Below are 144,179 nucleotides of genomic sequence, written 5' to 3'. Positions count from 1 at the left end.
ATTGGACGAAGCATTATGGGCCTACCGTACGGCCTTTAAAGCTCCAATTGGCCTAACTCCCTTTCAATTGGTATTTGGTAAAACTTGCCATTTGCCGGTTGAATTGGAGCACAAGGCCTTGTGGGCCCTAAAGTTTTTAAATTTTGAACATGAGTTGGCCGGTAACAAAAGGAAAGTGCAACTACTGGAGTTGGAGGAGATGCGCAATGCCGCATACCACTCAAGTTGGTTGTACAAGGAAAAGGCAAAGAAGTATCACGACAAGAAGCTCCGTAACAAAGAATTTGTGCCCGGACAATTGGTCCTATTGTTCAACTCCCGGTTGAAATTGTTTCCCGGGAAGTTGAAATCAAAATGGTCGGGGCCATTTCGGGTGAAAGAAGTAAAGGAATATGGGGCTATTGTCATTGAAGACATAGACCAGAAAGATAGTTGGACAGTGAATGGCCAACGATTGAAAATTTATCTCGGCGGTCATGTGGATCGCGAGAGCTGTGCTCTACCGCTCGATGCTCCTCTGTGAGCATTGCACCGTCGAGCTTAGCCGACGTTAAACAAGCGCTTGTTGGGAGGCACCCCAACATTGTAAGTATTTACTGTTTTTGTGTTGTGTTGTGTTGGGTTACCTTATGATAAAACTGTTCTGGATGTACTTGCAAGTGCTGCATTTGAAAAAAGCACTTGCTGTCATGCTCGCTAGCATCTCGCTAGGCGAGGCAGAGCGAGCAGGTTCGCTAGCTGCTCGCTAGGCGAGGCAGCAGCGAGCGCTGCATGACAGTTTGTATTTAAATCTCAGCAGGGCAACCATTTTGCCCCAAACTCAAAAATTTTCTGTACGGCTCTGCTGAGGAATTTTTGATAAGCTCTTCACACTCTCTCATTTGCATCTCTATCACCAACACTTGCTCTATTCGGTCATTTGCAAACTCTACTCTCTTCACATTTCCTAATCCGTGTAACTAAGGTTTGCCCTACTACATTTTTCTTGTTGTTTGAATTCTAAATTTCCAATATGAATAGCAATTAGGATGAGTGGAGTATGGGAAACTTTAGCTTTGCATGTGGTATTTAGGGTTTTGCAAATTGGGATTTTAGGTTTAGGAATTGGGGATTTTTAGGTTTTGCATGCAAATAGGTAATCCCCAATAGCATAGAACGATTATTTGCTTGAGAAATCATTAGGTTCTGATGTTGGAACCAATTGAGTATGGGTTTTGGGGGAGAATCTCTGAACATGCTGAAAAACCCCAAAACCCGTAAGGTTCGCTAGCACTCGCTAGGCGAGCCTGGGGTGAGCGTTCGCTGCCACTTCGCTAGGCGAAGCAGCAGCGAGCATGGCAGTCTTTTAAATTATGCTTTGATGTCTAATCTGTTTGTTTGGTGTGTGTTGTTTCCTCTCATATTTTGCAGAATGGAGTCAAGGTCTGGAGCGGGTAAGAAAAGAAAGGGAGCGACTACTTCTCGGACAGTGCCTATCCAGTTTGACCAAGACAAGTTTGTCGGTCCAAAACAGGCTGCACGGTACATTGCTCTGGAGAAGCGAAAAATACTTCCAGAGAAGCGATTTCTGATCAACCCACAGGGCACTTACAGAAATTTTGCCGGGTTAATTGACGCGAAGAATTGGGATAGGTTGATTAATCCCTTAGAGCATTACGACATAGCGACAGTGCGTGAATTTTATGCTAACGCACTACCCGACGACGACGAGCCCTTTACTTGGGTATCTAGAGTTGCCGGGCGTCCAATTCCATTTGACCGGGATGCTATCAACCGAATCCTTGGGGAACCGCTCCAGCTGGGAGCTGAAGAGAGAGACCAATACCACATTGACCTAAGGCTTCACCGTGATGTTCCAGCCATTACTGCCGCCCTGCTTTTACCAGGGAAATCGGTTGAGCTGAACCCATCTGGGGTTCCAATGAGGTATTACCGGGAGGACATGACTCCCATGGCTCAACTGATACTGCTCTTGGTTTTGACCAACATCCAGCCTAAATCACACACCTCTACTGTGCCGATCCCAGTGGCACATTTGGTCCATTCCATCCTCACCAATGTCGAGATCGATGTGGCGAGGATCATCGCAAATGAGCTGAAGCCCGTGGTCGAGAGCGGGCTTAAGTCGGGGGCTCGTGTTAATTGTCCCCTAGCTTTCCCGTGTTTGATCATGAGTTTATGCGTTCAGGCAAGGGTGAGACTTCCGTCTCGTGGGCAGGTAAGGATCCCGTCACCTATCGATGAACGGTATGTGGCCAAATATTGTAGAGCAAAGACTACCGGTGGCAGTGCAGCCTCAGGAAGTACTCAGGCTTCTGATGGTCCTGGTACTTCTACTCCTAGACTTGATCCGTACGTCCAAGCTGTGTGCAATTACAGTTTGGAATGGATGGCGGCATCCCAGAGAGCCATGTTGGATATGCACGACTCTATGCAGCGGTTGCAGCTGCAAGGAAGTGGTGCCCATGCTTTGATGACGCGTGAGCAGTTTCTGCTTCACGCCAACTGGCCTGTGGACACGCCAGTGTATAGTGAGGGGGTGGGCGCTGATGCTGATGATGATGATGATGTTGATGATGAGGCTACCGGTTCTGAGGCCGGTAGCGAGGAGGAGTCCTGAGCCCTTAGTGGGTTAAGTTTTTGTATTTTTTCAGCTTTTATGTCATTTCTATTTGTATTTTCGGATTTTGTATCTTGATTTTGGTGTTGTACTATTGGGGTGTTTTGTCCCCCATGAACAAATTTATATTTTCAGTTAATGTTAATTATTTATGTTTTTAATTTTGTGTGTTTAATAAATTTTTGGTTGATTGAGTGGCAAACCCTTCTAGATTGGTTGCTCCTCAAGAAGTACCCAATGAAGGTGCATCCGAGCTTGGATGGCAATGATAAGAATAAACAAGTGAATGAAGCTAAGGTACATGGTTACCTTCGGCTAGAATTTTAGAATGCATTAGGAACTTTACTCTTTTTGGTAAATTGAATATTGTCTTTTTGCAACATAATTGAATGAATGTTTCATCTAGAACTTAAAACCATAAATTGTGAGGAAACCTCCATTGTACACTTAAATGCTGGATTCTAATAAGTTTTGTTGATTCATGAGATTCATGCTTTGTCTTTTATTATTGTGAAATTGTGGAAGCAATTAGAAATGATCAAGGCACTTGTTTTCTTTTGAGCACAACTACATCCAAAAACAACTTACCTGTGAGCAGAGAGAGTATTTGTTAACCCCTTTGAGCTTAAACATTTGAATCTCGGCTTGAAATAAAGCGAGATCTCAAAAATCTTTTTTTTTACAACCCGGAAAATCTTGATTATTGTTCTTTTGCCGTAAAAAGTTAAGAGCATTCACTTAGGGTGAGTAAGAAATAAGTTGGGGAGAACGAAAAAGAATCGGTAAGTACCACAACTCTTGAAAAAGAAAAGAAAAACCGAGCAAGCATAGAAAAATATATGTATAGAAAATATAGAAAAGAAACATCTGTTTTGTATATATGATGTGAAAGAAAAGAACAAAAATAAAAAGAATGAAAATGAATGCTTGCTTGGAAGAAAAATACTGAAAAATAAAAATTGAGTTGTGGAATATGTGTTGTGAAGGTTTCAAATAAGAAACAAATGAAACAAAGTCGAGTAGTGTGAATAATACTGTGAATGTCTCTTTTGCATCGGCACTTTGTTAGATGCCCAAAAGTGCTTAATTGAGCTATCATATGTGGGCATCTTTCACTCTATTTCCCTGCTAAAATTGTCAAAATCACCTTGGTTTTTGATGAAATGCATTACATTGATAAACAAGCTTGGTGCCTTTGATTTGTGTGTTATTGTGCAGAAAGAAGGCATGAAATAATTGAAATTGAAGACACAAGAAAGTTGGCAAAGGAACCAAAGCAAACAAGCATTCATCAGCCTGCTCGCTAGGCGAGGGCTGTGGCGAAGCACTGGTTCGCTAGGCGAGCGCCAAGCGAAAAGCTCCAGTAAATTGTCAATAAATTCGCCAGGCGAGCTGACAGCGAAGGTGGTAGCGAGTTCGTTCTGTTTTGGTGAAAAGCGCAGCCAGCACTCACTCGCTAGGCGAAGCTCTAGCGAGTCCCCAGCGAGCATTCCAGTAGCAAAACCTCTCAACCTCGCTAGGGCGAAGGTTGAAGCGTGTCCTTCGCTAGGCGAAGGTATGTTCGCTAGGCGAACATGACAGTTCAGCTGACCCTGTTTCTCTGGGCGCAGGTGCCTTATGTGCCCATATTAGACCCTCGCTAGGCGAACCATTCTGCTCGCCTAGCGAGCATGACAGCCCAGCAGAGGTCTATCAGTAGCAGGTACCACTTTTGAGCACCATACCTCATTTTTACCAACTTTTTCCACTTTTGTACTTTGGAGAGATATTTTACAGCATTGTTCTAGGGGATCTTTTATGCCCTAATTTTCATTTCTCTTCATCTTAGAACCATCTTCTACAAAAAGAAGGTGGATTCCCATCCAACTTCGATTATCCGACTTGGATGTTGATCAACCTTCTTTCCTTACTTGCCGACCAAGCTACCATGAAAATGAGTAGCTAAGTCATCCATTTGTCAAGGTTAGATGTAGGTGATTACTAGCTTTGTGTGTAAATGTAAGGATCCTCATATGTAAACTCTTTAATGGTAAATATATGATGAAAACTTTGTTTCTATTTAAAACTCTTTATGTTGGTTTATGATCGAGAGATGTTTACCGACTCTTGACCTAGGTTTTCATCCAAACTTGTTTGTTAGCTAGAGATAGTAATGAATGATTTTGTTCACCATAAGGTTGAACCAAAAAGTTGTCATTTTGATAGATTGTGTTCGAGAGAAACAATGGATCAAAATGGCAAAACTCACAATGTGTGTTCGAGAGAAACATATTGAGAGGACTTTGTGAAATGATTTATCATCTAAAGGAGTTTATAAGATTGTTGACCGAGCAAATACATGCAAAGTGATCATTGAAACCTAACTTTGGCAATATTTCTCATTTATTCAAACCAAAACTTTTACCGCAATTTTTTACTTTTTATGCAAGATAACTTGATTAAAATCAAAACCCTATTGTTACATTGAGCTAAGATTAATACAACCATCGAACGGCGGTGATATCTTACAATCCCTGTGGATACGATAACAAAAACCCGACACGAAATATACTTTCAACACACTTTCGTTTCAATGGCCTTAGAAATGACCCTTGTTTGTTAACCTAACCAAGCTTCAACCGAAAAGCCCTTAGTGATCTTTATGCTTCCACAATACCATTTATAATTGTTAGACATTGTATGAATCTATTTGATTTCTTCATTGTTTGTTAGAGAGTGAGATTAATCCCGCGGTTGCAAACGCGTAAAATCTTCATTCCTTATTCGAAGAGGAGAGATAGGATGATTCATTCAGAATAGTACTGTTGTAGATAGGTAAATATTTTGCATTGCTATTTAAGTTTTAGTTCTTGTGTATTATTTTATTCAAACCGTTGGAAACTTGTATTTGCTGATTTCGCTTGTGTTTGAGCCATTTATCCAACTTCGGAGAAACCATTTTCTTAAAGCAAATCCTCTTGTCCTTCAAGAGGCATACTTTGCTTGAGGACAAGCAAGAATCTAGTTGGGGAGAGTTGTTAGATGCCCAAAAGTGCTTAATTGAGCTATCATATGTGGGCATCTTTCACTCTATTTCCCTGCTAAAATTGTCAAAATCACCTTGGTTTTTGATGAAATGCATTACATTGATAAACAAGCTTGGTGCCTTTGATTTGTGTGTTATTGTGCAGAAAGAAGGCATGAAATAATTGAAATTGAAGACACAAGAAAGTTGGCAAAGGAACCAAAGCAAACAAGCATTCATCAGCCTGCTCGCTAGGCGAGGGCTGTGGCGAAGCACTGGTTCGCTAGGCGAGCGCCAAGCGAAAAGCTCCAGTAAATTGTCAATAAATTCGCCAGACGAGCTGACAGCGAAGGTGGTAGCGAGTTCGTTCTGTTTTGGTGAAAAGCGCAGCCAGCACTCACTCGCTAGGCGAAGCTCTAGCGAGTCCCCAGCGAGCATTCCAGTAGCAAAACCTCTCAACCTCGCTGGGGCGAAGGTTGAAGCGTGTCCTTCGCTAGGCGAAGGTATGTTCGCTAGGCGAACATGACAGTTCAACTGACCCTGTTTCTCTGGGCGCGGGTGCCTTATGTGCCCATATTAGACCCTCGCTAGGCGAGCCATTCTGCTCGCCTAGCGAGCATGACAGCCCAACAGAGGTCTATAAGTAGCAGGTGCCACTTTTGAGCACCATACCTCATTTTTACCAACTTTTTCCACTTTTGTACTTTGGAGAGATATTTTGCAGCATTGTTCTAGGGGATCTTTTATGCCCTAATTTTCATTTCTCTTCATCTTAGAACCATCTTCTACAAAAAGAAGGTGGATTCCCATCCAACTTCGATTATCCGACTTGGATGTTGATCAACCTTCTTTCCTTACTTGCCGACCAAGCTACCATGAAAATGAGTAGCTAAGTCATCCATTTGTCAAGGTTAGATGTAGGTGATTACTAGCTTTGTGTGTAAATGTAAGGATCCTCATATGTAAACTCTTTAATGGTAAATATATGATGAAAACTTTGTTTCTATTTAAAACTCTTTGTGTTGGTTTATGATCGAGAGATGTTTACCGACTCTTGACCTAGGTTTTCATCCAAACTTGTTTGTTAGCTAGAGATAGTAATGAATGATTTTGTTCACCATAAGGTTGAACCAAAAAGTTGTCATTTTGATAGATTGTGTTCGAGAGAAACAATGGATCAAAATGGCAAAACTCACAATGTGTGTTCGAGAGAAACATATTGAGAGGACTTTGTGAAATGATTTATCATCTAAAGGAGTTTATAAGATTGTTGACCGAGCAAATACATGCAAAGTGATCATTGAAACCTAACTTTGGCAATATTTCTCATTTATTCAAACCAAAACTTTTACCGCAATTTATTACTTTTTATGCAAGATAACTTGATTAAAACCAAAACCCTATTGTTACATTGAGCTAAGATTAATACAACCATCGAACGACGGTGATATCTTACAATCCCTGTGGATACGATAACAAAAACCCGACACGAAATATACTTTCAACACAACTCCAATCACAAATGAACTCACCCATATCATTCACTTGTCTGCGCCCTCATAACCAATCCCTAATGACCTCGCCGACACCACTCAACAGCAGTCGCCCTTCTCACAAACTTCCAGTGAGCTCACTGGACCCACTCAAACATCTTCGCCCTCTTCACCAAACTCCAATGAGCTCGCTCAAAACATTCAAATGTCCTTGCCCCCATCCCCAATATCCAATGAGTTGGCCCACATCACTACATCGCCAACGCCTCCACCACCGCCCCACCCACTGCTCGCCCACACAAAAATAAATCGATTAACGATGGTGGGATCATCACCCGTTCTCAAAACAACATCGTTAAGCCCATCAAAAAGCTTAACCTTCACGTTCTCCCCTTATGTCCCATCGAACCCAGCCATATCACTCAAGCCCTTCGTGACTCTGATTCACACTCAACTATGCAAGCTGAATTTGATGTCTTACACAACAATAACACCTGGGATCTTGTTAGTCGGTCCTCTGCTCAGAATTTGGTTGGGTGTAAATGGGTTTTTCGAATCAAACGGAATCTGGATGGCTCCATTGATCGTTACAAGGCACGGCTAGTCGCCAAAGGGTTTCATCAACGCCCTGGTTGTGACTACACATAAACATTTAGTCCAGTTGTTAAACCGATGACTATTCGAATTATCCTCACACTTGCAGTTCGCCAAGGATGGCCCCTTCGTCATCTTGACGTCAACAATGCGTTCCTCCAAGGGACGCTCAAGGAGGAAGTATTCATGTTACAACCATCTGGATTTATCAACAAAAACTTCCCTTATCATATATGTGGCCTCAAAAAGGTACTCTATGGGCTAAAGCAAGCACCCCGTGCCTGGTATACGGAGCTCTGAGTATTCCTATTATCCCTTGGCTTCGTCAACTCCGATGTTGACGCCTCTTTATTCATCCACCACAAACCAGGAGTTACATTATACTTATTAGTATATATTGATGATATCATTATCCCTAGGAGTTCTCCTGCAGAGGTCTCCACACTCATCGGCACCCTTTCCGCTCACTTTTCTTTGAAAGATCTTGGATGTCTTAACTATTTCTTAGGGGTCGAAGTGATTCCCTCTACTACAGGTATATTCCTTTCACAAAGGAAATATATCACTAATCTACTACATAAATTAGGGATGATAGATACGAAACCAGCATCCACTCAAATGTCTGCCACATATAAGTTACTCAAGGATTCAGGCAATCTCCTACCCTCCCCAACCGAGTATCGAGCGCTCGTTGGCAGCCTCCAATACTTGAGCCTTACTCGCCCAGACATTGCCTTCAGCACCAACAAACTAGCCAAATTCATGCAGAACCCCAGAATGACGCATTGAACTACACTCAAAAGAGTGCTTAGATACTTTGCTGGTTCATGTGACAAAGGTGTTTTTATCTCAGCGTCCGCCCCATTAAATTTCCACGCGTACTCGGATGCGGACTGGGCGGGCGAAAAGGATGATTATATTTCTACCATTGGCTACCTATTATATCTTGGCAGCACGCCCATCTCTTGGAGCTCTCGAAAACAACGTTCTATTGCTCGATCATCCACAGAAGTAGAATATAAAGCCTTGGCTGACACGACGAGTGAGCTGCTATGGGTCATTTCCCTACTCACCGAACTTGGCCACACTCCAACAGTCAATCCAGTCATCTATTGTGACAATCTCGGTGCTACCCATCTTAGTGTTAATCCTGTATTTCACTCTCGGATGAAACATGTAGCCTTAGCATACCACTTTGTCCGAGAAAATGTTCAACATGGCAATTTTCACGTATCCTTTGTTTCTACCGATGATCAACTTGCTGATATTCCAACCAAACCCCTGCTTCGTCCTCAGGTCGATTACTTATTGTCCAAGTTGCATCTCTCATTCAGACCATACAACTTGCGGGAGGATATCAATAATAATAATAATTAGAATTTAATTTTCTTTAATTATTATGATTTATAAATCTGATATTGACCCATTATTCACTCATCTAATCAGTTGAGAGTTTATACGAAAGTTGTTAGCCTGACTGACTCCATTTAGGTTTACTTATGTTTACTTAGGTTGTGTATATACATGATAGTAACTAATGAGTATAGTATGAATTCTTTACACAATTCTTTTCTTTCAGATTCTTATAGTATATCGAGACAGAATGCCATAGTAACAAAATATTTATAATGCCATAGTAACAAAGTATTCTGATCATCAAGATTGATTCTTGATTTTGTCTTAAAGTTAAAGTGAATGATTTTAGTTATTACTGTTACCAAATGTTGATACAACCTATGCTTAAACTTTTATAGATTTTAAATTGTAAAATTCTTAATAATTGATGCTTACAATAGTGAAGTGTGTTATACTCTTCAAGTTTCATTGTCTTTCTTTTGTTTCAAGTTTTGTTGGTGCTTCAATGGTGTTAATGGCCTTTGAATATATGAAGTTTTTTTACATGTTTATGAAAGTTGAGTTCTGAGTTTCATTTATGAAGTTTTGATGGAGAATATGAAGATGAAAATCGTCTAGGATATCGTTCAGTTTAGGGACCATTTAGTTTGGTAGGAGAAATGAATATGAAAATAAAAGTTGTAAAAGTAAATAAAATATAGAGTTTAGTACTAGAAAATACATGGGAATGAGACTTCCTCTCGGTCAGAACTTCCAATTGGGAAATAGATAAATTGAGAGAGAGAGATGATATTTTCTCTTAATTGATACTCCAAACCAAGGGAATAGACAAATTAAAAATTAAAAGAAAAGTTAAGAAAGACACCGATTAAAAAACAAAATAAAAGTAAAAATACAATACAAAAGATGGAATTTGAAACGGGTCCCCGAGCCATTTTTCCTATTGTTTGGTTCCCCAACCAATAGAATAGATTATTTTGTTTGATTTGTAAATAAATAAAATAGACGCCATTAAAAATACAAATAAAAGGAAAAACTTTAACAGCTGGAATTTGAAGTGTGGTCCTGAGTAATTTTTCCTATATGTTGGTTCCCTTAACTAAGGAATTAGATAATTTTGTTTGATTTAGAAATATATAATAAGAAAGGTTCCAATTGAAAAATAAATAAAAGTAAGAATTTGAAGTGTGGTCCTTGAGCCACTTATCCTATTTGTTGGTTTTCCTAATCTAAGGAATGTATGATATTTTTTAAATAAAATTTAAAATGTGGTACGTCTAGGGAGTATACCACGGTTGTTTGTTGGTTAAGGTGGAAGATTTTTCATAAAAAAAAAATTATTTATTGTAGTGTACAGTTAGTTGGCATACATTTTTAGGTATCAGGTTTAGCAAGATGTCTTAAATTTTTTTGAGACAACCTGGTTTGGTTTCTCTTTGTCGCATTTTTTGAAGATATTTATTTTTGCTGGTTTAAAACCAGCTTTATTTCAAAAGTTTTTATTAAAATTTAATTTAGAAGTATCTATTTATGTCTATATTATGCTAATGTGTTTTGGAAAGATTTAATTGGATTTACATCCGATAAAGTATTTAGTTGGATTTTCTCTCTACAAAAGATTTGTTTTTCTAAAGATATGATTTGTTTCATATTATATTGACAAAGGATGATTAAATGAAATTAATTTTAAAAGTTTTAAATTGGATTTGCTTTGAATAAAAGATTGACTTCAACTCAAAATAGGACTAACTTTAATTTAAAGATTGACTTTGCTAAAGATTAGATTTGCTTCATTTAAAAGATTGAGTAGTTTACTAAATATTGGATTTGGTATATTTTTATTACCGGGTATTTGGGATGGATTTAGAGATCTACATAAAGAGGACATCCTCCTTATTTTAAGACATGCTTAAAGAGAGAATTGGTAGGCAGTATAAGTTTTTGAGTTGAGTCTTTTGTAGTGTATTGTGTAAGACTATATCCTTGAAAGCCATTCCTATTTATGAGTGAGAGAGAGAGAGAGATAAATTTTGCTATGTAGGCAGTATAAGTTTTTGAGTTGAGTCTTTTGTAGTGTATTGTGTAAGACTATATCCTTGTTAGCCATTCCTATTTATGAGTGACAGAAAGAGAGAAAGATAATTTTTGCTATGTATTTTTGAAGTGTTTCACATCATAAACAATTGGTCTTACAAACACTTGAGAGAGTGTTAGGAAAGTGATAAAATGTCAAATTTAGGGGATCTATAGTTGAAACTCACTGGTAGTAATAGGAAAAGAGCATTAAGGTTGGACAAATTAGATGAGACCGCATGTACTATTGACTACTTGTAATTAATGAATTTCATCTCCTTTGGGATACAACCCTCCATGTTAGATTTATTTATCCAGTGTCACTAATGTGATTCGACGGGCTTAGCATCCCAACCCATGGTAACTACGATGTATTATGCGCAAACCATTAAAGGCTATTTGCTATAAGGAAATATAGTTGCACCCTCACTAACAACAATTGTTAGAACAAGATTTGGTTGTGCATATATACCTTGAGTTTTGATGATAACAATGTTGTATTCGTGTGAGAATAATTTTGGTACCCTAATGGTTTGTTATTGTGTAGCTTTAACAACCAATTCTGATTCTGAGTTTATGACATGCAACGTCATCAGTTTCTGAACATTTTGTTTCGAATTCCGCTTCTGCGCTTATCATGAGAACTTATGAAAGACGTGAGGTTGCTGCTGCAATGCTCTTTCTACTTCTATACTGATTCACTCCTGAAAAGTTCCATAAAAAACTATGTTGTTGCTGCAATATTCTCTTCGCACCTGCTTCTGGATGTGACTCTGATTGTCGAGCTTCTGAAGAATGGCAAGCTTCTGAAGTTTCGTTACTTAGCTCAAGCTTCTGAAAATCTCAAGCCAGACGCTGACGTGGTCAAGGTTCTGACTGAAGACTCTGAAGATTCTGATATCAACTTTATGTTTCTTCTTTTCATGCTTCATCAATTGTTTCTCAGAAGCCAGTGAATTTAAAGATAAGATTAAATAGATACGTGATCAAATAGTACTTGGTACAAATCAAATATTCCTTCCACTCCTTAATTCGTGGGCGAAGGACAATATTATACATCACACCTTTCATTGAAATTGTGGGCGAAGGACTGTACTATATATCACTCCTGTCACCAATCCAAGAGTGGACAACTTCTTTTTTGGTATCTCGATTTTTCCCTTCAACGGTCTCTTTCTTATGATATATAAGTGGGACTTGGAGATTTGAAGAAATATGCGCTACAATATTTGACAATTCTGTTTCTACGTGAAAAACTATAAACTTTGTACACGGTTTTTCTGTAAGTGTTTTGTATTTCATTTGTGTAAGAATCTTCTTGTGTAGAAGTAACTTGTAACACACAAATTCTTATTCAAACTGTTTGTTTGTATTTTCCTTAAGGAGACTATGATTTATTCAGATCCTTGAGAAGACAAAGAAGTTGTTCTTTGTGTTTGTTCTGTAATCTGTTTGGTTATAGTGGATTAAGTACTTGGGTATAAGGCAAAATCACCTTGGAGGATGGACTGAAGTAGGTTTGATTTCAAGCGAACTAGGATAAAAATACTTGTGTCTTTATCCTCTTTGTTCTTAGTATTGTGTGGTGTTTTTGAGTTGGTAAAAAACTTTTGTTTTTAAAACCTAACTCAACCCCCCCCCCCTTTTTCTTGTGTTTTTCATGCCTTCAATTGGCATCAGAGCTCTGGTTCTGATTGTGATAAAGTCAATACTTTACCATGTTTAGTACCAATCCAATTTGTGTGAGAAACAATGGTCGCTGCTAACAACAATGTTGTCGCTAGTAACAACAATGAGAGAGATCACTACAATGTTAAACCACCAATCTTTCATGATGAAAAGTTTGATTACTAGAAAGATAGAATCAAAATTTTCTTTCTAGGATATGATGTTGATCTCTGGGATCTTGTAGTCGATAGCTAAGCTCATCCAGTTCATGTTAAAGGAAACAATATAGCAAGATGTGATATGACAGATCAACAAAAGAAGGATTTCAAAAATCATCATAAGGCTAGAACAATATTGCTTAATGATGTCTCTTATATTGAGTATGAGAAGATAACTAACAGAGATTCTGCTAAATCTATTTTTGATTCCTTGAGAATGAGTCATGAAGGGAATGCTCAAGTTAAGGAGACAAAGGCTTTGTCCTTAATCCATAAGTATGAAGCACTCAAAATGGAAGAAAATGAAACCGTTGAGAAAATGTTCTCAATATTCCAAATGCTTGTTGCAGAACTCAAGGTTTTGGACAAAGGGTATTCCACTGTTGACCATGTCAAGAAAATCATCAGAAGTCTCCCCAAAAAATGGAGACTTATGGTAACTGCCTTGAAGTTGGAAAATGACTTGAACATCATTAGTCTTGAAGAACTTGTTAGTTTTTTTGAGAAGCCATGAGATAAAACTCGAAGAAGATGAACCTCATAAGCAAGGTAAATTTGTTGCTTTGAAGGCCAAGCCTGAGAAGACAAGGGCTTATCAAGATGAGGAGGAATCATAAGATTTTGATGAAAACTCAGAAGATGATGATGAGATATCCTTAATTTCTAAGAAGGTCAACAAACTCTAGAGGCATATGAAGAATGGGAAAGGGAAGTTAAGAGGAGCTAGAAGGACTGTTGGTCATTCTGATTCTTCTTCTGGACCAAAGAAATAAGGTTTTGATAAAGAAGTTGTCTACTATGAGTGCAAGGAGCCATACCACTACAAGAATTAGCGTCCTAAGTTGAAGAAGGACAAAAGGCCCAAGAAAAAGTTCTATAAAGGCAAGAAGGAGCTTATGGATAAATGGGACGACTCAGAATCAGAAGAAAAAGATTATGATGAGGAACAAGATAATGTTTCATTGATAGCAACTACAAGTTATCCAGAAAGTTCTAAAGAACCAGGTGTTTTCAAAATCAGAATCAGACCCCGATTCTGAAGAGGTATTTTCTTATCTATCTCGTTCTGATTTAGAGTCATGTTTTTCTGAAATACTAGAAAACTACCAAAGTCTTCAGAGTAGGTACAAAGACCTTAAACAAGTCCAAATAATTATTTCTGAAACTCGTGGTGAGCTTGAGAAGGATATTTCTTTCCTAAACGAAAAAATATTTTCTTTAGAAAGTAACAACTCTGTTTTGAAAAGTAAAATTTCAAAACTAGAGGAAGAAATACTCTCAGAAGCTTCTGGTACTTATTGCATCATCAAATATGACAAATCATTTCATTACTTTCTGGCTAAAAGCATAGATAGAAGCAAAATGGCTTCCATGATCTATGGAGTTAGAAGAAATGGAAAGAAAGGTCTAATTTGTACAAAAACCGGAAAACCTGACGAAAGTCTGAAGGTAAACTTGAAACCTCTTTATGAGCATTTCGTGCTTGCTGGCACTGAGATTGATTATTCTTCACAAACACAAAAGAAGAACTTATTTATGAAACCTAAGTATCATGCACAAATTCCCCTTGATTATCCTTCTGCGCAAAAACCCAAGGTTGTAGAAACTTTGGGAGAACTAACAAAAAAGGACCCATAAAGTGGGTACCTAAGGATAAAATAATTTATGTTGTAGACATCCTTAGCAACTTATTTAAGACACCAATCATGGTACCTGGAGAGTGGATACTCGTGACACATGACAGGCAGAAGGCATATGTTCTTAGATTTGGAACTTAAGCCTAGACGCTTTGCTGGTTTCAGAGGAACCCAGAAAGGGAAGATCATTGGCTATGGAAATGTTGGTAATGGTAAACTTCCTTATATTACTAATGTCTTTTTTGTAGATGGATTGATGCATAACTTAGTGTCTATTAGTCATGTAATATCCCATATTCCCTTAAATGATCAATTAGTTGTCAGTTGAGACCAATTGAGTTCCTATGTACTCTATTTTTTTTCATTTGGAACAATTAGAGCTCCTATGTGCTCTAAATGTTGTCAGTTGGGACCAATAGAGTAACCAGTGAACTCTGAAGAGTTTAATTATTAATAAAAGAGACATACCAATATTAACAAATACAAGAGAGGATATTTTGATAACATTAATAATAGATGAATTTTTGAAGAAGTTAGAAATTTTCATATACCAATCGATTGATTCCTTTGTATTTTTGAAGAAGTTAAAATATGCTACCAATGAGGGTCAAACACGGGACCTCCTTGGTATGGAACAAGCCTTACCACTAAGTTAAGCTCTTGTTGTTGAATCCTTGTGCAAGGATCAAATGTTAACCTATATTCTTGATTAAGTTAGATTGATAACTTATTTGAGAGTTAGAACTCCATTTTGGACGCGAACGGTTGCGTTAGAAAGATAACGTAAAGGACTATTATTCTTATCCCATGTTACAGTATATTATGTGATTTATAAATGCTATGAATTATATTACGATGAATATTAAACATTGTTGTTATGTTGAATATGAAATGACATGATTAAAAACCTTACAAAGATGAGTGAGAAAACCTAGGATAATAACTTGATTAATAACTTAGAAAGATAATCTAGGTTATGAAAATGAGTAAACGGTGATGCTTGGACGCAACGGTACCTAGGTGTGTATCGTGGACAAGTATTCACGTGGTAAACGAATCAATATGCTTTGTATGGAATATGCGTGATTTATGTATGAGAATGGATCATGTTATGATGCCATGAGAATTGATATGATATCATGAGATTTATTTGATATTTTGGTGAGGAACTTATGTTCCAAAAGTCCTATTTTGGTGAGGAGCGTTGCTCCGAAAGTCTATTTGTTCTTGTGAATCAATCATGTACTCTGAATTGGTTTTGATGGTGCACATACCACTTCAAAGGCTTAGGTAAAGCGATAAGTGGGGATGTGGCACCAATGATTTGTGCCTCAATTGAGTTTGAGCCCCAACCACGGCGGACGTGGGGGAAAGGTGGACACCTAAGTGGGTTAGAGTCCCATATGGTGAAAGATACCCTAAGTGGGTTAGAGTCCCATACAGGTGATGGCCACTTGAAATGAGTTTGGAACTCATAGAGAACCGGATATCCACGACGAAAGTTGAATCATACGAGCATGCATGAACCAGGTCTGGATTAGACGTAAGTCCGCTTGGGGATTGATGTTTTGTGCATCTGAATAGTGATTCGTTGAGTGGATGCACTCAATGACATGTTTCCATACATTGTGAATATCCCTTAGATACTTGAGTCTTAGTTACCTTGTGTGCATGATACATAAGTAACGAGAGATGAAGACTCGAGTTAGGATTTGATTAGAAAACCCTGTAGAGTCGAGTGGACCCATAGGATAGGAGAACTCACTGAGATTATTATCGCATCCCATTATTGTTGTTATTTTTTTCAGGTGTTCCTTGCAGGTTGAATTCAAGAGAAGCTATTTATTGATGTTTCAAGGGACGATGATTATCGTGCTCTTCCGCTGTGGAGTTGCGTATAATGAAGATATTGTACATAGTCCTTAGATTTTTATTATTTAGGCACTATTGTATACCATATGTCATTGATGTTTTAGTTCGTACATGTGTATATAATGATGCCATTAGGCACTTATGTTGTGACAGTACCAAAATTTAACACTTGTATGATATTATTCTAGATATATATTATACGGGTTGTTACAGTTTGTATCAGAACAGGTCGATTCTCGACCTAGCCTTGAAACATCATAAGTAAATATATTCTTGCCTCATATGTTTGTTTAGCCAACATGATTCTTAATATAATTGTATGTAGTATTGGGCCTGATCAACCTAATGATATGTGCGTGGTAGGTGGGATCATGGTTGAGCGACCACGAGGACTTTAAAGTATGGGTGGAACTTGTGCTTTGAGGGTAGGCTTAAGCCAAGAGTTAGAAATTAAGGAGAATCGGATAGCCCAGTTAAAGTTTCAGAGAAGTTGTAATTCGGGTATTATGGAATTGAAGAGTAGTGTATCATTCAAGCAATTCTACAGTGTTAACGGAGTTGAGAAGTTGAGGGATTCTATCAGATGAGTTTGTCAGAATTTTGAGGAATAAGTGAATTTGCTAGTGGAATAAGATATACCCACTGATATGGAATAAGTATTGTAAGTAATTCCATACAGTGAAGAAGAAAGTATGGTCATGTTGCACATATGTCATAAGGTCTAGGAGTGAGGTAGTGTAATAGTGTTTCAGTTTCTAAGGCCACTAAAACATTTTGGAAGAATGAGAGTACTTCGTGGAGTATATATTTGGAATGGTACCTTGCAAGTGGTTGAGAACTTGAGAGATAAGGACATTCAGTTTTCTTGGGAGCCTAAGGTAGTGGTGAAGTCTAAGGAGAGACTCGAGGACATGGCTGCATGTTCCAAGTGAAACAAGTATGGACCAAATGGAGGCTAGAAGATAAACCAAGTACATTCAGTCTTAGAAGGGAGATCGAATTTAGGATAGCTCGTCAGAGGTTTAGTGTTAATAAGAGACCATTATGGAATGTTGAGTTACTAAGGATCAATTATAAGAGTTTGTGTTGGAGAGAGAGAGAGAACGCACATTATGTAGTAGTGGAAGCTCTAGCGAGTTTTGGTTGTAGGAGATCTGGTTGAGGAGAAGAGCAAGTAAGTTGGATTTAAGGAATTCTAGTAGAATGGTTATGTAATTGAAGTTGAGAGGATTACCATAGAAAGGAGGAAAATGTAGAGTTTAGGAGCAGTGTAAATCTTGTATTACAACTACTATAGTGGAATGCACTTCAGATAAGGAGACTATGAAGTCATAAGGATTTTATTGAGGCTAAGTTATGGGGGTGTAGTTGATGATTGTTTGCATCGAAGATTTCTAGAGTATGTAGTGGAGTGGATGAAGTTATACCTTGGTATTAAGAGAAGTATGTGATAGCGGCATTATGGTCACAAGTGTGTGTAATGGATTCCTTGTCTTGAGATGGATGTGAAGTAACACACACTTTGTTGAGTAGTGAGTCTTGTATTATGAGAAGATAAGTTAATGATAGACAACGGAATACAAGCCAAGCTGGAGCATGGGGACTAAGTGTAGGATGTGAAATATGTTAAGTTGTAAGAGCTTATGGGGAGACAATGAGGATTGTCCGTGGAAAGTCATCTAGACAAGTAACCCCAGTATGATGAAGTGTGTAGTAGGTATTGGGTTAGAAGGAAATTTCAGTCATAAGTGTGTGGCAATGTTAAGGTTCATCTTAAGTGCATTTTATTTGAATTGCAAGAGTAATAGTGGCTTATTGGAAGTCTGGTTGTTATTTATCTTCTTGAGGAGTGTTTGGTTGGTTGATCACGGAGTATAAACATTTACACCGTGTTGGAGCTAAGGGTATCTTAAATGTCATAAGTGTACCGTTGTGGATGTACAAATTGAGGATGGAGGATGTTGGTCATATTTTAAACTTTTGTGTGTCAGCGAGAAATTTATTATTTTGGATGGTGGGCACTCTGGAGGATAGGTGTGATCTTCTATGTAGACTGTTAGCTAACCAGTGGTGCTTATGAATCCTAGGTGTTTCACTGTTGGAATCGGAGTATCACAATGGAAGGTGATGGAAGAAAGGGCTCAATCGAGATTATGGGAATCAGAGAGGTCGTTACTCATAAGAATGAGAGTAAGATAATCTCGTGCTAATGGTGCTATCTTATTGGAGTAGTACGAGGGAAGGGAGACAGTAGGAGTAGAGACTTGCAGCATATAACATTAGATCAAGTGAAGTTGATGAGATTATCGGTGGATGGATTACAAGTTTGTCACATTTTTTGAAGTAATAATAAGGGAAGAGTAGTCAATATTGTGTGCGGTTAAGGAATCAATAAGTTTTCTTATGAAGATTTAATGAGTATTGATTACCCGAATCAAGATAAGCTATCGAAATTATGTTTTGTGTAACTTAGTGCAAGGAAGGGAATTCGTGATTTCCGAAAGAAAGGTGACCAACTGATGTAGAGAGGTATATCAGATGAATTAAGTAGGGGCAAGTTTAAATGTTAATCCAGCATTGGAAGGAGGATATGGTTAAGACCATGAAATATTGAGGGTTCACACAAGAAATAAGTTTGCCAAGGAGGATAAGTTGGAAGAATGAATATGTCGAGGATTTGAAATCGAAGAGAAGTCAGGTGTTGGTCTAAGACGTTCATGCAAGAAGTGTTTATTTGTTGAGTAGAGGAAATTCGGGGGTGAATTTAAATTTAGGGGGGATGTAATATCCCATATTCCCTTAAGTGCATAATTAGTTGTCAGTTGAGACCAATTGCGTTCCTATGTACTCAATTTTTTTTTCATTTGGAACAATTAGAGCTCCTATGTACTCTAAATGTTGTTATTTGGGACCAATAGAGTAACCAGTGAATTCTAAAGAGATTAATTATTAATAAAAGAGACAGACCAATATTAACAAGTACAAGAGAAGATATTTTGATAACATTAATAATTGGTCAATTGGTATTGGAAGATAAAATATCAATTGAGATATTTTATATCACTACCTAATATTATAATGTAGAGCGGTATATCAGATGAATGAAGTAGGGGCAAGTTTAAATGTTAATCCAGCATTGGAAGGAGGATATGGTTAAGACCATGAAGTATTGAGGGTTCACATAAGAAATAAGTTTGCCAAGGAGGATAAGTTGGAAGAACGAACATGTCGAGGATTTGAAATCGAAGAGAAGTCAAGTGTTGGTCTAAGACATTCATGCAAGAAGTGTTTATTTGTTGAGTAGAGGAAATTCGGGGGCGAATTTAAATTTAAGGGGGGGGGGGGGGGGAGAATGTAATATCTTATATTCCCTTAAATGTTCAATTAGTTATCAGTTGAGACCAATTGAGTTCCTATGTACTTTATCTTTTTTAATTTGAAACAATTAGAGCTCATATGTGCTCTAAATGTTGTCAGTTGGGACCAGTAGAGTAACCAGTGAACTCTAAAGAGATTAATTATTAATAAAAGAGACAGACCAATATTAACAAGTACAAGAGAGGATATTTTGATAACATTAATAATTGATCAATTGATACTGGAAGATAAAATATCAATTAAGATATTTTATATCACTACCTGTAAGACCCCAATTTTGGCCCTAAGATCCCTCATGGCCCATATCATATCATATCATGGCCTCAAGGATCATTGCATACCCTAGCTTGCCTCCTAGTGGGTGGGACACCTTGTGAGTGTGATTCTTGATCACCAAGCATGTATAGCATCTGTATATCATTGCTTTTCTTTTGTTTACTAACCAAAAGTACAAAAATATTGTCATCTAACCATTGTTGCTTGCAGCTGAAGCAATCATCAGTCAATCAGTCAAATCAGGCTTTGAGCAATTGATGGTGACCATTCTTGAAGAATTTGGACACCATGATCATTCATAAAGAGTTCATACAACTTGTGATATCATTTGGAATCAAGATCTCAACTGAAAGAGGCTTGGAATTCATCAGAACATGGCCCAGTCATCCAAAGTCAACTGTGGTCAACTGTGCATTTAATCGGGGATTGGAGGGTGTGAGATGGTTAGAAAGACCTCATTCATGTCCATACAAGTCCTATTTGACATTTCAAAGGTCAAGGTTGAAGGAATTGAAGTCAGACAGACAGTTTCCCAAAATGGCAAATGAACCTGTATTTTCAGCTGCCCAAAATGGAAAGTTTTTCCCCTCAAGATAATTTCATGATACAAGCTTCAAATCAAAATTTGTCCAACAGGAAAGTTGAAGATCTTGTTCTCACAATTCCAAAAAGTCCAAGAACTCAAAAATCCAATGTGTGGTTTGCAAGATATGATCAGATGAATTTCAAAAAAGACCCGTAATCGGGAGGGCATAACTTCCACATGGTTTATCCAAATTGCAAGTTCTTTATATGCACAAACTCCATTTAATGTGTACTTCAAGGATGCATAATTGGATTTCTTGGAAAAGGCTCAATGCAAAAGGCCATTTTTGAAGTGAATTAATTAAGGAGAGGGGCAAAATCGTCCAAAATGAGAAATATGGGAAATTTGAAAATAAGGCCAATGCAACCAGCTCCCAAATGATATTTTTGATTGTTTCCAATTGAAAAATGCTGCTGAAAATGTTGCTAAGCTAAAAAAGGAAAAATCCAAAAATGCATCACATAAGCTATTTTGCACTAATCACCATTTTTGCTTAATCATCATTAAGGAATGGATTAAGAGTGCATATATATATTTAATCCACAACAGAATGAAGCTAATCACTATTTTTTACAATCACTCTGCAGGATCATAACAGAAAATCCAAACTGAAATTCTCTCTTCTCTCTCAATTTTGCTCAAAAAAAAAACTTCAATATACTCTTTGCATCAATTGAACAATTTCCATGGATCTTGGTGATAATTCTCTGCATATTCATCATTGTTAGGTATTGTGGAGTTTCTGTTTGCAGGTAAAATTCAAGAATCACTCACAAACTGCATCTGAAGAATCAACCTGCAACTTCTATAACAGTCCAAGAACAGTGATCGATCGTAAGTGCTGGAGCTGCAAGAACTTCGCCAATAGCCTCCTGAAGCGATTGGCCATATCTGTTCGCGCGAGATCGAAGCTCAACCGCGGTTCCATCGCAACAATTTCAAGAAAAGGTTGGAAATCGAAATTTGCAGTTGCTTCAATTGAGTTATGGCTGTTGTAGATTATGCTGTGTAGAGTGTATATCAACTTGTAGAATTAGAAATTGGTGGAAATCGATTGAGTTATTGCGAATTTAGGTTTCGAAGCATTCTTTCCATTCGTTCGATTTGTAGTGTATGTGAATCTATAGATGAAATTGACCGCATATTCGTGTTCCTGAGATGAAACCGGTTCGACCGGTGTACAGTTTGTGAGTTTCCATGAACGTTTGGCCAAAACCTAAGATTCCAGCGATGAACATCGAAGGAGACGATGAACTTCAAGCAGATTTCTGGAAATTCCTTCATTTGATCTTGCTTCCGTCCGTTTGCCTTGCGATCTCGTGTTTCCGCTTGCCAGATTCAATCTCCACCGTCCCTCACATTTAATTGAAACGGTGCAGTTTTGGGCGTTGGTTTAAGTTTTACAACTTTGCCACTGCCTCATAATTTAATTAAATAAATCTAAATAAATCCAAATAATTATTAAATAAACATTTTAAAAACTTTAAAAAAATCATACAATCATCAATTCTAATCCAAAAAATGCAGGGATTTTTTTGTTGATCATATTTTTTTCCCTACTTTTTTGTAGATACAAAAAATAAATATGTGCTTTGTAGAATTTGGAATTGCCATAGAATATCTTTAATGTATGCTATTTCCACATGATTTACCATTTTAATTATAGAATCAACATGCTTAACCCAAATTAATTGAAATTTTAGATACTAATTCCTAACTCATCCCTGGAATTTTTGACATAGGTTTCATAATTTTTGGGCCTATGGTTTATTATATATGAATTATTGAATTTGGATGTGTAAAAATTGTGACCTAGTTGATATGCTGAGTTTCTCTAATTGTTTACCATGCTTCCCTCTGGCCAATGGCCTTGAATTTTTGCATGAAGCTTGTTTAATATGTTAACATGCCCTGTGAATTTTTGTGGATTTTTACAATCCATTTTCGATTTGATTCGTATTTTTCCTTGCTGCTTATCATTTTTGAACCTAACTAGTGACACATTCTTATTCTTGTTGCCATATTCTCATGCCTTGTCCAATGACCATGAAAATTGATGACATAGTTCCTAACACATTAATGTAGCATTTGGCTTTGGTCCTACTGATTTATAATGCACCATTACTGTTTACCATTAGATTGAAGTGGGTGTATAATTGTAGGCTTCATTTGATGTTGTTTTTGCATGCTTTGTCATGTTGATTTAATTCCTATTGATCTACTAGTCCAAATGACTTGAAAATTAACATGTGGCTTGCTGAATGTCTTCTGGTTAGAACATAATTTTTGTGGATTTTTTGGTGCCATTTTGGCATTTATTTGAATGTGATCTTGCTGGTTGTTTGTATGAGACTCCACATTGCATCTTTTGCCTTCCATGTTGCATAAATTAAAATGTGTACATAGTTTGGATATGGGACCAATTGGGATCCCTTTGTATTTGATATAATTTGAATTTGATCATGAATTGGTTGCTGTTTTAGGATTTTTCCATCTTTTTGACCCTAGGCTAGTCCTAGTGGTCATGTTACTTACATTTGAAGTTAATTGTGCCTTTTCAGGTTAAGGAGTTAATGATTAAGGAATTTGCTCCACATTATGGATTGTGTTACTTGACACATATGACTAATGTATTTGTTTTGTAGGATGTTTGGTTCATGTGAGCCTTGTGCTATGCACATCATTATTTGTATAATTGTACTTTGTTAATTGATTCTTATGTTGTCATCTGTTTATGAATGGGATGCTGATTTTATTGGATTGTTTCCAGGTACCCTTTAGTCGCTCAGTTCTCTTAAGAACTTGCTTTGCTTTGCTTAAATAGCAACTTGCATTGAGGTATAGAACCTTCTTCTTCATGTAGTCTGGAGACCCGGTCCGTTATTTGGCCGGGCAAACTGTCTGAAGTCCTCCTTAAGAGGCAATGCTTGTGTGTGTTTATATTTGTCCTAAGCAGGAAAAGTCCTCATTCGAGGCAATTGGTGGAAGGTAGGGATAAGCAATCTATCCCCCACTATTCTGTGAGTCTTCTCCTTGCTCCCATTACATGGTTGCAGCATTGAGATCCAAACCCAAGATCTATCGAGTCTAATCGGGGAAAGAGTTCCATCTTTCTGAACTCCCCCACATTCTTATATTTACATGCTCTCTCGGACATGAGATAGAAGCAATGAGGCACACCCCTCATATCCTTTCATCTGCTTCACCTTAGCCTCTCAATGGCAAGGTTAAGAGCGACACTTACCTCGTACAGTGGACTTTCATAGTCAAACCCTTTTGCTTGAGCCTCATTGAATGGTTATAGCGTGTGCTACTTGAATTTATGTGATTGATTACTTGATTCATTTATACATGATTACTTGATTGCCATTGTGCATTTACTATCATTGATTGCCATTGGGCATTTATCATCTTTGTTTGCCATTAGTGCATGATCATTTCTTTTGTCCTCGTGACATTGTTGTTTACCCATTGAGGAACCAGTTATAAGTCCCTGTGAGTTGGCATCTGTTCCCATGACATGGAAGAGATAGAGTGTAAGACCTCATTGGTCACTCATATCTTCTTTGCTCTTTGTTTGAGCATTGTTGTTGTATGTGAGGATTCATTGTAAGTCCCTGTGATGTGGCATTTGTATTCCTAGGATCATACTGTGGAGGTTAACATAAGTCCAGATAGATTGGCAGTTGACTTCCCTGTTTTGTTTTTTTGTTTTATTTTGATGGAGATTAGTGTAAGTCCATAGAGTGGCTTCTGATATCCTTGCTTGTTTTAGGAGACAGGTATAAGACCATTGAGTGGCATCCAGTATCCGCTTTTATTTACTTTCATCTGTTATCATGTTCATATTATTGCTCATTTGTAGCCTACTCCTAAGGACCCACTTGAATCATCTTCTATATGATTTCAAGAGGCGGACCCTCCTAAGAAGTTTTACATACACACCATTCCATTCACCCCATTGTGTCCTACCTTTTCACACATACTTTTAAAAACTTGAAATAAGTGTTGTGCAAACATTCTCACCTTCTTTCCAAATTAGAAACTTGGACCTTAAGTCCATGATTTTCCAAACTTCATTTTTGTAAATACTTCATTTTGAATTGACTTTAATCATACTTTGACCTTTTTGTAAATAATCCAAATAACTTCACCCATTCAAATGATTTTGTGGCTTTGTCCATATTTGTTAAGCTTTCATACATTAGCTATAGGTTTGATTTACCCTAGTTGGTTGATATTAATCTCACCTATTTGTCCTTAGTTGATTGAATTGTAAGTCTTCCTTGCTTATTATAGGGTTAACCCCTCTCTAGCAAGTTGAAGCTTTTCTCACATGGTGGACTTGTTGTTTCTTAAGGTTGAGTTTTCTCCCATGGGTAACGTAAAACCTTAAGTGCTTGTGTTTAAAATTGAATCCACTAACTTTTGGAAATTTTTAGCCGAACTACGGCGTTTTGATCCTTACCTTTGATGGAAGGTACGTAGGCAACGGGTTCATCCGTTCGAACACAAAAATAATAAAAATTGTATATTCTTTTCTCATCATCTCACTCATGTTTGCACAATACTTATGTCATAACAAATAACAATTTAGTACAACAAGTGTGAAAAGGGCTCCCTAGGAGTACCTAGGACGTGATGGGTGCCTAACACCTTCCCATTGCGTAATTTACCCCTTACCCCGATCTCTGATCTTTTCATTAGTTTTCTACGTGTAAAACTTCTTAGGTTTTTGTTCGCTTTTTAACCAGTCCTTAGGATAAATAAAAGTGCGGTGGCGACTCTATATTCATTGTATGCTTTGCTTATGATTTAATCAATAGATCATATAGTAACGAATACACCGCTACACTACCTAATATATATATATATATATATATATATATATATATATATATATATATATATATATATATATATATATATATATATATATATATATATATATATATATATATATATATATATATATATATATATATATATATATATATATATATATATATTTGTGTGATGGGGAAAAGAAAGAAAGAAGAAGAGGATAAGTAGAAGTAGGTAAGAGAAAACAGAGAGTTATCACAAAGAAAGAAGAGAAAGGAAATAGGAAGAGAAGAGAGAAGATGAAGGAAGAGAAAGAATGGAAAGAAGAAGAAGAAGAAACTCATAGAGGAACAAGAATATGGTGTCATCTTTATCATCACCATCACCAACTTCATCTCTATTTCACCATCTCCATCTTCAAGGTGAGTTCTTAGATAGATTTAGCCTTTAGGGGGAAATAACCTATGTTTTGGGAGTTAGGATTTGTGTGAATTTATGATGTAATTATTGTGTTCATACGTCCCTTGGATGCTATGTGTTGGTGCCATGTTGTTGTTGTATGTTGCTTGTGATCTTTCATGTTGCCATATGAATAAATGCTATGTTGTGATGGATTAAGGTGTTGTTTCTTGTTTTCATGAATGAAGAAAATTGAAGAACCAATCGTTTGATTCATTTGATGAATCAATTGACATGAATTAATTATTTGATAAATTAAAATATGCTACCAATGGGGGTCGAACAAAGGAACTCCTTGGTAGGAAACAAGTCTTACCACTAAGCTAAACTCTTATTATTGAATATTTATGAAAGGAACAAATGTTAACCTATATTCTTGATTAAGTTAGATTTATAAATTATTTGAGAGTTCTAACTCCGTTTTGGACGCGGACGGTTGCGTTAGAAAGATAACGTAAAGGACTATTATTCTTATCCCATGTTATAATATATTATGTGATTTATAAATGCTATGAATTATATTATAACGAATGTTAAACATTGTTGTTATGTTGAATGTGAAATAACATGATTAAAAACCTTACAGAGATGAGTGAGGAAACCTATGATAATAACTTGATTAATAACTTAGAAATATAATCTAGGTTATGGAAATGAGTATACGGTGATGCTTGGACGCAACGGTACCTAGGTGTGTATCGTGGACAAGTATTCACATGGTAAACGAATCAATATGCTTTGTATGGAATATGTGTGATTTATGTATGAGAATGGATCATGTTATGATGCCATGAGAATTGATATGATATCATGATATTTGTTTGATATTTTGGTGAGGAACTTATGTTCCCAAAGTCCTATTTTGGTGAGGAGCGTTGCTCCGAAAGTCCTATTTGTTCTTGTGAATCAATCACCTATTCGGAATTGGTTTTGATGGTGCACATACCACTTTAAAGGCTTAGGTAAAGTGGTAAGTGCGGATGTGGCACCAATGATTCGTGCCTCAATTGGGTTTGAGCCCTAAACACGGCGGACATGGGGGAAAGGTGGACATTTAAGTGGGCTAGAGTCCCATACGGTGAAAGATACCCTAAGTGGGTTAGAGTCCTGTAGCGGTGTATTCGTCGCTATATGATCTATTGATTAAATCATAAGCAAAGTATACAATGAATTCGAGTCGCCACCGCACTTTTATTTATCCTAAGGACTGGTTAAAAAGCGAACAAAAACCTAAGAAGTTTTACACGTAGAAAACCAATGAAAAAGATCAGAGAGTCTGGATAAGGGGTAAATTACGCAATGGGAAGGTGTTAGGCACCCATCACGTCCTAGGTACTCCTAGGGAGCCCTTTTCACACTTGTTGTATAAGAAAAATATTTATTTGTTTTTGACATATTGTGCAAACATGAGTGGGATGATGAGAAAAGAATGTACATGTTAATTATTTTTGTGTTCGAACGGATGAACCCGTTGCCTACGTACCTTCCATCAAAGGTAAGGATCAAAACGCCGTAGTTCGGCTAAAAACTTCCAAAAGTTAGTGGATTCAATTTTAAAACACAAGCTCAAAGGTCTTACGTTACCCACGGGAGAAAACTCAACCTTAAGAAACAACAAGTCCACCATGTGAGAGAAGCTTCAACTTGCTAGAGAGGGGTTAACCCTATAATAAGCAAGGAAGGCTTACAATTCAATCAACTAAGGACAAATAGGTGAGATTAATATCAACCAACTGGGGTAAATCAAACCTATAGCTAATGTATGAAAACTTAACAATCATGGACGAAGCCACAAAATCATTTGAATAGGTGAAGTTATTTGGATTATTTACAAAAAGGTCAAAGTATGATTAAAGTCAATTCAAAATGAAGTATTTACAAAAATGAAGTTTGGAAAATCATGGACTTAAGGTCCAAGTTTCTAATTTGGAAAGAAGTGAGAATGTTTGCACAACATGTATATACAAGTTTGAAAAATCAACAATGTGAAAAGGATTTGTAACAAAAATGGATGTGGATGATGGAGTGTAAAACTTCCTAGAGGTTCACCTCTTGAAATCATATAGAAGATGATTCAAGTGTGTCCTTTGGAATGAGGGACAAAACAAGTTAGTATAATAAAAGACAAGGTGATACCGGATGCCACTCAATGGTCTTACTCCAATCTCACACAAGAGCGGATACCGGATACCAATAAATGGATTTACACCAATCTCCTAAAATAAACGATGATACCGGATGCCAATAAATGGTCTTACTCCAATCTCATAAAGCAAAACAAAAACAAAACATGGAAGTAAACTGCCAATCTATCTGGACTTAGGTTAACCCCCACATATGATCATAGGAAAACAAATGCCAAGTTACATGGACTTACAATGAATCCTCACACACAACAAGCTCAATCAAAGAGCAAAGAGGATATGAGTGACCAATGAATTGGTCTTACACTCTATCCCTTCCATGTCATAGGAACAAAAGCCAATCAATGTGGACTTACAATTGTCCTCAATGGGAAAACATCAATGTCACAAGGACAAATGAAATGATCATGCACTAATGGTAAACAAAGATGATAAAATGCACAATGGCAAATCAATGATAGTGAACGCACAATGGCAAACCAAGTAATCATGTATAAATGAATCAAGTAATTAATCACATAAATTCAAGTAGCACACACTATAACCATTCAATGAGGCTCAAGCAAAAGGGTGAGGCATTAAAGCCAACTGTAATAGGGTTCAAGTTGCTCTTAACCTTGCCATCGAGGGGCTAAGGTGAAGCAGATGAAAGGATATGAGGGGTGTGCCTCATCACTCTTATCTCTGGTCAGGGAGAGTATTGAATATCAGAAGGTGTGGGAGTTCAGAAAGATGGAACTCTCTCCACATATTAGACTCGATAGATCTTGGGTTTGGATCTCAATGCTACAACCATGTAATGGGAGCAAGGAGAAGACTCATAGAATAGTGGGAGATAGGCTACATATCTCTTATATCCACCAGTTGCCTTATTTAAAGGACTTTACCTGCTTGGGGACAAATATAAACAATCACAAACATTGCCTCTTAAGGAGGACTTCAGACAGTTGCCTGGCTAAATAACGCGCCAGGTCTTCCAGACTACATGAAGAAGAAGGGGCTATACCTCAATGCGAATGCTATACAAGCAAAGCAATGCAAGTTCTTAAGAGAACTGAGCAACTAAGGGTACCTGAAATCAATCAAATATAATCAGCATCCCAACATAAACAAAACAACAACATAAGAATCAATCAACAATCAATAATCAAACAATAATGTGCATAGCACAAAGCCCAAGTGAACTAAGCACCCTACAACACAAACAAATTAGTACACAATGGTCAAATGAAACAACTCAATTTGCATTAGTTCCTTTAAAGCACTTTGCTTCTTAACCTGAAAAGTCAAAGTCAAACTCAAACATGAGTAACAAGACCACTAGGACAAGCCTAGGGTCAAAAGGATGGAAAAAGTATGAAACAGCAAGTGAAACATGGTCAAAACTAAGATAATTCAATTAAGAAGAAGGACCAATTGGTCTCACATCCAAACTATGCACTAATTTCATTTTATGCACAAATTAACTCAAAGTAAGCAAAGTTGAATCACATATGAACAACCAGAATGATCTCAATCAAAAAAAATATCAAAACAGCTCAATAAATTCTACAAAAATTATATCCTAAACAGAACATATCCCATGAGCTATATGTCAATTTTCATGCCATTTGGACAAAAGGAACTATGGGAATTAAATCAACATGTCAAGGAATGCAAAAACACAACCAAAACTAGGTCACAACATGAGTATCAACTTCAATCAATGGTAGAATAGTGAAATCACATTAGAAATGAGTGGGGCCAAAGCCAAATTGAAGCTACACATGTTAAGAAACACTCCACCAAATTTCATATTCATAGGATAAGGGATGAGCATTTAACAATACATGTAAATTTGCTACTCAAGAAACAATCCAAAAATGCTACACAGCAATCAAAAATCCAAATCAATTAGAAAATGGATCAATTAAATCCACAAAAAATCAGGGTGAAACCAGACATATACAAGTCATCTCATGCAAATAATCAGAGCCATAGGCAAAGCATAAGAATGGAAAATTAAATCATGAAGTCAGCATAGCATAGTGTGACACATATTGTCACACTCAAAAAGAATTAATCATATCTATCAAACCAGAGATCAAAAAATCACAAATTATACATCAAAATCTCCAGGCATGAGTCAAGAATCATCATATGAAATTTCATTAAATTTGGAGCTAGCATGATTATTTGGTGATTAAAATGGTAAAACATATGAAAATAGCACACATGACAAGAATCAATATACCATTCCAAAATTCTACCAGGCACAATATGAACTATTATGCCAAAAAAATTCTAGAGAAAATTTGGGATCTAAGAAAAAAAATCCCACCTAATTTGGATTAAAATTGATTAATCTATGATTTTTTGAAGTTTTGTAATATTTATGAAATAATTATTTAAAGTTAATTAATGGATTAATGGATTTAATTTACAGCGAGTGGCAATATGGTAATAATCAAGTCCTGGCCAAAACGACACAGTATCACATTAATGCGCTGGCGCCACGCTACTGGACGGAACAGGCGGGAAACAAAGATTTGAAACGGCCAGGTGCGTGAACGAATCAAACGCGGATTATTCCCAGAATTTTTCACGTTCATCCTCGTGTTCATGAATTCATCACTTGCAGATTCGGTTATGACCGTTTTGCAACGAAAATACACATGCTATATACCGTTGGAACCGGTGTTCGATGTAGATCATGAATATGCTAACGAAATCATCCAGAAGTTAACGCACAAAAAGATTCGATCAGAAATAGTTTTGTCATGCAAACTTTAATCTCAAATATCTTGATAATTAGTGGATGAAATTAAACGATTCAAGCATCAATGCACTTTACGTTCAACGCACTACATAAGCCATATCTTGATTTCACGAATTAAAGATTTCGAAAATTCACCTTCTTGAAGTGCAGTTGGAGATTCAGCGTGTTATTGGCCTTGATCGATGCAAACAGATCGCGATTGATGATGTATGAGGTGAATGATGAAGAATTATGAGCTCAAAGATGCGCGAGGAAGTGGATTTTTGCAGCTGCCATGTGAGAACTCAAGACTTGGACAGTGTGAATTTGCTCGGTTTTTGCCTCCAAATCCTTCAAACAGAACTTCAAAAGTACCTACACATGAAGATTCAAACAAAAACTTGCAAGAACAATGGTGAATTTTGATGAAATGGTGAAAAAATGCTTATGTGAAAATGGAGAAAAAGTGAGAGAATTTTGAGGATTTTGATCTTATATCTGAAAAAGTGATTATCCCCTGAGAAACAGTTACAATTAAGCTTATATACTTCACACTAATCCAAGCTTTAATCATGATTAGGCAAAATTGTGTGATTAGTGAAAATGAGCTTGTAATGCATTTTGGCCTTTTTGCCCTTTCTCTTATGCAGCCAATTTTTCAGTCCAAACTTGGTTCAAGCAAGTTCCAAATACCATTTGTGATGTGTTGGAAAAAGCCCCATGTCAAAATTCCATGTAATTTGAAATTTGGACCATTTTGCCCTTGGCTTTTTAATTGGTACACTTGAAAAATGACCTTTTTATGTGAAGGCTTTTGGCAAAATGTGATGATGGATTATGAAAGTACACATCAAATGTGGTTTGCTCAAAGAAGAACCATCCAATTTGGCCATTCCATGTGAAAGTTATGCCACTTTGAATTTAGGCATTTTCTGAAATTGATCTGACCATATCTTGTCAACCACACATGGGAATTGAGTGTTCTTGGACTTTTTGGAAAGGAAAGAACAAGATCTTCAACTTTAATGTTGAACAAATTTTGATTTGAAGCTTGGTTCATGATGTAATTTTGAGGAGCACAACTTTCCATTTTGGGCAGGTGAGAATTACAGGTCATTTCCATTTTGGGAAACTTTTTGTCTGACTTCAAATCCTTCAACCTTGATCTTTGAAATGCCAATTGGGACCTATATGGACATGAATGAGGTCTTTCTAACCATCTCACACCTTCCAATTCCTGATTAAATGCACAGTTGACCACAGTTGACCACAATTGACTTTTCTAGGGTTTTGGTGGACTGGGCCATGTTCTGATGAATTCCAAGCCTTTTTCAATTGAGATCTTGATTCCAAATGATATCACAAGTTATATGAACTCTTTATGAATGATCATGGTGTCCAAATTCTTCAAGAATGGTCACCATCTAGCTCAATGGCTGATTTTGACTGTTTGACTAATGATTGCTTCAGCTGCAAGAAACAAGGTTAGATGACAATATTTTTGTACTTTTGGTTAGTAAACATATGAAAAGCAATGACATACAAATGCAATACATGCTTGGTGATCAAGAACCACACTCACAAGACAACCCACCCACTAGGAGGGAAGCTAGGGCATGCAATGATCCTTGAGGCTATGATATGGTATGATATGAGCCATGAGGGATCTTAGGGCCAAAATTGGGGTCTTACAGATGCCCCTATTTAAGGTCATTCTAGCCGGAGAAGTGAAGTTTAGAAATCTTCATCTCGACGCGGTAGAATGGGCTTAAATAATAGTAATGAGACAAATTTTGGTCCCTAAGAGACCTCATGATGCAAATGTATGCATGCAAAAGCAAATTCTGTGGGGAATATATGGTTCACACAGAAGAAAAGACGATCCATCGGAGTAATACACTCACCAGGTACAGAGACTCTAACAGGACTCTCGTGGGGATAATAAAAGAAAAATGCATGAGCAGGACACGACTTTGAGTTAGGGAAAGACAAAACTGACACCTCGTGCACGAGACACGACTCTGATTAGGGAATAACAGAAATCAGACTGGAGACCTCACTGGGGAAGTGAAAGGACTCACACTGGGGAGAGAAGGAAATTCCAGGGAACACAATCCATTGGAAAGACTCAAGCTGACTCATATGATGCATGTACTGGGGATAACACCAATACAGCAACACAAATAGCAATACAAACCCACTGGGGAAATCTAGAAAAGACTTTCCAGGGGAAACCAAGGATGAGATGTTACCGGTATAGGGGCAACAAACTCAGGAAGAATGAATATCTAAGACCGGTATAAGGGTGAGAGATATCAATCAATCCAAACATCTGAGAAAAACCTGAAAAAGGTACATAAACTCAGGAAAATCTGACTCCGCAGGGGACCGAGGTCATAATAGGGAGCAGAAAGGAAGGAACACCAGGGATACCGAGGCATATAATAGGTGACCGACCGAAACGTGAATTGGTATATATGCCAAGACACTCATCATCCTGAAGAAAGTTAGGAAAAAACAGACTTGTTTATAGGATGGATATTCAATTCCGCAAGGAATATGGATCTTACTCTGCGGAGAAAACAATCAACAAATTGATCCAAGAATGCATGAGACATATTATTCATTACCGGCAGACCGTGAATAATATACTCGAAAAGGAAGAGACACCAGAGATACCGGAGTATATAATAGGTGACCTACCAAAGACGTGAATTGGTATATATGCCAAAACACTCATCATCCGAAAGGAGGGCTTGAAAAAGCAAATCGACTTACAGGATGAACATTCGAACCCACAACGGGAAAAACGAATCTTACTCAACTGGGGACACAAACCCAAAGAGTACATGAGTTATAATATCCATTACCGTCAGAACGTGGATAGAATACTCGCATGAGATATATTATCTATTACCGTCAGAACGTAAATAATAAACTCGCATGGTAAGAAACACCAAGGATACCGGTTACTGGGTATATAATAGGTGATCTACCGAAATGTGAATTGGTATATATGCCAACACACACATCATCCAAAACACAAACTGGTTGAAGGATGGGTATTCGATTCTACAAAGAATACGAATCTTACTCTACTGGGGAAGATCAACAAAGGATTCCAACCAAAGAGTGAAAGAGATATATTATTCATTACCGGCGGACCGTGAATAATACACTCAAAAGGAAAAGACACCAGAGATACCGGAGTATATAATAGGTGACTAACCAGAAAAGAGAGACAATCGATACCAAGCATCCAGGTAAACGAAAGACAACTCAAAGAGGATAAATTGCAAGCATCCGGCAGTTATCCGAAACAACAAATATTCGACTCCGCAAAGGGAAACAACGAATCTTACTCGACTAGGGAAACACAAAAGGCTTCGACTGAAGAGTGCATGAGATGTATTATCCATTACCGTCAAAACATGGATAACACACTCGCATGGAAGATTATCCACAACCGGTATAAGGGTTAACAAAGGATAAATCGACCGAAAAGAAAGGCATCGGGATACCAAAACTAGGTATATAATGATGACCAATCAAAGGGAGCAACAATCATTACCGAGCAAACGGGTAAATGAAAGGCGATCCGCTGGGAATGAATTGCAAGCATCCGGCAATTATCCACAGGGACTGGCTGGGGATACATTGGTAAACAATCAACGATCCGGGGAACAAATCACTAGCAAACGGTGAAAAGACCCACTGGCAACTTCAAAAGGGATAACATTGCGAGCATACGGCAATGATCCTGAAGACAACTTGCTGAGGATAAATTGCTTAGCATCCGGCAATTATCCAAAAGCAAAGAGGAATATCAATCATCGAACAACGAATGAAGATAACCACAAAGAGTAACCGTCATCGGTTAGGATGAACAACAAGGTTAACTCTGCAAAGGAGAAATTAGGGTTTATAACTACCGAATACGGGGTAGAATACCAAAAATCTGGCTGAGGAAACAAGAGGTTAACGCTACCGACTACTGGGTAGAAACCAACAACTCAGCTGGGATAAAATTGCAAGCAACCGACAATTATCCACTCGTTCCATAAGGTACAAACTCCGATGGGGAGAACAAAACAACATGGGATTTACAACTACCGAATACGGGGTAGAAAACCACAAACTCCACTGGGGATAGGATGAATGAAGGCCAAATACTGAGCACTTATTCAACTTATACCACCGGGAAACGCAAACTCTGTTTGGGATAAAAACCACAACAACAGAAAATTCACCAACAGCCAGAACGAACCACAAAGGTTACCTCTGCTAGGGGAAAAAGAGATAGGACTTACAACTACCGAATACGGGGTAGTAGCCATACTCTGGTGGGAATAACCACAAATTAGGGTTTATAATCTACCGAATATTGGATAGAAAACCAACAACTCCGCGTGGGGATGGAAACAATCACAAATCCGCACGGGAAACAAAATAGGGTCTATAACAAACCACAAACTGCTGGAGAGCAGGCAAATAGGATTTACGACTACCGACTACTGGGTAGAAAACCAACAACTCTTGCTGAGGAATAAAAGGTATATAACCACAAATTCCGCCAAGAAGCAAGAACATAGGACTTACAACTACCGGTATCAGGGTAGAGGCCCGAAAAGGTTCCGCTGGGGATAAAAATCACCACAGGGAAGCACAAGAAACAGACGACAAACGTCAATTCGGGAAAGATCCGAATAGACAGACTGAATCAAGACACATCCTAATGAGGATATAACTCAAATAGGAACATCCATCCCAATATATGTGTTGGGAGGAAACGGAAGAAACCGTCATCCACGAGGGTATATCTCAGTGGGGAACTGCAGAAGGACATACAGACACTTTCTGCTTATGGGGCTGACTCTATATGGAGAGATTTAACACCCGACATCTGCTTAGGAAGATCTATAAAGAGATCTATATCACCATAGCAGGGAACAACAAACAAAGGATATATGGCGAAAATGCAACATGAATATCTGAATGTTTATGAATATGCATGAATATGCGTGATTTATGTTTGATGAATGCTGACAAAACAGACATATCTAACACAACAGGTCCAGGAATCAAACGCCCGGTACTATACTTCCAGGGGAGAAACCAACTGGAAAGCCAATCTGCTAGAGATCCACATGCTGTAAAGCAAGGATCTGCGGGCACTGCTGGGGAAGCAGAGGCAAGAGAATCAGCAAAACAACCCAGACAGGGTACAGAAAGTCACAACAGGCAAAACAGCCACCAAGACCAATCTGTAGGGGATCAGGAGAATCCTGAGGATATCTGCAAGGGATCCCAGCATCAACTGAGAAACAAGAGTTCCTAGCTCAACCAAGAACTGTTGCAAAAGCAACTCCAAACAACTCTGGGGAATAACCCACTGCAGGAGAATCATCCAAGTAGAATCTAACTGCACAAGCAACTCTACCGGGGAAAGCTATCAGCTATCCTCTTGGGGAACAACTCACTGAGGGAGAAAGCATCACACAAGTAGATTCTACAACAAGCCACTCTACTCGGGGAGAATACACAACCGACAGATCACATAAGTAGATTCTGCAATAACCACTCTACTGAGGATCAAAAGTAATTCAGGACATCAATCCAATCTTGGGATGCTAGAGCCACCAACCGACCTTACCGGGGATTGAGATAGCTTTCAACAGGCAGAAACTGCCACAACAACCATTCTGCAGACTAAGCTGGAAAAAATGGAAAGCAACCATGCTGAGGAGAGACACAACAACTCCGCTGGCCACTGCACTGGGGAGAGACTATTGCTGGGAAAGAACGCGAAGCCTTCAACAACATCTCTGCTTGCGACTATACTGGGGAACAACCCCACCAACAGCTCTGCTTGCGACAAATGCTGAGGAAAGCAGTAGAGTACCGGGATATCAATCCATCAACCACTGAATCTACCACAAGGGGAACAAACCATGCCGGGGGAGATTACTGCTGGAGAAGAAACTGAGTCTTCAACAACCACTTCTGCTTGGGGAACAACCCCAACAACAACGCTGCTTATGGAACAAACCCAACAGCAAAGCGGGAGAAAGAGGATACAATCAAATGCCAGGAATATGAACTAATGTCTTACCTGTTGGGAATCATACCACCCTTGGGAGAGCACTGAGACATCCCTGAGTATCCTTTTGTCATTGTGAATATTCACTTTGTTTAAAACAACAATTTTGAAAATTTTATTTGTTTAAAACAATGATATTTTATCAATTAAAACAATGCAAAACATTTGTTGAATTGAAACAAATAAGAGTGCAAATAATTGGATAAAAAGCTCAAATTTATTTGATGGAATGGTAGTCTGCAAATGGCAAGACCCCATAGATCTGTACAAAATTTGAAATCAGTGATATATATTGGAAGAGGGCTACATTGAACATAATGATCCTTTCTCTACCAATTTGAATCTCGATGTATGTGAAGCTTCAGTTGACAACGAATCGAGAATCCTCTGACGAAAAGACGGCTGGTGACCAGAAAGTCTTGTCAGGATGCAGTCACTTGCCAAATCCCTAATTTTTGCCTAGATTGCCCCAGGGTGAGGTACTCAATCTAGCGGGAGGCAAATATACTCATTTTTTCAAGTCTCTAACTTTTGCCTGGATTACCCTTGCGGGTTCTCCACCGAGACGCTCATTTTTGCCTAAGCCTCCCTTTCGGGTTTTCAACTTAGCGAGCTATTCTGTTTTTTCATTTGCATATACTTTTTTTTCTAGGCAAAGTATCTCTTGACTGCATCTGAATTCACAGGACGAGTGAAATCCTCCCCATCCATTGTTGTGAGCATCAAAGCTCCGCCTGAAAAGGCTCTCTTAACAACATATGGACCCTCGTAGTTTGGAGTCCACTTGCCCCTGGAATCGGGCACGAAAGACAAAACTTTCTTGAGCACAAGGTCACCTTCTCGGAACACACGAGGCTTGACCTTCTTGTCGAATGCTTTCTTCATTCTCTGCTGATATAACTGACCATGACACATGGCAGTTAATCGCTTCTCTTCAATCAGATTCAATTGGTCGTAACGACTCTGAATCCATTCAGCATCAGTCAACTAGGGACTTGAGGGTATAATTTTTTTTCTTTTCCCCCTTTTTTTTTGAAAAGATTTGAAAAAAATTTCCTGATTTTTTTGAATTTTCATCTTTTTCACCCTCTCTTTTTTTTTTTTTTGATTACATTTGCAATGCCCCAGTTTGACTGTTTTGCTGATTCTCATGATACAGCTGAATGAGCTTCTTTTCGTGCTCAAGAAGGATAGGAAATCTCATCAGGAATCCCCTTCAACATCATCTTCCTCTGCTTCGAATACAAAGAATTCAAGATTGGGAGATGGCGTTGGATCATTATGTTCAATGGGTTTAGAAATCCCTGCATAATGATTCTGGATAATGGAAAGCTTTTGAATTTAAACAAGCAAATCATTTATGCAGATGAAAAGATTGTTTTCTTATTTTTCATGGTTTTTTGTGATCACTGATTTCATGCAAAAGCAAAAAGTGAAAACAAATGGAAAAACAAATGTTTGACAATGCATTAATTGAATGAAAACATCATTGTATTAAATGCTGCCAACAATGTCATCACTTCTCCTTTTGGCATGGGAGGAGGGTTTCAAACAAAGTGAACAAATCACGCTGACTTATGAATGACCGTAGGAACATCCACAGCGACCCAATTGTGGCAGACACCACCAGGTATGACGAAATTGTTCATCTTCTGCATCCTCTTCCAAGATAGCAGCATTTTCTTCTTCAGGTTGATCGTCATGGATGAATCCTCCACTCTTGAACAGACCGTGCTCATTATATGCCCCAGAATAGTAGCCAATGCCAGCCCGGGATCGGTTAACCAGGAATAAATCCATCAACAGTACTTAGTCTGGCAAATTCCTCTCTGAGTTCACAATTCTCTTACTCAGGATGATCCATCTATCTGGAAGAGTTGGCTCTGGTATAGTACCGGCGAAGTGCGTCTTCAAAATAAATGAAGATCGCAGGGTCAGACCACAGGACAGGAGACCGGAACAAAACACCTTCTTATGCAAATGATGCATGAAGTGTTTATGCATATGCTTGTTTTTATTTCAAAGAAACTCGAGGGTTTTATTTGCAAACTTTGAAATATCGAAGCATTTTGATCATATATGAGAATATCTCATCAGATATATCAGGTGAAAATTTTTTCCCGGTTTTTTCATGTTTGAAATTTTTTGCAAATAAACTCCTTTGAGTTCCTTGAAAATTTTCTTTTTATCTGATGACATGGATGTAGATGAATGCATGAGTGCATGAATGCAACAATCACACTCAAGGATCAAGCAAGTCACACCAGACAAAGGTCATGGGAAAGCTCATTGTATCCCTAATATCAATCATCCATTTTGGTGGATTTAGGTTTTCACCTTATCGACACCCAAGTTCCATTGATATTAACGGTACATGAACCGGCTCTAACATCCTTAATATCAATCATCCATTTTGGTAGATTTAGGTTTTATACCTTATCAATACCCAAGTTCCATTGATATTAACGATGTTTGAACGACTCAACCACGAATCACGGGTTTGCTGAAAGTCACGAGCATGGAGTCTTGGTTAAGAACCACCCAAAGGGAGTGTACTAGGGTTTAAACCTGCCAGACATGTTCTACCAGAGGTTCCCATAATCATCGTCCCATCTCTCGGATATTATCGGAGGAACGAATACTCGTATTCCAAAAATATTCTCAAGAGAGACTATTATGAGTGTAGTATCGCGTAACAATCGCATCAGATCTTACATCTGAACGACCTCCGCACTACGTCCTAAAAATAGGCCAAGATGGGTTTGGTAAACTACGGTCCTTGGCTTCTAAGGCACATGATTGAAAGAATAATGCCTAACCACAAATAACTTGTGTGACATTATTAATCCAACATGACCTCCACCAAGTGAATGGACTTGCAAGTCGACTGGCTAAGGAATACTCCACACCAGTCAACAAGACTATGCCATTCTCCTATCCTAGAGTGCACTCGAGTTCGGGTATAGAACTCATCTCACAGATCACCAAAGCAAACAACAATTGTATATCAAGCAATTCAAACATTACAATCAATACAGTTATCCCAAATTGTACAAGAATATGTCAAATAACGAATAACGATATATCATACAACAATGGTGAAAAGTGGGCAATACCACCAAGGATGTTTCCCCAGCAGAGTCGCCACTTTTCTGTAGCGGTGTATTCGTCGCTATATGATCTATTGATTAAATCATAAGCAAAGTATACAATGAATTCGAGTCGCCACCGCACTTTTATTTATCCTAAGGACTGGTTAAAAAGCGAACAAAAACCTAAGAAGTTTTACACGTAGAAAACCAATGAAAAAGATCAAAGAGTCTGGATAAGGGGTAAATTACGCAATGGGAAGGTGTTAGGCACCCATCACGTCCTAGGTACTCCTAGGGAGCCCTTTTCACACTTGTTGTATAAGAAAAATATTTATTTGTTTTTGACATATTGTGCAAACATGAGTGGGATGATGAGAAAAGAATGTACATGTTAATTATTTTTGTGTTCGAACGGATGAACCCGTTGCCTACGTACCTTCCATCAAAGGTAAGGATCAAAACGCCGTAGTTCGGCTAAAAACTTCCAAAAGTTAGTGGATTCAATTTTAAAACACAAGCTCAAAGGTCTTACGTTACCCACGGGAGAAAACTCAACCTTAAGAAACAACAAGTCCACCATGTGAGAGAAGCTTCAACTTGCTAGAGAGGGGTTAACCCTATAATAAGCAAGGAAGGCTTACAATTCAATCAACTAAGGACAAATAGGTGAGATTAATATCAACCAACTGGGGTAAATCAAACCTATAGCTAATGTATGAAAACTTAACAATCATGGACGAAGCCACAAAATCATTTGAATAGGTGAAGTTATTTGGATTATTTACAAAAAGGTCAAAGTATGATTAAAGTCAATTCAAAATGAAGTATTTACAAAAATGAAGTTTGGAAAATCATGGACTTAAGGTCCAAGTTTCTAATTTGGAAAGAAGTGAGAATGTTTGCACAACATGTATATACAAGTTTGAAAAATCAACAATGTGAAAAGGATTTGTAACAAAAATGGATGTGGATGATGGAGTGTAAAACTTCCTAGAGGTTCACCTCTTGAAATCATATAGAAGATGATTCAAGTGTGTCCTTTGGAATGAGGGACAAAACAAGTTAGTATAATAAAAGACAAGGTGATACCGGATGCCACTCAATGGTCTTACTCCAATCTCACACAAGAGCGGATACCGGATACCAATAAATGGATTTACACCAATCTCCTAAAATAAACGATGATACCGGATGCCAATAAATGGTCTTACTCCAATCTCATAAAGCAAAACAAAAACAAAACATGGAAGTAAACTGCCAATCTATCTGGACTTAGGTTAACCCCCACATATGATCATAGGAAAACAAATGCCAAGTTACATGGACTTACAATGAATCCTCACACACAACAAGCTCAATCAAAGAGCAGAGAGGATATGAGTGACCAATGAATTGGTCTTACACTCTATCCCTTCCATGTCATAGGAACAAAAGCCAATCAATGTGGACTTACAATTGTCCTCAATGGGAAAACATCAATGTCACAAGGACAAATGAAATGATCATGCACTAATGGTAAACAAAGATGATAAAATGCACAATGGCAAATCAATGATAGTGAATGCACAATGGCAAACCAAGTAATCATGTATAAATGAATCAAGTAATTAATCACATAAATTCAAGTAGCACACACTATAACCATTCAATGAGGCTCAAGCAAAAGGGTGAGGCATTAAAGCCAACTGTAATAGGGTTCAAGTTGCTCTTAACCTTGCCATCGAGGGGCTAAGGTGAAGCAGATGAAAGGATATGAGGGGTGTGCCTCATCACTCTTATCTCTGGTCAGGGAGAGTATTGAATATCAGAAGGTGTGGGAGTTCAGAAAGATGGAACTCTCTCCACATATTAGACTCGATAGATCTTGGGTTTGGATCTCAATGCTACAACCATGTAATGGGAGCAAGGAGAAGACTCATAGAATAGTGGGAGATAGGCTACATATCTCTTATATCCACCAGTTGCCTTATTTAAAGGACTTTACCTGCTTGGGGACAAATATAAACAATCACAAACATTGCCTCTTAAGGAGGACTTCAGACAGTTGCCTGGCTAAATAACGCGCCAGGTCTTCCAGACTACATGAAGAAGAAGGTGCTACACCTCAATGCGAATGCTATACAAGCAAAGCAATGCAAGTTCTTAAGAGAACTGAGCAACTAAGGGTACCTGAAATCAATCAAATATAATCAGCATCCCAACATAAACAAAACAACAACATAAGAATCAATCAACAATCAATAATCAAACAATAATGTGCATAGCACAAAGCCCAAGTGAACTAAGCACCCTACAACACAAACAAATTAGTACACAATGGTCAAATGAAACAACTCAATTTGCATTAGTTCCTTTAAAGCACTTTGCTTCTTAACCTGAAAAGTCAAAGTCAAACTCAAACATGAGTAACAAGACCACTAGGACAAGCCTAGGGTCAAAAGGATGGAAAAAATATGAAACAGCAAGTGAAACATGGTCAAAACTAAGATAATTCAATTAAGAAGAAGGACCAATTGGTCTCACATCCAAACTATGCACTAATTTCATTTTATGCACAAATTAACTCAAAGTAAGCAAAGTTGAATCACATATGAACAACCAGAATGATCTCAATCAAAAAAAATATCAAAATAGCTCAATAAATTCTACAAAAATTATATCCTAAACAGAACATATCCCATGAGCTATATGTCAATTTTCATGCCATTTGGACAAAAGGAACTATGGGAATTAAATCAACATGTCAAGGCATGCAAAAACACAACCAAAACTAGGTCACAACATGAGTATCAACTTCAATCAATGGTAGAACAGTGAAATCACATTAGAAATGAGTGGGGCCAAAGCCAAATTGAATCTACACATGTTAAGAAACACTCCACCAAATTTCATATTCATAGGATAAGGGATGAGCATTTAACAATACATGTAAATTTGCTACTCAAGAAACAATCCAAAAATGCTACACAGCAATCAAAAATCCAAATCAATTAGAAAATGGATCAATTAAATCCACAAAAAATCAGGGTGAAACCAGACATGTACAAGTCATCTCATGCAAATAATCAGAGCCATAGGCAAAGCATAAGAATGGAAAATTAAATCATGAAGTCAGCATAGCATAGTGTGACACATATTGTCACACTCAAAAAGAATTAATCATATCTATCAAACCAGAGATCAAAAAATCACAAATTATACATCAAAATCTCCAGGCATGAGTCAAGAATCATCATATGAAATTTCATTAAATTTGGAGCTAGCATGATTATTTGGTGATTAAAATGGTAAAACATATGAAAATAGCACACGTGACAAGAATCAATATACCATTCCAAAATTCTACCAGGCACAACATGAACTATTATGCCAAAAAAATTCTAGAGAAAATTTGGGATCTAAGAAAAAAATCCCACCTGACGCATTACGCGAAAAACCGGCGGGGAAACAAGAACAACAGAGCCGCCGCCGTGCGTTATTTATCCCAAAAGAGGGAAAGGAAACGCTCAGAGTAAACCTGGAAAAAGCATGGTCTCGCGACCAAAGAGAATGGGATCGGGAGTCGGTTATGCGAAGGGAAGGTATTAGCACCCCTACGCATCCGTCGTACTCGACGGGATCCACGCACAATAGGGAGGAAAATGGTTGCTAAAACACTGCTCAAATAAACATCTACACAGGCTGAAAGAGACATAGGATTACAGACAAGACTGAACTCGGCAGGATATCGCATCCTGGGCCTACTTAGTCTATCAGGCATAGACATCAGAGTCTAAGTAGTTCGACCGGGGGAAACGACACATGCTCGCTAGGATGTCGCATCCTATGCATACGTATCTCCTTTGGACGAAGGAGAATCAGAGCATTCGTAGCTCGGCTAACACGCACACAAACAAATGCAGGCAAAGGCAAACGTGGAGCCTGAATGCCAATCACTGGGCTTACATCAGCATCCGAACCAAACACACGCACACTGGAACCCGAACGCCACTCGATGGACTTACATCAGCTTCCAAGCACACAACAACACAAAACAAAGACACGGGCAGAAGAAGGGTCTCGATTGCAACTAGGGCAAGAGAAAGGGGAGGTCTCAATCGCAACGAGGGCGAGAGAAAAGCATTAGTGTTAGTTGTTAGTCGAACTCGACAAGACATCGCATCTCGTGCCTACGTATCTCATCTGGACATGAGAATCAGAGTTGCCGTAGTTCGGCTAAACTATTCCTGTTGGTTTGTGTTTTTTAAGTGGACAACGTCACTACGCAATCTACCGGATGCTCGACCTTTGGAGACTTACTCACCTGTAGTAGAAGGAGTTGACGTATCCTTAAGAGGGGATAATGTTTGTTTGTGTTTTAGGAAAGCTCAAGCAAGAAAGGAAGTCCTATACGAAGGAACCGTGCTACCTTAATTGACATGCAAACGAGACTACGCGGAGTCTAGCAAACCTAGGGGATACAATCACACCACACAAACATATACAGCATGAAATAAACACACCAACAAGGGGCTCAAACATCAGGGCTAGGCTTTAGTCGAGGGGTCATATCAACCTCAACAAACAAGCCTCTGTATCGGGGTAAGGTTAGCTCTTAACCTTGACATTGAGGGTCAAGGTGAAGCTGATGAAAGGTGAGTGAAGATGAGACTTCACAGCTCTTATCCCTGGTCAGGGAGAGCTTCAGACAAAGGAGCGTGGGTTCAGAATGTGGGAACCCTTCTACGCTCAAGACTCTGACACAACTGTACATTGTACAAGATCTTGGGTTTGTGTCCCAATGCATCAACACAGTGGTGTGAGCAGAGGGACGACTCAACAGAATAGTGGGAGATAGATTGCATATCTCTTTGATCCACTAATTGCCTCATTGAGGTCTTTACCTGCTTGGCACAAAAGTAAACAATCACAAACATCGCCTCTTAAGGAGGACTTCAGACAGGTGCCTGGCCAAGTAACAGGCCAGGTCTTCCAGACTACATGGAGACAAGAATGTTATACCTCAGTGCAAATTGCTTATCAAGCAAAGCAAAGCAATATTAGCAACTAATGTACCTGAAATCAATCAAATATCATCAGTATACCAATCACAGGATTAAACAGCAAATGGTTCACAATTAGCTATAAACAGACAAACACAATCCAATGCACCAAAGTGCAAGCAACTCAAAAGCCAAACATCCTACAAAACAAAACAAGTTAGTGTACAATTGTCAAATGATATCTCAATCAAATGTGAATCCACCTCCTTAAGGTATTAACTTCTTAACCTGAAAAGTCAAAGTCAAACTCAAATGTGAGATACAAGACCACTAGGACAAGCCTAGGGTCAAAAAGAAGGAAAAAAGTTAAAACAGAAAGTGAAACATGATCAAAATCAACATTAATCACATACAAAGAGAATCCAATTGGTCTCATGCCTAAACCATACACCAAATTAATTTCATGCACAAATTAGATCAAGCTAGGCAATTATGAGTCATATAGGAGCAAACAGAAAGATCACACTCAATCAAATACTTAAACAGCTCAATAAATTCCACAAAAATTCCAGCATAAACAGGACACACTCAATGAGCTACATATCAATTTTCATGCCATTTGGACAACAGGAAGTAGGTCAATGAAAATCATAAAGTCAGCAGCAATCCAAACAAGTCAACACATGGTAACAAAATGAGCATCAACTTTAATCACATACCAAATAGTGAAAACAATTAAGAAATTAATGGCACCAAAGCCAAGCTACACCTAAACATATTATGAATCACTCCATCAAATTTCACATTCATATGATATAGTATGAGCATTCAACAACACATGTAAAGTTTGTTACACAAGAAGCAACCCAAAGATGCTAAACAGCAATCAAAAATCCAATCAATTAGAAAATGGACCAATTAAATCCACAAAAATTCATGTTGAATCCTAACATACATATTGTATCTCATGCAAAAAATAAGAGCCATAGGCCTAATAGAAGCATGGTAAATTAATTCATGAACTCAACATATCATAATGTGACACATAATGTCACACTCAAAAAGAAAAAATCATATCTACAACTCCAGAGATCCAAAAATCACAAATGATATACCAAAATCTCCAGAAATGTGTCAAGAATCACCATATGAAATTTCATTAATTTTGGATAATGTATGAGTATTTGGTGATTAAAATGGCAAAACATACAATTATGTCACACATGTCAAAGATCAATATACCATTCCAAAATTTTACCAGGCACTACTTACACTACTATGCCTAAAAAAAAGTAGATAAAATTTGGAAACTAACAAAAAAAATCCCACCTAATTTGGACTAATATTGAATTTTTTATGAATTTTGTAAGTTTGTGATATTTATTTAATGAGTTACGAATTAATATGGATTAATTGAATTAATGGTACAGTGGATGGCAATAGCAGTAACGTGACATTCCAAAGCCAAGCCAAAATGCAGGTTCTTCATTTATTACGTGTCAGCGCGCTATTGGCCGGTTGAGGAGGGAAACGGAATTTCAAAATGGCAATTGCATAGCAGTGGATTGAAACGTGAAATTTGCCCAGAATTTCCAGCTTCTTCGCGCGGTTCATGTTCATCAAGCGGCAGCTTCGGTCAAGAACTTTTCTCAACGAAAATTAACGAACCTTATACCGTTGGAACCGGCACGCAACGTACATTACTAATATCACCATAGTTTCATCCAGAACTCAACATATAGAAAGATTCAATCAAGAAAAGTTTTGCATCTAAATTTTCAAATCCATATTTCTCCATGAATACTCAATGATTTAACACGATTCGAATTGCAGTTTGTTCTATGTCGTGAGATCTATCTAAACCACATGCTGATTTCAAGAATCGAAGAGTTCGAATTTTTACCTTCTTGAAGTGCAGCTCGTGATTCAGTGTTTGTTTCGCTTCGATTGATGAAAACAGATGAAGTATGTTGCTTAGGAAGGTGTATGGTGATGATCTTTCAGCTCAAGAACGCACGAATCAATCGATCTTGCCAACCGCCATTGAAGAAGAAGCTTTGCACAATTGGAGTTTTGGATGGTTTTTGCTTCAATTTGCTACAAACAGAACTCTAAGATCACCTGCAAGTGAAGATTCAACCAAGAATTCGCAGAAACAATAGTGGATTATCGAAGAATTGATGAAAAAGTGTATGTGGAAATTGGAGAAAAAGTGAGAGAATTTTAGAGTTTTTGGATGAATCTGAAAAAATGATTATTGGTTTTGAGTTTCTGTTATAATTAGGCTTATATACCATTGCCTAATCCACTCTTAAATCATGATTAGCAAAAAATGATAATTAGTGAAAAATGCACATGTAAGCAATTTGGCATTTTTGTCCTTGGAGAGTTCCATGCAATGTAACAGTGATTTATCACTTCAAACAAGTCATAATTTGCATTTAGAAGCTATTGGAATTGGTCCCATTCCAAAATTCCATGTACTTTGAGTTTTGGACCATTTTGCCCTTGGTTAATGCAGCTGATTTTTCTGTCCAAACTTGGTTCCAACAGGTCACAAATGACATTTAGAAATTGTTGCAAAAATCCCCATGCCAAAATTCCAAATATTTTGCAAGTTGGACCATTTTGCCCTTGGATTTTAATTAGTGCACTTGAAAAATGGCCTTTTCATGTGAATGCTTTTGGCAAAATGTGGTGATGGATTATGAAAGTACACATTAAAAGTGATTTGCTCAAAGAAGAACCATCCAATTTGGCCATTCCATGTGAGAGTTATGCCACTTTGAATTCGGGCATTTTTGGAAAATGACTGGACCATATCTTGCTAACTACACATGGGAATTTCAAGTTCTTGGACTTTTTGGAATGGTGAGATCAAGATCTTCAACTTTCATGTTGGACAAAATTCCATTTGAAGCTTGTATGATGAAGTAATTTTGAGGGGAAAAACTTTCCATCTTGGGCAGCTGAAATTACAAGTCACCTGCCATTTTAGGAAACTTCTTGTCTGACCTCCAATTCTTCAACCTTGGTCTTTGGTATGTCAAATGAGACTTGTATGGACATGAATGAGGCCTTTCAAACCATCTCACACCTTCCAATCCATAAAATCAGGCACAGTTGACCACAGTTGACTTTCTATGGTCCCAGCTGAAATTCAGCTTGACCGATGACTTCTGAGCCTCCAATCTTGGGCCAAACCACTTCAAAATGATCCTTAGACCACATGAACTTGATAAATCAACCCTAGGGCTTTGTCTCAATGAAAATGGCACATGCTTGCTTGTTTGACCTGATCTCCTGACCAGTTTGACCTAATTTGTCAGCTGAGCCTGCACTTGGGCAAATGGCTATGCAATGTTATGCAATGAACTATGTTATGTTAATGACCTAATCATGAAAATGAATGTACAAAAGGTAGGGTGCAAATTTGAGGTGCTACAGCTGCCCCTATTCAATCAGCTGGGAACCCGAATGGATGAGAGCAACGGCTGTCAGACTTTCAGGGTAAACAGGGATTGAATACCAAGTACCGTAGAAATTTGCACACTGCTGGGATTTGTCTTTCTTGTTTTTGTTGTTTTTTTCTTTCAGAGGTACAAGCACATCCAGACATCTCAACACGATGAATGGGAACAGAAATCATCTCAACTAGATGCCAACGGACAACTAGGAAACACTCAACGTTTACCAAAACCAACGGAGAGGTAACTCAACTCTACTGGGGATAACCAGGAAAGGATACAACCATACGTCAGCGGACGTAATGGGGAAAAACTCAACGTTTACCAAGACCAACGGAGAGGTAACCAATCATTAATGAATGACTGGAAGGATAGTGATACAACCATACATCAGCGGACGAAATGGGAAAGACTCGACGTTTACCAAGACCAACGGAGAGGTAACCAATCATTATAGGATGAATGGGAAGACTCGACCAGACGTCATAGGACGAAAGGGAGAAGCTCGACGTTTATCGACACCAACGGAGAAGGAGAAAACTCAGCCAGACGTCATAGGACGAAAGGGAAACTCAATGTTTATCGACACCAACGGAGAAGGAGGAAACTCAGCCAGACGTCATAGGACGAAAGGGAGACTCAACGTTTATCGACACCAACGGAGAAGGAGAAAACTCAACCAGACGTCATAGGACGAAAGGGAGACTCAACGTTTATCGACACCAACGGAGAAGGAGAAAACTCAGCCAGACGTCATAGGACGAAAGGGAGACTCAACGTTTATCGACACCAACGGAGAAGGAGAAAACTCAGCCAGACGTCATAGGACGAAAGGGAGACTCAATGTTTATCGACACCAACGGAGAAGGAGAAAACTCAGCCAGACGTCATAGGACGAAAGGGAGACTCAACGTTTATCGACACCAACAGAGAAGGAGAAAACTCAGCCAGACGTCATAGGATGAAAGGGAGACTCAACGTTTATCGACACCAACGGAGAAGGAGAAAACTCAGCCAGACGTCATAGGACGAAAGGGAGACTCAACGTTTATCGACACCAACGGAGAAGGAGAAAACTCAGCCAGACGTCATAGGACGAAAGGGAGACTCAACGTTTATCGACACCAACGGAGAAGGAGAAAACTCAGCCAGACGTCATAGGACGAAAGGGAGACTCAACGTTTATCGACACCAACGGAGAAGGAGAAAACTCAGCCAGACGTCATAGGACGAAAGGGAGACTCAACGTTTATCGACACCAACGGAGAAGGAGAAAACTCAGCCAGACGTCATAGGACGAAAGGGAGACTCAACGTTTATCGACACCAACGGAGAAGGAGAAAACTCAGCCAGACGTCGTAGGACGAAAGGGAGACTCAACGTTTATCGACACCAACAGAGAGGGAGAAAACTCAGCCAGACGTCATAGGACGAAAGGGAGACTCAACGTTTATCGACACCAACGGAGAGGGAGAAAACTCAGCCAGACGTCATAGGACGAAAGGGAGACTCAACGTTTATCGACACCAACGGAGAAGGAGAAAACTCAACCAGACGCCAGCGGACGAAAGGGAGACTCAACGTTTATCGACACCAACGGAGAAGGAGAAAACTCAACCAGACGTCATAGGACGAAAGGGAGACCACAACCGGACACCAAATAGGACGTCTACTGGGGATTCTGGCTGGGAAATCAACCAGACATTAATGAATGATTGGGAATAGGGTATACAATCAGACGTCATCGGACGAATGAGAAAAACACAACGTTTATCGAAACCAACGGGGAGGTAAATCCACTTGGGGAAGGGTACAACTAGACGTCATAGGACGAATAGGAAAAACTCGACGTTTATCGACACCAACGGAGAGGAGAGAACTCTGAGGGGAATCATATGGTATTACCAAATGATCTGTAGGGAATAAGCAACTAGACATCATCGGATGACTAGGAAAAACTCGACGTTTATCGACACCAACGGAGAGGAGGTTCAACTGGGGAAGACCCTGTGGGGAAAGATATCAACTATACGCCAACGGACGCATAGGAAAAACTCGACGTTTATCGACACCAATGGAGAGGAGGACTCTTCTAGGGAGAGTGAACACAACCAAATCATCAATGGATGATGGGGAAAAACTCGACGTTTATCGACACCAACGGAGAGGAGGACTCTTCTAGAGAGAGCGAACACAACCAAATCATCAATGGATGATGGGGAAAAACTCGACGTTTATCGACACCAACGGAGAGGAGGAAAATCACTGGGGATCAAGGTCATGACAGAGAGTAGACAGGAAGGAACACCAAGGATGCTGGGTTGTAGGCAGAAAACAGGTGACCGACCAAAACGTGAATTGGTTTGTGTTCAAAAACACTCAACCTCCTGAAGAGGGCTAGAAAAGAAGTCTTGTTAGAGGATGGACATTCAATTCCACAAGGAATACGAATCTTACTCGACTGGGGAGGACGACTTCGACCCAAGAGCGCGTGAGACAAATTATCTATAGCCGTCAAAACGTAGATAATAGACTCGCATGGAAGATTATCCATAACCGGGTTGTAGGTTGTTAAATGGATAAGCGACCGACATCATCCTGAAGAGAGCGAAAGCAAACTTGTTAAAGGATGGACATCCGATTCCACGAGGAATAATCTTACTCTGCTGGAGAAAACAATCAAAAGACTGACCAGAGAGTGCATGAGACATATTATCTATAGCCGTCAAAACGTAGATAATACACTCGCATGGAAGATTATCCATAACCGGGTTGGAGGTTGTTAGATGGATAAACGACCGAAAAGAAAGGCATCAGGGTACCGGGACTAGGTATGCAAAAGCTGACCAATCAAAAGAGGATAAAATTGCTAACTCGGAGCAAATACCCAAAAGAAAGGGGAAGACCCACTGGGGACAATACTGCTTGATCAAGGCAAGTATCCAGAGGGGAAAAGAATATCAATACCGCAAACTGGATACTGATAACTGCAAAGAGGGGATTACATCTACCGGTTAGTAGGCAGAAAACCACGGAAAAGTAACCAGTCATCGATAAGATGAGCACACAGGGTTAACTCCACCAAGGGGATGAAAGTGGGATTTTACAACTACCGATTTGTAGGTAGAAAACCACAAAGATAGGACTTACAACTACCGGGTTGTAGGTAGAAGCCAACCGACAGAATGAACCACAAAGGTTACCTCTGCTAGGGGATGAAAGTGGGATTTTACAACTACCGGTTGGGTAGAAAACCACAAAGATAGGACTTACAACTACCGGTTTGTAGGTAGAAGCCCACAAATTCCGCTGAGGATAAGATGAATGAGTACCGGTTAGTGAGCCACTATTCATTCATGCCCCAGGGCAACACAAGAGACAGTCAACAAGAAGCCAATTTAGGATCGATCCAAAAAGGCAAACTGAATCAAGACTCATCCTAATGAGGAAAGAACTCAATAGGGAAAACCCATCCCATTAGGGAGGGAACGGAAGCAACCGTCACCCACGAGGATGTATCTCAGTGGGGAAATGGCAGGAAAGGATTGACACTTTCTGCTTAAGGGGTAGACTCTACATGGAGAGATCAGACACACCCACTTCTGCTAGGAGACTACTGGGGGGAGAAACAGGTTTTTCTTTCACCAACGGATGAGGAAATAAACCTCTCTGGGGGTACCAATCCTGAGTGCCGTCAGGAGCAACTGTAGCGAAAGCGCTGTACAGACGTCGAACAAGAAGCTGCCTCTGCCGGGGAGACGGTCTGATCGGGTTAACACATGAATGCATATGTTTGAATTTTTCTATGGCGTAATGCTCCATTATGAATGGAAATGCTACGCGATTTGAAGATGCAATGATCACTACATGCAAAATGCAAAGTGAATGAAAACCCCGCTAGGGAGCCCACTGATCAAATACTCCACTCTGTGGGGAGACTCTGCTGAGGAAATCTGCTTGATGAAAACTCTGTAGGGAGAGCACTGACTTCTCACTCATGCTGGAGAACAGAGATACCAAGAATCAGCCAGATCTCTGGTGAAAATAGATAGGCATCGATGAAGTTCCTCATGTCAACCACTCTGCTGAGGACCTACCTAAGAAAATGACGGAATACTGAGACGTCAATCCTCCAAATACCGAATCGTTGCAGAAAAGCATCCGTGCCAGGGAGAGGAGAAGACTGCTCTGCTGGAGAGACGAAAATTGAAGTCTTCAGTACACCTACTGCTTGAGAACTGGCCCACGATAATGTCCAAAACAACAACCTTGCTGGGGATGCCCCACGATAGGGCTCAAACAACACTCTATTAGGGATGCCCCACCATAGGGCTAACAGAGACTTGGAGAAAAATGTTGCACTGTCGGGGACATGAAGATGAACAACTTCAACCAACACTGCTCCGAGCAACCTCGCCGAGGAGTAACCATGAAAAGGTTCTACAGGACAAAGATACAGTCGTGCTCGAGATACGAGCAATTGTCTTACCCGTCGGTAATCATACCACCCTTGGGAGAGCACTGCGGGTCTCCTAGGTATCCTTTCATCATTGTGAATGTCCACTTTGTTTAAGAACAATTTTGTGAAAAATTTTGTTTATTTTGAAAACAATGATACTTTATCAATTAAAACATGCAAAATATTTGTTGAGTTGAAACAAATAAGAGTGCAAATAATGGGGTAAAAGCTCAAATCGATGTGATGGAATGGTAGTCTGCAAAGGGCGAGACTCCATAGATCTGTACAAGTTTGAAATCGGTGATATATATTGGAGAGGGCTACATTGAACATAATGACCTTTCCTCTACCATTCTGAATCTCGATGTATTCGGAGCTTCGGTCGACGACGCATAGAGAATTCTTGGCGGATGACAGATATAGAACACGGTCTTGTCAAGATGCAGTTACTTGCCAAATCCCTAATTTTTGCCTAGATTGCCCCGGTGTGAGGTGCTCAATCTAGCGAGATGCAAATTCTTTTTTCAATGTCTCTAACTTTTGCCTGGATCGCCCTTTCGGGTTTTCAATCCACCGAGACGCTCCTTTTTGCCTAAGTTACCCTTTGGGGTGTTCAACTTAGCGAGCTGTTTTGCTTTTTTTTTTGTTTAGGCTAAGTATTTCTTGACTGCATCTGGATTCACAGGACGAGTGAACTTCTTCATCCATTGCTGTAAGTGTCAAAGCACCGCCTGAAAAGGCTCTCTTGAAAACATATGGGCGTTCATAGCTTGGAGTCCACTTGCCCCTGAAATCGGGCACGAAAGACAAGACTTTCTTGAGCACAAGGTCATTTTCTCAGAACTCGAGACTCGACCTTCTAGTCGAATGCTTTCGTCACTCTCTGCTGATATAACTGACCATGACACCTGGCAGTTAATCTCTTCTTTTCGATCGAGTTCAGCATCAGTCAACTTGGGACTTTGAGGGTGCTATTTTCCTTTGTTTTTTCTTTTGATTTTGCTTTTGATTTCTTTTGATTTCTTTTGATTTCTTTTGCACCCTTTCTTTCTTTGTTTTTTTTTTTTTGATTGATTTTTTTTTGATGCCCCAGTTGGCTGTTCTGCTGATTCTCGAGATGCAGCTGAGTGATCTTCTTTTCTTGCTCAAAAAGTCGGGAAATCTCGTCAGGAATCCCTTCAACATCATCTTCTTCTGCTTCGAATACAGGGAATTCAAAATTGGGAGATGACGTCCGATCATTATGTTCAATGGGTTTGAGAAACAACCTGCATAATGATTTCGATATGAAAAACTTTTTGGAAAACAAACAAGACAATCGTTATGCAGATGAAAAGATTGCTTTTATTCCTGTTTTTAGGGTTTTTTGTGATCACCAATTTCATGCAAAAAGCGAAAAGGGAAAACAATTGGAAAAACAAATGTTTAACATGCATTTACTTGAATGAAAATATCATTGCACAAAATGTTGCCAACAATGTCATCACTTCTCCTTTTGGCATGGGAGAAGGGTTTTTAAACAAAGTGATTATTACTCTGACTTATGAACAACTGTAGGAGCGCCCACAGTGACCCAATTGTGATAGATCCCACCAGGGATAACAACTGTCAGAATCTCTTGCATTAGTAGCTTCTGCTTTTGATCAACCCTCTTTGTTGAAGACCTCAGGAGAAAAGCCAACGCCAGCCCGCGACTTGTTATCTTCAAGCTTGATTAACACGGGGACCCAAGTCTTCAAAGTTCAGAATACCTGACTGCACGAGGTCTTGAACCTTCATTTTCAACTGAAAGCAACTATCCACATCATGACCAGGAGCACCCGAATGATACACACAATGCTGCTCAGGCCTATACCACCACCGAGGGTTGACGGGTATAGCCGGCGGGTCTCTGGGAGTAATCAAGTTCCGCTCTATCAACGAGGGATACAGCTCTGCGTATGACATAGGGATCGGGTCAAAAATGACCCTCTTCCTCTCATTACTTGTACCGGCTTGATTATCATAGGGAGGCTGGTAAGCCTGCTGTTGCGGACGATGTTGCTGATGTTGATACCGCCGAGTTGGCCTTCCCTGTTGCTGTTGGGTTGCTGGAATAGTCACAGCGGCAGCTTGACGATATTGTCCTCTGTTCGCACTCCCTCGCCGGTGCACAGCATTTGTTTCACTCTCTCCCCTTTTGGGTGCCCCAGAGAATGGCTTCTTAGAATTCAACGAACTTGAAGAGCCACGATGGCGAACCGGAGTACGGGTTGCTCTGACATTAACAGTTTCTGTAGCAAGAGGCTGTCCATTGACTATGATACCCCTCAAATCATCATCCACGTCGTAGTTGTTGACGGGAATAGTGACAACAGCAATTTGATCATTAACGGGGACCCCCTCTGGTGAAGCACGACTGGGTGGCAGAATCATGGCTTCCTGTCTCTGGGCTAAGGCTCGCAGCTCCTCTTGCCCCTGAACGACCCCTTGCATCATGGTCATGAACTGGGCCATGTTTGCCCTCATCTCAGCCAACTCAGTCTGAACCTGATCCATACTCCTCTGATGATTCGATCTGGTTGCGGTGCGGACGATGATCAACAATCCTGTCTCAGACAGGAGCCAGAGTGAGAAGTCCAAACTAGAACACCTGTTATGCAACATGTTATGATTATGATGCTAATGCATATGATGCACATGATAATGATCATTTCTCAGGCCTTCAAAGAGCCTGATTCATCTTTGAAAAAAAAGCAATCTGCAGCAACGGCACAGTATACAAGAGCAATGAGTACCGAGTGAAACCAACAATTTCATCTGTAAATGAGCACCCGGATCTATCAGTGAACAGACTCTGGAATGTACCTGAGAAATGATATGCATGCAGAGATCATTTTTTTTCTCTTTTTTTTCAATTTTTTTATTGATTCTTTTTTTTTATTGCATTTCTTTTGAAAAATAAACATGCTATGATGCACATGATGCAGACACGACTGGCAAGCTGTGCATCTCTGAACACAGGATCAAAACTTCGGCTCGAACTCTGATCACAACCATCTGAAACCCAAAGTCAACTGGTCAACTGTCATCTGAACCCAATCTGAGAAACTGAGTCACCAACAGGAACACACTGAGTCAGCAACTAGTCACCAACAGGTCACCAACAGTCACCATCTGTACCTGTTAAAATGATCATTCCCTCCCCACTCACGGGTGTCATCTAGGCCAGGGTAAGGTCGAAAGAAACGCAGCATAAATAACCTTTTGCAGAATACCATCATATACACACCTGAAGTATGCAACGATGGTACCCCACCAGGGTCTGAACTGCTCGTGACGTCGATGTTCCGCTAAGTGGCGCATACCACCCGCTTCCCATGACTCACTCTATTCCTAGGTTTCCTAGATTGCACTCATAGCCTGGGTATTGGGCCTTTTACCTCGAGTAACTCTCACCCCCAAACAGAGAAGTACAGCCAGCACAGCAGATGAATATGAATGAATGCAAACATTAATGCAAACAATACATGCAAACAATAAATAATGAATGCAATAAATAACACAGCAAAAAGCAACCAAAGCCCTAACCTAGAGAACGCTAGGAGAGACTCGCTTAGGGAAGAAGGACCAGCACAGGTCAACTTCTCAGAAGTCCCCAGCAGAGTCGCCAGCTGACGCATTACGCGAAAAACCGGCGGGGAAACAAGAACAACAGAGCCGCCACCGTGCGTTATTTATCCCAAAAGAGGGAAAGGAAACGCTCAGAGTAAACCTGGAAAAAGCATGGTCTCGCGACCAAAGAGAATGGGATCGGGAGTCGGTTATGCGAAGGGAAGGTATTAGCACCCCTACGCATCCGTCGTACTCGACGAGATCCACGCACAATAGGGAGGAAAATGGTTGCTAAAACACTGCTCAAATAAACATCTACACAGGCTGAAAGAGACACAGGATTACAGACAAGACTGAACTCGGCAGGATATCGCATCCTGGGCCTACTTAGTCTATCAGGCATAGACATCAGAGTCTAAGTAGTTCGACCGGGGGAAACGACACATGCTCGCTAGGATGTCGCATCCTATGCATACGTATCTCCTTTGGACGAAGGAGAATCAGAGCATTCGTAGCTCGGCTAACACGCACACAAACAAATGCAGGCAAAGGCAAACGTGGAGCCTGAATGCCAATCACTGGGCTTACATCAGCATCCGAACCAAACACACGCACACTGGAACCCGAACGCCACTCGATGGACTTACATCAGCTTCCAAGCACACAACAACACAAAACAAAGACACGGGCAGAAGAAGGGTCTCGATTGCAACTAGGGCAAGAGAAAGGGGAGGTCTCAATCGCAACGAGGGCGAGAGAAAAGCATTAGTGTTAGTTGTTAGTCGAACTCGACAAGACATCGCATCTCGTGCCTACGTATCTCATCTGGACATGAGAATCAGAGTTGCCGTAGTTCGGCTAAACTATTCCTGTTGGTTTGTGTTTTTTAAGTGGACAACGTCACTACGCAATCTACCGGATGCTCGACCTTTGGAGACTTACTCACCTGTAGTAGAAGGAGTTGACGTATCCTTAAGAGGGGATAATGTTTGTTTGTGTTTTAGGAAAGCTCAAGCAAGAAAGGAAGTCCTATACGAAGGAACCGTGCTACCTTAATTGACATGCAAACGAGACTACGCGGAGTCTAGCAAACCTAGGGGATACAATCACACCACACAAACATATACAGCATGAAATAAACACACCAACAAGGGGCTCAAACATCAGGGCTAGGCTTTAGTCGAGGGGTCATATCAACCTCAACAAACAAGCCTCTGTATCGGGGTAAGGTTAGCTCTTAACCTTGACATTGAGGGTCAAGGTGAAGCTGATGAAAGGTGAGTGAAGATGAGACTTCACAGCTCTTATCCCTGGTCAGGGAGAGCTTCAGACAAAGGAGCGTGGGTTCAGAATGTGGGAACCCTTCTACGCTCAAGACTCTGACACAACTGTACATTGTACAAGATCTTGGGTTTGTGTCCCAATGCATCAACACAGTGGTGTGAGCAGAGGGACGACTCAACAGAATAGTGGGAGATAGATTGCATATCTCTTTGATCCACCAATTGCCTCATTGAGGTCTTTACCTGCTTGGCACAAAAGTAAACAATCACAAACATCGCCTCTTAAGGAGGACTTCAGACAGGTGCCTGGCCAAGTAACAGGCCAGGTCTTCCAGACTACATGGAGACAAGAATGTTATACCTCAGTGCAAATTGCTTATCAAGCAAAGCAAAGCAATATTAGCAACTAATGTACCTGAAATCAATCAAATATCATCAGTATACCAATCACAGGATTAAACAGCAAATGGTTCACAATTAGCTATAAACAGACAAACACAATCCAATGCACCAAAGTGCAAGCAACTCAAAAGCCAAACATCCTACAAAACAAAACAAGTTAGTGTACAATTGTCAAATGATATCTCAATCAAATGTGAATCCACCTCCTTAAGGTATTAACTTCTTAACCTGAAAAGTCAAAGTCAAACTCAAATGTGAGATACAAGACCACTAGGACAAGCCTAGGGTCAAAAAGAAGGAAAAAAGTTAAAACAGAAAGTGAAACATGATCAAAATCAACATTAATCACATACAAAGAGAATCCAATTGGTCTCATGCCTAAACCATACACCAAATTAATTTCATGCACAAATTAGATCAAGCTAGGCAATTATGAGTCATATAGGAGCAAACAGAAAGATCACACTCAATCAAATACTTAAACAGCTCAATAAATTCCACAAAAATTCCAGCATAAACAGGACACAATCAATGAGCTACATATCAATTTTCATGCCATTTGGACAACAGGAAGTAGGTCAATGAAAATCATAAAGTCAGCAGCAATCCAAACAAGTCAACACATGGTAACAAAATGAGCATCAACTTTAATCACATAACAAACAGTGAAAACAATTAAGAAATTAATGGCACCAAAGCCAAGCTACACCTAAACATGTTATGAATCACTCCATCAAATTTCACATTCATATGATATAGTATGAGCATTCAACAACACATGTAAAGTTTGTTACACAAGAAACAACCCAAAGATGCTAAACAACAATCACAAATCCAAATCAATTAGAAAATGGACCAATTAAATCCACAAAAATTCATGTTGAATCCTAACATACATATTGTATCTCATGCAAAAAATCAGAGCCATAGGCCTAATGGAAGCATGGTAAATTAATTCATGAACTCAACATATCATAATGTGACACATAATGTCACACTCAAAAAGAAAAAATCATATCTACAACTCCAGAGATCCAAAAATCACAAATGATATACCAAAATCTCCAGAAATGTGTCAAGAATCACCATATGAAATTTCATTAATTTTGGATAATGTATGAGTATTTGGTGATTAAAATGGCAAAACATACAATTATGTCACACATGTCAAAGATCAATATACCATTCCAAAATTTTACAAGGCACTACTTACACTACTATGCCTAAAAAAAAGTAGATAAAATTTGGAAACTAACAAAAAAAATCCCACCTAATTTGGACTAATATTGAATTTTTTATGAATTTTGTAAGTTTGTGATATTTATTTAATGAGTTACGAATTAATATGGATTAATTGAATTAATGGTACAGTGGATGGCAATAGCAGTAACGTGACATTCCAAAGCCAAGCCAAAATGCAGGTTCTTCATTTATTACGTGTCAGCGCGCTATTGGCCGGTTGAGGAGGGAAACGGAATTTCAAAATGGCAATTGCATAGCAGTGGATTGAAACGTGAAATTTGCCCAGAATTTCCAGCTTCTTCGCGCGGTTCATGTTCATCAAGCGGCAGCTTCGGTCAAGAACTTTTCTCAACGAAAATTAACGAACCTTATACCGTTGGAACCGGCACGCAACGTACATTACTAATATCACCATAGTTTCATCCAGAACTCAACATATAGAAAGATTCAATCAAGAAAAGTTTTGCATCTAAATGTTCAAATCCATATTTCTCCATGAATACTCAATGATTTAACACGATTCGAATTGCAGTTTGTTCTATGTCGTGAGATCTATCTAAACCACATGCTGATTTCAAGAATCGAAGAGTTCGAATTTTTACCTTCTTGAAGTGCAGCTCGTGATTCAGTGTTTGTTTCGCTTCGATTGATGAAAACAGATGAAGTATGTTGCTTAGGAAGGTGTATGGTGATGATCTTTCAGCTCAAGAACGCACGAATCAATCGATCTTGCCAACCGCCATTGAAGAAGAAGCTTTGCACAATTGGAGTTTTGGATGGTTTTTGCTTCAATTTGCTACAAACAGAACTCTAAGATCACCTGCAAGTGAAGATTCAACCAAGAATTCGCAGAAACAATAGTGGATTATCGAAGAATTGATGAAAAAGTGTATGTGGAAATTGGAGAAAAAGTGAGAGAATTTTAGAGTTTTTGGATGAATCTGAAAAAATGATTATTGGTTTTGAGTTTCTGTTATAATTAGGCTTATATACCATTGCCTAATCCACTCTTAAATCATGATTAGCAAAAAATGATAATTAGTGAAAAATGCACATGTAAGCAATTTGGCATTTTTGCCCTTGGAGAGTTCCATGCAATGTAACAGTGATTTATCACTTCAAACAAGTCATAATTTGCATTTAGAAGCTATTGGAATTGGTCCCATTCCAAAATTCCATGTACTTTGAGTTTTGGACCATTTTGCCCTTGGTTAATGCAGCTGATTTTTCTGTCCAAACTTGGTTCCAACAGGTCACAAATGACATTTAGAAATTGTTGCAAAAAGCCCCATGCCAAAATTCCAAATATTTTGCAAGTTGGACCATTTTGCCCTTGGATTTTAATTAGTGCACTTGAAAAATGGCCTTTTCATGTGAATGCTTTTGGCAAAATGTGGTGATGGATTATGAAAGTACACATTAAAAGTGATTTGCTCAAAGAAGAACCATCCAATTTGGCCATTCCATGTGAGAGTTATGCCACTTTGAATTCGGGCATTTTTGGAAAATGACTGGACCATATCTTGCTAACTACACATGGGAATTTCAAGTTCTTGGACTTTTTGGAATGGTGAGATCAAGATCTTCAACTTTCATGTTGGACAAAATTCCATTTGAAGCTTGTATGATGAAGTAATTTTGAGGGGAAAAACTTTCCATCTTGGGCAGCTGAAATTACAGGTCACCTGCCATTTTAGGAAACTTCTTGTCTGACCTCCAATTCTTCAACCTTGGTCTTTGGTATGTCAAATGAGACTTGTATGGACATGAATGAGGCCTTTCAAACCATCTCACACCTTCCAATCCATAAAATCAGGCACAGTTGACCACAGTTGACTTTCTATGGTCCCAGCTGAAATTCAGCTTGACCGATGACTTCTGAGCCTCCAATCTTGGGCCAAACCACTTCAAAATGATCCTTAGACCACATGAACTTGATAAATCAACCCTAGGGCTTTGTCTCAATGAAAATGGCACATGCTTGCTTGTTTGACCTGATCTCCTGACCAGTTTGACCTAATTTGTCAGCTGAGCCTGCACTTGGGCAAATGGCTATGCAATGTTATGCAATGAACTATGTTATGTTAATGACCTAATCATGAAAATGAATGTACAAAAGGTAGGGTGCAAATTTGAGGTGCTACACCACCTAATATGGATTAAAATTGATTAATCTATGATTTTTTGAAGTTTTGTAATATTTATGAAATAATTATTTAAAGTTAATTAATGGATTAATGGATTTAATTTACAGCGAGTGGCAATATGGTAATAATCAAGTCCTGGCCAAAACGACACAGTATCACATTAATGCGCTGGCGCCACGCTACTGGACGGAACAGGCGGGAAACAAAGATTTGAAACGGCCAGGTGCGTGAACGAATCAAACGCGGATTATTCCCAGAATTTTTCACGTTCATCCTCGTGTTCATGAATTCATCACTTGCAAATTCGGTTATGACCGTTTTGCAACGAAAATACACATGCTATATACCGTTGGAACCGGTGTTCGATGTAGATCATGAATATGCTAACGAAATCATCCAGAAGTTAACGCACAAAAAGATTCGATCAGAAATAGTTTTGTCATGCAAACTTTAATCTCAAATATCTTGATAATTAGTGGATGAAATTAAACGATTCAAGCATCAATGCACTCTACGTTCAACGCACTACATAAGCCATATCTTGATTTCACGAATTAAAGATTTCGAAAATTCACCTTCTTGAAGTGCAGTTGGAGATTCAGCGTGTTATTGGCCTTGATCGATGCAAACAGATCGCGATTGATGATGTATGAGGTGAATGATGAAGAATTATGAGCTCAAAGATGCGCGAGGAAGTGGATTTTTGCAGCTGCCATGTGAGAACTCAAGACTTGGACAGTGTGAATTTGCTCGGTTTTTGCCTCCAAATCCTTCAAACAGAACTTCAACAGTACCTACACATGAAGATTCAAACAAAAACTTGCAAGAACAATGGTGAATTTTGATGAAATGGTGAAAAAATGCTTATGTAAAAATGGAGAAAAAGTGAGAGAATTTTGAGGATTTTGATCTTAGATCTGAAAAAGTGATTATCCCCTGAGAAACAGTTACAATTAAGCTTATATACTTCACACTAATCCAAGCTTTAATCATGATTAGGCAAAATTGTGTGATTAGTGAAAATGAGCTTGTAATGCATTTTGGCCTTTTTGCCCTTTCTCTTATGCAGCCAATTTTTCAGTCCAAACTTGGTTCAAGCAAGTTCCAAATACCATTTGTGATGTGTTGGAAAAAGCCCCATGTCAAAATTCCATGTAATTTGAAATTTGGACCATTTTGCCCTTGGCTTTTTAATTGGTACACTTGAAAAATGACCTTTTTATGTGAAGGCTTTTGGCAAAATGTGATGATGGATTATGAAAGTACACATCAAATGTGGTTTGCTCAAAGAAGAACCATCCAATTTGGCCATTCCATGTGAAAGTTATGCCACTTTGAATTTAGGCATTTTCTGAAATTGATCTGACCATATCTTGTCAACCACACATGGGAATTGAGTGTTCTTGGACTTTTTGGAAAGGAAAGAACAAGATCTTCAACTTTCATGTTTAACAAATTTTGATTTGAAGCTTGGTTCATGATGTAATTTTGAGGAGCACAACTTTCCATTTTGGGCAGGTGAGAATTACAGGTCATTTCCATTTTGGGAAACTTTTTGTCTGACTTCAAATCCTTCAACCTTGACCTTTGAAATGCCAATTGGGACCTATATGGACATGAATGAGGTCTTTCTAACCATCTCACACCTTCCAATTCCTGATTAAATGCACAGTTGACCACAATTGACTTTTCTAGGGTTTTGGTGGACTGGGCCATGTTCTGATGAATTCCAAGCCTTTTTCAATTGAGATCTTGATTCCAAATGATATCACAAGTTATATGAACTCTTTATGAATGATCATGGTGTCCAAATTCTTCAAGAATGGTCACCATCTAGCTCAATGGCTGATTTTGACTGTTTGACTGATGATTGCTTCAGCTGCAAGAAACAAGGTTAGATGACAATATTTTTGTACTTTTGGTTAGTAAACATATGAAAAGCAATGACATACAAATGCAATACATGCTTGGTGATCAAGAACCACACTCACAAGACAACCCACCCACTAGGAGGGAAGCTAGGGCATGCAATGATCCTTGAGGCTATGATATGGTATGATATGAGCCATGAGGGATCTTAGGGCCAAAATTGGGGTCTTACAAGTCCCATACGGGTGACGGTCGCTTGAAATGAGTTTGGAACTCATAGAGAACCCGATATCCACCGGGAAAGTCGAATCATACGAGCATGCATGAACCAGACCTGGCTTAGACGTAAGTCCACTTGGGATTGATGTTTCGTGCATCCGAATAATGATTCATTGAGTGGATGCACTCAATGACATGTTTCCATACATTGCGAATATCCCTTAGATACTTGAGTCTTAGTTATCTTGTGTGCATGACACATAAGTAAGAGAGATGAAGACTCGAGTTAGGATTTGATTAGAAAACCCTGTAGAGTCGAGTGAACCCATAGGATAGGAGAACTCACTGAGATTATTATCTCATCCCATTATTGTTGTTATTTTTTTAGGTATTCCTTGTAGGTTGAATTCAAGAGAAGCTATTTACTGATGTTTCAAGGGACGATGATTATCGTGATCTTCCGCTATGGAGTTGTGTACAATGAAGATATTGTACATAGTCCTTAGATTTTTATTATTTAGGCACTATTGTATACCATATGTTATTGATATTTTAGTTCGAACATGTGTATATAATGATGCCATCAGGCACTTATGTTGTGACAGTACCAAAATTTAACACTTGTATGATATTATTCTAGATATATATTATACGGGTTGTTACAAGTCAACTTAGTGACAATGGCTATGATATCATTTTTAATCAAAAGTCTTGTAAGGTTGTTAGTCAGAAAGATAGCATAATCCTTTTTAACAAAAAGAAAAAGAACAACATTTATAAAATCAGACTTTCTGATCTTGAGGATCAAAATGTAAAATGCTTAATGTCTGCTAATGAGGAGCAATGGGTATGGCATAGATGTTTGTGACATGTTAGCATGAGAAGGATTTCTCAACTAAATAAACTTTGATTAATCAGAGGCTTATCTAACCTGAAGTTTGCTTCATATGCTCTTTGTGAAGCATGTTAGAAAGACATGTTTTCTAAAACTTCTTTCAACGTAAAAGTTGTTGTTTCTACCTCTAGACCATTAGAGATTCTGCACATTGATATGTTTGGGCCAATGAAAACTCCCTCTATCAATGGCAAGAAGTATGGATTGGTCATCATTGATGGCCATAGTCGTTGGACATGGGTAAAGTTCTTGAAACACAAGGATGAGTCACATTCTGTGTTCTCTACCTTCTGCTCCCAAGTGCAAATAGAAATGGATTGCAAAATAGTCATAGACATAAGTCATCATGGTGGCGAATTTGAAAACAGGAATTTTGAAAATCTTTTTGATGCAAATGGAATTACCATGAGTTCTCCTGTCATAGAACTCCACAACAAAATGGGGTTGTATAAAGGAAGAATAGGTCTTTGCAAGAAATCGCCAACACCATGATCCAAGAAAATGATATGGCTAAGCATTTCTGGACAGAGGCAGTTAACACAACTTGTTATATTCATAATAAGATTTCTATTAGACCTATTTTGGATAAGACTCCGTATGAATTATGGAAGAACAGAAATCCCAACATTTCTTATTTCCATCCTTTTGGTTGTGATTGTTATATGTTGAACACTAAAGAGAATCTTGGCAAGTTTGATTCTAAGGCACAAAAGTTCTTATTTGAAATTCTGGTATAGTCAGAGTTCAGATGTTCTACACGAAGTCATGACATCTGATCCAACATTGTTACTAATACATCAAGACAGTTATAACAATTAAAACCCAGTACTCATATGCACTCTGTTACAGATGTCAAGACATCTGCTAATATACCACCATGGAAAGAAGAACATCCAATTTTTTCCATCTAGTGCAAAGACACAATAGAGATCAAATATAGAACTTATGTTTATTGATCCTGCCCAGTTATCAGCATGATGTCTCAACATTGATTTGAACATCACCAGTTCCAACATTACAGAAGGTTGAACTGTAACAGACCAACCAGTCTATATAACAGCAATCAATAATGAATGTCATAACATTCTGTTTTGCAATCAGACTGCAGGCTATGTGTCAAGTCTGTTATTCTTTTCATAAACAGACTAGAAACAGACTGAGTTATAACATACAAAATATAGTGTGCAGAAGGTAAAAACACCAGTAATTGATAACCCAGTTCGGTACAATATTACCTACTCTGGGGGCATGCCAAGCCAGGAAGAAGATCCACTATTAGCAGTATTAATTCAGAGTTAAACTCCCCCGTTTACAACTCCTCACTTAATCCCTACCCAATGCAATCTATACCTAGGCACTCCTAGATAGAAACCTCCAGTTTCCATTCCTATCACTACAATTACCATGTAATGCTTAGACAACTTGAACATGCTTCACAGCTTCGTTCAAGAACATAACAACTCTTGCCTACAGGCTTTGAGTTACAAATAATCTCATGCTTTCAAGCACTGAGAAACACCTGGTAACCTTCCCACAGGTTGGGAGGTTTACCTCACACACACCCCTAATTTTTACATTGTTTAAGGCTTACAAAACCTAGGTTACAATCTGCTATTTATAACCTAACCACCCAACTGGATTTGGGCCTTCAGAAATCGCAACAAATCTTTCCTTTGTTGTTACAGAGCTGGCAGAAAACTTCTGCTACAATCAAGGTCTTCAATCTTTTAGTTCCTAAAATATCTCCATATTTAGAAACTGTATATTCACCAAATATTCTGATTGAGTCTTCAAGACCTCCACAAATAACGCCACATAGATTCTAACTAATCCCAGAATATTAAATCAGTTAACACATAACAGAATTAACTAATTCAGTTTTATACACAACTGGGCTTGGACAACTTGAAAACCCTAAATCTATTTTCCAATCAAATCTTTTTATAACAGCTGTATAGATCTCCTTGGAAAATAAGTAAATCTGGTTGTAATCCATGATTGAATGCGCCAGCTAGCCATATCTTCAATCATCCAATGATTGCCATTAATTGTGCAATCACAAAACACCAGACATTCATACTGAATGTTCTGTGTACAGGATGTCATGACATCGGGTTTGACATCCTGGAAAAATTCTGCATAATCCAATTTCCTTTTATAGCAGGTACAGCTATATCAGATATCATGACATTGTGTAGGTCATCTGAAACAATCCTGCATGAGCATGTCTTCCATAAAAGCTCCAGCAGGTACAACCAATATCAGAAGCCTTGTCATTGTAAGTGGCATTCTGAAACAATCCTGCTTGCATATGTTCTTTAACTCCAGCAGGTACATAAGATATCTCATGTTAAGACATCACACATGACATCTTGTGAACACTCTTTGTTTTACCAAAATTGCTGCCAACACTTAGAATCAACATTATTGTTAGGATATTTTGAATGCTCAAAAGGCTACAAAGTCTTTAACACTGAGACACGAATTACCGAAGAATCAATTCATGTTAGATTCAATGATAAGCTTGACCCTAAAAAGTCAAAACTAGTTGAGAAATTTGCAGATATGAAGATTAAATTTTCATAATTCAAAGATAAAGATTCTGGAGATAAAGACTCAGAAGGCAAAGCTAAGGACGTTGAAGCAAAAGACTCAGAAGCGACTGAACCAAAAGATGTCGTTGGTCCAACTCATCAGAAGAAGAGTAGACTGAGAACTTCTCATTCTGAAGAATTGATTCAGGGAGATAAAGACGCACCAGTCAGAACTCGACCTTCATTCAAATCTTCTGAAGAAACTCTTATGGGTTTGGTATATCTGATATAGCCCACATCTATTGATGAAACTCTTATGGATAATGAATGGATTCTGGCTATGCAAGAGGAACTAAATCAATTCACCAGAAATGATGTTTGGGATCTTGTTCAGAAACCAAAGGGTGTCCATGTCATTGGAACCACGTGGGTATTCAAAAACAAGCTCAATGAGAAAGGTGAAGTCGTCAGAAACAAGGCTCAATTAGTTGCACAAGGTTATAATTAGCAAGAAGGTATAAACTACACATAAAACTTTGCACCAATTTTGAGGTTAGAGTCTATTCGTCTTTTAGTTTTGTTTGTAGTAAATCATAACATCATTCTGTATCAGATGGATGATAAGAGTGCATTCTTAAATGGATAGATTTCTGAAGAAGTGTATGTGCACCAACCCCTTGTTTTGAAAGTTCTCAAAACCCATATTTTGTTTTCAAACTGAAGAAGTCGTTATATGGTCTGAAATAAGCTCCCAAAGCTTGGTATGAAAGACTAAGAAACTTCCTTTTGGAAAATGATTTTACTAGAGGGAAAGTGGACACAACTCTCTTTTACAAAATCTTTAAGAATGATATTCCGGTTGTGTAAATTCATGTTGATGATATTATTTTTGGTTCTGCAAATGCTTCGTTGTGCAAAGAGTTTGCTAAGTTAATGCAGGAAGAGTTTGAAATGAGTCTGATGGGGGAACTTAGGTTCTTTATGGGAATTCAAATTGATCAACATTCAGAAGGAACGTACATCCATTAGAGCAAGTATACAAGAGATCTTCTGAAGAAGTCTAACTTGTCAGAATGCAAGCTAGAAAAAACTTCAATGCATTCTAGATAAGGAAGAGGTAAGCAGTAAGATAAGTCATAAGCTATTTAAGGGTATGATAGGCTCTCTCCTTTATCTAACCGCTTCTAGACCTAATATTTTATTTTGTGTATGTTTGTGTGCTTGTTTTCAATCAAATCCTAGGGAGACTCACTTAACTGTTGTTAAGAGAATCTTTAGGTATCTGAAAGGTACTACTGATCTTGGTTTAATTTATAGAAAATCAAGTGAATACAAGTTAGTAGGTTATTGTGACGTTGACTATGCTGAAGACAAAATAGAAAGGAAAAGTACTTCTGGAAGTTGTCAATTTCTGGGAGACAATCTGATATCGTGGTCCTGCAAAAGGAAGATAATAATTGTGCTTTCAACACCCGAAGTTGAGTATATTGCAGCTTCTAGATGCAGCACTCAGATACTCTGGATGAAGAGTCAGCTAAAATATTATCAGATATTTGAGAGTAACATTTATATTCTCTATGATAATACTTCTGCTATTTGTTTATCCAAGAATCCTGTCTTGTATTCTAGGGCAAAACATATTGAGATTAAACATCACTTTTTACGCGACTATGTTCAGAAGGGTATTTTCACTTGAAATTTGTTGATATAGACCATCAATGGGCTGATATCTTTACAAAACCCCTTGTTGAAGATATATTTGTTTTCATTCTGAAAAACTTATTTATGGACTCTTGTCCAGAATAAAAAGATGTTATCAGAATGTTAAGCTTCCAAAATGAAAAGATTGTATTGTGACAACTTAAGTGCTATCAATATCTCTAAAAATAATGTCAAACACAACAAAACCAAGCACACTAATATTCGTCATTATTTCATCAGGGAGCTAGTTGAAGATAAGAAAATCACCCTTGAGCATGTTAGAACAGACAAACAATAAGTTGATATATTCACAAAAGATCTTGATGTTATATATCCAATTCAAGAATCTCTTATCAACTTAAAGCCTTTGCATTATTAGCTTATATCAATTATTAAAAGTGTGGTTCAATGTGTTCTTTTGGGCCTACTGGGATTTTTATTGGCCCACATTTCTCATGAGTGATGTCACTTATAACTTTCATCCTAACAAGTAAAAAGTTACTTTACTATAATATTCAAAAAGTTTGCATTGTTGAGTTTTCGCTTTCGCGCCTCAAACCTATCTCTGACCCTTTTGCTTCCTTTGAAAATTGGTTAAACCTCTATGACAGTATTGTAGGAACAACGAGGGGGATAAAAACTTTTGGAAATTAAAATAGGACATCAAAGAAGAAAATACCCAAAAAGGGCAGTGTTATTACAAATGCTCACGTAGTTCGTATGAAGGGCATATCAATTAAAGGAAACGCCGATGGTAAGTTGAAAGGTGGCGTGTTTCTTCTATCTCCAATCCTATGGTAAACCCTCTGAATTGAAAGTCCTTTTGATTTTTTTCAAGGTTTGATCCTCTGAATTTGTTATCGCTAGTGAGACTATTGTTTCTAGTAATAAGAATCATGTCGTATATGATCAAATAGAGGTCCAAAATGATATTATAGATGATTTTTACATATTGGATGACACAATAGAGGGTTTTAATGAGTTTCATAATCGTCCAAATGAGAATGTGATTGATACTATTCTGATTATTGAGTTTCTCAGCTCTAAAATTGTTCTTAGCAAGCCCATGCATGAGGTTCTCCCTCACTCTGATCCTAAAAAGGTTGGGGAAAATGTTAATGAAGATGGTTATGTAGATGTCAGTGGTTATATCAATGAGGATGTCACTGAAGATACCAATGAAGATTTTGATGAGAACTTAAGTGGATATGGTAATAATGATGTCAACAAAGTTGTCAATGATACTGTTACTCATGAAGTTCCTACTGTTAAGAAATTCCCTAGAAAAATAAATAAGTTATATGAAGAACAAGTCCCATTGTCTTCTATAGTAGGTGCTAAGAAGAAAAATGCTAATAAGAAAAGGTTGGGAAGAGTGTATAGAAGAAGAATAAGAAGAAAAATATAAAGAAGAAGAGGGAAATGAGTATTAAAAAGAAGACGAGTGATGTAAAGAAGAGAAAGAGTGGTTAGAATGAGAGGAAAAAGTATGATAAAACCAAGTCTATAAAAACAAAGAAGATTGCTCATAACATCATTGGGCATAATGTTTAGAAACATGTTACTAACACCATAAAGGATATTGAAGATAGTGAAAATATTAAGGAGAAAGTTGCAAAGCGTGTTAAATCTATTAAAATGTCTATTGAAGGGAAGAAGCTTCCTAAGAACATTTTTACAGTTCTCATCGACAGCGCTTCTTTACATTCTGAAGAAAGTGTAACGATTTTGAAATTTGTATATCATGGGGGTGGCTCTTGAAAAGGAAGTCTCTGCTGATACATAAAAGTACAGAGAGATTATGAAGTTTCTTAGTGATGCTTAATTATGAAGATATTGATTAATGTTGGGCCCTATTATCCAAAGCTGGTGAAGGAATTTGTTGTTAATCTTCCTAGTGGATTTAATTATATTAAGAGAAGAGAATATAAGAAGGTACGTGTTAGAGGAAACTATTTTTCATTCTCTCATACTATCATTTAACGTTTATCTTAGTCAAGGAAGACTATAACTATTGTCCATCTTCTCTCTTTAAGGATCATAACTAGAGAAAATTACTAGAAATGTTCATGAAGACTGGTCTTCAAAAGATAATTTGGAAGCTACAAATATGAGATTGAAGTATGGTAACTTGTAAAATATTGGAGCAGCTAACTACACTTCCTCTTCTCATGGACGAGGTATCACCCCTAGCCTCGTTGGTCTTCTGTACCAAGGAGGAACATGTATTGCCTTTGTTTTAGGAGAATATGTTTTTGATCAATTTGTTAAGCATGTTGAGTTCTATGTTGTCAAGTTACCTATTGATTTTCCCTATTTAATATGTGGTACTTTGAGTACTCAATAGAATGATATTATTACTAGTGATGATGAGATTGGTGTTGCCTAGAGTTTGTTGAACTTTAGTTACAAGTTGTTTTGTTGGGAAACATGATGGTGACATTGTAATAATCACTATTGCTCCTATTGATGAAACTAATATGCATTTTGATGAATAAATGCTATATGTTACTCCCTTATTTCGGACATGTGAGAAGTCATATTCTCAAGCTATTAATTCATGAGACAAATGCTCTTCAAGAGAATATAACCACATCTATTGCGCGGAAGAATGTGCGTCAAGGCATTATCAAATTATTGACTCCCCAATCTACTAGAGCTTTTTTTTCATCTCAACATATTGTTTCTGGTATTGAAAACGATGCATGTTATCTTGGTCAATCTGAGGTATGTCCAGCTTTGGAAATGAAGATGTTGATACTAATATGGATGAAGACACATTTGACAGTGACTCTGTTATTCCGTTTGCTTGATTCTCTTTGATGTTTTGTTGGTTTGTTGTTGATTTATTGGTTAGACATGTTGACCCTCTTCGTCTCAAAACGATTAATATTATATTTTTTATTTGTTTATAAAACAGTAAAAATATTATTAAATTATAAGTAAAATAAATAATTAATCACACAACTTTTATATATATATATATATATATATATATATATATATATCACTTAAAAATATTATTTTCACATACCTATTAATCAAAACTTATTTTATTTGCTTTCAGCTTTGACTTTCATGTTTGGCCTAACTCAACCTTACAAAACACATGTTCAGGTCATATATTGTCTGATGTAGGACTCTTAACACACTCCCTCATGCCTAGGACTGGACATCTGGAGCGTGGAAATAAATGGTGGGTGGCCCACCTCTGATACCATGTTAAGAATGTGTAGTTTGGGTCTAACTCAACCCTACAAAACCGGTTGGTAGAGTGAGGACTACCCCCAATTATAATTTTTTTTAACAATTAGCTAGTGAAATAATCTAAAAAGTAATCCCCACATCAACAACACAAAAGTCATGCTTGCACATTGAATTTCTTATCTGACAATACTCATTTTTTATGTTTAGTTTTGGAGCCCAATTAACACGTTTGATTCCTTCAACATTCAAGGTTCAAACCTTACGAATTAATACTTGGTCAATCTAAACGAATTTCAAAAACAAGTACTTGATGCAAGGAAAGTTAACTACTATATATACATGTGTGTGTTCCAGAACATATAATTCCTGTCCTCAAATCTCAGTGCTTGTTATCAAATAAACTTGTACGTTCAAATTAAAGATCTCATGGGAATGGCATTATCTTATAACACTACGAGGAACCTTTTTACATTTATAATGATCATTTTCTTTGTTCTGGTCGTTTCTTCTCAACTTGGAGTCGATTGTAGGCCTTTGCAGGATGAACGATTCATGGCGGGGAAATTTGATGAGCTTTATTTGCAGTCCCTTCCACGTGATCCAAGGCCATCAACAACTGATCCAATTCAACCAATTCATAGTCGCTAACTATATATATATATATATATATATATATATAAAAGTTGTATTAGTGCTGATTTACTTGGTAATATTATATGTTAAATTTTATGTACTTCCATATTTAATAACTCTTTGTGTTCGGTATCAGAAACACAAGTAGAGGATTTGTAAAGTAGCTCCCTATTAGGTTGGACGGGATATGTTTACCTTTTCATAGCTCGGCCATTTATTATTTTTTCTCAGAAAGATTCATTCGTTCACATTTTGTTTTGTGAGATGTTTTAAATGTTTAATGAAATATTTACCAAGTATATTTTACATGAGAAACATCACCCTGCACCCTCATACATTAATGCAATATTTCATCGTTATATTTGAGACAAATAATTATAAGAGACACATATCTAACAATAACATTATTATTAGATAAATATTTATCCAAATACTTGATGTTAACCAAAAATTGAATTGATCTCTTATCAGTTGAGTTTTTCGAGCATTAGTTTTATAAGTAAATGATTGAATATAAATGAGGGTGACAATTGGATCCATTATGATAAAATTCATTCAATTCATCCATTAAAAAATTTATTCAATTCATCGGTACATAAAAACTAAGTTAATGGATTGAACTAAATTTATCAATTTATAAGTATGGATTCAATACATTTTAACGATCCAATAGATTTTTTTTATCTCCATTGGATTTAATTTAAGAAATTATTTTTTTAAATATAAAAAAAAATTGTTTTTTTTATATTAAAAAAATTGTAAAATACAAAATTATTTTTTTTTCCAAAATTATTTTCTTGAAAAATATAAAAAAAAATGATTTTTTCCAAAATTTAAAAGTTATTTTTTTGGAAAATACCAAAAGTCGATTTTATTTTCGAAAAAATCATTTTTTTACGAAAAAAAAATATATTTAAAATTTTTCTTTTCCAAAAATACAAAAAAAAAATATTAAAATACAAAAATTAATTATTTTTTTTGAAAAAAAGTGATTTTTCCGAAAAGTTAAGTGATTTTTTTCAAAAATAAAAAAATCAATTTTTTTGAAAAAAAACTGATTGTTTCAAAAAATATCTTTTTTTTCGGAAAAAAAAAATTGGATGAATGAATATTCGTCCATTAAAAATATGATAATTGATGGATTGGATGAATTTTATTCTTAATGGATGGATTGAATTGAATATTTTTAAGAAACTTTTAGTTGATTGTTAATGGATTAATGAATTGTTTTGATTCATCCATTAACAATTCAAACCATCCATTTTGTCATCCCTAGTACTATGGGTGTACTCAATCCACGTACAAAGTGAAGTAAGACAGAAAAAATTACAAAGTAAATGCTAGAATACAAACAATACGATTTATAAGTCAATCCTTTCAAGTAGATCTCAATTCTCCTCTTTCTTCTAGATCCAAATCATTTCCAGAATAGATTTTTAACCAAAGCAACAATTTGACTCACTCCTTTGAGACCACTCTTAAACAAGATATTGTTTCTAATTAGTCAAATGAACCACACCACGGCAAGCCACAAAAGATAATAGGGATTCTTACTGACCCTTGGTCTGATCCAGAGCATGAAGCTTGTCAAATGGTAACAAACAGAAACAAAAGGTGTTATAGGGTTAACACCAATCCAAAGAGATAAGACCTCCCACACTCGATCTTTTTTAAGTAAAGGACACAAGAAAAAGGAAGTATTACATTCTCCACCGGGTCTAAACACAGCGGACAGACAATGTTAAGTTGACCCCTCAAAATCTCTCTTTTGTAACTGATCTCGGGTTTAAAGCCTACTGAGTAAAAGTCTCCAAGCAAAAACTTTAATTTTGCTTGGAACAATGTTTTGAGTATGATATACTAATTCACTACTACAAAAAACACATGTAATCTTAGATATGAAGTTGAATTAATCTTGATTACAAAGGTAAAGTAACGAAAGGCGTCGTGAAAAGGTACCACTTTATCTCCTAGGTTTTAGAATAATCAAGGAGATAGTTTAAATGGTCATTGGTTCAATCCCCAACAATAGAATTTTTATATTTTCAAAACTAGCACAATATACATCTCGGTTTATCAACAAAACCGAGGAAATATATATATATATATATATATATATATATATATATATATATATATATATATATATATATATATATATATATTTACAAACTATATTGTTTACACAAAATATTACATTTGTTCTTCATCGTCATCGTTGTCGATGAAGAGCAAATGTCGAATATCTTGAGGAAGATCAAATATCTGATATAAAACAAAAAAAATTACTCTTGCAATCCATCATAGAGAAATTTTCTCAAATAAAAGAAACATTTTTTTAACTTTCAAAATTTTCATGCCAAATATTTCATTATCAAATTTTAATATTTAGAATATTTTTATAATGAGGATTTTAGGTTTCACGCGAATCACTAATGGTATTGTATTGAGCGTTGATACCCATTAATGGATGACAAATATTTGTTTAAGGACGGTGAAGAAACTGAATAAACACGTTTATATTTTACCTTGGTTATTACACAAAATCGAGGTAAATTATGTTTCTTTTTAGATAAAAGAAAATAATAAAATATGTTTCATCCCAAGTGTCACATACCTCTCGGTTTCTATAAAAAACTGAGGGAAAAAACCTTTTTAAAATTATATTGTTTACACATAATATTAAAATAAATTGTTTAAACAAATCCAGATTTTGACAATGGATTATTGGATAACAACAAATCTTTTCAAATTTCTAATAAGTTATATGTTCTAACCAAAAGAAAACTTATTATTTTGTACTTGCAATCCATCCTAGAGAGATTTCATTATCTTGAGCAAATGTTTTCTTGGCAAATGCTTTCACATGAAAGAGAACAAAATGATTGTGTTTAGAAATAAATTTCTCAATATTGTCAACCGAGAAAAACAATAAATTTCTCAATGTTTTCTTTGATTGACAACGTATGAAGATTATTCTATAAATACAACAATAACATCAACACTATCATGTTGGGATGGATTGCAAGAGCAGAAAAATTTATTGTTCAAGATAGAAGAACATTGCAGATTTTTACTGTCTTGCAATCCATTCCTAAGAATGATGTGTAAAAGTTTGAAGCGGCTACATATAAGTTATGTTTAAGGTAAAATCTTATTAACGATTGATTTTATAGTAAAATCTGATAATTTAATCCCTCGATTATTAAACATAACCGAATGAATAAATAATTAATTTTAAAAAGGCACCACTTTTAAAGAAATAAAAACATAAATTATTGTTGTTGGGATTCGAAGCATATTTTGAATTATTTTTTTCCTCGATCATATTTAGAAACCGAGGGAATATGTGGTATTTATTAAAATAAATAAATAAAATATGTCGCGTCTTGACACTTTACCTTGGATTTTGATTGGGTGGGGTGAAAGTTTTGTCATGAAATGTATTATTTGTAGTAGTGATTATACAATTAAAATCTTAATTATTTAACGATACTTAACTATACAAATTTAAGCAAATAACTAGCCACATACTGGTAATTAGAAAACTAATTAATGATATAGTGATCTTCTTAGGCATTCTCTAGTGTTTGATCAGTTATCCAGTTTAGGATGGCTCATCAAACTTTATAGGCTCTCATCATCAGTATGTTGACGATATCTTAATCATTATGAAAGCATCAATGGAGAATCAGTGAACTATTAAAGTCATTATTAGAGGTTTTGAGCTAGCTTTTGATCTTAGGGTTAACTTCTCTAAGAGTTGACTTATAGCCATTAATGTGGATTCTGCCTTCTTGGACTCAACAAGTGATTTTTTGAATTGCTACAACCACCCTCTCTCTTCTAACTATACTGGCCTCCCGCTTAGGATTAATCCCCATATAGAGGAAATTTAGGAACCCCCCGTCTCCACCTTGTCTATGCGCATTTTGGCTTAGAAACATAGATTTGTTAGCCTGAGAGACATGGTGATCTCCTTAATTCACTCATGCATGATATTCCAATTTTAATTCTATTTTATCAAGATGCCAATTAAAGTTTGGAAGGATATCATTAAGCTTCATATGAGGTTCTTGTGGGGTGGGGTTAGTGGTAACGATAAGATTCCTTGAGTCAATTGGCATATGTGTGTAAGCCTAAAAAGAATGGTGGGCTAGGAGTCTATGATATCTGCTTAGTAAATCTAGCTCTTTTAGGAAAATGAAGGTGGCGTTTGATTTATGACCCAATGATCATTGGAGGGATATCTTGATCGCTAAATATGGGATTCAAATAGTCAATTCATTCCAAGGAGGTAGGGTGAACAAGCTTTAATCGACTTCTCCCTAGTGGAAAGGAGTATCCCTTCTAGATTCTAAATCAACAACCTCCTCAAATTGGTTCGAGGGTTTCCTGAGAAGCAAGGTGGGATTTGGTATGCTCACTTATTTTTAGAATGACCCTTAGGTGGGGACCATCTCTCTTAGAGTTTCTTTTCACGTGCTTTTACAAATCTCTGAGTAGAAATGGAGTAAGGTAGGTGATGCCAGGGTTTATGTTGATGGGGTCATCAGTTGGAATTTTCTCTAGAGAATAACTCTTTTTGACTATGAGCAGGATTTAGTGGGAAAACATATCCATATCATTCAGAGTGTTTCTCTCTCGTTGGAGAATGGTCGTTGGTGTTGGTTGTAACACCTCAGTTTTTTAGTTATCATTTTAATTGACTTATTTGTATTTTAATTTAATTAGTATGTGTGATAATTGAATTAATTTGGGTGATGGAGGTGTGTGACCTCGAGATAATGGTGTAAGAGTAATTAGAAATTAGTGGAAGTTGGCTAGAATTATTTGGAAAATAGAGAGTTTGGGGCTGAATTGAGAATTATGTAAAATAGAAGGGAAGAAGGAGTTAGAATGTTAGTAAGTGAAATGTGAGTTTATAATTTTAATTAGATTACCCAAATTGTATAAACTAAGTGATAACCTAGTTTTAGGAAGTTTTCTATCATATGTAAAATCAGAGTTTGGGAATAGAGAGGGGGCTAGAGAAGGTGAAAGAGCAAAGCTAGGAACTTGGAGGAATTTAGAGAGTCAAAGTCAGAATTTTTGCACTGCTGTTAGGATAATCAGGTAAGGGGGAGAACTATCTCAATAAAGGAAATATTTATAAGGGGTGGAATTGAGGAGTCCTTAACCTCCAATGGGGCTTTGGGATTTTATCAAATTTCTATTATTGATTTGAAAGTTGTGTGTTATTTCGTTGTAGAGTTTATGTGTTCTTAAGGGAAATCATTGGTATGAGTTGTTGTTCCTATGTTTTTGTGAATTATTGAACAAAACATATTGAATCCATGATTATGTGAGGGAACTGCATGATAGTTAATAGATAACTGATGAGGTATTGTTGATTTAGAGGTTAAAATAATGTTATAATTGTTATATGATGAATTCTGAGCGTTCTGGTTTTTACGGAATCAAAATCGGAGCTCCGAAAGTGCTCCAATGGGGGAAATTCGCAAAACAAAAAATTCTTTGGTCCTGGGTATCGCTACGGGCTGTAACAACTGCTACGGGCGCTCGTAGCAGCTTCCTGAATTTTTGTACTAGGTGAGATGTTTTCGAGCATAACTTGAGTTTCAGGACTCATATTGTGGGGCGGTTCGAACTATTGGAAAGCTAACGTATAAAGCTATATTGTGGTGGTGTTTTGTGAGTTGAATTAAAATGTTTGAATGATGTAAATATGTTGGGAATATGTGTGATGAAATTACAAGTATGATGATGATGTTGTGTTCATTTCTATCAATTGTGATGATGATATGCTGCTTTATGAGCATGAATTATGTTGTTGAATTATGAGTATGTCGTTGTAGGATGATAGTTGGGAGGGGAACTATTATCATTGGGTCAATGCATATTTTATTTATTGCCGGGAGGGGACTTTAAACATTATGTTGTTGTTGCATTGACGTGTTGTGACATGCATTCATTATGTCGTTGTTGTTGTTGATGAAAGAGGAAAATTGCAATCTGAGCAGGGTGGATTGGTGCTTTTTCCTAAATCCGAACATGGTAGATTTAGGGTTCAAGCAGGGTGAACTAGGTTCCAGAGTGAACCAATTGAGCATGATAAGGTACCACGTGCATATGAGTCTAGTTGAGGTTGTGAGGCTCATTGCATAATTTTAAATGATGAATATATGATTGTTTTATGTATGTTGATGGATTGGGTGTGATAATGATGTTGTGTGATTGTTATTGAATGTATAGATGTTTGAATTCTACCTTCCAGCTTATGTCGTTATTGATGTGAATTTTCACCCCTTTTTCTTTGATGTTGACCACCATGGACATCTTGCAGATACTCGGGAGTAGAGTTGCTATTGTGAGTGAGAAGTAACTCTTGGAGTTATTTTCTTTAGTTATCACTTTTATTTAGTCAATATGCTCTAATTTTGTAACACTGGGGGCGGACAAATGCTTTCTTTGTTATGTTTGATGTTGACTTACTTGTCTCGTCAAAGTTATTATCATGTTGTTTTGAAGTTGTTGAAAGTGGGATATTGAAATTCCTTTTTGAATATTTTTGGGAAATTTAAGTCTTTCTAAGACCCAAATTTGAAGTTATATGTTTTATTGTCGCGATTAATGTGATTCCGATGCGATGATACTTTAAACAAAGGTGAGCATGTGATGACACGTGTTGTATGTTATTTTATTTTTCGGTGCGTGTTTTCAAAATGTCTATGTTTGATTGAAGGGTTGTCGTTTGTGACACCTTAAATTGTCGAGTAATTATTTTCATATAAGTTTCAGGGTATAGGGTGTTACATAGTTGTATCAGAGTCTGGTCGGTTCATTCAGAAAGGTTTTATAATGTTGTTTGTTTCCTAGTATGCGACATGTATGTGAAACACTATCGGTGTTAATCGATTTTCTAATCGCTTGCCTGTAGGAGCGGGGTTGAAACAAGTAGAAGGATGGTAATTTATTTTCTAATCGGATGGTAATTGATTTTAAAATCTCTTCCCTGTTGGTGCTTATTGGTTTTCTAATCGTTTTCCTGCCGGTGCTCCTTATAGAATGTTCGCTTCAGAGATGAGTGATGTGAAGTAACAATTGGAAGAGTTACTTGAGAAGAAGTTTGTCTAACCGAGTGTTTCACCGTGGGGAGCACTGACATTGTTAGTTAAGAAGAATGATGGTAGTATGAGATTAGGTGTTGATTATCAACAGCTAAATAAGGTAACTATGAAGAACAAGTATCCACTTCCAAGCATTGATGATTTGATGGATCAGTTGGTAGGTGCTTATGTGTTTAGCAAGATTGATTTGAGATCAGGTTATCATCAAATTCGAGTGAAATTAGAGGATATTCCAAAGATTGCATTCAGAATAAGGTATGGTTATTACGAGTATTTAGTGATGGTGTTTGGTGTATCTAAAGCACCTGGAGTGTTTGTGAAATACATGATTCGAATATTCCATATGTATCTAGATTAATTTATGGTTGTGTTCATCAATGATATTATGATATATTCGAAGTCAGATGAAGATCGTGCAGAACATCTGAGAATCATGTTGCAAATCTTGAAAGATAAGAAGTTGTATGCAAAGTTATCTAAGTGTGAGTTATGGCTGAAGAAAGTGAGTTTCCTAGGACGTGTAATGTATAATGGAGGTATTGGTGTTCATCTGTCGAAGGTTAATGTTGTGTTCCAGTGGGAGACTCCAAAGTTTTCTACTGAGATCAGAAGTTGTATATGTTTGGATGGTTACTATAGAAGGTTTATTGAGGACTTTTCAAAGTTGGAAATGCACTTGACTTAGTTGACTCAAAAGGGTCAAGCATATGTTTGGGATGCTTTGTGTGAAGATAAATTTATAGAACTCAAGAAGAAGTTGTTGTCTGCTTCAGTATTGGTTTTGTCGAATCCGGGTGAGTCTTAAGTTATGTATTGTGATGCTTGGATGATGGGTCTGGGTGGTGTGCTGATGTAGAATAGACAGGTTGTGGCTTACGCTTCCAAATAGTTGAAGGTTCATGAGAGGAATTATCCTACGTATGGTTTGTAATTATCCGTCATTGTGTTTGTACTTAAAATTTGAGGACATTACTTGTTTGGTTCCATATTTGAAGTGTTTAGTGATCACAAGAGTTTGAAGTACTTGTTCAATCAAAAAGAGTTGAATATGAGGTAGAGGAGGTGGCTCAAATTTATAAAGGACTATGATTTTGGTTTGAATTACCATCATGGTAAAGTAAATGTTATAGTTGATGCTTTGAATAGGAAATTGTTACATATGTTGATGCTTATGGTTCGAGATTTGGAGTTGATTGAACAATTCCGAGATCTGAGTGTAGTATGTGAAATGACTCGTAATAACATAAAGTTAGGAATGTTGAAGATGATCAGTGGTATTCTTGAAGAGATCAAAGAAGTTTAGAAGATCGACTTAGGATTAGTTGACCGATTGGTGTCGTTTAATAGAGGCCACGGTGGTGCTTTTAGAATCAACCGAGAATGGTATGATAAGATTCAGAGATAGAGTCTGTGTACCAGACGTGCCTGAACTTAAGAAGAGTATTCTTGAGGAAGGTCACATGAGTGACTTGAGTATTCATCTCGGTGCTACAAAAATGTACCAATATTTGAAGAAGTTGTTTTGGTGGCCAGGAATGAAGAAGGAGATTAACGAGTTCGTGTATGCTTATTTGACTTGCAAGAAGTCAAAGATTGAACATCAGAAGTCGTTAGGTCATATGCAACCGTTGTATATCCCTGAGTGGAAGTGGGACAATATTTCGATGGACTTTGTGTCTGGTTTTCCAAAGACAGTGAAGAATTATAATACCATTTGGGTTATTGTGGATAGGTTGACTAAGTCGTCTCACTTCATTCTGATTCGACTTAACTATCCATTGGAAAAGCTAACAGAGTTGTATATTAAGAAGATTGTCAGTTTGCATGGGATTCCATCCAGTATTGTATATGATATGGATCAGAGGTGTATGTTGAGGTTCTAGGAGAGTTTGCATAAGGCTTTAGGTACGAAGCTACGTTTGAGTTAAGCTTATCACCCACAGACATATGGTCAGGCCGAGAGGACTATCCAATCATTAGAAGACTTGTTGATGGCTTGTGTGCTAGAAAAAAGAGGTGTTTGTGATAGCTTTTTACCATTTATTAAATTTACCTATAACAACAGTTTCGATTCGAGCATTGGAATTGCACTGTTTGAGGAATTGTATGGTAGATGGTGTATGGCACCTTTATGTTGGTATGAGTTGGGATAGGGTCTTGTAATTGGACCGAAGATTGTCTAGCAAACCATTGAGAAGACCAAAGTGATACAAGAGAAGATGAGAGCTTCGCAGAGTCTCCAAAAGAGCTATAATGATAAGTGAAATAAAGTACTTGAGTTCCAAGAGGGGGTCACGTATTTCTGAGAGTTACTATGTTAACTAGTGTTAGTCGAGCATTGAAGTCTCAAAAGCTAACTCTGTCCGCATGAATTTTGCAGAGGACAAGAGAAGTGGCCTATCATATTGCTTTACCGTCGTTTCTTGTTAATATTCATGATGTGTTTCATGTGTCTTAGTTGAGGAGATACATTTCGAATCCATCTCACGGGATCAAAGCGGATGATGTGCAAGTGAGAGATAACCTGACTGTTGAGGCATCACCCATGCAGATAGAGGATTAGGAAGTGAAAATTTTGCTTGGGAAAGAGATTACCTTGGTGAAGGTTGTAAGATCCCAATTTTGGTCCTAAGATCCCTCATGGCATCATAACATTGCATTGCATAGCCTCAAGGATCATTGAGCATCTTGGTCCCTTGCCTTTGGGTGGGACTCCTTGTGAGTGGTTTGAGATCACCAAGCATGCTTGAATTATATATCATTGCTTTTCCCATTTTATTTACTAACCAAAAGCACAAAAAATATGTCACATACATCTTTTGTTTGTAGCTTGAGCAATCACAAGGTCAAGAGCTTCAAGAAGATCATTGGAACAAAGACATGGTCAAGAAGAGATGATATCAAGCATGGTAATGGTTCCCAAAGCTCTTATTCATCAAATATGCCTCCCTAGTATCTCAATTCATCATTTTTTATCAAAGCAAGTTAAAGGATTTGAGGTTTGTGCCCCAGAGAAGCCCTAATTCATCTGTGCACCACAATGCCTTGCTCATGAAGCAACCTCAGCCCATGGTCAAATTCAATCAAGGGAAGTTCTTTAATTCATAATTTCATGCATATTTGAACTTATTTGAGTTTCCTCAATCATCAATTCATCAAGATATGAGGCATGGACTTGAGAAGTTGATCAGTTAATTCATCTGACTATCTTGAAATGCACTGAGACCTAACTTTTTATGTGTTGGTCAAATGGAGATGGTTACAAAAGCAAACATGTTCTTAAGGACAATGTGAACAACTTTAATGTTCATCAAAATTTGATTTGAAGCTTGGAAAACTATCTGCCATTCCAATACATTATAGGTCATTTTGACTGAAACCCTAATTTTGGGTCAGCTTCCCAAGAACATAACTCACTCATTTTTTAAGATTTTGAGGTGGGATGAAATGCATTGGAAATATTAAGATGTCTACTTCAAATTTTATGTTGAACAAAATTTCAAAATCTCAAAGGAAATACATGTGATAATGCAAGACATTATAGGTCTTTTTGGGTCAAAGGCATTAAAAGTCAAAAAAGTCCAACTTCAAGTGCCCATAACTCTTTCATCAAAAATCCAAATTATGCAAAATTAATTCCATTTTTATTTTATTGAAAATATCTATAACTTTGATGTTGGAGGTTTTTCCATTTGAAGCTTGCATCATCAAGACAGAGGGGCTTGAAAGTTGGCCAAATTTAGAAACCTTGCCTTGACATGTTTTGCACATCACACTTTAAACTCAAATTTCATAAATTTCCACACTCCAAATGAGTCTTTGTCCAACACAAAATTTGTTCCTCATACAAAGACCTTTCCAACCATTACCCATATGCCTATGCTTGGATTTTCTAAATGGTACTTTCGAAGAGATGATTGTTTAGGTACAATTGGAGAATTCGCTTGAAATCTTGCTACATGAGCATTTGCCTTTGCATTTCACACGTCCAATTCCATCTGGATGGTGTGCAGAACTCATTTGGCATTGTTTTGGGCCTTGTACATGATCATGCAAGCCCATGCAATGAAGCTTCACATGCCATGCACACGGATCCTTTCACACTCTCCTTGCCATTTCCTCTATAAATAAAGACTTCATTCCACTCATTTCAGAGGCCTCATTCAACCTGAAATGCTGCAAAATTCTCTCCCTAACCGTCACTAAAGAAGCAATTGCATTTCTCTCAAAAAATTTCAGATCTAGAATTCAGCTTCATCTGGTTGTATTCTCAAATCTAATGCTTCTAGACCTTCATCATACACTTCATTGAACTTCTGTTTTGATAAAGCAAGCAAGGTATCAAGCTCAAGCAACCAGAATTCAAGCACACACTCCAACTGGTATTTTCTTCGATTCTCCTAATCCTTTGACCTATTAGCTCAGATTTTGTGTTGGCTGAAGTCCTCTCAAAGGAGGCATCATGTTTATGCTTTTAATTTTTGAAATTCATTGAGTTCATGATGAACACCAGATTTTTCCATCTCTTATTTCTCACACTATAGAGATCTAGAAGGAAAATGGATGGTATAGGGATGATGTACATCATCCCAGCTTTCTAATGATGTATAGATCGCACGTTTTGATGGAGGTTTGAGTTTCTGCAATTTGGCCGGAATCCTAGAGCTCACCGGAGAAGACGGTGGCTCCGGTGGCTTCATCATCTCCAGTTTGAATCCTGGCCATTGGATCTATTTCCCAGATTGAATCTTAGTCATTGCTTGTTATGACTTTCTATTGTTTCACATGTGCACGCATTGACCGTGGATCACCATAAGCGCGCGCCTTAGGAGCGTGTGATCTGCCAGCTCAATTAATGAGCTCAGATCCAACGCTCCTCCTTTTTTTGCATTTTTATAATTTCTGTTTTTATTTTCTTAAATTCCTTCTATTTCAAAAAATCATATCTCTCTCATTTTGAATCCAAAAATTATGGGACCAATTGCATTAGTCTCCAAATAAATTCTAGTTTCTATTTCTGATTTTTATTTTTTTTTATTTTGTCATTTGATATTTTTTGTGAATTTTCTCTTTTCTGGTTATTTTTAATTCATTTTAAATAGCTTTTGATATTCAAAAAATGCAAAAATATTTTCCTAGCCTATTTGAATGATGATGAATCTATGAAAAATATTCTCATCAATTTTTAAATTGGTTTGAGATTTATTTGAGATTTTAATTCAATTAGGTTATTTTTATTCATTTTTAATTGATTAAAAATAGTTTCTGACTTTTAAAAATGCTGAAATTTTTTGTCAAACTTTGTTTGACCTTGTTGAACTTAGGATAAATTACTTGGACCTTTCAAGGTTGATTTGAAGTAATTTTGAAGTTTGACCTTTCCATTTTATTTTTAATTCAAGTTTAATTAAATATTAAAAAATGCCAAAAATAGTTTATTCATTTCTTGACTCCCAATCTTCACCTCACTTCTGTTTTTGATTGTTTGACCTTGACTTTCAATGTTATTGGTCAACATATGAGGATTGGTACATTGTATTTCATTTAATGAACTTTAATTTTGCCATTTCCATTTCTCTTATCCATCTTCTCCTTCTTCTTCTTCTATTTTCTTTTCTTCTTGATCAATGAGTTGAAGGTTGATAAGTTAGCATTGGTTAGGGAGATTTAATCTTCCTTTATTCAAATCCAATTCATCTTGATCAATTGATCAAGTGAATGGCTTTGCATTAAGGATAGGTTGTCTTTTAAATCATGCAAAAGGCTTAAACCAATACAAGATCAATTTTCTTCTCCTTTTTGGCATGGCAAGTTGTTAGGATTTGGTTCACTAATCAAGACTCCTAACTTGTGTTTGTTGCCTACATTATTATTGACCGGCCTCAGATAGTTGTGACTTCTATATAAGTCCAATTACGATTGCTTAACATAGCGCTAAATTTGCCTTATGGCACACTAACTACTAACACTAACTATTGACAATTAACATTTACTTTATGCAATTTACTTTTACGCAATTTACTATTCTTGCACATATTATTCATTTGCTTTTCTCTTTGCTCACTTGAGCACATGTTTATGTTAATGCCATTTGCCTTTTGCTCACTTGAGCATATAATTGTGTATATATTATTTTGCTTGTGTTGTGTTTTGATTGTGGTGAACCAAATGCAAAGAAATGGACTTAGTTTCTAGGACTTTCCCTATGCAAAGAAATGGAGAATTGGACTTAGTTTCTAGGGCCTTCCTTATGCAAAGTTGGAGTAAAAGGATCTTAATGGTGAAGATGGATTAGAAGAACCAAATCTCTAAACTCACTATTGTCCACTCTTGTTTTACTTCATTGGAACTTTTGATGTGTGTGCTTTTGTGCTAGGAGTTTCCATTTGAGCTTAATTGGAGGACCATTGCCATGTTCATCTAAGTGGAAGAAACAAGATACATTAAGGATCTCTTGTGAGACTTGTTTGATTGCTTATACTTTGTGGTTGCTTATTCCAAAGGATGGGAGCTACTTGGATCATCAATATGATCTCAAGAGAGGAACTCCATTGTGGTTTTGATTCCTTTATCCCTTCTCTTTTTGTTTTGCTTAGGATTTAGCCATTCTTCTTCTTCTCTCCACTCTAACCCAAGCCAAAACTTTTTGTGCAAACATTTAACCATTGTTTTCAAACATTAGAAACCTAAGCCTTATGCTTTTGATTTTCAAACTTTCTCTTTTACAACACTTATTTTGAATTGAATCCTTAAGTCAACTTTGACCATTTTGTATATACTTCTAATTGGTAAATATAACCCATTCAAATGTGCTTTTGTGGTTCCAATGGTCACCTTCTTAATCCATTTTCCATAACCTTTAGCTATTAGGTTTGAGTTATCTTTGTGGTAGATGTAATACTTACCTATATCCTTAGTGATGGACAATGAGCCTTCCATGCTTATTATAGGGTTAACCCCTCACTAGCATGTTGAAGCTATCCTCACATGGTGGATTTGTGGTTTGGTTGAGTTTTCTCCCTTTGATAACAAAAGACCTTAAGGCTTTTGGACCAATCAATTCACCAACTCATTTTGAGATTTTTACCCCGAACTACGAGGTTTTGATCCTAATCTTTATATAAGATGGTACGTAGGCAATGGGTTTATCCATCCAAACAAAATGTAAATAACTTGTACATTCTCCTCTCATCTCTTCAATCATGTTTGCACAAACAAATTTTTCACAAAAACAACAACCTTGCAACAAGTATGAAAAGGGCTCCCTAGGAGTACCTAGGATGTTTTGGGTGCCTAACACCTTCCCATTGCATAACCAACCCCCTTACCCAGATCTCTGTTTTTTTTACTAGTTTTGTTAAAACTATTAGGTTTTTGTTTGCTTTCTAACCATTCCTTTGGATAAATAGAAGTGCGGTGGCGACTCGACTTGTATGATTTATCTTGGAGTTAGTCAATATCTCTAATGGTAACGAATACCCCGCTACAGAAAAGTGGCGACTCTGCTGGGGACAAATTTGCCTAGTGGGTTTTGCCAACTTTTCATGTTTGTTGTATTGTATTGTTTGGTGACATATTTTTGTGCAATTTGGGATTACTGTATTGTATGTAATGTTTGAATTGCTTGAATATTAATTCCTTGTATGCTTGGTGATCTTTGTGAGATGAGTTCTATACCCGGACTCGAGTGCACTTAGGATAGGAGAATGGCATAGTCTTGTTGACTTGTGTGGTGTAATTCCTTAGCAAGTTGACTTGCAAGTCTATTCACTTGGTGGAGGTCATGTTGGGATCAATAATGTCACACAAGTAAGTTGTGGTTAGACATTACTCTTTCCAATATAGACCTTAGAAGCCAAGGACCTTAGTTTACCAAGCCCATCTTGGCCTATTCTTAGGATGTAGTGTGAAAGTCGTTCAAGTGTAAGATTTGATACGATTGTTACGCGATGCTACACTCATAAGAGTCTCTCTTGAGAATATTTTTGGAATACGAGTAGTCGTTTCTCAGATAATATCCAAAAGATGGGATGATGACTATGGGAACCTCTTGTAGAACATGTTTAGCAGGTTTAAACCCTAGTACATTCCCTTTAAGTGGTTCTTAACCGAGACTCCATGCTCGTGACTTGCAACAAACCCTTGATTCATGGTTGATCCGTTCATATATCCTTAATATCAATGGAACTTGGGTGTTGATAAGGTGTAAACCATAATCCACCAAAATGGATGATTGATATTAAGGATGATATGATCCATCCCATGACCTTTTGTTTGGTGTTATTTGCTTGATCCTTGAGTGTGATTGTTGCATTCATGCATTCATGCACTCATTTGCATTCATATCATCAAATAATGAAGAAAATTTTCAAGGAACTTAAGGGGTTTATTTGCAAAATTTTCAGACATGGAAAGACAAAGACGGAATACAAAGAAGTACAGCTTCAGGCAATCAGATTTGAAAGAGTTAAGGAATCTGACATCCTATGTACTAGACCCCTTGGGTTTCAAAGCTCGTTTTGGGAAGCTTCTTCCTCTTCTGACTACTCAGGTGGATGAAGGGTTGATGAGCGTTTTGGTGCAGTTTTATGATCCCTTGTACCGTTGCTTCACGTTTCCGGACTTCCAGCTTTTGCCTACCCTTGAGGAGTATGCTTATCTTGTGGGTATACCTATCCTGGATCAGTTGCCGTTCAGTGGCTTGGAGAGTATTCCTACTTCTCAAGAGATAGCTGACATGTTGCACATAGATGAATCCCTGGTTGGTGCTCATATGACTACCAAAGGTGGAATTCAAGGTCTCCCTTCTGAGTTTCTCATTGCTCAAGCTACTGTTTATGGGAAGGCCATGAGTGAGGACGCCTTTGAGGCCATATTTGTACTTCTCATCTATGGGTTAATGTTGTTCCCCAACATCGACAAGTTTGTGGATGTGAACGCTATTAGGATTTTCTCTACTCTTAATCCCGTTCCGACTCTGTTGGGTGACACTTATTTTTCTTTGCATATGAGGAATGCAAAGGGTGGTGGTGCCATTGTGTGTTGTTTACCTCTGTTGTATAAGTGGTTTATTTCTCACTTACCTCAGACGGTCGCTTTCAAGGAGAACAAGGGATGTCTACGGTGGTCCACGAGACTTATGTCTCTCACTAATGATGATATCTCTTGGTATAACCGTGTGTATGATGGTGTGCAGATTATTGACTTTTGTGGTGAATTCTCCAATGTGCCTCTTCTTGGTAGATGTGGTGGGATTAACTACAACCCTATTTTGGCACGTCGTCAGCTTGGGTTCTCCCTAAAGGATAAACCTAATAACATTTTGTTAGAGGGTGTGTTCTTTCAGGAGGGTAAAGATCCCCAAGGCTTGAAAGCTAGGATGGTCCGCGCTTGGCGCAAGGTTCATAAGAAAGGAAGGAAGGAGTTGGGTCCTAAGAATTGCATCGCTTTGGAGCCTTACACTGCTTGGGTAAGGAAGAGAGCATTTGAGTATCTCATGCCTTACGAGTATCCGAGACCTACACCTTTGGTCATGGTTGGGCCTTCAACCCTCCCTAATCAAGGAGTAGAGGAGTTGAGAGACGAAGACCTATCACGTGCCTGGATCCGTGAATGTGAAGAGTTGCTTCAGCAGATTAAGGAGAAGGATGCTTTGATTGAGTTCCTCGAGCATCAAGTTATTGATGACCCTGATGATGCATGTACTTCTCTACTTCCTCAGTCTTCCCGGTTTTGGAAGAGGAAGTACGATCGACTCGCCAAGGAGAAGGCGGATATGGAGGCAGCTTATGAGGAGGAAGTAAAGAGGCTTCGTGCATCTTATCTTCCTGTGTCTCGAGCATTAGATGATTGTTTCTAGGGATCCATAGGATGATTATTTTCCTTTCCTCTTGTACATGATTAACAATGCTGTACTTCTTTTCCCTGATATTATTTTATGAGATATTTCTATATGTGATAAATGTTAAATGATTCCAAAATTTGCAAGTAAAACCCTAGAGTTCCTTTGAAATATAAAAATAAATCATGTGCACAAGCATTGCATGCATCATGTGCATAAGCAGGTTTTGTTTCCAGCCTCTTGTCCTGTGGTCTAACTTTGTGTTCTTCATTCATTTTGAAGACAAGCTGACTCACCGGTACTACACTAGAGCCAACACTGCAAGACTGATGGATCAACTAGAGCAAGAGAACCGTGAACTCAAAGAGGAAGTGGCCAGACTGAGCGCTTTGATGGAATCATTCTTGGCTGCCCAGAGCCAGTCTTCTCTGACGCTTTCAACTCCTCCCCAGAGGACAGTTATCTCAGAGATCGTCTCTTCAACTGTGCCTGCAGCCAGTGCATACTTTACTTCTACAGCCATGCCAACCGGGTTTCCGTGGGGAATGCCTCCTAACTTTATGCTTGAGGGTCCTGCTCCCACTTTTGCTTCTATGTCGGCATCTAGCCCGGTCCTTGCTGTTCCTCCTCCTGTTATGCATACTCTTCCCAGGGTAGATGACACCATCTATCATTCTGAGCCATCTGAAGGCCCAGATGTCTATGAGAAGATGGACGCTATGAATGACCAATTTCTTGAGCTCCGCAAGGAATTGAAGACTCTTAGAGGAAATGATCTTTTTGGCAAGTCTGCTGCCGATCTCTGCTTAGTTCCCAACGTGAAGATTCCCGTGAAGTTCAAGGTCCCTGACTTTGAAAAATACAAGGGAAATACTTGCCCTCTCAGCCACCTGGTCATGTATGCCAGGAAGATGTCTACTCAGACTGATAACGACCAGTTGCTCATCCACTACTTTCAGGACAGTTTGTCCGGTGCCGCTCTGCGTTGTTACATGGGTTTAGACAGTGCGAACATCCGATCCTTCAATGACCTTGGCGAGGCCTTCGTCAAGCAATACAAGTACAACGTGGATATGGCTCCCGATAGAGATCAGCTAAGGGCCATGTCCCAGAAGGATAAGGAAACATTTAAAGAGTCTGCCCAGAGGTGGCGAGAGGTGGAAGCACAGATCGTGCCTCCGCTAGAAGAGAAGGAAATGACCAAGATCTTTCTGAAGACCTTGAGTTCATTCTATTATGAGCGGATGATTGCTAGCGCTCCTTCTGACTTCACCGAGATGGTGAATATGGGGATGCGTTTAGAAGAAGGGGTTAGAGAAGGACGTCTAACCAGAGAAGAAGGCTCTTCTGCCAAACGTTATGGGGCGTTTGCAAAGAAGAAAGATGGAGAGGCACATGTTGTGACCTCCCATGTGAAACCAAGAAGACCCTCTGTGAGGAGGAAGACTGTGCATCCCGCCGGTAACCAGCACCAGGTGGCTCATATAGCACCTGTTTTCAAAGACAATCAACAGTATCACCAACATAGCAACAATCAGCAACCACCTCAGCAATATCAGCAACAACATCACCGACCGCAACAGCAGGCCTACCAACCTCGAAACAGTAATCAAACCAGCACGAGTTATGAGAGGAAAAAGGTCACTTTTGATCCTATTCCGATGACGTACGCAGAGTTATACCCTTCTTTAATAGAGAGGAAACTGATCACTCCACGTGACCCACCTGCTATACCTACCAACCCTCGGTGGTGGTATAAGCCTGAGCTTCATTGTGTTTATCATTCTGGTGCTCCCGACCACGACGTGGAGAATTGCTATCCTTTGAAGACCAAGGTTCAAGACCTTGTGAGGTGTGGCATTCTGTGTTTCGAGGACGTAGGTCCTAACGTGAAGAAGAACCCATTGCCCGAGCATGAGAAATCTGTTAACATGGTCCAGGGATGCCCTGGCAAATATAAGGTCAAATATGTCAGTCACATTCGACAGTCCCTGGTCGAGATGCATCGTTTGCTATGTGATTACAGTCACTATGAGCACGACCATGATAGATGTCGAGTCTGCTCTGTTAATCGATTGGGTTGTCGCCAGGTGCGTAAAGATCTTCAGGAAATGCTGGATGAAGGAGTTATTGAGATCCTTCAGAATAAGAATGTTGACGAAGATGAACCTGAGGTCAACGTAATTTCCCCGGTATTCCGGATGCCCGAGCCTGTTACCATTAAGTATGATGGTAGCAAACAGAAGGTTTCTCCTGTTCTTATCATTAAGCCTGCCGGTCCTGTACTGTATTCTTCTGAAAAAGCAATTCCCTTTCGTTACAACGCTGTTGCTGTAGAAGATGGGAAAGAGGTGTCCTTACCATCCTCCTCTGTTGTTAATATCGCAGATGTTAGTGGTTTGACCCGCAGCGGTCGTGTGTTTTCAGCACCACCAAAACCCCGGGTTAAGGCTGATTTTGTTGAACGCCCGATTGGGAATGCTGTGAGCACTCTGAATCTGGCACCTGTTGTTAAGTCCTCCTCTACATTGATAACTCCTACTTCTGTTGGCCCAAGCGGCAATGTGAAAGAAGATTGTGATGAGATGCTGAGGCTCATCAAGAAAAGTGAGTACAATGTGGTAGACCAGCTTCTACAAACGTCATCCAAGATATCGGTGTTATCTTTGCTCTTGAATTCAGAACCACATAGAGAGGCTCTGCAGAAAGTTTTGGATGTGGCATATGTAGATCATAATGTCACAATAGAACAGTTCGATAGCATTGCTGCAAACATTACCGCTTGTAACAATTTGAGTTTCTGTGACTCTGATCTTCCTGAGGAGGGAAGAGACCACAACTTGGCATTACACATCTCCATGAACTGTAGAGACGACGCCATGTCCAATGTGCTGGTGGACACTGGGTCATCACTAAATGTATTGCCGAAATCCACTCTTACAAAATTGTCTTATCAAGGGCCTCCCATGAGGCAAAGTGGAGTTGTTGTGAAAGCTTTCGATGGGTCGCGTAAAACAGTGATTGGGGAAGTTGATCTCCCAATCAAGATTGGACCAAGTGATTTCCAGATTACCTTCCAGGTTATGGATATTCACCCATCGTATAACTGTCTCTTAGGCAGACCATGGATTCACGAGGCAGGCGCTGTGACATCCACCCTACACCAGAAGTTGAAGTTTGTGAAGAATAAGAAATTGGTGGTGGTAGGGGGAGAAAAGGCTCTCCTGGTTAGCCATTTGTCTTCCTTCTCATATATAGATGCTGAGGATGAAGTTGGAACTCCTTTCCAAGCTTTATCTATAGCTGAGCCTATTGAGAAGAGAACCCCTTCATTTACTTCCTATAGAGATGCGAAGTTGGCCATTGAGTGTGGTGCAATTGTTGGTATAGGAAAAATGATTGAGCTAGAAGACAACAAGTCTCGGGTTGGCATAGGCTTTTCCTCTGGGATCTTCAATGAGAAAGGGCTATTCAAGAGTGAAGGTTTTATCCACACTGGTCAGGATGAAGAAGCTGTTGCTGTCTTGGAAGAGGATGCAGAGGATTCGGACAATTTCATCATCCCTGGAGGGGTCTGCAACAATTGGGTCGCTGTGGATATTCCTACAGTTATCCATAAATCAACGTAATGATCATTTTGTTTAAAAACCCTTCTCCCATGCCAAAAGGAGGAGTGATGACATTGTTGGCAACATAAATACAATGATATTTTCATTCAATAAATTCATGTTAAATGTTTGTTTTTCCAATTATTTTCCCTTTTCGCTTTTTGCATGAAATTGGTGATCACATAAAACCCTAAAAAATAGAACAAAATCAATCTTTTCATCTGCATAATGATCTACCTTGTTTGAATTCTAAAGCTTTTCATATCCAAAATCATTATGCAGGTTGATCAAACCCATTGAACATAATGACCCAACACCATCTCCCAATTTTGAATTCCCTGTATTTGAGGCAGAGGAAGATGATGTTGAAGAGATTCCTGATGAGATCACCCGGCTACTTGAGCATGAAGAGAAGATCATTCAGCCACATCTTGAGAATCTGGAAACAGTCAACTTGGGGTCTGAAGATTGTGTGCGAGAGGTAAAGATTGGGGCACTCCTAGAAGAATCTGTTAAGAAGGGGTTGATTGAATTGCTACAAGAATATGTCGACGTCTTTGCTTGGTCATACGAAGACATGTCGGGTCTAGATACTGATATTGTGCAACATTTGCTACCCTTGAAGCCTGAGTGCGTGCCTGTGAAGCAAAAGCTCAGAAGAACCCATCCCGATATGGCAGTAAAGATCAAAGAAGAGGTTCAAAAGCAAATTGATGCGGGGTTTCTGGTGACTTCTACATATCCTCAATGGGTGGCCAATATTGTGCCCGTGCCTAAGAAAGACGGAAAAGTCCGGATGTGTGTGGACTATAAAGACTTGAATAAAGCTAGTCCAAAAGATGATTTTCCTCTATCACACATTGATATGTTGGTAGATAATACAGCTAAATTCAATGTCTTCTCATTTATGAATGGATTTTCCGGATATAATCAGATTAAGATGGCACCCGAGGATATGGAGAAGACAACATTCATCACACCTTGGGGAACATTCTGTTATCGAGTGATGCCCTTCGGTTTGAAGAACGCCGGAGCCACGTATCAACGAGCTGGACTACCTTGTTTCATGATATGATGCACAAGGAGATCGAAGTGTATGTTGACGATATGATTGCTAAGTCGAGAACAGAAGTTGAACACATATAGCACTTATTGAAGCTTTTTCAGCGTTTGAGGAAGTACAAGCTTCGTCTGAATCCCAACAAGTGTACATTTGGAGTCCGTTCCGGCAAGTTATTGGGCTTCATTGTTAGTGAAAGAGGTATTGAAGTTGATCCTGCAAAGGTTAAAGCAATACAAGAGATTCCTGCGCCCAAAACTGAGAAGCAAGTCCGAGGTTTTCTTGGCCGCTTGAATTACATTTCTAGGTTCATATCCCACATGACTGCCACATGTGCGCCGATATTCAAGCTTCTCCGGAAAAATCAGTTTCATGATTGGACCGAGGATTGCCAGAAAGCCTTTGACAGTATTAAAGAGTATCTGTCTGAACCTCCGATCTTGTCTCCGCCCGTGGAAGGAAGACCTTTGATTATGTATTTGACTGTTCTTGAAGACTCAATGGGTTGTGTCCTTGGTCAGCAGGATGAATCGGGAAAGAAAGAATATGCTATTTACTACCTGAGCAAGAAGTTCACTGATTGTGAGTCTCGATACTCAATGCTTGAGAAAACATGTTGTGCTTTGGCTTGGGCTGCTAAGCGCTTACGCCAGTATATGATAAATCATACGACTTGGTTGATATCCAGAATGGATCCAATCAAGTACATCTTCGAGAAGCCTGCTTTAACAGGGAGGATCGCCCGTTGGCAGATGTTGTTATCTGAGTATGATATTGAGTATCGAGCTCGGAAGGATATTAAAGGTAGTATCTTGGCTGACCATTTGGCACACCAGCCGATCGAGGATTATCAGTCAGTTCAGTATGACTTCCCAGATGAGGAAATTCTGTATTTGAAAATGAAAGATTGCGACGAGCCTACACTCGATGAAGGGCCAGAGCCTGGTTCCAGATGGAGTATGGTATTTGATGGCGCTGTAAATCAATATGGAAATGGTATTGTGGCAGTGATTATTACTCCTCAGGGCACACACAATTCCTTTTACAGCAAGGCTAACTTTCAAATGCACGAATAATATGGCTGAGTATGAGGCATGTATTATGGGTTTGGAGGAATGCATTGATCTTAGGATCAAGCATCTTGATGTTTATGGTGATTCGGCCTTCGTTGTTAATCAGATTAAGGGTGAATGGGAAACGAGTCATCCTGGTCTCATTCCATATAGGGATTACGCGAGGAGGATTTCAACGTTCTTTACTGAGGTTGACTTCCATCATATTCCTCGAGATGAGAATCGGATGGCAGATGCTCTTGCTACACTTGCTTCGATGATTGTGGTTAAACTTTGGAATGAAGTCCCCAATATCATTGTAATGCATTTGGACAGACCAGCTCATGTGTTCGCAGTAGAAGAAGTAAAAGATGATAAGCCATGGTATTATGACATTAAGTGTTTTCTTCAGAACCAGGTTTATCCGCCTGGGGCATCTGTGAAAGATAGAAAGACTTTGAGGAGATTGTCAGGCAGTTTCTACCTCAATGGTGATGTGCTTTATAAGAGAAATTTTGACATGGTTCTGCTCAGATGCGTGGATAGACACGATGCAGACCTGTTAATGACTGAGGTCCATGAGGGTTCATTTGGTACTCATTCCAATGGACATGCCATGGCTAGAAAGATGTTGAGAGCAGGCTACTATTGGCTGACAATGGAGTCTGACTACTGCAAATATGTGAAGAAATGCCATAAGTGTCAGATTCACGCGGATAAGATCCGTATTCCCCCGATACTTTTGAATGTTATTTCATCACCATGGCCTTTCTCCATATGGGGAATCGACATAATTGGCATGATAGAGCCGAAAGCGTCCAACGGACACAGATTTATTCTCGTAGCAATTGATTACTTCACCAAGTGGGTTGAAGCGGCATCGTATGCAAATGTGACCAGGCAGGTGGTCGTGAAGTTTATCAAGAATCAACTCACATGCCGCTATGGTGTGCCAAATAAGATCATTATTGATAATGGATCTAACTTGAACAACAAAATGATGAAAGAGCTGTGTAGTGAGTTCAAGATCGCCCATCATAATTCTTCTCCTTACAGACCCAAGATGAACGGGGTTGTTGAAGCTGCTAATAAGAACATCAAGAAGATTATCTAGAAGATGGTTGTCACGTATAAAGATTGGCATGAGATGCTGTCATTTGCTTTGCATGGATACCGTACATCCGTCCGCACTTCAACAGGGGCAACCCCTTTCTCTCTTGTTTATGGCATGGAGGTTGTACTCCCAGTAGAGGTGGAGATCCCATCAATGAGAGTCTTGATGGAGGCCAAGTTGACTGATGCTGAATGGGTTCAGAGCCGTTATGACCAACTGAATTTGATAGAAGAAAAGAGATTGATTGCCATGTGCCATGGTCAGTTGTATCAACAAAGAATGAAGAAGGCTTTTGATAAGAAGGTCAAGCCTCGTGTGTTCCGAGAGGGTGACCTTATGCTCAAGAAAGTCTTGTCTTTCGCGCCCGATTCCAGGGGCAAGTGGACTCCAAACTATGAAGGTCCATATGTTGTTAAGAGAGCCTTTTCAGGCGGTGCTTTGATACTTACAACTATGGATGGGGAGGATTTTACTCGTCCTGTGAATTCAGATGCAGTCAAGAAATACTTCGCCTAAAACAAAAACAGAATAGCTCGCTAAGTTGAAAACCCGAAAGGGCGGCTTAGGCAAAAATGAGCGTCTCGGTGGATTGAAAACCCGAAAGGGCGATCCAGGCAAAAGTTAGAGACATAAAAAATGAATATATGTATCCCGCTAGATTGAGTACCTCATCCTGGGGCAATCTAGGCAAAAAAATTAGGGATCTGGCAAGTAACTGCATCCTGACAAGACTTTGTTCTACAACTGCCATCCGTCAGAGATTCTTACTCATTCGTCATCAACCGAAGCTTCAAATACAGCGAATTCAGAATTGGTCGAGAAATGGTCATTATGTTCAATGTAGCCCTTTTCCAATATATATCACCAATTTCAAACTTGTAAAGATATATGGAGTCTTGCCATTTGCAGACTACCATTCCATCGAATAAATTTGAGCCTGTTATCCAATTGTTTGCACTCTTATTTGTTTCAATTCAATAAATGTTTTACATGCTTTAATTGAGTAAATATCATTGTTTCGAATAAACAAATTTTTTATAATTTGTCTTTAAACAAAGTGAACATTTACCATGATAAAAAGGGTACTTAGGAGATCCTCAGTGTTCTCCCAAGGATGGTATGACTTCCAACAGGGCAAGTATTTTTGTTCATATTCCTGGCATGACTGTATTTCTTCTTCCGGAGCCCTGAGTGGTATGTTTGTTGAGATGTTCACCACCTGTCCCTTTAATAGAGTGACGATCTTTCCTCCTCAGTAGATGTGATCTCGTTGGAAGTTGATTCTCTTGAATCCCTTTATCCTTCGGATAGAATCCCCAGTGGAGTTGCTCATATAGTGGACGTGGTATCATGGTAACTCCTGTCCCCAGCCGGGTTGACTAATGATTCCTCCCCTGCAGAGATTTTGTGGTTTCCTGGTATCTCTAATCTCCGGCAAATTGATTACTCTCTGGTGATCCTGGCTTTCTCTCTCGAGATGTAGTACCGGATGCTTGTGTGCTTATCCTTTGGAGTTGTTTGTGTTAGAAATGTCTGTTTGTCGGTATTCATCATACATTAACCACGCATGTGTGCATACAATTATCGAACATTTGAATATTCATATTACTTTTTTTGCCATATATCTTCTGTTGTTATTCTATGCTAGTTGGTAATACATTTCCCAAGCAGGTGTCGGTGTCTGATCCCTCAACATAGAGAGTCAGCTCTTTAAGCAGAAAGTGTTTATCTTTCCTTCCGCATTCCCCACTGAGTTATATCCTCGTGGACGACGTTTGTTTTCGCTTCCTCCAACACATATATTGGGATGGGTTTCCCTGCTGAGTTATCTCCTCACCAGGACGGGTCTTGATTCAGTTTGCCTCTTTGGTTTGATCCTAAATTGGCCCCTTGACTGTCTCTTGTGCCTCCCCGTGGTATAAATGAATGGATAATTGCTCAGTAATCAGTAATCATTCATCCTACCCCCGACGGAGTCTGTGGTCTTCTACCCTTATGCCGGTAGCTGTAAACCCTACTCTTATTCCCCTTTCAAGAGTTAACCCTTTTGTTCGTCCTAAGTTGATGACGGTTATTTTCCCGTGGTTTTCTACCCAGTATCCGGTAGATGTAATCCCCTCCTTGGTGGTTATCTTCGTCCAATATTCGATGTTGATATTCCCTCTTTTGCCTGGATAATTGCTCTGCTTACGCAATTTATCCCCAGCAAGTCATCTCTCGTCTACCCTTTTGTTGTTGATGACGATTGTTTCTCCCCTGGATTGGTCATCATTATATACCTAGTTTCGGTATCCCGATGCCTTTTCTTTTCGGTCGATTTATCCTTTATCAACCCAGTAACCGGTTGTAGATAATCTTCCATGCGAGTATATTATCTACGGTCTGACAATAATAGATAGTATATCTCATGCACTCATCGGTCGAAGCCTTTTGTTCTTCCCCAGTTGAGTAAGATTTGTTTCCCCTTTGCGGAGTCGAGTATCCATCCTATAATCGAGTTTGCTTTTTGCCCTTTTTTGGATGATGAGTGTCTTGGGAATATTCCCCAATTCACGCCTTGGTTGGTCACCTATTATATGCCCTGTAACCGGCATCCCTGGTGTTCCTTCCTTCTGCTCCCTATTATGACTTTTTGTCCCCTGTGGAGTCAGACTTTCCTGAGTTGAGATATACCTTTTAGGTCTTCCTCAGATGATTTGGTTGATTGATGTCTCTCACCCTTATACCGGTCTTAGATATTCATTCTTCCCAAGCATGTTGTTCTTTCACCCTTATACCGGTGTTCAGATCACATGTCTCATTGAGCTTGTTACCCAGTAACCGGTAACACCTCATCTCGTTGCTTCCCTAGGAGAGTCTCTTTAGACATCCCCAGTGAAGTCCATTAGTGGATCGTCCTTGTCCGGATTTTTATCCGAAGTATCCGTTGTGGATAGTTTTTGTTGTTTTTGCTGTATTGGCATATTCCCCAATACGGACGTCTTCGAGTCATCTCGAGTCTTTCCATTTGGTTTATCCTCTCTAAAATTCTGCTCCCCAAGCTTTGAGTCGTGCCCTGCTCACGCATTTCTTTCTTATCCCCATAAGAGTCCCCAGGATTTTGTCCCACGGAATGTATCACTCATATGGATTGTTAGTGTCTCCTGATTGTCTTTTCTCCTTTGTGGACACATATCCCCACAAAGTATTATCGTTTTACATACATACATTTGCATCATGAGGTCTCTTAAGGACCAAAGTTCGTCTCTTTGTTATTATTTAAGCCCATTCTACCTCGTCGAGACGAAGATTTTAACCTTCCCTTCTCCGGCTAGAATGACCTTAAATAGGGGCATCTGTAAGACCCCAATTTTGGCCCTAAGATCCCTCATGGCATCATAACATTGCATTGCATAGCCTCAAGGATCATTGAGCATCTTGGTCCCTTGCCTTTGGGTGGGACTCCTTGTGAGTGGTTTGAGATCACCAAGCATGCTTGAATTGTATATCATTTCTTTTCCCATTTTATTTACTAACCAAAAGCACAAAAAATATGTCACATACATCTTTTGTTTGTAGCTTGAGCAATCACAAGGTCAAGAGCTTCAAGGAGATCATTGGAACAAAGACATGGTCACGAAGAGATGATAGCAAGCATGGTAATGGTTCCCAAAGCTCTCATTCATAAAATATGCCTCCCTAGTATCTCAATTCATCATTTTTGATCAAAGCAAGTCAAAGGATTTGAGGTTTATGCCCCAGAGAAGCCCTAATTCATCTGTGCACCACAATGCCTTGCTCATGAAGCAACCTTAGCCCATGGTCAAATGCAATCAAGGGAAGTTATTTAATTCATCATTTCATGCATATTTGAACTTATTTGAGTTTCCTCAATCATCAATTCATCAAGATATGAGGCATGGACTTGAGAAGTTGATCAGTCAATTCATCTGACTATCTTGAAATGCACTGAGACCTAACTTTTTATGTGTTGGTCAAATGGAGATGAATCCAAAAGAAAAACTGTTCTTAAGGACAATGTGAACAACTTTCATGTTCATAAATATTTGATTTGAAGCTTGGAAAACCATCTGCCATTCCAATACATTATAGGTCATTTTGACTGAAACCCTAATTTTGGGTCAGCTTCCCAAGAACATAACTCACTCATTTTTTATTATTTTAAGGTGGGATCAAATTCATTGGAAATCTTAAGATGTCTACTTGAAATGTTATGTTGAACAAAATTTCAAAATCTCAAAGGAAGTACATGTGATAATGCAAGACATTATAGGTCTTTTTGGGTCAAAGGCATTAAAAGTCAAAAAAGTCCAACTTCAAGTGCCCATAACTCTTTCATCAAAAATCCAAATGATACAAAATTGAAGTCCATTTTGATTGTCTTGAAAAGATATACAACTTTGACGTTGGAGGTTTTTCCATTTGAAGCTTGCATCATCAAAACAGAGGGGCTTGAAAGTTGGCCAAATTTAGAAACCTTGCCTTGACATGTTTTGCACATCACACTTTAAACTCAAATTTCATAAATTTCCACACTCCAAATGAGTTTTTGTCCAACATAAAATTTGTTCCTCATACAAATACCTTTCCAACCATTACCCATATGCCTATGCTTGGATTTTCTAAATGGTACTTTCGAAGAGATGATTGTTTAGGTACAATTGGAGAATTCGCTTGAAATCTTGCTACATGAGCAATTGCCTTTGCATTTCACACGTCCAATTCCATCTGGCTGGTGTGCAGAACTCATTTGGCATTGTTTTGGGCCTTGTACATGATCATGCAAGCCCATGCAATGAAGCTTCACATGCCATGCACACGGATCCTTTCACACTCTCCTTGCCATTTCCTCTATAAATAAAGACTTCATTCCACTCATTTCAGAGGCCTCATTCAACCTGAAATGCTGCAAAATCCTCTCCCTAACCATCACTAAAGAAGCAATTGCATTTCTCTCAAAAAATTTCAGATCTAGAATTCAGCTTCATCTGGTTGTATTCTCAGATCTAATGCTTCTAGACCTTCATCATACACTTCATTGAACTTTTGTTTTGATAAAGCAAGCAAGGTATCAAGCTCAAGCTACCAAAATTCAAGCACACACTCCAACTGGTATTTTCTTTGATTCTCCTAATCCTTTGACCTATTGGCTCAGATTTTGTGTTGGCTGAAGTCCTCTCAATGGAGGCATCATGTTTATGCTTTTAATTTTTGAAATTCATTGAGTTCATGATGAACACCAGATTTTTCCATCTCCGATTTCTCACACTATAGAGATCTAGAAGGAAAATGGATGGTATAGGGATGATGTACATCATCCCAGCTTTCTAATGATGTATAGATCGCACGTTTTGATGGAGGTTTGAGTTTCTACAATTTGGCCGGAATCCTGGAGCTCACCGGAGAAGACGGTGGCTCCGGTGGCTTCATCATCTCCAGTTTGAATCCTGGCCATTGGATCTATTTCCCAGATTGAATCTTAGCCATTGCTTGTTATGACTTTCTATTGTTTCCATTATGCACGCATTGACCGTGGATCACCATAGACGCGCCTTAGGAGCGTGTGATATGTCAGCTCAATTAATGAGCTCGGATCCAACGCTCCTCCTTTTTTTGCATTTTTATAATTTCTGTTTTTATTTTCTTAAATTCCTTCTATTTCAAAAAAATCATATCTCTCTCATTTTTAATCCAAAAATTATGGGACCAATTGCATTAGTCTCCAAATAAATTCTAGTTTCTATTTCTGATTTTTAATTTTTTTATTTTGTCATTTGATATTTTTTGTGAATTTTCTCTTTTCTGGTTATTTTTAATTCATTTTAAATAGCTTTTGATATTCAAAAAATGCAAAAATATTTTCCTAGCCTATTTGAATGATGATGAATCTATGAAAAATATTCTCATCAATTTTTAAATTGGTTTGAGATTTATTTGAGATTTTAATTCAATTAGGTTATTTTTATTCATTTTTAATTGATTAAAAATAGTTTCTGACTTTTAAAAATGCTGAAATTTTTTGTCAAACTTTGTTTGACCTTGTTGAACTTAGGATAAATTACTTGGACCTTTCAAGGTTGATTTGAAGTAATTTTGAAGTTTGACCTTTCCATTTTATTTTTAATTCAAGTTTAATTAAATATTAAAAAATGCCAAAAATAGTTTATTCATTTCTTGACTCCCAATCTTCATCTCACTTCTGTTTTTGATTGTTTGACCTTGACTTTCAATGTTATTGGTCAACATATGAGGATTGGTACATTGTATTTCATTTAAAGCACTTTAATTTTGCCATTTCCATTTCTCTTATCCATCTTCTCCTTCTTCTTCTTCTATTTTCTTTTCTTCTTGATCAATGAGTTGAAGGTTGATAAGTTAGCATTGGTTAGGGAGATTTAATCTTCCTTGATTCAAATCCAATTCATCTTGATCAATTGATCAAGTGAATGGCTTTGCATTAAGGATAGGTTGTCTTTTAAATCATGCAAAAGGCTTAAACCAACACAAGATCAATTTTCTTCTCCTTTTTGACATGGCAAGTTGTTGGGATTTGGTTCACTAATCAAGACTCCTAACTTGTGTTTGTTGCCTACATTATTATTGACCGGCCTCAGATAGTTGTGACTTCTATATAAGTCCAATTACGATTGCTTAACATAGCGCTAAATTTGCCTTATGGCACACTAACTACTAACACTAACAGTTGACAATTAACATTTACTTTATGCAATTTACTTTTACGCAATTTACTATTCTTGCACATATTATTCATTTGCTTTTCTCTTTGCTCACTTGAGCACATGTTTATGTTAATGCCATTTGCCTTTTGCTCACTTGAGCACATAATTGTGTATATATTATTTTGCTTGTGTTGTGTTTTGATTGTGGTGAACCAAATGCAAAGAAATGGACTTAGTTTCTAGGACTTTCCCTATGCAAAGAAATGGAGAATTGGACTTAGTTTCTAGGGCCTTCCTTATGCAAAATTGGAGTAAAAGGATCTTAATGGTGAAGATGGATTAGAAGAACCAAATCTCTAAACTCACTCTTGTCCATTCTTGTTTTACTTCATTGGAACTTTTGATGTGTGTGCTTTGTGCTAGGAGTTTCCATTTGAGCTTAATTGGAGGACCATTTCCATGTTCATCTAAGGGGAAGAAACAAGATACATTGAGGATCTCTTGTGAGACTTGTTTGATTGGTTATACTTTGTGGTTGCTTATTCCAAAGGATGGGAGCTACTTGGATCATCAATATGATCTCAAGAGAGGAACTCCATTGTGGTTTTGATTCCTTTATCCCTTCTCTTTTTGTTTTGCTTAGGATTTAGCCATTCTTCTTCTTCTCTCCACTCTAACCCAAGCCAAAACTTTTTGTGCAAACATTTAACCATTGTTTTCAAACATTAGAAACCTAAGCCTTATGCTTTTGATTTTCAAACTTTCTCTTTTACAACACTTATTTTGAATTGAATCCTTAAGTCAACTTTGACCATTTTGTATATACTTCTAATTGGTAAATATAACCCATTCAAATGTGCTTTTGTGGTTCCAATGGCCACCTTCTTAATCCATTTTCCATAACCTTTAGCTATTAGGTTTGAGTTATCTTTGTGGTAGATGTAATACTTACCTATATCCTTAGTGATGGACAATGAGCCTTCCATGCTTATTGTCATACGGTGAACTGACTTTGTGTGTTTTTGTTTTGGAAAGCAAATGTCGCGGTTAGCAAGAGTCGCCACCGACTTTTCTTTTATCCAATAAGGAAAGGCGGAAAAGAACAGGAAAGACCTTGATTAGATTTTGGGTTCGGGAGGTACATTATACAAAGGGAAGGTGTTAGCACCCTTTGTATCCATGGTTATCCATGGGCTCTTAATTGCTTGATCACTTATGTTATTTTTCTTGTCTGAAAAAAAAGTGTTTGTGAACTTGTCGCATCCGCGAAAAACAACCGGCGGGCTAAAACAAAAACACAACACAGAGCCGCCATTGGGCGTTATTTATCCCAAAATAGGGAAAGGAAACGCTCAGAGAAACCTGGAAAAGACGTGGTCTCGCGACCAAAGAGAAAGGGTAAGGGAGTCGGTTACGCAAGGGGAAAGTATTAGCACCCCTCACGTCCGTCGTACTCGACGGGATCCACATTCTAAAAGAAAGAATAGGTTGCTAAAATAAACAGACAAACATCATACACACACGCTAAGACAACACAGGTGGGGTTAAGAAGAAGAGAGCTCGATAGGACGTCGCATCCTATGCCTACGTATCTCGTCTGGAACGAGAATCAGAGCTGCCGTAGTTCGGCTCACGCACGCCAAACAAGCAAACACAAACACACCGGCAAACATGGAGCCTGAATGCCAATTGTAACACCCTCCTAAAATACCCCAAATATTTAATTAAAATAACAATATGTCAATCAGAGTAATATGCAATCAAGGGTGTCACACAGTTAATTCACACCAATCACCAATATAACGGTCATGCTCTTTTATTAATTCAAAACATAAGCATTTGCATAAAACGCAGCGGATAGAAATCTCATCAATCATGTAAAACATGTAACATATTACATGTGAAATTATTTAAAAAAATAAAAACATCCCGTCCCGATGTTACATCTATCAGAGCACGACCCACTAAGGAGACTACACTAGACTCCAAGCATTAGCTTTTACTCAACTCATTGCTCGTTACCTGAAAAATAGTTGTAAGGGTGAGTTCCTCAATCGATATAATAAGTATTATAAATTATCATGTCATGTTAAGTAAATAACACATTTCATCACCCAAATCAGATTACACATTCAGCAACGGCAATATCAACTCAATCGTACTCATACTCAATGCCAACACAACCACACGTATAATATTGGAATACATCCATTCATATTATACGCCATACATACATTATGCAATGAGACTCCACACATGCGGTACCGACTATTCTTGAACATATAGTTCAAGCTCACCGATCAAATCCAGATACGGCTACTAAGCTCACTAGTCCCACTCATTTGAGACCTAGTGACTCACTCACTAATTCCTCACCATGGGAATTAGCTACAGCCCCAAAGGCTATGCTATGCACACTAATCATCTAGCATGCAGACATCAACAACAATTCTACAATAATTCACTCACTAATTCCTCACCATGGGAATTAGCTACAGCCCCAAGGCTATGCTATGCACGCTAATCATCTAGCAAATGCAACATCAACAACAATCCACAATGGACACATGCTCACACTCTAAGCCATACAACAGCCCATTCACAAATACATGCATACTATATACATTCGCAACGTTATGCATATCATCATACATCATCAACACATTTGTCAAAACATCATATCATCTCAAATAAATGAACACAGTATTAGCACACTCTACTAATACCTATACTGCTCAGAACAGCGGGAAATAATCCCTACCATATCACACACTGATATAGGCAACCACCAATTAGGCACACAACATTTAACTAACAATTTTTCCACTCTGCAACAGCGTTAACCGGTCAACGCCCTGGGTTAACCGGTTAACGCAGGCAAAACACGCTTACTGCCCAAAACTTAACAGTGTTAACCGGTTAACGCCCTGGGTTAACCGGTTAACGCAGGCAAAACAGCACTAATTCTCAACTCGTAACAGTGTTAACCGGTTAACACCCTGGGTTAACCGGTTAACGCAGACAAAACAGTAGTTCCTGCGCTAACACAAAGCAGAATGCAGAATTCTCCGCATTTTCCGCCGTTAGAGGACTTCCGGACCTCCGATTCCAATTCCGTAAAAAGCTATACGTTCGGGAAAACACGACTCACACAATTACGGATTCAATTTCAGTTTCAACACAACTTATCCAACACAATTATTCCGCATTCAACAATTCCCAATTAGGGTCAATTCAACGGTTTATCACTACCCATTACATGCTAACCTATAATCCCCATTAAACGACGATAAACCCCCCTTACCTGAGTTAATCCGGCAATCTCTAAGCTCCAAGCTCTTCTCTTCTCCAATCTTCTTCCTCTTGCTCTGCCTCTTTGCCCTTTCTCCTCTTTCTCAATCGCTTCTCTGTTTCACGTGAAAACCTTTTCTTTACCAATTGGGCTCTTTTTCTTTATTTCACACTTATATATTTTCCAATTTATTTTATTATCCCAATAAAATAATAATTCAATAATTCCAAAATAATAATAATAATAATCCAATTATCTAATTAAATTAATAAATATATTATTAACTTAATTTAAATAATTACCATATTATTATCGGGGTGTTACAACTCTCCCCCACTAAAAGAGTTTTCGTCCTCGAAAACATACCTCAATCGAATAACTCAGGATAAGACTCCTTCATCTGACTTTCCAGTTCCCAAGTCACATTGCCACCTGCTGGTCCTCCCCAAGCTACCTTCACCAAGGCAATCTCTTTACCCCGCAATTGCTTCAATTCTCGATCCTCGATCCTCATAGGCGATGTTTCAACAGTCAAGTTATCTCTCACCTGTACATCATCTACTTGGACTACATGCGACGGATCATGAATGTATCTCCTCAACTGAGACACATGAAAAACCTCATGCAAATTTGCAAGTGATGGCGGTAAAGCGATACGATAGGCTACCTCCCCTATCCTCTCCAAAATCTGATAAGGACCAATAAATCGAGGTGTCAACTTCTTTGACTTCAAAGCTCGACCAACACCAGTTATCGGAGTAACACGAAGAAACACATGATCTCCCTCTCGGAATTCAAGTGACTTCCTCCTCTTGTCGTGATAACTCTTCTGACGACTCTGAGCAATTCTCATCTTCTCCTGAATCATCTTAATCTTTTCCGTAGTCTGTTGAACAATCTCCGGTCCAACCACAGCACGCTCACCGGACTCATACCAACATAAAGGTGTCCGACATCTCCTACCATACAAAGCTTCAAACGGTGCCATACCAATGCTCGAATGAAAACTATTGTTGTAGGTAAACTCAATCAAAGGTAAATAACAATCCCAAGCACCTCCCTTTTCCAAAACACAAGCTCTCAAAAGATCCTCTAATGACTGAATCGTCCTCTCTGTCCGAAACAATACTCGACGGAATACCATGCAAACTTACAACCTTCTCAATATACAACTCAGCTAATCTCTCTAACGGATAATCCATTCTGATCGGAATGAAATGAGCCGACTTCGTCAATCTATCCACAATCACCCAAATAGCTTCAAAATTCTTATTTGTCCTCGGCAAACCAGACACAAAATCCATACTGATACTATCCCACTTCCACTCTGGAATAGTCAACGGTTGCATTAGCCCAGACGGCTTCTGATGCTCAATCTTCGACTTCTGACAAGTCAAACAGGAATAAACAAAACTCGCAATTTCTCTTTTCATTCCCGGCCACCAAAATAACTTTTTCAAATCATGATACATCTTCGTAGCTCCCGGATGAATACTCAGGCCACTACGATGTCCTTCCTCTAGAATACTCTTCTTAAGTTCGGTAACGTCCGGAATACACACCCGATTACCAAATTTCAAAACACCATTCTCATCAACTCTGAATTCACCACCTTGACCTTGATTCACTAAAGTCAACTTATCAACCAAAAGCACATCGGATTTCTGACCCTCTCTAATCTCATCCAGAATACCACTCGTTAACTTCAACATTCCCAATTTAACACTATTGTGAGTACTCTCACACACCAAACTCAAATCTCTAAACTGCTCAATTAAATCCAATTCTTTAACCATTAACATAGACATATGTAATGCTTTTCTACTCAATGCATCAGCCACTACGTTTGCTTTACCCAGATGGTAATTCAAACCAAAGTCATAATCCTTCAGAAATTCTAACCATCTCCTCTGTCTCATATTCAGCTCTTTCTGATCAAACAAATACTTTAAACTTTTATGGTCACTAAAAACCTCAAATCTTGACCCGTACAAGTAATGCCTCCATAACTTCAGAACAAATACCACAGCTGCCAACTCTAAATCGTGTGTCGGATAGTTCCTCTCATGAACCCTCAGTTGTCTCGAAGCATAAGCTATAACCTGCTTATTCTGCATCAACACACCACCCAAACCCAACAACGAAGCATCACAGTAAACTTCAAATGATTCCGACGGACTCGGTAATATCAGAATAGGAGCAGTAGTCAACCTTCTCTTTAACTCTTGGAAACCTTCTTCACATTTTGAGTCCCAAACAAACGCTTGCCCCTTTCTAGTCAACATCGTCAACGGTAACGCCAACTTAGAAAATCCCTCAATGAACTTCCTATAATAACCAGCCAAACCAAGGAAACTTCGAATCTCAGCAACAGACTTCGGAGCTTCCCACTTAGACACCGCTTCTATCTTAGAAGGATCAACAGCAACACCACCTCTTGAAATCACATGACCAAGAAAACTAACCTCCTCTAACCAAAATTCACACTTAGACAGTTTAGCAAATAACTTCTTTTCTCGGAGAACTTCTAAAACCACTCTCAAATGCTCAGCATGCTCTTCTTCAGATTTCGAATACACCAAAATGTCATCAATAAACACCACAACAAACTTATCTAGGTACGGATGGAAAATCCTATTCATATACTCCATAAATACTCCAGGCGCATTAGTCACACCAAAAGGCATTACAGAATACTCATAATGTCCATACCTTGTTCTGAAAGCAGTCTTCTGAATATCCTCAGCTTTCACACGTATCTGATGATATCCCGATCTCAAATCTATTTTGCTGAACACACTCGCACCAACCAACTGGTCCATCAAATCATCGATCCTCGGCAAAGGATACCGATTCTTGATCGTCACTTTATTCAGTTGCCTGTAGTCCACACACAACCTCATAGTACCTTCTTTCTTCTTAACCAATAACACTGGTGCACCCCACGGTGACACACTCGGACGAATAAATTTCTTATCCAACAGATCTTCCAACTGACTCTTCAATTCAGTTAACTCAACAGCAGACATACGGTACGGAGCCATCGATATCGGTCTAGTACCAGGTACCAAATCAATCGAGAACTCAACTTCACGCTCTGGCGGCAATTCATTCACTTCTTCAGGAAACACATCAGGAAAATCACACACCACGGCTAGATCACAAATCACCAGTTTATCTTTAGCCTCCAAAGTCGCTAACAGCATAAACAACTCTGCCCCATCTGCTACTGCCTCATCCACTTGTCTCGCTGATAGAAACAAATCCTTTCCTTCCTCAACCTCAGGAAATATCACAGTCTTATCAAAACAATTGATAGAAACTCGGTTAAACACCAACCAGTTCATACCCAGGATAACCTCAACCTGTACTAGTGGAAGACACACTAGGTCCATTCCAAAGTCTCTACCAAAAATACTCAAAGGACAACTCAAACAAACTGAAGTAGTAGTCACTGAACCCTTTGCAGGAGTATCAATCACCATACTACCATGCATCTCAGATATTTCTAACTTAAGTTTCACAGCACAATCCAAAGATATAAAGGAATGAGTAGCACCGGTGTCAATAATAGCTACAAGAGGAAAGCCATTAATATAACACGTACCTCGGATCAAACGATCATCTGCAGAAGTCTCAGAACCCGATAAAGCAAAGACCTTGCCTCCCGACTGGTTCTCTCTCTTCGGCTTAGGACACTGTGGACTGATATGACCCACCTCTCCACAGTTGAAACAAGTTACAGTCTTCAACCGGCACTCTGCAGCCAAATGACCACCTTTGCCACACTTGAAACACTTCATCTCAGCACTGGTACACTCATGGACACGATGTCCAGCCCGACCACATCTATAACACTTAGCAGGGGCACTGGAGTCTCCCCCACTAGGCCTCTTCATCCCACTCTGCTTCTGAAAACCTTTGCCAGCTGCATACGGTTTTCCACGATCATTCTGATTCTTGCCTTTCCTATCAACCCTTTGCTGATAGCTCTCAGCTCTGGCTTTGGAATCCTGTTCAAAAATCCTGCAACAGTCCACCAAGTCAGAAAACACTCTGATCCGTTGATATCCAATAGCCTGCTTGATCTCGGGACGTAACCCGTTCTCAAACTTCACACATTTCGAAAATTCTCCAGCAGCCTCATTATAGGGAGTGTAATACTTCGACAGCTCTGTGAACTTAGCAGCATACTCAGTAACCGACCGATTGCCCTGCTTCAATTCCAAGAACTCTATCTCTTTCTTTCCTCTAACGTCCTCTGGAAAATACTTCCTCAGGAATCTCTCTCTGAACACAGCCCAAGTGATCTCAGCATTTCCAGCAGATTCCAACTCAGTGCGGGTAGCAACCCACCAATCATCAGCTTCCTCTGACAGCATATGCGTACCGAACCTGACCTTCTGGTTATCGGCACACTCAGTTACTCGGAAGATCCTCTCGATCTCCTTCAACCACTTCTGAGCGCCATCTGGATCGTATGCTCCCTTGAACATTGGAGGATTGTTCTTCTGGAACTCACTCAATTGACGAGCAGCTCCCATTCCCACAACATTCGGATTCCCTCCAAGTACTCCAGCTAGCATACCCAGAGCCTCAGCAATCGCAGCATCGTCTCTACCTCTTCCAGCCATCTCTATTCTGAAAACCCAACAAGCTAAAACAATAAGTACTGATAGGGTTACACAACACCTATCCCGTACAGGGGAAACAGAATAATTACGACTCGACTCGACCGACTATGCTCTGATACCACTAATGTAACACCCTTCTAAAATACCCCAAATATTTAATTAAAATAACAATATGTCAATCAGAGTAATATGCAATCAAGGGTGTCACACAGTTAATTCACACCAATCACCAATATAACGGTCATGCTCTTTTATTAATTCAAAACATAAGCATTTGCATAAAACGCAGCGGATAGAAATCTCATCAATCATGTAAAACATGTAACATATTACATGTGAAATTATTTTAAAAAATAAAAACATCCCGTCCCGATGTTACATCTATCAGAGCACGACCCACTAAGGAGACTACACTAAACTCCAAGCATTAGCTTCTACTCAACTCATTGCTCGTTACCTGAAAAATAGTTGTAAGGGTGAGTTCCTCAATCGATATAATAAGTATTATAAATTATCATGTCATGTTAAGTAAATAACACATTTCATCACCCAAATCAGATTACACATTCAGCAACGGCAATATCAACTCAATCGTACTCATACTCAATGCCAACACAACCACACGTATAATATTGGAATACATCCATTCATATTATACGCCATACATACATTATGCAATGAGACTCCACACATGCGGTACCGACTATTCTTGAACATATAGTTCAAGCTCACCGATCAAATCCAGATACGGCTACTAAGCTCACTAGTCCCACTCATTTGAGACCTAGTGACTCACTCACTAATTCCTCACCATGGGAATTAGCTACAGCCCCAAAGGCTATGCTATGCACACTAATCATCTAGCATGCAGACATCAACAACAATTCTACAATAATTCACTCACTAATTCCTCACCATGGGAATTAGCTACAGCCCCAAGGCTATGCTATGCACGCTAATCATCTAGCAAATGCAACATCAACAACAATCCACAATGGACACATGTTCACACTCTAAGCCATACAACAGCCCATTCACAAATACATGCATACTATATACATTCGCAACGTTATGCATATCATCATACATCATCAACACATTTGTCAAAACATCATATCATCTCAAATAAATGAACACAGTATTAGCACACTCTACTAATACCTATACTGCTCAGAACAGCGGGAAATAATCCCTACCATATCACACACTGATATAGGCAACCACCAATTAGGCACACAACATTTAACTAACAATTTTTCCACTCTGCAACAGCGTTAACCGGTCAACGCCCTGGGTTAACCGGTTAACGCAGGCAAAACACGCTTACTGCCCAAAACTTAACAGTGTTAACCGATTAACGCCCTGGGTTAACCGGTTAACGCAGGCAAAACAACACTAATTCTCAACTCGTAACAGTGTTAACCGGTTAACACCCTGGGTTAACCGGTTAACGCAGACAAAACAGTAGTTCCTGCGCTAACACAAAGCAGAATGCAGAATTCTCCGCATTTTCCGCCGTTAGAGGACTTCCGGACCTCCGATTCCAATTCTGTAAAAAGCTATACGTTCGGGAAAACACGACTCACACAATTGCGGATTCAATTTCAGTTTCAACACAACTTATCCAACACAATTATTCCGCATTCAACAATTCCCAATTAGGGTCAATTCAACGGTTTATCACTACCCATTACATGCTAACCTATAATCCCCATTAAACGACGATAAACCCCCCTTACCTGAGTTAATCCGGCAATCTCTAAGCTCCAAGCTCTTCTCTTCTCCAATCTTCTTCCTCTTGCTCTGCCTCTTTGCCCTTTCTCCTCTTTCTCAATCGCTTCTCTGTTTCACGTGAAAACCTTTTCTTTACCAATTGGGCTCTTTTTCTTTATTTCACACTTATATATTTTCCAATTTATTTTATTATCCCAATAAAATAATAATTCAATAATTCCAAAATAATAATAATAATAATCCAATTATCTAATTAAATTAATAAATATATTATTAACTTAATTTAAATAATTACCATATTATTATCGGGGTGTTACACCAATCACTGGACTTACATCAGCATCCGAACCAAAACGCACACAAGAAGGCAAACGTGGAGCCCGACCGCCAATCACTGGACTTACGTCGGCATCCGAACCAAACATACACAAGAAGATAACAAGCAAACACACACAAAAAGAAAAAAAAGGTGCCCGGACAGACCTCGCACGGTCTCCTGCCTACATACCTCGTCTGGAACGAGGATCAGGGCGATGTAGTTCCCCTTAAAGGGAAAGAAAATCTAGCCAGAAACCAAGGGGAAGACACACTACCAGGGAGCTGTACTCGAGCCTAGTGTTGTCATGCATCATTGCCCTACGTTGTGGTTTCTACCTACTTGCACAACTGCAAGCTAATCCTATCCATGATGAAAGCAAGCATACAAGCAAACAGAGCAAACAAATATTCACAAAGCACACCTATAACCAGTCAAGTGAGGCTCAAACAATGGGTTTGACTGCCGAAGCAAGTCATCTGTACGTGGGTAGTATTCGCTCTTAACCTTGCCATTGCGAGGCTAAGGTGAAGCAGATGAAAGGTGAGTGAAGATTAGACTTCACAGCTCTTATCCCTAACCAGGGAGAGCTTCAGACAAAGGAGCGTGGGTCCAGAATGGAGGGACCCTTCTACGCTCAAAGACTCTGACTCGATTGTGCAACAGCACGAGATCTTGGGTTTGTGTCCCAATGCATCAACACACAGCCGTGTGAGCAGAGGGACGACTCACAGAATAGTGGGGGATAGATTGCATATCCCTTTGATCCACCAATTGCCTCATAGAGGTCTTTACCTGCTTGGCACAAATGTAAACAACCACAAACATCGCCTCTTAAGGAGGACTTCAGACAGTTGCCTGGCCAAGTAACAGGCCAGGTCTTCCAGACTACATGAAGATTAGAAGTCCTACCTCAATTGGTCTAAAAACCAAGCAGCAGCAAGCAAGTTCTTAAAGAACTGTAAGCGACTAAATGTACCTGAAATCAATCAAGTATCATCAGTACTCAGACAAACCAACAATAAACAGCAAAAGTCAATCTATACAGACAACACAAGTTAATGCACACAAGTGCAAGCTATGAGCTCAAGCTCAAGCATCAATCCCTACAAAACAAAGTCAAGTTAGTTTATAAACATCATCCAAACTCAATTCAAATTGCCTTGAAGCAATCTCCTTAAGCATTGTGCATTTCATCCTGAAAATCCACACCAAATGTGAGAAACTAGACCACTAGGCCAAGCCTAGGGTCCAAAAGGGAGAAAAAAAATCTAAACAGCAAGCCAAACCAATCCAAAATCAAATTAAGGCCATTCAAAAGCAAATGCAATTGGTCCCATGCTCATACCATTCACCAATATCATTTTATGCACATTTTAACATCAATCATGTAATTTGCAACACCAAAAGACCAAACAGAACTATTTCACTCAAAAGCATACCAAAACAATTCCAAAAATCCTCAAATAATTCACACCTAAACAGGACACAATCAACAAGTAGCATGTCAATTTTCAGCTCAATTGGACAAAAGAAACTAGGTCAATGAAAATCAAGAAATCCAGACACAATTATTCAAGCCAATTCATAGCATCAACACAAGCATTCACTTCAAAAATTTATAAAACAGTGAGAACAATTAAGAAATGAATGGGACCAAAACTATGATGTCCTACAATGTGTCTACAATCAGCACACCAAATATCACATTCATCCAAAACCATATGAGAATTTCACAAAAGATATACAAACATGTGTCACACAATGTTGCACAATGAACACACAGTGAAGAAAATTATCAATCAAATGGAAAATGCCATAGCAAAAATCCAGAAAAATTCACATGTTATCTTGACATATCAATGATCATCCATGCAAAATTTCAACTCAATCAAACAATCATAGGTCATGCAAATAAATTCATGAAGTTGACCTAGCTAGGTGTGACACAAATTGTCACACCTAGATTCAAAAAATCATATCCCAATCACCAGGTATCCAAAAATCATAAACTTTACATGGAAATCACCATTAATGAGTCCAGAACAAGCACAAAAATTTTCATCCATTTCTTTAAAGGCATGAGTCTTTTATGAATGATATGGTGAGCATGGTACACAAATGATACATTCAAACAATCCCTAGGCAATTTATTTTTCCACACGTGCACAAAAATATTAAAAATCACCATAAAAAACTACACATCACAAGGAGAATAATGCAAAAAGTCTCATCAAATTTGGACAAAAAATGAAGAACTTATGAATTTTTGAAGTTTGGAAAATAATGCATATGGAAATTGGAGGGAAAAATAAAATGGATTTAAGTTTGAAAACATGCTGCAGGTGATACGCGTATGGCGCACAGTGATACGCGTATGGCCAGTGGTGGCTCAGTGATACGCGTATGGCGCATAGTGATACGCGTATGGCGCACAGTGATACGCGTATGGCGCATAGTGATACGCGTATGGCCAGCGGTGGTTTCCACCATCTTCTTCGCGAAGACGGCGGAGCTGTGTTCAGAAAATTTTCCAGAATTTTGAGATGCATACATCAACAGAAAGCTCTTTCAATGTAGATTACAGATCAATCAATATCTAAACCTAACAATCCATGGATTAAGAGATCCGAGCAAAAACATTTTGACATGTCAAACTTTAAGCAAGCATAACTCATTCATTTTTTATCCATTTCACACGAATTTTATATCAGATTAATCAGCATGAAAAACTCTATCTAAACATGTTAATGGAATTAAGAATTGAGAGATTCGAAAACTGAACCTCTTGAAGAGCAGTCCCTAAATATGCACGATCCAAGGCTTTAAATGATCCAAATCAGCTCCTGAGATGATAACTTGAAGCTTTATGTGTGAATTGAAGCTTGAAACGAACTAGATCTTGATTAATTTTCCACTTCCATCTTCATGAGTTTGCTTGAAATGTACACAAATTTTGCTCGAATTTGATGATCCAATGCTTGATTCTTCATCCACTACACTCAATAAACCAGAATATGGAAGAAAAATGCTATGCTATGTGGAGAATTTTCAAGTTTTGATTGAGAGAAAATTTTGGAGGGAAAAAGTTTCAAGATCCAAAAATGGTGAAAAAAGTGATTAACCTCTAAAGTTCTGTTATGATTAGAGTATATATATGCTCTACTAATCACTCTCTAATCATGTTTAAGCCAAATGTTAATGAAATGAATGAATTAGGGAGTGTTTTGGCAAATTGAGTTTTCACCCTATGCATGAAAATGCATGGTGAATAGTGCATGAATTTCCCTTCAAATTCACTCAAAAATCTGTTTTTGAGCCAATGGAAATGGTGTCATGTTTGAATAATTCACCAATTTTAAATTCCACATTTTCCCTCCAAAAATCAAGTAAAATTCCAAATATTCATGTGAAGACAACTTGTGCAATGCAATGCATGGTTTATGATGCATGTATTGGGTAGTGCATGTCAAGAGAGAAATGTTGCAAAAAGAACCATCCCAATTGGCCTTACGGTTAAAAAGTTATGCCACTTTGAAAATCAACTTTTTAGATAATGATCAATCCATAACTTTTCAACCACAAATGAGAAATTCATGTTCTTGGACTTCTTGGAAAGGTGAGAGCAAGATCTACAACTTTCATGTTGAACAAAATTTCATTTGAAACATTTTTGGACACGTAATTTTGAGGAGAAAAACTTTCCATTTTTGGCAATTTTCAATTACAAGTCACTTTCTATTTTTGGAAAGTTTCCATCTGACTTTATTTTCTTCATTCTTGATCTTTGAAATGCCAAATGAAACTTGTTTAGACATGAATGAAGTGTCTCTAACCCTCTCCCACCTCCAAATCCATCATTTCAGGCACAGTTGACCACAGTTGACTTTTCTGACTGATAGATGAATTTGGCAATGCACTGATCAAATTGAGCCTCAAACTCCTGATGAAATGGCTCAAGGATGAAACCCTAGCCTCCATAAGCTCAATATAATCACATGATGATCCCCATATCCATTGTAGACCCCATCTCCTTGCCATGCCCTGATTGGCCCAATGCAACTGATTAGGGTTGACCAGTGGTCAAAACCCTAATCTCTAGGTATCTTGACTCTTCTGAAACCCTTGGATGATATCAAAACCCTGACAATGATGATGTATTATTGCAACCAAGATGACCAATCTCCTTGAGAATCAAAACCCTAATTTGGACCTCCATCCTCAGATGGCTAATGATCAGTCAATAAAACCCTAGGCTTGCATCTCCACCCCTTATCTTCTGACCAAGACTTGGGAGGATGACTTGCACAATGTAACCACATGATATGCAATATGCAATGCCTAATGACCTAAAAATGATATGTAATATTTTAAACTAGTCCCAAGAGAGGAGGGCAAATTTTGAGGTGTTACAGCTGCCCCTATTCAATCCACTGTGAACCTGTCGATATGAATAGCCTCGGCTTTCAGATGATCAGGATGAAGAGTGATTGAATACCAAGAACAGACGAACAATTTGCACTCTGATGGGAAAATAATTAACAATGCCTGTCAGAATCGGCGAAGAAACACAGTCTCTGAAAGAAGAATCCGTCTGGGACGGAGAAAGTCGGCCTGATCACCGAAACAGAACTGTCGACCTGACTACCAGAATAAATGGTAATGCAGGGATAACCATGGCTTGAACACCACTCATCCGCTCGGGATTATTATTCTTCTTCTTTTTATACTTTTCTTGAACCCCGAAATTTTCTCTTGCGCAAATGATCCCGGATCACTGCATTTGAACCCCGTTCTCCTGTTTCCTTGTGACAATTCCGCTGGCAACGTCGGAAATAACACTAATCACCACTCTGAGGGCGACATATTAGGGGGTACACCTTCAACCAGACACTGACTGATGACTGGGAAGAAAATCGACGTTTACTGGACATCGAACGATGATGTTTACAGGCACCAAAGAAAACTCGACCAAACATTAAACAATAATTGGGAGAAAACGCGACGTTTACTGAACATCGGTCAATGATGTTTACCAGACATCGAACAATGACGTTTACAGGCATCACACAATGATGTTGACAGGCATCAAACAATGATGTTGACAGGACATCAAACAAGGATGTTGACAAGACATCGAACAATGATGTTGACAGGACATCAAACAATGATGTTGACAGGACATCGACCAATGATGTTGACAGGACATCGACCAATGATGTTGACAGGCATCAAACAAAGATGTTTACAGGCATCGAACAATGATGTTTACAGGCATCAAACAAAGATGTTTACAGGCATCGAACAATGATGTTTACAGGCATCAAACAATGATGTTTACAGGCATCAAACAAAGATGTTGACAGGACATCAAACAATGATGTTTACAGGCATCGAACAATGATGTTGACAGGACATCAAACAATGATGTTTACAAGACATCAAACAATGATGTTTACAGGCATCAAATCAATGATGTTGACAGGCATCAAACAATGATGTTTACAGGACATCAAACAATGATGTTTACTGGCATCAAACAATGATGTTTACAGGCATCAAACAATGATGTTTACTGGCATCAAACAATGATGTTGACAGGACATCGAACAATGATCGACCAGACACTTACTGATGACTGGTAAATAACTCGACGTTTACTGGACATCGAACAAGGATGTTTACAGGCATCAAAGAAAGCTCGACCAGACACTTACTGATGACTGGGAAATAACTCGACGTTTACTGGACATCGAACGATGATGTTTACAGACACCAAACAAAGCTTGACCAGACACTTACTGATGACTGGGAAATAACTCGACGTTTACTGGACATCGAATGATGATGTTTACTGACACCAAAGAAAACTCGACCAGACACTTACTGATGACTGGGAAATACTATTGCTCCAAACTCACAATGCTGAACTCCTCGGAGTATCGTCTTCAAACTTCCATCTCGCACGACAGAAATCTCTTCCAGTATCGCACTACTGGGGAATACCGTTGACCCAACGTCACAATACTAAACTCCTCAGAGTAACACCTTCCAATTTCTGTCGAAACCAAACCCCAAGCGGTAACCACGGCTCGAGTCGCGCTGATCGCGGAAAAATTCCATCTCTGTCCGACGGAAAAGTTTCCTCCAGTATTGCACTACTGGGGAACATCGCTGATCTGACATCAAGATGCTAAACTCCTCAGAGTAACCTCTTCACCATCCGGCGAAGCCAAAATCTCAAGCGGTAACCACGGCTTGAATTGCGCTGGTCGCGTAATGCTTTCCACCTCTGTCCGACGGAAAAAAATTCCTCCAGTATTGCACTACTGGGGAATACCTCTGATTAAATCACGAGGCTGAACTCCTCGGAAAGACGCCTTGCTTTGCGGATAAAACCACCTCTCAAACAGTAACCACGGTTTGAGACTAGCTTATGCTTGCAATGATGAATGACTTTTTCTGCGTAATGCTCCATAATTATGGAAATGCTACGCGGTTTATTATTTATATGCAACATGCTATGCTTATTCTACATGATAAATGTATAAAAAGGTATCCCCCTCAAGGGATTCTACTGGGGAGCACGAGACACTCTGCTGAGGAACTCGTCAATACTCCGATCTCCACCCTGCTGGGGAATGACACTGCTGCTGGGAAAAGGTAACCCTTGCTGGGGAAGAACCTCCTTTGCACCCAATCCGCTCAGGAAACTGCAGGGGATAAGAACCACCAACACTCTGTGGGGATACAACAGTCTTTGACTTGCTGAGCTATCAATCCCAACTCTGCTTCGGGGAACCCTCACAGATACTTGACGATTTCACTGGGGAAATGCTCACAGATACTCTGCTGGGAAACAGCCACCTTCAGGCCTGGCGACTGGGGAAACATCGATTTGACACCTGCTGGGGATAACCATCCGGACCCTGCTAGGGAAGCGAATGCCACTCCGCTGGGGACAACCCATGCAATCCATAGGTAGAATCAACTCAGCTAGGGATGCAGATATCAGTCTGCTACAGAAACTCATCCAATCCACTGGTAGGATGAACACTGCTGGAGATATATTTCATTGAAACCCGCTCCACTCGGGGAATAGCAACCTTCAGGCCTGACTCAGCTAGGGGAAACACTGTTTTAAACCCGCCGGGGATAACCATCCTGACTCAGCTAGGGGATCCAAAGACCTTGGATCTGCAAGGGAGTTAGTCCTCATAACTTTGCTCGGGGACCTTGCTGGAAAAATGAGAAAAGTTGGTACAGAACACCCGTCAACTCGTCGAACCACGGTATCCACCTCCCAAACGCGTATCAGCTTTACACTTTTGAGAACTCCCAGACTCGTCTGGACCTTTTCTGCTCCATCATCTTGTATTCCCAATCGCTTCGCGCTCGACGGAAAGCGTACTCCTGGGATTTATACATACTTTTCAATTTTCCGACTTTGAAGAGTCTTCTTGATTAATTCCAAAGGTCGTCGGACGTCTCAACGTCACTTCATCGCTTCTCTTACCCATTCATTCGTCCCTGACTGGACCCTGCGGGGAATTTCTACAGACTTTCCAACCTTCCGATTTTGAAGAGTCTTCTTGATTGATTCCAAGGGTCGTCGTACGTCTCGACGTCTCTTCATCATCCCTTCATATTCTTTCGTCCGTCCCTCGTCTCTGATTGGACTCCATAGGGATTTGCTTCGCCCACAACTTCCTCATCACAACCTGCATGTGAGTGAAAAATATCTAACAGTTCCTGGAAAACAGATCGTTAGATAAAACCGTGCCCCAGGCGTGTCAAGATTTCAACACTTGGGTCACTCAATCCTTCTGAATAAGATTTCAATCTTCAATCTTATAGGCATGCTTTGGAAGGGACCTGTATGTCTTAAAATGCAAAGATTCTTTATCAAAATATTTGGATGTTTTTGCAATCAAAGCGGTAATGAAAACAAACAACAAAATTATTTGACTGAATATGCATTTTATTGATTGAAAAAGTATGGCTCAAATGGAGCAATACAAAGGAAGCAATTCCTGAAAAGAGGTAATTGCACTCAAAAAGGAAAAATCTATCCTAATGGCAACGTGAAACCCGTGATCTCATCGAGTTCCAACTCGGTTACACCCCATATGTCCTCAGACTCTCCGTGCTTTCTGCCTTCTGAACAAGACAATTCCAACTGATCACTACCGGGTATTATCCATGTGCCTTAACCAAAGCGCAAACGATCATGCCAGACGCAGTTGTTCGTTTCAATCCCTCTTTTGCCTGGACCGCCCTTTCAGGTTTTCAGTCCACCGGGATACCCATTTTTACCCAAGTCGCCTTCTCAGGTTTTCGACTTGCCGGGTGTACATTTTTTCATTTTATATCCCTAATTTTTGCCCGAACCTCTCTTTTTGTTTTTGGTTCGCCGGGATGCCCATTTTTGCCTGGACTATTTTATTCTTTTCGTCCAGCGGGTCTCTTTACACGAAGTATTTTTTAACCGCGTCCGCATTCACAGGGGATGGAAAATCCTCGCCATCCATGGTCGTTAGCAACAAGGCTCCGCCAGAGAAGACCTTCTTGACCACGAATGGACCTTCATAATTCGGTGTCCATTTGCCCCTTCGATCGTTTTGAGGAGGAAGGATCCTTTTCAGCACCATATCACCTACGTGATATACCCGAGGTCACACCTTTCTGTCAAAAGCACGCTTCATCCGTTGCTGGTATAACTGTCCATGACAGATGGCCGCCAGCCTCTTTTCCTCAATTAGGCTCAGCTCTTCGTACCGGGTCCTTACCCATTCCGCCTCTTGCAATTTCGCGTCCCTCAGGACTCTCAAAGAGTGAATTTGAACTTCAACAGGTAATACAGCCTCCATTCCATATACCAATGAGAAAGGAGTTGCCCCAGTAGATGTACCGAGGTACAATACCCAGTATACAAGCTTCATACTCCATCACACCATCGGTGCACTCAAATGTTATCCTGGCAGCAAAAGCTTATTCACCTTAACCTCCCCATCAGACATCAGAATCCGTTCGGATTCGGGGTCAGGCCCCTCCTCCGGGATCGGCTACTCTCAATCTTTCGATCAGAGCACCTCGAGATGTCCTCATCAGGGAATTCAAACTTCCTCGGTTGATAATCCTTAATGGGTTGCAGAGAGATGTAATCAGGCAATACACCCCTTGATTGCTTTCTGAGAGCATCACAAATCAGTCAACATTCTTTTGCTCTTCTCGCAACCCGTCCGGTCAATGCTGGATTCTCAAACCCATACTCGATCGGATCCATCTCGGAAATCCACAAAGTGGTATGAACCAGCATATACTGTCTCAGTCGGCGAGCAGCCTATGCCAAAGTACATCAAGTTTTCTCGAACAGTGAATGTATTGTTTCACAGTCGGTAAACTTTTTGCTAAGGTAAATTGCATGCTCTTTTCGACAAGACCTGTCATGCTGACCCACTTCACCTCGTAGACCCCTCGAAGGCCGTCAAATACAGATTAACAATTTCTCCCTCCACAGGAAGTATCAGAATTAGAGGCTCCTGCAACTTTTTCTTTTATTCTTTCGATGCCCCTTGGCAATCATTATTTCACCTGACCGTTTGGTCTTTTTTTCACCGCTTGAATATGGGTTCACACGTGGCTGTTAGATAAGATGTGAACCATGACATGTAGTTCAATCTACCTAATAGACCACAAACCTCTTTTTTGTTCTCGGTTCAGGCCCCTTTTTTTTTTTTTTTTTAGCAGGATCAACCTCGATTCCTCTCTTATAATGAACCCCAACATCTTACCGGACCGCACTCTGATAGTGCCCTCGCTTGAATTCAACCTCAGTTTGAATTGTCTCAACCGGTCAAACGACTTGCCCCGGTCTGCCAGATGCCCCTCTTCTGTTTGGGACTTTGCTATCATGTCATAGCATTGCATTCGATTTCATGATGAATCATGTCATGAAACAAAGTCACCATGGCTCTCTGATAAGTAGCACCGGCGTTCTGCTCCTCTAGAGGACAGTCTTCTCTCCATGGTAGCTTGCGTACAACGACATCGGTATCCGACCCTGGCATATCCTGACACGACCAGGTGAAGGTATCCACACGCTCTTTCAACAGGGCTACCATTCTGCTTTCGACTTGCCTCCGAAGCGGCCCCAATTTTTCCTTCCTGACCTCGGCGGTGCTTGGAATAACAACCTCAACCCGCTCCTCGTGCGGCTGAATCACCTTCTCCTCTTGTTTTGATAACCTGGCTAATTCCAGCAGATCACAATCTTCTTCGCCTTCTTCTTCGGCATGATAGATCGGTTTGTCGAAGTCATATGAGGTGTAACCAAATTGTTATCAACGAGATCCGGAGAATTATTTTTGGATTCGGAACGATACAAATCAAAAGAAGAGAAAAATGAAAATAAACATTGCCATTTTTATTTGTTTTTAAACTGCAAAAATAAATGAAAAACAGGGAACACCGCTTTTTGACTGAAAAACATCCATTTATTAATGATGCAGAATGTGCAAATTTAAACATGAGGTGGCCCTTACAATGAACCATTACGTGTCGGGCAACACGTATGGCTTTCATGCAAATAAAGACTAACAACAAGAAATATTACTCTTCCGGACGAGTGTCAGTGCTGATCTTTTAAGCCTTCCAGCTTCCTGGTACGCACGATTTTATCCACGATTCCAGTTCGCGGTCACTATCAATCTCTTCACCCACCGTATAGGCGTGATCTGAATCTAGCATTCCAGCACTGACAAAGGTGAACGACGGACGACGTCCTCTGTTCTGCTCAGACGAGTCTTGACCCGGATGATAACCAATCCCAAACATATCCGCCTTTACCGCAATGCCTATGATCTGTCCCCAGCCTGGGATCCCTCCATTTCTCACCACTTCCACTGCCTGCTTGTAAGAAGAAACGGACGGCTTTTTCTTTTTCTCAACACCAATGGCATTTTCCACCTTGACGGTTTCAGCTGCCAGACTGGATGTTTTACATCTCACATCGTCCATTTCTACTTTCATCTTTCTCTGGACCGATTCCCCAATTACTACACACCCCTTTGTAGCGATGGCCGCACAACAATCATCAACACGAGGGAAAGCTCCATTTTTCACCGGGCGTTTTGGGACCACAGACATGGGCATTCTTAACTGATCCTTCTCAGTCACCTCTATCCCTTTCTTGTCCTTCGACATCATTTCCACTTTTACAGGACCATGCCTCGTCACGGGGTTAGCACTATCATCTGTCGTCGGTGCAAAGTTGATTGCCTTAGAATCCACCAAGTCCTGGACCACATGCTTAAAAGCTTTGCAATCCTCAACATGATGTCCGGGTGCCCCAGCATGGAACTCGCACCTGACATTCTCATCGTAACTGGCAGGCCTCTGATCCGGTTTCCCTGGAACCAATATCCTCGGCTGCACCAACCCAAGATCCTTCAACCTCTTAAACAGAGAGGCGTAAGTCACAGGCGGCTTATCGAAATGACGATCTGTCGTCCTCCTTCTCACTTGGCCCACTGCTCTTTGTGTCCTCTGTTGAGGTGGTGGTTGCTGCTGTGCAGATTGATTACTAGTAGGGATTATTACCGCATCAGCATATGGGTGATAACGATCCTTACCGCGTTCTCTTTTGGCCTGCACACCACCTGATTCAACTTCCTTCTCAAGATGACCATTGCCAGAGGGCTTCTTTGCTACAGAGCCAGAGGGATTTGTTTCTTCGGATGACGGAGCCTTTCCCTGAACTTTCTCCTTGATCATCCAGCTCTCAATCCTTTCCAATCTCTCGGCCATGGCTTTCTGCCCCAAGGCAAACCCTTGCACAACACTGAACAAATCCCTCACCATCTCTTTCAGTTCGAGGATGTCTGTGTTTGGGAAATCCATTAGTCTGGGAGTATTGCGTCTGGTGAAGTATCTGTGAGGACGGGTTGAGTGCAAAGGTACAGTTCTACGAGCGCGAGCAATGATTCCTACAAAACAGCAAACAGGTTAATATGCATGAATGCAACGTCTATCCATATGAGGACGATTCTGTCCTTTGATCCTGGTTTCATCGAGACAGATAATATTTCACCAATAACATTTTGACATCCAGATGTCTCTCAACCAGATTCTCAATCCATAACACTCCCCATATGGCTAGACGTAGGTTTGGTGTAGATGAATGCAAAATGAGAATGATGCAGATGAATGAATGCAATGGGCCATCCTCCAAGTCCTCTGATCATCTGTTGCTCTGAGTCACAGCCCGGTCCACTGAACTGATCACAACCATCCGAGGGAACAAGTAACCACCAATCCATCTCAAGGGTTCCGAAATAAACGGAAGACAGATACATCATCATCATCATCAAACCATCTCTGAACAGATACCCACAGTCATCTGAATCGGCCCGGGGAATCCTGAAATAAACGGATCCCCACTGATAACATCGGCCTGGGGAATCCTGAAATAAACGGATCCCCACTGATAAATAACTCGGACAGCACTCCGGCGTCTCAGCAATAAATGGCCATAAATCCGACTTATAAATAGGACTCTGATCCACGGAACAAAAAGTCACCATCTAAGTCACCCTCTGAACATGCATCTGAAAGAATCACCCTCCCCTCACAGGTAAATTCTAATCAGGTCACCCTAAGGCGGATAATAGTCTCGACAATCGGGCAGAGATACTCAATGGGTTTGCCCTTTCGGGTGTGCCATTGTAGCTCCCTTAAGATTGTCTAAACCAAAGATCCGGGAAATGATCGGTCACCAGAGTCAATAGTTCAGATGAAGTAACTCAACCAAAGTGGGGTACCCCACAGAGGAAAGCACTATCAAATGAACCTCATCTGGCTTGTGGCATGTCACGTTGCAACAATATGCTGATTTAGCAAATGAGGAACGTGAGACCACACTAATCCTAGGTGTATACTCGGGCCTGGGTTTTAGCCCCACTCAGAACACCCATCCCAAAACAGAGGAACCACCTGCACAGAGGACGGCAACATGATAGTATGATGCATGCAAATATTTATGCAAATATATACACAGTCAGAATAATAAATGCAATAAATAAAGCGGCACAAGCAACCTAAACTATCCTAGAACGCTAGGAGAGACTCGCTTAGGGAAGATGGACCAGCACAGGTCAACATCTTGTAGATCCCCAGCAGAGTCGCCAGCTGTTTGCTGCAGAAGCCCGCTCGAGCTTTTCAACTTTGTCTGCTAGAGCTTTCTGACCAACTGCAAAGCCTTGCATGATGTTGATCAGCTCGTTCATTTTATCTTTCAGCTCGAGGAGATCTGTACTTGGAAGATCCATACAAGCAAACAAACACACCGGCAAACATGGAGCCTGAATGCCAATCACTGGACTTACATCAGCATCCGAACCAAAACGCACACAAGAAGGCAAACGTGGAGCCCGACCGCCAATCACTGGACTTACGTCGGCATCCGAACCAAACATACACAAGAAGATAACAAGCAAACACACACAAAAAGAAAAAAAAGGTGCCCGGACAGACCTCGCACGGTCTCCTGCCTACATACCTCGTCTGGAACGAGGATCAGGGCGATGTAGTTCCCTTAAAGGGAAAGAAAATCTAGCCAGAAACCAAGGGGAAGACACACTACCAGGGAGCTGTACTCGAGCCTAGTGTTGTCATGCATCATTGCCCTACGTTGTGGTTTCTACCTACTTGCACAACTGCAAGCTAATCCTATCCAGGATGAAAGCAAGCATACAAGCAAACAGAGCAAACAAATATTCACAAAGCACACCTATAACCAGTCAAGTGAGGCTCAAACAATGGGTTTGACTGCCGAAGCAAGTCATCTGTACGTGGGTAGTATTCGCTCTTAACCTTGCCATTGCGAGGCTAAGGTGAAGCAGATGAAAGGTGAGTGAAGATTAGACTTCACAGCTCTTATCCCTAACCAGGGAGAGCTTCAGACAAAGGAGCGTGGGTCCAGAATGGAGGGACCCTTCTACGCTCAAAGACTCTGACTCGATTGTGCAACAGCACGAGATCTTGGGTTTGTGTCCCAATGCATCAACACACAGCCGTGTGAGCAGAGGGACGACTCACAGAATAGTGGGGGATAGATTGCATATCCCTTTGATCCACCAATTGCCTCATAGAGGTCTTTACCTGCTTGGCACAAATGTAAACAACCACAAACATCGCCTCTTAAGGAGGACTTCAGACAGTTGCCTGGCCAAGTAACAGGCCAGGTCTTCCAGACTACATGAAGATTAGAAGTCCTACCTCAATTGGTCTAAAAACCAAGCAGCAGCAAGCAAGTTCTTAAAGAACTGTAAGCGACTAAATGTACCTGAAATCAATCAAGTATCATCAGTACTCAGACAAACCAACAATAAACAGCAAAAGTCAATCTATACAGACAACACAAGTTAATGCACACAAGTGCAAGCTATGAGCTCAAGCTCAAGCATCAATCCCTACAAAACAAAGTCAAGTTAGTTTATAAACATCATCCAAACTCAATTCAAATTGCCTTGAAGCAATCTCCTTAAGCATTGTGCATTTCATCCTGAAAATCCACACCAAATGTGAGAAACTAGACCACTAGGCCAAGCCTAGGGTCCAAAAGGGAGAAAAAAAATCTAAACAGCAAGCCAAACCAATCCAAAATCAAATTAAGGCCATTCAAAAGCAAATGCAATTGGTCCCATGCTCATACCATTCACCAATATCATTTTATGCACATTTTAACATCAATCATGTAATTTGCAACACCAAAAGACCAAACAGAACTATTTCACTCAAAAGCATACCAAAACAATTCCAAAAATCCTCAAATAATTCACACCTAAACAGGACACAATCAACAAGTAGCATGTCAATTTTCAGCTCAATTGGACAAAAGAAACTAGGTCAATGAAAATCAAGAAATCCAGACACAATTATTCAAGCCAATTCATAGCATCAACACAAGCATTCACTTCAAAAATTCATAAAACAGTGAGAACAATTAAGAAATGAATGGGACCAAAACTATGATGTCCTACAATGTGTCTACAATCAGCACACCAAATATCACATTCATCCAAAACCATATGAGAATTTCACAAAAGATATACAAACATGTGTCACACAATGTTGCACAATGAACACACAGTGAAGAAAATTATCAATCAAATGGAAAATGCCATAGCAAAAATCCAGAAAAATTCACATGTTATCTTGACATATCAATGATCATCCATGCAAAATTTCAACTCAATCAAACAATCATAGGTCATGCAAATAAATTCATGAAGTTGACCTAGCTAGGTGTGACACAAATTGTCACACCTAGATTCAAAAAATCATATCCCAATCACCAGGTATCCAAAAATCATAAACTTTACATGGAAATCACCATTAATGAGTCCAGAACAAGCACAAAAATTTTCATCCATTTCTTTAAAGGCATGAGTCTTTTATGAATGATATGGTGAGCATGGTACACAAATGATACATTCAAACAATCCCTAGGCAATTTATTTTTCCACACGTGCACAAAAATATTAAAAATCACCATAAAAAACTACACATCACAAGGAGAATAATGCAAAAAGTCTCATCAAATTTGGACAAAAAATGAAGAACTTATGAATTTTTGAAGTTTGGAAAATAATGCATATGGAAATTGGAGGGAAAAATAAAATGGATTTAAGTTTGAAAACATGCTGCAGGTGATACGCGTATGGCGCACAGTGATACGCGTATGGCCAGTGGTGGCTCAGTGATACGCGTATGGCGCATAGTGATACGCGTATGGCGCACAGTGATACGCGTATGGCGCATAGTGATACGCGTATGGCCAGCGGTGGTTTCCACCATCTTCTTCGCGAAGACGGCGGAGCTGTGTTCAGAAAATTTTCCAGAATTTTGAGATGCATACATCAACAGAAAGCTCTTTCAATGTAGATTACAGATCAATCAATATCTAAACCTAACAATCCATGGATTAAGAGATCCGAGCAAAAACATTTTGACATGTCAAACTTTAAGCAAGCATAACTCATTCATTTTTTATCCATTTCACACGAATTTTATATCAGATTAATCAGCATGAAAAACTCTATCTAAACATGTTAATGGAATTAAGAATTGAGAGATTCGAAAACTGAACCTCTTGAAGAGCAGTCCCTAAATATGCACGATCCAAGGCTTTAAATGATCCAAATCAGCTCCTGAGATGATAACTTGAAGCTTTATGTGTGAATTGAAGCTTGAAACGAACTAGATCTTGATTAATTTTCCACTTCCATCTTCATGAGTTTGCTTGAAATGTACACAAATTTTGCTCGAATTTGATGATCCAATGCTTGATTCTTCATCCACTACACTCAATAAACCAGAATATGGAAGAAAAATGCTATGCTATGTGGAGAATTTTCAAGTTTTGATTGAGAGAAAATTTTGGAGGGAAAAAGTTTCAAGATCCAAAAATGGTGAAAAAAGTGATTAACCTCTAAAGTTCTGTTATGATTAGAGTATATATATGCTCTACTAATCACTCTCTAATCATGTTTAAGCCAAATGTTAATGAAATGAATGAATTAGGGAGTGTTTTGGCAAATTGAGTTTTCACCCTATGCATGAAAATGCATGGTGAATAGTGCATGAATTTCCCTTCAAATTCACTCAAAAATCTGTTTTTGAGCCAATGGAAATGGTGTCATGTTTGAATAATTCACCAATTTTAAATTCCACATTTTCCCTCCAAAAATCAAGTAAAATTCCAAATATTCATGTGAAGACAACTTGTGCAATGCAATGCATGGTTTATGATGCATGTATTGGGTAGTGCATGTCAAGAGAGAAATGTTGCAAAAAGAACCATCCCAATTGGCCTTACGGTTAAAAAGTTATGCCACTTTGAAAATCAACTTTTTAGATAATGATCAATCCATAACTTTTCAACCACAAATGAGAAATTCATGTTCTTGGACTTCTTGGAAAGGTGAGAGCAAGATCTACAACTTTCATGTTGAACAAAATTTCATTTGAAACATTTTTGGACACGTAATTTTGAGGAGAAAAACTTTCCATTTTTGGCAATTTTCAATTACAAGTCACTTTCTATTTTTGGAAAGTTTCCATCTGACTTTATTTTCTTCATTCTTGATCTTTGAAATGCCAAATGAAACTTGTTTAGACATGAATGAAGTGTCTCTAACCCTCTCCCACCTCCAAATCCATCATTTCAGGCACAGTTGACCACAGTTGACTTTTCTGACTGATAGATGAATTTGGCAATGCACTGATCAAATTGAGCCTCAAACTCCTGATGAAATGGCTCAAGGATGAAACCCTAGCCTCCATAAGCTCAATATAATCACATGATGATCCCCATATCCATTGTAGACCCCATCTCCTTGCCATGCCCTGATTGGCCCAATGCAACTGATTAGGGTTGACCAGTGGTCAAAACCCTAATCTCTAGGTATCTTGACTCTTCTGAAACCCTTGGATGATATCAAAACCCTGACAATGATGATGTATTATTGCAACCAAGATGACCAATCTCCTTGAGAATCAAAACCCTAATTTGGACCTCCATCCTCAGATGGCAAATGATCAGTCAATAAAACCCTAAGCTTGCATCTCCACCCCTTATCTTCTGACCAAGACTTGGGAGGATGACTTGCACAATGTAACCACATGATATGCAATATGCAATGCCTAATGACCTAAAAATGATATGTAATATGTTAAACTAGTCCCAAGAGAGGAGGGCAAATTTTGAGGTGTTACAGAACTGCTTAGAAAATGTTTTGAAGAGAGAGTTTAACTTTGTAATGATTCTTGTACGAATGTATACAAAGTATTTATCTCGTTTAATTTTGAAAGTTGTTTAGAAAAATATAACTTGGCAATGATTCTAGTACGAATGTATACCAAGTGGTGATTTTCTAATAGATGTTTTGCAAAGGTGTGAAAAAGTATTTTGAGTCGTGATTCAGCATTTAAGAGTTATACCTACCCAAGGTCTTTATGGGCATTTCCTATCCTTATGAGGGTAGAACTGTCCTTACTATTGAGAAGTAAGTAGTTTCATCCTTTGGATGTAAAAGGGACATCATAGGGTCATCGATTGGTCATTGAAGGCAACATTTGTAAGGATACCTTAGCATTCGAAGGGACAATCATCATTTAACCGTAGGCTACAACGACGGGTCATCGAGGGACAAAATCATATATTCGCAGGCAGCATCCGAGGGACTATGATTTATCTTATAGGGACATGATGATTTAACCGAAGGGTCTTTGCTAAGTGCATCCCCACATTCGCGGGACATAACCGTAATACCGTAATACCGTAATACCGTAAGGCAACAAAGAGAGGTCCAAGATCACATATTCAAAGGCAATATTTTATAATCAATTAAGTAATTAGGATGAATCTTCACATTATAATCAATTAGATAATTAGGATGAATCTCCACAAGGGTATCCCACAAATAAAGTGGAATACCTAGCAAGCTACCTTTTCCGGGAATATGTGAACCCTCACAAAATTCAGCAAACAGGTCAGAATACCAAATCCTCGATTGCACCAAACAAAAGGAATCACAACAGTGATGATGTCAGGTAAACAATGCATGGTGATAATAAAACATGTCAGATGAGCAAAGATTAGAACAGAAAAGTCAGCGACTGTCATGTTCGCTGCTGCCTCGCCTAGCGAAGGCCTAGCGAACGCTCGCTACATGTTCGCTTAGCGATGTGCTAGCGAACGGCTGCGGGTTTTGAATTTTGGAACAGTACGATTTCAGCGAGCTCCAAACCCTATGGCGTCCATTACAGAAATTACATGGTTAAACATTCAAGATATTCAGGCATATTTAAATCCACATGCAAAACCTCAAATATATTTATGAATTCAATTATAATATCACATGTAAATTGGGAACATAAAGCGGTAATAGTAATGCAAACCTGTTTGCAATTGAATTGCAACCTTGAATTGGCAAGTCACTCTTAGGGTTGGCGCCGGAATGAGTTGGGCGGAGGTAACCTTTGTGCAGATGAGTTTCCTTTAGGGTTTCCTTTAGGGTTGCTCTGGGTTGCTCTGAATTCTCTGGGTTAGCCTCCAGGGTTTGTTGTGCCTTCTTTCTATCTCTCTGTTTTTGTTCCCCTTTTCGTCCTCTGGCTCTGACTGAAGTTGTGGTATTTATAATGATTTTTTGTGACCTAATGGGCTCAGAATGAAGCCCAAAAATTTCTGGTATTCGCAAGCTTCGCTAGGCGAGTGGTGTAGCGAAGGGTTCGCTAGGCGAAGGATTTGCTCGCCTAGCGAGCAAGCCATTTTAAGCCATTTTCTGGATTTGGCCACCTGGGTGCTGGGTCTTTGTTCCTTTAAGATCAGTGTCTTGAAAAAATGAATTGAAGTGCCTTGAAAAATGCCTTGCAAGATTAACGGGCAAATTTTGGGGTATGACAGTTGCCCCTGTTCAATATTCTTGAACCGAGAGAGTTAGAATGGTATGTACGCCATTCGCGGTCTGGAGGTGGAAGATTATTGAACACTTAGAATGCCCCGAAAATTTGCACTTGTTAATTAGTCTTGATGGAGATGGGCTTAAAGATGTCATCCAGGAAGTTTGATGATGAAAGATCAGAACGGATCATACGCTGCTGGGGACGCTGGATCGTATCTGAATTGCAGAATGAACCGTCTATTAGGCTGCCTCTGGAGAGGTAAAGATCAGAATGGATCGTATGTTAGATCGTATCTGAGTAGCAGAATAAGTTATCCATTAGGCGGGTGACTTCGCTGGGGATGAAAGATCAGGACGTATCATACGCTAGATCGTATCTGAGTTGCAGAATAAGCCGTCCATTAGGCTGTATCTGACGAAGTAAGAATCATTGATGATGAGAGCTTCAGAGTGCATCGTATATCAGACCAATTTGAAGACATGGGTGCCACACCGGGTCATACGCTAGACCGCATAGCGAGTCATCCATTAGGTTGTCGACTTCACTGGGGGTAAAGGATCAGAATGGATCATACGCTAGATCATATCTGAGTTGCAGAATGAGCCGTACGTTAGGCTGTATCTGAAAAAGAAAGTAGTCGTACGCTAGACTACACCTCGGAATGTACCGTACGCTAGGTAGTATCTGAGGAATGAAGATCCAAATGGGTCGTACGCTAGACCGTATTGGAATAGTTGAAGGAATCATATGTTGGGCTGAATCAGAATGAACCGTACGTTAGGCTATATCTGATAATATTTGTATATGTTGTATTTGCCATAAATATCTGGGGTGGGCTTAAAGATGCCACCATTAGGAGGATATCCGAGTGTTTGTCAGAATGAATGTTCACATGGATCATATCCGAAAGATGTATTTGAATCTTGAATGTAATCGATAAAGATGTTTGTCTGAATGGATCTTTATTTTGACTGTATCAGGAGGATAATTAACTTGAAAAATAAAGTTAGCTTCATGCCATGTCTTCAAATTGGAGATACTTGTATTGATGACCCTTTCTTAGCTGGGGATACTTGATTTCTGTCTGATGATAGAAATATTCAACAGAGCCTGGCTGGGGATAGAAGAGATGACCAGTCTGTCTAGTGATGCCGATTTCTTCTGGGGAATAACTGGTTTTTGCTGGGGAAAGGATTTGTAACCGGACTTGTTGGAAAGCATGGTTAGACCTTATCCTCGACCCTAAAGTCTTTTAGTAACTGCTATTGCTATTTTATGCATGTATTTTCGGTAAACATCAATCATGTTCAAACGCATATACTCATTCGAATCAAATCAACGGACGTTTATGCAAACAAAACAGAGAAAGTAAAACAAAGGCATCTTTTTGGAAATAAAATTGTATTGATTTTGACAGAGGGCCTATAAACAGGCGATTTGTGTACAGGGAGACAGAAATCCTAGTAAGAGGAGGTTGTCAAGAAAACAAAGAGAAAGCTATGCAGAAAAAGTCCTATTGATTTTAATTCCACTACTGTCATTGTGTCTTCAAGCCTCTCATCTCCTACTGTCGGATAAAAGTGATTGGCTTGTTCAGTCCTTTTGACTTGGGTGAAGCTGACCGAGAACGGGACATAGTCATACGCTTTAATCCCTAATTTTTGCTTGGACCGCCTTTTCAGGTTTTCAGTCCACCAGGATACCCTTTTTTGCCCAAGCCGCCTTTTCAGGTTTTCGACTTGCCGAGTGTACCTTTTTATATGTTTATCCCTAATTTTTGCCCGAACCTTTTTGGTTCGTCGGGATGCCCTTATTTTTGCCTAGATACGTCGACCTAGCGGGTCTCTTTTATGCGTAGTATTTTTTAACTATGTCTGCGTTCACGGGATGTAGGAAGTCTTCGCCATCCATTGTAGCGAGCATCATGGCTCCACCAGAGAAGACCTTCTTAACTACAAATGGCCCTTCGTATGTGGGAATCCATTTGCCTCTAGGGTCACCTTGTGGTAGAATGATACGTTTCATCACCAAGTCGCCAATTTGGTACACCTGTCTCTTGACTTTCTTATTAAATGCCCGGGTCATGCGCTTCTGATATATCTGTCCATGACAAACAACCGCAAGTCTCTTTTCATCAATCAAATTTATCTGATCGAGTCGAGTCTGAATCCATTCATCTTCATCTAAGCCTGCATATTTCATAATTCTTAGAGAGGGAATCTGGACTTCCACTGGTAAAACGGCTTCCATTCCGTAGACCAAAGAGAAAGGAGTTGCCCCTGTCGAAGTGCGCACTGAAGTGCGATAACCATGAAGAGCAAAGGGTAACATCTCATGCCAGTCTTTGTATGTTACTGTCATCTTTTGTATGATCTTCTTAATATTCTTATTAGTAGCTTCCACGGTGCCATTCCTCTTCGGCCGGTACGGAGAAGAGTTATGGTGTTTTATTTTGAACTGCGTGCAAAGTTCAGTAATCATCTTGTTGTTCTTCCGGAGAGAGCAGGTTTCTCAGATGTATATAAGATCCATCTTAGAAATCAATAAAGTGGTATGATTCAACATATACTGTCTTAGTCGGCGAGCAGCCCAAGCCAAAGCACAGCAAGTTTTCTCGAGCTGCGAGTATCTTGTTTCACAGTCGGTAAACTTTTGCTAAGGTAGTATGTGGCAGGCTCTTTTCAACCAGACTCGTCATGTTGCCCCAACACACACCCCATTGAATTTTCTAACACGGTCAAATACATGATTAGAGGTCTTCCTTCAACTGGTGGCATAAGAATTGGAAGTTCTTGGAGATACTTCTCGATTTTGTCTAAAGCTTCTTGACATTCATCATTCCATATTATCTCTTAATTTTTCCAACGAAAACCTCTACATAGTCACGTAACATCCGACTCAATCTTTCTTTGACACTGTTTTCCAAGCCTGCTCCTATTTTGACTTCTTTCTTGTCTACTTCAGTACCCAGATTCACAGTTTCAATTGATTATTCCTGCGGCTGTATGGTCTTTTCTTCTTGCAGTAACAGTCTGGCAAGTTCTCAGGTACTTCACAATCTTCCTCACTTCCATCCTTGGCTTGGTAGATCGGATTTTCAAAGTCATAATGAACAGTAGCAGAGTTATTACCAACAGGATCCAGAGTGGATATGGATCGGCAAATTATTACGTGAGTGTGTGCAAGAAAACATAGCTTATTTGAAAGATGACAGGAAAGATAAAGAGCGCAATATTTGAATGCAAAAAGGTCCATTGATTTATTGAATGTGAATATGCTTATAAAAATGACAAAACCTTTAACAAAATTTAATACATTAAAATAAGCAATAACAATTACTCCTGACTAAAGGAAATCAGGATAGTGTCTTCAGCCTTCCAATTATTGAGTCCGTCACCAATTGTTAGGAAAATCCAACTATCCAAGTCACAATCGTTATCAGCATCTTCCACAGCATTGACAGTCTCGTCATGGTTAGGCAGAGGGGCAGTGATGTCATTAGGAGTCTCCGGAGGATCAGAGGTAGCCGCCTGTATCTTTCCACTTCGAATGCCGCGTTCAACATGTTCACCTGTTAATATAAGTTCAGTGAAACCCGATGAGGAACTTCTCAATAGATGGCTATAGAATGGGCCAGTCAGTGTGCTCATGAACATGTCCACTAATTCTCGATCAGTCATGGGGGGTTTGACTCTGCCAGCCAAATCTCTCCATTTTTGAGCATATTCTTTGAAGCTTTCTTTAGATCCCATAGTCATATTCTGCAACTGTAGCCGAGTAGGCGCTAATTCAGAATTATACTGGTAATGCTTGTAGAAAGATGTCGCTAAATCAGTCCAGGTGCGGATGTCAGAGCTCTCGAGCTGATAGTACCATTCTAACTGTGTGCCAGACAGACTCTCTTGGAAGAAATGGATCCATAGTTTCCTATCAGTGGTATACGGCTGAATCTTTCTCACATAAGCTCTCAGATGCATCTGAGGACAAGATGCCCCATCATACTTAGTGAAAGCGGGGACCTTGAATTTGCGGGGAATGATCACATCAGAGACCAGACCCAAGCTTTCGAAATCCAGACTGGGCGCCTTCTGACCCTCCATAGCTAGCATACGTTCTTCCAGCAACTTATACTTATCATCTTTTGGAGAGTACTGTTCATTTTCATAATCTTCATCGTCGTCCTCAAGGTTGAAGAGGTCAACATTCTCCTCTTCCGAATCACTCTCTGTCTCCTCTCCTTGATCCTTCGGAACTCTAATCTTGACTCCTGTAACCTGTCCTTTAAGCCTTCTTCCCGGGTTAATGTAACTCACAGCTTTCTTGTCTTTCTTCTTCTCGAGCAATAGAGCCTTCAGTTCCTCCTGCCCCTTGGATAAGTTCAAGATCATCTCCTGGAATTGAGCATTCTGAGCCTGGAGATCTTTGATAGTTTGTTCGAGGTCCATTTTTCTGTTTGCAATAGGAAGATCGTGAGAACATTGATCCCTTTAGAGTACCTGTTATGCAATGTTATGTTATGCTATGCAATGTATGAAATGTTTTCAATGTTTAGAGTCCTTGAAATGGTTAGTATAATGCCATGATGTTATGATGTTATGATGTTATGTAAATAACAAGCACAAGCAAGTCACACAATCATTCCTAAGTTTTAAGGCTTGCATGAGTTCCATAGGTAAGTACCCTCCCCACTGAAGTTTGATTGGTTCAACCTGTCCTAGAATAGTAACCGGGTTCTAAAAGGATCTCCAATCATTGACCTTCTTTTAAGTCCACTTCAGTGTAATACCAAGTGGTTGACCGAAGCTTCCCTAAAGTCCAATCTCAAAGAGTGTAGTATCGAGTCTCAACCAACCCCAGTCGGAACCGAAGTCAGTTATCTCACTACTTTCTAATGGCTAGGATGAGTCAATTAGGGTTCTAAAGGTCTAGTTAATGCTTTGATGACACCACGCAGACGCCAAATTTCTCCTCAAGTAAACATGAGGAACATCAGGACATCCAAAGTGTCACATTAACCGTAGCCATCATTTTAACCATTCCAGTATACGCTGGATAGTCGCGATGATCTCTTGCTACTTACCTAAGGTACACTAGATCCGGGTGTAGGATCTTTCACTCAAGCATAAAATACCCGAGCAATCCCTTAAAAGTAAATCAGACAATTCAAATAAGTGATCTTGTTTTTTTTAAGGTAACCTCTCTTTTTCAGCGTCCCCAACAGAGTCGCCAGTTCTGTCATACGGTGAACTGACTTTGTGTGTTTTTGCTTTGGAAAGTAAATGTCGCGGTTAGCAAGAGTCGCCACCGAATTTTCTTTTATCCAATAAGGAAAGGCGGAAAAGAACAGGAAAGACCTTGATTAGATTTTGGGTTTGGGAGGTACATTATACAAAGGGAAGGTGTTAGCACCCTTTGTATCCATGGTTATCCATGGGCTCTTAATTGCTTGATCACTTATGTTATTTTTCTTGTCTGAAAAAAAAGTGTTTGTGAACTGCTTAGAAAATGTTTTGAAGAGAGAGTTTAACTTTGTAATGATTCTTGTACGAATGTATACAAAGTATTTATCTCGTTTAATTTTGAAAGCTGTTTAGAAAAATATAACTTGGCAATGATTCTAGTACGAATGTATACCAAGTGGTGATTTTCTAATAGATGTTTTGCAAAGGTGTGAAAAAGTATTTTGAGTCGTGATTCAGCATTTAAGAGTTATACCTACCCAAGGTCTTTATGGGCATTTCCTATCCTTATGAGGGTAGAACTGTCCTTACTATTGAGAAGTAAGTAGTTTCATCCTTTGGATGTAAAAGGGACATCATAGGGTCATCGATTGGTCATTGAAGGCAACATTTGTAAGGATACCTTAGCATTCGAAGGGACAATCATCATTTAACCGTAGGCTACAACGACGGGTCATCGAGGGACAAAATCATATATTCGCAGGCAGCATCCGAGGGACTATGATTTATCTTATAGGGACATGACGATTTAACCGAAGGGTCTTTGCTAAGTGCATCCCCACATTCGCGGGACATAACCGTAATACCGTAATACCGTAATACCGTAAGGCAACAAAGAGAGGTCCAAGATCACATATTCAAAGGCAATATTTTATAATCAATTAGGTAATTAGGATGAATCTTCACATTATAATCAATTAGATAATTAGGATGAATCTCCACAAGGGTATCCTATAAATAAAGTGGAATACCTAGCAAGCTACCTTTTCCGGGAATATGTGAACCCTCACAAAATTCAGCAAACAGGTCAGAATACCAAATCAGGGTGCAATCGAGAATTGCACCAAACAAAAGGAATCACAACAGTGATGATGTCAGGTAAACAATGCATGGTGATAATAAAACATGTCAGATGAGCAAAGATCAGAACAGAAAAGTCAGCGACTGTCATGTTCGCTGCTGCCTCGCCTAGCGAAGGCCTAGCGAACGCTCGCTACATGTTCGCTTAGCGATGTGCTAGCGAACGGCTGCAGGTTTTGAATTTTGGAACAGTACGATTTCAGCGAGCTCCAAACCCTATGGCATCCATTACATAAATTACATGGTTAAACATTCAAGATATTCAGGCATATTTAAATCCACATGCAAAACCTCAAATATATTTATGAATTCAATTATAATATCACATGTAAATTGGGAACATAAAGCGGTAATAGTAATGCAAACTTGTTCGTAATTGAATTGCAACCTTGAATTGGCAAGTCACTCTTAGGGTTGGCGCCGGATTGAGTTTGGCGGAGGTAACCTTTGTGCAGATGAGTTTCCTTCAGGGTTTCCTTTAGGGTTGCTCTGGGTTGCTCTGAATTCTCTGGGTTAGCCTCCAGGGTTTGTTGTGCCTTCTTTCTATCTCTCTGTTTTCGATCCCCTTTTCGTCCTTTGGCTCTGACTGAAGTTGTGGTATTTATAATGAATTTTTGTGACCTAATGGGCTCAGAATGAAGCCCAAAAATTTCTGGTATTCGCAAGCTTCGCTAGGCGAGTGGTGTAGCGAAGGGTTCGCTAGGCAAAGGATTTGCTCGCCTAGCGAGCAAGCCATTTTAAGCCATTTTCTGGATTTGGCCACCTGGGTGCTGGGTCTTTGTTCCTTTAAGATCAGTGTCTTGAAAAAATGAATTGAAGTGCCTTGGAGAATGTCTTGCAAGATTAACGGGCAAATTTTGGGGTATGACACTTATTATAGGGTAAACCCCTCACTAGCATGTTGAAGCTATCCTCACATGGTGGATTTGTGGTTTGGTTGAGTTTTCTCCCTTTGATAACAAAAGACCTTAAGGCTTTTGGACCAATCAATTCACCAACTCATTTTGAGATTTTTACCCCGAACTACGAGGTTTTGATCCTAATCTTTATATAAGATGGTACGTAGGCAATGGGTTTATCCATCCAAACAAAATGTAAATAACTTGTACATTCTCCTCTCATCTCTTCAATCATGTTTGCACAAACAAATTTTTCACAAAAACAACAACCTTGCAACAAGTATGAAAAGGGCTCCCTAGGAGTACCTAGGATGTTTTGGGTGCCTAACACCTTCCCATTGCATAATCAACCCCCTTACCCAGATCTCTGTTTTTTTTACTAGTTTTGTTAAAACTATTAGGTTTTTGTTCGCTTTCTAACCATTCCTTTGGATAAATAGAAGTGCGGTGGCGACTCGACTTGTATGATTTACCTTGGAGTTAGTCAATATCTCTAATGGTAACGAATACCCCGCTACAAAGGTGGCTTGGGGAGGATCAGTTGATGGAAATGTGACTTGTGTGAGCAAATTCTTTACTTTGAATAAGTTTTGAATGATAGCAAATTGTGTGATCATTGTCTAATTGGTGGTTGTGCATTATTTTACATGATTCATTTGTGTCTTTAGCCTATACTATTGTTTCATGTCTATACATAAAGATCCACATTGATACATCTCTTAAAAGAACCCATAAAAATTATTTTGTGTCAGTATGTATCAATACATGTTCATATGCATCGATCCATAAATTTGTTGTAAATCATAAAACGTTTTTGCTTCAGTATGTATCGATCCATACGAGTCTTGCATCGATACATAGTCAGTTAAAATGCTCTATGCATCGATCCATACGAGTCTTATATCGATACATGCTTAGTTAAAATGCTCTATGTATCGATACATACGAGCTTGGCATCGATACATGCTTACATTAATTCTCTAAAATTAATCAAGTTACAGTATGCATCGATGCATAACCTTTTGTATCAATGCATAAGTTTGTTTTGTCCACTAACAGCTTATGTCTTTCATATATAAGAAGTAGTGTGACAGCAGTGCCAGACACGAATTCAGAAGAGAAAAACAGTTGAACACAAGATCAAAGGAGTGTGTAGCAGCAATTGTTTTTGAGCAGTTAGAAACCTGAAAGAGACTTCATCTTCTTCATCTTCTCAATCTCTTTTCTTCAAGAACATCAACACATAATCATTCTTGTTCTTCGGATTAAAGGATCAACGAGATAACGTTCAGTGGTACGATCAAGGATCTAGCTGAGGTATTCAGTGGAACGATCGAGGATCTAGCTGAGTTGAAGGTTGAAGAGGGTTTCGAGGAAAAACCAGACGGTTTGTCCTTCAAGAACTGGAGTGTTCTTGCGGGTTTGTTAGTCACGTTTGCAGAACAGATTCAGCCGTAGCGCAAGGTTTAGAAATCGGGTGATTTCGCAAACAGGTCGTGGAACCGGTGAATTGTTTGCAATTTCTTGCAGGAAATTCTTGATCGAGCTCAGATCAAGTGGAGGTTTCATACAAGAAGAAGTTCTTGGGATTTAGAATTCTGTCTTTGTATTGTAACCTTGTATTAACGAATTCGGCATTATTGATAATTACAGTTCTCAATTTCATTTGAAATTGAGAGGGAGACGTACCCACACGCGAGGACGACGTGGGGAACTTCCTTACCAAATCTCTGCGTATCGTATTCTTTACTTATCCCTCTTTTCGTTTTCAACAGTTTTGTAATTCCAGTTAGTGTGTTGTGGCTGTATTTTTCATGATACAATAGTGGCAAGAAAACTTCTTTAACTAAAGTCCACCATTGTTCATCATTGATCACATACACACCAACTGTTTGACAAAACTGTCAGCTGAGTTTTATTCATTGGAATTAGGATTTAGTGATAAGTGCATTCAATTTGATAAGATTCTGGTGTTAATAATCTTTGTCATTCTAATTCAAATCCAGCAATAAATTCGCGTGTCCGGTTTTCTAGTAGCGGTTTAGAATAGACGGAAGTCGATTCGGGACTGAAATTTTCCGCTAAGTTTCAATAACTCTGATAAAATTTTAAATCCATTTATTTTCAAAGAGGTGATCTATTCATCCCCCCTCTCGATCACTAGCCACACCGTCTAACAAGTGGTATCAGAGCGCCGGTTCGCTGGTGCTCTGTGGCTGCCTGTAACGATATGGATTCTAAACCAAAGGGGGCGTATAATAGAGCGCCTATTTTCAACGGTGAAAATTACGGCTACTGGAAAGACTGCATGCGAGTTCATATAAATTCTGTGGATAGGTTAGTATGGGCTGCCATTGAAAATGGTCCTTTTCAAATTACTATGACAAATGCGGCTGGCGCCATAGTTCCTAAACCAGAAGCTGATTGGAATGAGAAAGATGAGAAAAAGTGGTCGTGTGATTGGAGAGCTCGAAATATGCTAATTTCAGCACTTGGTGTTGATGAGTATTATCGGGTATCCCATTGCATGACAGCTAAAGAAATGTGGGATTCTTTAGAAGTTGCCCATGAGGGTACTACTGAAGTAAAACAGTCCCGCATTAACACACTCAATCAAGAGTTTGAGCTCTTTCGCATGAAACAAGGAGAATCTATCTCCGACATGCAAAAGAGATTCACTCATCTCACTAATAGGTTGAATGCACTTGGAAAACCTGTTTCCAATGAAATAGCTACTAATAAAATTCTGAGGTGTCTTAGCAGGGAATGGCAACCTAAAGTAACAGCTATTAAGGAAGCCAACGATCTAATGACACTTACGATTACAACTCTGTTTGGAAAGCTAGAAGAACATCAGCAAGCATTAGAAAGTCTTGAAAAGTTTGAGAACAAAAGTAAGAAGGAAAAGGAGAAGAAGAGAGACAAAGAGGGAGAGAAGAAGCCAATAGCTCTTGTGGCCTCTAGCTCTAAGTCCTCACGTAAAGAGCAAAGTGACAATGATTCTAGTAGTGACAAAGATTCGGATGATGAGGAAATGGGACTGTTTGTAAGGAGATATAATAGATTCATTCGAAAGAATGGAGTCAAGCATTCCAACAAAAACCTCATGAAGTTTCGAAGACAATCTACCGATTCAAAACAGGAAGAGAATAAGAAGAGTAGAGGAAGAGGATCTTGCTTTAATTGTGGTAAATCTGGACATTATAAAACAGACTGTCCTATGAAGTATAAGGATCAAGGAAAAGCTCAAACAAAAGGGTACAGCAAACAAAGAAGAGCTTACATTGCATGGGAAAGTGATAGTGATTCATCAAGCACACAAAGTTCAAGTGATAGTGATGAAACCGCAAATCTGTGCCTTATGGCGCACACCAAAAATCAGTCCTACCACAATAAGAAAGTCAATGATAGAAAGGTAAAACAAGCCTATTATAATAATTTCTCTTCTATGACTTTTTCTGAACTGAAAATAGCTTTTGAAAAACTGCATAACGAAGCTGTAGATGCTTTTAAAAGATTATCTTCCGATAAACAATTTTTTTCATTTCTGGAAGGTAAAGTATACAAAGCTGAAAAAGATTTAGAATGGTTAAAAGCTAGTATTGCAGAAAATTCAAAAGATATTGACAATGATGGATGTAGTAAAGTTAGGTATTGTGAAGCTTGTCATATTTGGAAAAAAGAGGTAAACACTCTCAAGGTCAAATTGGAAAAAGCTTTACAACCTAAGGTTACTTATGTCGTTGACTCTAGGTTGTTTAAGAAGTCATTAAATCCACCATATGCAAAATACTCTTTTATTCCAAAGGATTTAATGAACAAGAATAAACAAACACATCATCATGGTTTATGTCATTATTGTTGTCGTGTTGGCCATACCATTGAGAAATGCAAGTTTAGGAGATTTCTTGTTCCTAAAGGTATTTATCAATGGAAGCCAAAAGGCAACCATGTTAGCACTTACCCACTTGGACCCAATGAAAATTGGGTACCAACTTCTCTCTTTTGATATTGTAGGATGAATGCCTTGCTTCCGTAGATAGGAGATGGTTTCTTGACAGCGGTTTCTCAAGGCACATGACCGGTGACATATCGCTTTTTATAGATTTCAAAGCAAAGAAGAAGGGATATGTTACTTATGGAGACAATAACAAAGGAGCTATACTTGGCAAAGGTAGTGTAGGTAATCCCTCTACAACTACTATTTCTGATGTCCATCTAGTAGAGGGGCTTAAACACAATTTGTTAAGCATAAGTCAATTGTGTG

Source organism: Lathyrus oleraceus, chromosome 6 (genome assembly GCF_024323335.1).
Source record: "Lathyrus oleraceus cultivar Zhongwan6 chromosome 6, CAAS_Psat_ZW6_1.0, whole genome shotgun sequence".
In the NCBI taxonomy this organism is placed as follows: Eukaryota; Viridiplantae; Streptophyta; class Magnoliopsida; order Fabales; family Fabaceae; genus Lathyrus; species Lathyrus oleraceus.
Note: the sequence above shows the minus strand (reverse complement) of the source record.